We start from the raw sequence: 144,179 nt of genomic DNA on the forward strand, positions 1-144,179 counted from the left end.
AGCGCGCCTCACCGAGGAGCGCGTCCAGTCAGTGTTGAACTGCCTGAGTACGCTCAAGCGCAGGACAGCGGCCCCACTGAAACTCTTTCAGAGGCTCCTGAGGCATATGGCATCTGCAGCCGCAGTCACGCCGCGCGGATTGCTTCATATGAGGCCGCTTCAACACTGGCTCCACGGCCGGGTCCCGAGATGGGCGTGGCAGTGTGGTACGTTCCGTGTCCCCGTGACACCGAACTGCTGTCGCACTCTCACCAAGTGGTCGGACCCTTCCTTCCTGCTGGCTGGAGTTCCCCTCGAACAAGTGTCCAGTCATGCATGCTCCCTGGCCCATTCCTCTGAGGAAGGACCTCCTGAGTCAGAGACAGGGCACCCTCTGGCACCAGCGTCCCGACCTGTGGAAACTCCATGTGTGGTCCCTGGACGGGACGCGGAGGTTCTGAGTGATCTACCGCAAGCGGTCGTAGACACTATCGCTTCCACTAGAGCTCCTTCTACGAGGAACCTCTATGCGTTGAAGTGGAACCTGTTCATTGAATGGAGCTCCTCTCACTGAGATGAAACAAAAAAATGAGCTTTTTAACAGCAAACACTCAAGATGGGTTTGGTGCACACAGGGGTAAAAAGTACCCCATGTGTACAATGAAATATACTGCTGTATCTTTAAAGTTGTGGGCCTATTTTTCTGCTGGAGGTCCTGGACATCTTGTTCAGATACATGGCATCATGGATTCCATCAAATACCAACAGATAAAAAATCAAAACCTGACTGTCCCTGCTAGAAATCATATAATGGGCCGTGGTTGGATCTTCCAACAGGACAATGATCGAAAACAAACATAAAAATGTGTCACTGAGCACAAAATGAAGCTTCTGCCATGGCCATCCCAGTCCCCTGACCTGAACCCTAAAGAAAATGAGTGGAGTGAACTGAAGAGAAGAAGCACCAACATGGAGCTGGGAATCTGAAGGATTTGGAGAGACTCTGCATGAAGGAATGGTCTCTGATCTCTTGTCAGGTGTTCTCCAAACTCATCAGGCATTATAAGAGAAGACTCAGAGCTGTTATCTTGGAAAAAGGACATTGCAAAAAGTATTGAATAAAAGGATATGATTAATTGTGAGCAATGTGTATTAGAGAAAAACATTTCTTTCATAATGAGATTTTCCCCCCATTTAAAATTCTTATTCTCCAATGAAAGGTTGGATTTTTGTAGATTTTTAAAATAAAAGATCAAAAGGATTAACGATGCAGATTCATTTTCATAGCCTTCTTTGGTCATATTTACCAAGGGTATGAATAATTATGAGCACAACTATATATATATATATATATATATATATATACAGTCCTCAGCGTAAATGAGTACACCCCCTTTGAAAAGTAACATTTTAAACAATATCTCAATGAACACAAAAACAATTTCCAAATGTTGATAAGACTATGTTTTATATAACATCTGTTTAACTTATAACATGAAAGTAAGGTTAATAATATAACTTAGAGTACAAAATTTTCAGCTTTACTCAAATTAGGGTGATGCAAAAATGAGTACACCCCACTGAAAGTCTCTGGAGCAAAGCTAAATTTTAGACTACAAATGTCTAATTTAACAAGAATTCAACCACAGGTGAGTCTAATTATTCATTACACAGGTGTCCAGCATACAGTTGACTATAAAGGGGTGTTAAAACCCCTTCCCATTTCATGCTGTCAGCAATGGCACCACATGGAAGAGAAATGTCACAAGACCTGAGAAAATAATTTATTTACACCAGAAAGGTAAAGGCTACAAGAAGATCAGCAAAGCTTTACTTATACTGTTTCAGAATACTGTAGAAAAGTGGTACAAAAATTTAAAAAAGATGGAACTGCAACCATCTCACAGAGATGTCCAGGTCATCCACGGAAGTTAACACCTCAACAGGAGCGTCTTCTAAAGAGAAGGGTTGAAGAAAACCAGCATGCAAGTTTACTGCAGTTATCTAAAGAAGTAGAAAGCCAAACTGGGGTGACTATTTCCTGTGACACAATACGGCGTACACTGCAGAGGAATGGAATGCATGGGTGCTGTCCACGAAAGAAGTCTTTCCTAAAGCCCAGGCACAAAAAAGCCCATCTAGAGTTTGCCAGGGCCCATGCTGACAAAGAGTGCATTAGTGCTGCTGGTGTCGGGGAGCTGCATTTCATTGATGGCATCATGAATTCACAGATGTACTGCTCTATACTGAAAGAGAAGATGATACCATCACTCCGTGCCCTTGGTCGTCGTCCACTTTTCCAACATGACAATGATCCTAAACACACACCTAAGGCCACTGTTGGATTTCTGAAGAAGAACAAGGTGAAAGTGATTCAGTGGCTCCTGATCTGAACCCAACTGAACACCTATGGGGAATTCTGAAGAGACAAGTTGAGCATCACTCTCCATCCAGCATCCAGTTTCTAAAAGAGGTCATTCTTAAAGAATGGAAAAAGATAGATGTTGCAAAATGTCACCAACTTGTTCATTCCATGCCTAGAAGACTTGGTGCTTTCATTAAAAATCATGGAGGCCATACAAAGTACTAGATGTAGTAGTTTTTGTTGTGGTGTGTACTAATTTTTGCATCACCCTAATTTGAGTAAAACTGAAAAATGTGTAATCTAATTTATATTATTAACCTTACTTTCATGTTATAAGTTAAACAGATGTTATATTAAACTTAGTCTTGTCAACATTTTGGAAATTGTTTTTGTGTTCATTGAGATATTGTTTAAAATGTTAATTTTCAAAGGGGGTGTACTCATTTACGCTGAGCACTTATATATATATATATATATATATATATATATATATATATATATACAGTACTATGCAAAAGTCTTAGGCACGTTAGCATTTTCACCTCAAAAAAATTGTTTTAAGCCAGTTATTTATATCTTTTGCTGCAGTGTGTCAGTAGGAAATATCAGTTTACATTTCTAAGCATTCCTTTTGCCATTAATTTTAACAATCCAGTGAGATTTTTGTATGCACAATGAGTCTGACAACAGCCGTCATTAAATGTCTTTTGTTGGACAAGATATTAATAAATGCTCATGACTGGAAAGATGTTTGTTGCTTTTTTTCAAATGTACATTATAAGTGACTCAAACTCGCAGTGCTTTCAGATGGATTAGCATTTGGAACCATACTTCACTGACAAGCTGTGCATAAAAAAACAATCGCAGACTTTGCGATTTCATAATCGCACTAAGAATCGCGTTTAGGCGATAATTGCGTTTAAGTTCAATGTTATTTTTTCAGATCGTGCGATAAATCGTGCAGCCCTAGTTTACATACACTATCAATAAAACTATGGGGTCAGTAAGATTTTTAAATGTTTTCCTTTGTACTAAATGTTTTTGAAAGAAGTCTCTTGTACTCACCAAGGCTTCATATAAAAAAAAAGAAACTCAAAAATAACTGTTTTCTATTTTATAATAATATTATTATTATTATTATTATTATTATTATATTTTAAAGTGAAATCAGTACTTTTGATGGCAAAGCTGAATTTTCAGCACCATTACTCCAGCCTTCAGTGTCACATGATGCTTCGGAAATTATTCTTATGCTGATTTGCTGCTCAAGAAACATTTCTTCTTATTATAAATGTTGAAAACAGTCATGCTGCTTAATATTTTTGCAAAAAACTATGATACATTTTTTTCAAGATTCTTTCATGAATCCTGAAAATTACATTTTTGTAATAATATAAAATAGTGTAAAGGGTCTTTAGTCATTTTTGATCAATTTAATGCATCATTGGTAAGTATTACTTTCTTTCAGTACAATACTGTGCAAAAGTCTTAGGCACATTAGTATTTTCATATTTTTATAGCTGTTGTCAGACTCATTGTGCATACAAAAATCTCCCTGGATTATTCCCTGGATTTGGAAATGTAAGATATTTCCTACTAACACACTACAGCAAAATATATAAATAACTGTCTTAAATCCATTTTTTCGGGGTGAAAATACTAATGTGCCTTAGACTTTTGCACAGTATATATACTGTATATGACAAGCTATTATAGTAATTGCTATTTATATACAGAGACACTTGTACTTTACATTTATTGTACTTTACATTTTTTTTCACAAGAATTAGTTTCGAGTTTACCATATTTGGCAGACCCCCTGCAGTACTGCTGTGGATCCCCTGTTGAAGACTCCTGATTAATGTTTTTTCTTTTTCTTTAAAATGTATTTTTTTTCATTTGCTTTGCTCTTTTACTATAATCACAAAGTACTGTGTAGAAACGCATTATGAAAAAATATCATTAACATACAACATCAACTATACTGTTGATATGTGTGACCAGTTTTAAGATAATTATTTTTAGCATTGGCTTGCCGCTTATTCATTTCTACCTCCCATATCTCAATTTCACCACTGACTTTGATCATTGTGAAAGAAGTAGCAAATAACTTTTCTCAGGAGCTTGCTTGTTTTGTACAGATGGCTCTGAGAGACACTTGTGTCTAATCAACCAAGATTAATAGCTTCGGAGTTATGCAGTTGTTACAAAAAAAAAAAAAAAAAGGGAGGGAGACAGAGAAAAATGATAAAAAGATGATGAATCACATTCCCAACAGAATTAAATTAAAAATGAGTGTGTAACACTTAATTATGATCAAGATAATTACAGATGTTGAATATTTAAAAGCCATGAGAACTTTGTCTTACAAACGTATTGTACTGTGTCACTTTTAGGTTTTTAGAGGTGCATATGAAGACAACATAATATACTTTAGCTTTAATTTAGACTGTTTGAATTAGTTTAAATTTATATGAAGTTTCCAGTACTGAATGTTCTATATATGTTTATTCTTTGTGCCTTGAGCCGTGTGCAAATATTTATATTACAAATATTCAGCTGAGCCTTTCAACATCATGAGAAAGAGAAAAATACTTCTTTCTCAAATAATATTTACTTATGTTTTGAACAAGATGGAAATTTATTGTAATGATTTAAATGCATTATGTAAACTATAGAATCTCTGTTAAAGGCCCTAGTTCTGTGTTTGTGGAAATAACAATCAATCAAAGCAATCTCTGACATGATACACATGAATTGGCCCCTAAAGCAAGGCTCTGCGATTTAATCAGCTTCAGTGAGAGGCAGGTAGAAAACGAGTGTGAAGGTGCAAAACGAGAGGAGAGCCCCATGAGGTTCATCTGAACTTTCAAAGAAATCCAATTAAACGAGGGAGATAAAGAGGCAAACACCAGCAGGGTTCCCTTTGTCTGCAGCTCTTTTCGTACAAAATGTTATTTGTTCACTGCATTGCCAGGAGACGTTAGGAAAATAAATAAATAAATAAATGAAAAACAAGCCTGGTCTGCTGCTATTGAGGTATGACATGTTTTTTTTTTTTTTGTGCACGGGTTCAAAGTGAACTCAAACCGTGGTGCTCGGCAAAGCAAAATGGGTGCCAAAGTGCTTATCACATCTGCTTGTTTTCAGTGAGTCACAATATAGCTTTTCTTTGCATGTGACATGAGACGTGTACGCTGGAGACTAAAATAAAGCAAGACAAGGAAATCCATTATTCACTCATCCGTCTCAAATTGCGTAACACATTTGTTAGGGATTTCAGACCAGAGTTATTTTTATTGTTGATTTGCGTGACAGTGAATGATATGCATGTTGTATTAATATTGAATTTATGTCTTAGATCCTATTGGTGTTTTTCTTGTTCTGATATTTTTGGGTCATTTTTTTTAATGATGTATGGATGGATGGATGGATTGAAGTGTAGAACTAAAGAGTATGTGTTGAATAATGGGAATAATTTTAACTAGTTAGCTATTTAATCAGAGTCTAAAGTAAACTGGATAAAATCACTCAACATACAACAGAAACATGTGAAACAGTAGAATAGAGTGCTGCAGGTGTGACAACAAAAAGACTAATAATTCAGTGGTTCAGATTCCAATTCTGCTTATCCAATAAGGTAAAAAAAAAAAAAAAAAAAGTCAAACATTTAGATATCAAAGAATATTAAAAAGAGGTGTTCTATCTACAGAAGAGGAGGTGCAACCAAAAATCAAAAACTGTAAACTGGAAAAAGGTGCAACACTCACTCTTGAAGAAATCCAACTTTACTTATTAAAAAATGTGTGACATTTCGGCCATTGTCAAGGCCTTCACCACCCTTGCTTAAGAAAGGTCTACCAGTGAGTCAGCTGCATAGAATTATGCGCATCTGTTCAACAGAGATTTCATTTTAAATTAGAAAAAAATTAAAGAAAAAGGCTATAGAGATGTGGCTGGACTGTGCAGAGGATACATTAAAGCTGCTGTCCATAACTTTTTTGGTTAAAAATCATCCAAAATCAATTATTGAGCAAGTACATATCCAATCAGTGTTCCTTGCCTTAGCCCGATTCACAATGGTAAGCTTGTATTAATGTTTTCTAATTTGAGTGGTTCGGGTTATTTTCCATTGGAAATACAAGTTTGCCACTGTTCGTCTTTGCGTCGTTACGTCACGTCTGTTAACATAAAGAAGGAGTCTCGGCTAGTAGGCTATACGTGTGGATGTTGCAGGTGGCGGATCATACCCTCTCTTTACAGCAGCTGGAATAATTAAACTTGTCATTTTGATGGCGGCTTGTAAGAAAAAGAAAGTTCAAAGAAAGTTCAGAACGACAATCAGAAAGTCCAAATGACAGAAAGTTCAAAACTACAATCATCATTGACAACTAGGGAATCACCAGTAGTAAAAAGCAATTTCGGACTGCGGAGTGGCTATAGCAAAAAAGGGAATGCGACCCGGCCCGAGCGAAAACAAGAATAAATATCGGGCCTTTGAAGGTGGCATGTCCTAAGGAACATTAATTTGCTTTTAGAGGTTAAAAGAACATTTGTTTTTTTTATGTGAAATTCGAATTGTAAGATTGAACGCACTGATCCAATATACTGTTATACATGCGTTTTATTTCTCAACTGTTTACGTTCACTTAAGACAAAACCGACTGTGTTTACAAGGATATTTTGACATAATTCTGTGTGTATTTGTCCGTTCAAGCACATGAAGACTCGAAAGAGAACAATTCAGTATTCGCACGCTACATGAGAACCGACACTGTATAAAAGAAACATTGTGGATAATGTTGAAGCTTTCCTTTGTTAACAATAATATGCTCGACTCTTTTAAGAGTGCTTCAATTTTTTTTTTCAGTTCCTATAAAAAAGATGATTCTAGACATACAGGTGCATCTCAATAAATTAGAATGTCGTGGAAAAGTTCATTTATTTCAGTAATTCAACTCAAATTGTGGAACTTGTGTATTAAATAAATTCAGGGCACACGGACTGAAGTACTTTAAGTCTTTGGTTCTTTTAATTGTGATGATTTTGGCTCACATTTAACAAAAACCCACCAATTCACTATCTCAATAAATTAGAATACTTCATAAGATCAATAAAAAAAAGGATATTTTAAACAGAAATGTCAGGTTTCTAAAAAGTATGTTCATTTCTATGCACTCAATACTTGGTTGGGCCTCCTTTTCCATGAATTACTGCGGCGTGGGATGGAGGCAATCAGCCTGTGGCACTGCTCAGGTGTAATGGAAGCCCAGGTTGCTTTGATAGCAGCCTTTAGGTCATCTGCATTGTTGGGTCTGGTGTCTCTCATCTTCTTCTTGACAACACCCCATAGATTCTCTATGGGGTTCAGGTATGGTGAGTTCGCTAGCCAATCAAGCACAGTAACACCATGGTCATTGAACTAGCTTTTGGTACCTTTGGCAGTGTGGGCAGGTGCCAAGTCCTACTGGAAAATGAAATCAGCATCTCCATAAAGCTTGTCCGCAGAAGGAAGCATGAAGTGCTCTAAAATTTCCTGGTAGATGGCTGCGTTGACTGTGGACTTCAGAAAACACAGTGGACCAACATCAGCAGATGACATAGCAGCCCAAATCATCACTGACTGTGGAAACTACACACTGGACTTCAAGCAACATGGTTTCTGTGCCTCTCCACTCTTCCTCCAGACTCTGGGACCTTGATTTCCAAATGAAATGCAAAATTTACTTTCATCTGAAAAGAGTACTTTGGACCACTGAGCAACAGTCCAGTTCTTTTTCTCCTTAGCCCAGGTAAGACGCTTCTGATGTTTTCTGTGGTTCAGAAGTGGCTTGGTATGTGGAATGTGACAGTTGTAGCCCATTTCCTGAAGACGTCTGTGTGCGGTGGCTCTTGATGCACTGACTCCAGCTTCAGTCCACTCCTTTTGAAGCTCTTAAATCGGCTTCGCCTGACAATCTTCAGAAGCCTGCGGTCATTCCTTTCACTTGTACACCTTTTCCTACCACACTTTTTCCTTCCAGTCAACTTTCCATGAATATGCTTTGGCATAGCACTCTGCGAACAGCCAGCTCTTTCAGCAATGACCCTCTGTGGGTTACCCTCATTGTAGAGGGTCTTGATGATCGTCTTCTGGACAACTGTCAAGTCAGCAGACTTCCCCATGACTGCTGTTGGTATTACTGACCTAAACCCAGTATTTATACCCTGAGAATGGTAATTTAATAGAACTTGAAATTAAATATTCTAATAATTTGAGATACTGATTTTTTTATTTTGATGAGCAGCAAGCTGTAATCATCAAAATGAAAACAAAAAAGTCTGGAAATATTTTACTTTAAGTCTAATAAATCTAGAATATATTTAAGTTTTACTTTTTGAATTAAATTACAGAAAGAAAAAAAAAAAAACTTTTTTCATGATATTCTAACTTATTGAGATGCACCTGTAGATAGATAGATAGATAGATACACTGTTAAACCTTGCTGTAAAAAAAAAACATGGATGTTGATGTTTTATTGAAAATAAAAATTTATTGAAGTTTGCAGTCACCATCGTGGTGACCAGTGTCTGCTTTAGTTGGGCTCTTGACTCTTTTACATTAGCTTTCTCTGGCTGCTGTAACTGAGTGTATATAAAACACATTTGTTATGGCAGGAAAAAAGCCAACATGAACTTAATCAGGTTTTTCAGCTGTTGTGATGTTGTAATCATCTTGGGCTTGTCTAATTCACTGATCTCTGTCTGTGTCTAGTCTTTGATTTAATGGGTATTTTATGTTTATTGATTATACTGTGTCTGTGATTCAACAGCATAAGAACCAGCAATATTTCAGTAATCAGTTATTTATAAGAATATTGAAGTCATATTGTGCATAAAATATTTTGAGCCCCTGCTTACCTTGGACAGCAGAGACATCAACAATCAGAATATGAATCTCAACAATGATGACATTCAAAAGTTTAATTTCGCAATGCATGCTGGGTGCCAGCATAGTACAAAACTCCCAGCATGCACTGCAGAATAAATTATGCAGCAGAATGGTCCTTTTTTATCGCCACCATTATTGAGATTGATGTGCTGATTTTTGATATCTGTGTCTAAATAATGCTGTAGCTGTTTTTGTGCATGGTGTTTAAAAATAAACTCTTTATAACTGATTGTTGTTGGAACTCTTGCTGTAGTTTCACAGTGGTGATAATGTAAAATTTTAGACTGTTAATATAATGTAACAAGGAATAAAACACAGTATGAATTCAGTGAATCATAAGACTATGTGATGGTTATGTCTTCATCAACACATAACTATCAGCACTCACACATGTCTTCTCCACATTTGTTTCTGCCATAACAAATGTGGCTTGCAAAAATAGTTTAAGCAGCCAGAGAAAAAAACAAAAACTGATATATTAAAAGTCAAGGGTCAAGGGCTCAACTAAAGCAAACACTGATCTCCTCAATGGTGACATCAAACCAAACATTTTCAATAAAACATCAACATCTAAACTTCTGTTAATTCTCAATAAGATCTTCTGTAGAAATAAAGTTAATCTGGTTAGTAATAAGTGTAATAATATGTAATGGCTGGGAGACAGTTGTAATTCTCGTGTTTCTGCTCATATTTTTTCCCGTTCTTGTTCCTCTTTTTAGTGATTCTGCTTGTTAACAGCAGGTGTTCATCATTAATGCTCAATCATCACTTACATATTAACTTAATTATCTCACTGCAACACAGCGTCAATGTTACTTTTACTCTGTAGTGTGAACAATAGAAAATGTTCCTGTGGGGTTGAAAGGGTTAAAGGTCTAAGATAAAAAGACACACCCACAAAATGTATTTTAACAGTAACAAACTGTAAGTTAAAAAAAACAGTTATATACTGGCAACATTGTTGCCAGTATTTTACTGTAAAATTGAGTTTTGTGGGTCACCATTGTGCTGAAGAGTAGAGCCTGTGCTTAAGTTCAGGAGAAGATCAAGAAACATTGATATGCTGATGTTGTCTTATTTAACAGATGGTGACTGTGTAGTTGCTGATACAGTGAAAATCTCTTTATTTAAAATGTTTTTAGTGGGCTCTAATGAAATAAATTCATAGTAATTATATGCTCACAGTACCAGCATATAATAAATATTAGTTTATAAATTTAAATGGCAGTCAGACAACTTTAGGCAGTTGGTTTTTGCAAATGAAATGAGGTAACACGAGTTTTAATTTAGTGCATGGTATCTTTAGAGTAACATACTATAGATTACAGTAAATAACTGTACAATCAACAATAAATTACTGGCAACAGTGTTGTCTAACAGAGTAGATAGATAGATAGATAGATAGATAGATAGATAGAATTCCTTACAACTGCAACATTGAGGCCTGCTGGTGCCTCTGGGAACTGTAATCTGTCCTTGTAAAGAGTCTGCTCGAACAGCGAGGGCAGAGTGATTTATGATGTCTAACTGATGCCAAAAGCTGTGACCATGAGCTGCCAGTGTGGCTCCACTCACCTCCTTTACTGGTCAAGAGCCATGGCAACATCCAGATGCCCAATACATTTTGCAATGGCGGGTCTTAATGGAAATATTTTAATGTTGTGGAGACTGGAAACTGTATATCCATATGTAGTCCACAGTGGAATCTATTTCCTGCACTTATAGAGTTTTATTAGGTTAAACATTGATGTTCTTAAAACACGTTTTTCCAGTTTAATGTGCAGAGACAAGAATGCTGAAGGCTGAATCCATCAAAAAATGTAAGCACATTTAAAACCAGCCTGACACAGCAAAAATGGCTCAACCAATGGCATGAGTTTACAGCAGGAATATGTTTGATTTTCCATTGGCAGATGGGAGGCATGTCTAGGAAACCATTTTGACAGCAGTCAATACTTTTGCAATTACGGTTGGTGGAACAGAAATTACACCCTTCAAATCCTTGTGAACATGTTCTAGATTATAATGGACATAATAGATTATAATAAAGACATCATTATTTCACTGCACTATAGTTTGGATGAACAAAGTGGCTCCCAAGATTTTTTCTTTAAAATTCTGAATGAAATATGAGTTTGAAGTAATTTTTTTTTTCCTGCTGGCCTTCTATATGAAAATAGCTCCTTTCAAGCTGTGCAAATTAATTTGAGTAAAATCACTCCCGGGATTAATAGTGTCTTTTGATGTTTCTTTGGTTTTTGTGAAATGGTTAATTTCACTGCAGAGCACATGTTTTCACTCATGCAAATATTTAATGTCCTCTCTTGTCCTTGTCTTCTGGTGGGCCCTGCATTCTGTGATCTGTAGTGGGTCTACCAGCACTTTTAATCTAATCAAAATAATTATTAAGAGCAGCTCTAGTGACATAGCTAGCTTGTTTCTGTGACGTTGCCATTTTGTCACATTTTATGTGACAATGTGCACACAGCTTTAATGAAGTTATAATCAAAAACTGCTCTAAAATATCCTCTCTCTCTATAGCATTGGGGAGTTTGATTTGTTTTAGTGAATTTGTTCATTTGGATTTATATTAATATTTTAAAAAGAAACTTAACTGAATTCAAGTCTCTGTGAACTCAAGTCTACCTGCACAGCATTTTATTTTTTAAATAATAACATATTTAGTTAAATGCTAATGTTCAACACTCATACATTATATTTTTTTCGTATTTAGTGTTAAAGGGGTGATTGATTATGATTTCACTTTTTTAACTTTAATTAGTGTGTAATGTTGCTGTTAGAGTATATATATCTGCAAAGTTACGACACTCAAAGTTCAAAGCAAAGGGAGATATTTTCTTTTAACACTCAGAGGTTGGCTGGTCGTGCCAGCAATACCACCTTGCTTTTTTTCTTATCAGTATGAAAGAGACTCAAAATACTCTGTCAATTTTGCACATACAATTAAGAGTTATACACCATTTTAATCTGTGATATATCTTCTTTTATTTGTGTACACTCAGAGTAAAAACAAAATGTTGTTTTTTTGCAAAATAAAGAAAACAAACATGATGCGTGATCTGTCATCTCCCTCTGAACGAAGTCCAATCTTAGTTCTCAGAAAATTAACTGTAACTTAGTGAATACTAATCACAAAAAAATGAGACTTATGTCTAAAGTGTTACATCCACGCCTTCCCGGACTCCAGTTCCCAGCATCCTCCTGTTCCGTGCACCTGTCTTCACTCCCATCATCAGTCTTCCCACCCATCATCAGTCTTCCCACCATCTCCCCGGATTCCCTGCACCTGTTGTTCCTCGTCAGCACTCCCTTTAAGTTGGACACTTTCCCTGCACTCCTGTTCTGTTCTATTGTTTGCTACACCATGTATGTTGTTCGTGTTCTCTGGTATTGTTAATAAAACGTTTGTATTGTGGATCTCCGTACTCGCCTCATCCCTTCAGCATACATCCGGTAACATAAAGAAACGTTGAAATGTCAGGTTTTAAATTGTGTAAGTCGAAAAAAACAAAAATTCTCTGTTTATGTAATCTGAATGAAAAGAGAGACATGTCAGACGTCCATGAGTCAGCTCATTATCTGCTAATGCGGCCACGCCCACAGAGCGAGCGCTCTATTCAGACGCAAATTCTGAGGCAATACATGTATACATCGTCGCAATCGTGTATTTATTATCTTCAAAAGTGTCTATCTGCATGTTATAGCCATGGTAATAACGATCTCTGGAAGCCTCTGTTAGTTCCTGGAATGTCACATAGTATGCCTGTTCTTCACTGAGTCATTTGTGGACTAAATGTGCACAGAGCGCCCTCCGGCTGCAAGTATGAATTGAAAACACAGTATCCAGCGCTCATAGTGATGACAATAAATATTGAATAAATATTACTCCTCTGTATAGAAAATTGACATAAACAGATGAGAATCCATCAATATTTCTCCAAATGTGCATGCTTTTAAGCTAAAAGCCCTGATGGATGTTGTTTTGTCAAAGGTAACGATGTTTTTCATATTCATAACTCCTGACGCATAGGCTATTAAGAAATTATGGTCACTATAAGAGTAAAACAGAGGTCAAAATGTGAAGCTTGAGTCTTAGATCTTTTTAATGATGTATAGTTTGTCAACTGCACATTAACATTTAGGCTATATAATATAAAAAATATAATAGCCTATATGAAATGCCATAGAGGTAACATGAATGTTCAGATGTTTTGCATCACAGAAATACATTATATTTTAAAGTATATTAAAATAGAAAACCATTATTTGGTTAGAGACTTGAGACTTCTTTTAAAAACATTATAATAGTAATGCGTCCAATCTTTTGACTGGTAGGCTACTGTAATTTAAACTATAATAGGCCTATACAAAATTTTCTTCACATGTGCAATAAAACGTGCATGCATGAGATCACAGAAATCATGTTTTTTTGTCAAGAGTGGACATTATATTAACGTTAATACTGTTATCAGCATGATCAGGGTTTTTTCACATAGCCTACCTGACTGAAAGGGCTCATTATGCGGGTCATTATGCAGGTCATTATGCAGGTCTTTGTCTTCTCAGGTGTGAATCACAGCATTATTCATGAAGATTCACACCTCCATGCATACTGTGTTTATTGACAAAAAGTGTCTTACAAAATTTAAATCAATATATTGTTTTATATGAACGAGTAGGCAGGATAATTTTTATATCATTTTGAAGCAAAAATTCTAGTCTACAACCTCCAATACCCAGAAGTCTTGTGAACACATATATAATATTAGTTTTGTGGCCTTATTTCAGTGACTTAAGTTTTTTTTTTTTTTTTCAATAACCACGCATAAACGTTATTCCTTCAAAAATACAAACATGTACATACATGTTGCTCACATATTATGGTAGCCAAGTTCGTGCTGAATACAGTTTAATTACACTTTTTCCATTAATATGCTTATGAACAACTGAAAAAAGCACAAATGTCAGGGCATGTCAAAACTTCTCCAGGGCCCCAAAAATCCTCAGACCCCAGAGGGTTAAAGAGCTCTCTGTTTAAGGACTACAACAAACGGCTGGTAGGGACTACAAGTTTTTTCCCGGTTTAATGATATCACTAACCCATACATTTACATAAACCCTGCCCCTGAGAACACGCAACAAAAGGGTGAGGCCATGTTATTGCAATACAGTACGCAACACAAATGCAATAGCATTTCATAAAAGCAAGATGACAACATAAGTTATAACCATACTTAAACTAAACTATACCTGTTCTATCTTCATGCAACATATATTATTTGGCTCTGTAGGATCTTACAACAGTTCCCACACAAGTGATTTATAGATTACCATGACAGAATATGCTAATCAATGACTTTAAGATAGCTACACTAGATAGCTACACTTTAATCAGCTACATAAATTCATCAACTAACCATTCAGAAACATCCTGCTGCATTCTACATGTTGTCACTTCTTCTTGAGTCTCTCCATCATTGTCTGATTCTGGTTTGAACATAAAAGGGTGAACAGTTTCTGACATTTTAAATGAGTCTGTGTGAGGTAATCGTAGCTGCTAATGCTAACACAAGCTCGTGAAACTCCGCCCTCTTCTTCAGAGCAGCAGCTCATTTGCATTTAAAAGGACACACACAAAAACAGCGTTTTTGCTCACCCTCAAAAAGTGACAAATTTAACTTGCTATAAATGATCTGTGGGGTATTTTGAGCTAAAACTTCACATACACACTCTGGGGACATCAGAGACTTATTTTACATCTTGTAAAAGTGGCATTGTATAACCCATTTAATGTATCTCTTCAAGATTAATGTTGTCACCCTAATCAAGATTCATTCAAAAACCTCATTCAACATATCATTCACCCCATTTTATTCCATTTTATTCCCTTTCACAAATTAAGATTACAGGGGCAATTTTTTTAATTAATAAAGACTTATTTTTGTGTGGTTCCTTGCACAATACTTTATTATGAGTATGACCTCAAAACACTTTACCATAATGCATGATTTGTAAAGTAATACATTTTAAAGCCTGCATCACATAACCAGCTCCATATGGCTTTTCTGACATAGTAAATTTATATATATATATATTTATATTTTTCAGTTTCAGTGTATAGTTACATTCTGTTAGTAGCTTGTTGCATAACTGCTTTTCTCATGTGTTGTTTAGCTTCTTTAAATTAAAAGTAGCTTGTATCTTTCCAAAGTATAAGCTAAAGTAGCACTGATAATGTTGTGCTGTTCTGTGGTAAACAGACCTCACTGATAAAGGCTTGGTTCCTAATAAGAATGCAAGATTAGTCTTTGCCATTGTGGAGTCATCAGCCTAGCCAACAACATCTGAAACACTGGGGAATTACCATTTCAAAGGCATTCATTCATTTACCTTCTCTCCTTTGCATAAATCTCGTCTAGACTCCTCATATTGAGTGCACCGAACATCTTAAATTCAATCTGAACCAATTAGGTCTTCCACAATAATTAATTGGTATTCTGATGGACTAGCCTGGTGGACTACATGTGACTTCGTTGGACATAGAGAGTTGAACTTAAGTGGCCCAGATGTTTCATCAATCAGTAAGATAATAAGATATCAAAGGGCCCCTCTGGGATGGTGGTGATGCTCCAACAACTCTTGAATTTGTCTTCTGTTTCTTCATGTATGGCTTGCTTTAATAAGCATGAAAAGCTGATTTACGTAACACCACTCTTCTCTGGGGCTATGGAAAAAGAGAGAAATTTGGGTTCAGTGCATAGGCTCAGTTATCAAATTTCTATAGGTGGTTGGCAGTTCAATTTTGCAGCCCAGCAGAGCTTAATCCAAAAAATGCAGTGCGTGAAGTAAGAAAGAGGATTTGCTTGGGAAAAGTGGTCTGTGATATTTAGTACTGCAATATTCAATGGCAGCAGTGCTTGTGTAAATATTTTTTCAGTGCACACTGGGGCTGTACTATCTGCTGTCTGGATACTTTAAACTGCATGAAGCACAGCTAAGCTCCTTCTGTATCTTAATGTTATTTCGGGGCTGCAAACACACCAGAAAACAAGGCATTACGTAAACCAAGGCACTCAAGTGCACAGATGTAAGCCCTGTTTATGTACACCAAGATCTGCTATGTGACATAAATGTGGTTCTATGGCCCTGTTTACACCTGGCATTAACATGCATCTCGGGTGATCTGGTCACAAGCAGTAAGGCGAAAGAGATTGCTTTTTGCATTGGTAGTAACATGCAATCTTTTAATTAATCACCTGTGACTACTTGTGATTGGATTTCATGAAGAGGGTAACAGACTTCATGACTGCATATAGTCAGTGTGTTACTGCATGTTGATAAGTACCATTCTAACTTAAATGAAACATGATGTGAATGTTCTACATATGCAGCAACAGCTCTGCAAAGGAGATTCTGAAAAGGAGTTTCATGTTAACATGCTGCTAAGCTGACAACACTATAATCTAATGAGCATAGCAATATGTATCACATAAAGTTGTTCACTTGAATTGATTTGAACGATTTTAATGATACTTTTTCAGAACATGTATTTATAATATTTTTTTTTTTTTTTTTTTTTTATCAAATCGTTTACCATGTTAGATCATTTCTATCACTTAACCCAGGGTTTCCCAAACAGGGGTTTGTGAGTTGATTAATAATCAAGTAGACGGTTCTTGTACTGTAAATATGATCCCAAGTGACACCCTTAAGAGTAACTATTATTTCCATTAGCAGTCTTTGTTCTTTATGTCTGTATGTCTCAGCAGTAGCAATATGAGACATTTTCATACTTCATATCATTTCATATCTGTCATATCACCACTCAAACTGCAATATATGAAAACAATAATCACAATATAAATTTTAGGCCAAGTCACGCAGTTTCACGCAGCCCTAAAAATTTATTTAAAATAAAAACGTGTCCTTAAATGATTGAAATACTAACTTAAAATCTCAAATATATATATATATATATATATATATATATATTGGGAACCCCTGACTTGACCTAGTCACAGTGCATTTTGGGATTGCAGTGACATGCAGTGCATTACAATTAAGGTACACCTTTGAAACATTTGAGGCAATCAAATGTTTATTGCCTTTTTAATTTAATTCTTTTATTTTATTTATTGACAATATTTAATGAGTTTTGCATCTTCAATGACCCAATTTTTGTTAGCCCTTCTCTAGTCTCAGCCTCAGACGTCATGCCCACGGACCGTTGGCTGAACGTCTGATGCATATGGCACACGAAACACTGCTGGAGTTTCGAAGTCGTCATCTGGTTGGTTGAATTATGCAGGATGTCTGGGAGATGCGTGTGTCGTGTTCTTTAACAGTCCGCTTGGAAACAAATGCCGTGACGCTAAACCCCCTCGTGGAAGAAGAACGCGGTCGTGTTTACAAGAGCTTACCAGCATCAACTAAACGCTGGATTTTCAAAAGTATGTGAAGTTCATGACATTCTTGAATGAATAATTTATAGATGCACGCCGGTCTGTTATTGCAGGGACATGGACTTTACATTTTCACGCCCCTAAACATAACGCAGAATAAAACAAACTGTGATTGGTTGCGTTACATGTCAGTCAAACGTCCTCTTGGGCGGTCCTTGGCCAATGAAAGCTGCGATAGAGTCCAGACCTTCTGCCGTCAGTCTGAAGGTCTGACTACGCAAGACTAGCCCTTCTCTAAAGGGTTGTAAGTGTCTTGAACACATGCCACTTTGGGATCGCTTTCTCCACATAGTATGCATGCAAAGCTGCTTTATAATATGCCCTATTGGAACAAACTTTGAGGCAGTACCATGCCTACAATGCCTTAAAATACTGTCTAGGTAGTTGGCTCACTAGGCATTGGAACATAGCTATTATTTCTCTGATGCCCATAAACCATGCAGTGCAGTGTCAGTTTAGCTGAAGGTAACCAACTTTATCTCATGCTGTTTACTGCTTATATGTGTCTTGATACATTTTGTGCTGTTTTGTCGCATCAACTTGGAATCTTCTGGCATTTAGGTTTCCAAATGAGAGTGCTTTGTCCCTGCTCCTCAGTATCTGTAAAATGGTTAAGGACACAGACTAACTAATTGAGGTCACAGGGTCTCTCCAGTGGTGATTTTCTAATCTCCATAGCCTTCAGTCTTGCTCTTTATAACATACTGAAATGGAGAAGTCCTCCAGGGGTAACCTTTGAAATGAAATGGCCCATAATTCTACTGATATGTGTCAGTGCCTGTCATTAGGAGGCGGGGCATGCATATGTATGTGTGTCTCTGTGAATGTGTGGCCATTTTCTCACCTGTTCCTAAAAGCTGCAGGTCCCAGAAGAGCTGCCTTCATTAACTTCAACCATTGCTCTTCCATCCCATATCACATGCTCCTTTTTACCATTTGCGTGTCAATGGAGCTGTCAATCATGGTGTCCCCAGGCCATAAAAAATATCTATCATATTTCAGATGAATCTCAATTCCAGGGCCAAAAACTCCATCTCTCAATGTGATGCCGCTCTGATAGAGATTTGATGATACAACACTCCCCCCAATCTTCCCTCTTCAGCCTCATTTACACATCTAATCTCAGAATCTATTGAATGCAAATAGATATGTCTTGACTAACAGACATGCAAATTTATGGGAGATAGTCTGGATAGGTGATTGAATGCTTATATTCTTGGAGTGATATGTTCATAAGCAGAATTTAGAAAATTCTTGGTAGTCATCATTATTTGCATGAATTAGAATATATAGTTTACTTAGTTAAGATAATTTATTGTCAATGCTAAATTTCTCAAATGTTGAGATTCATGGAGACATCCATACTAGTATTAAAAGTGCTAACAACATACAGTCATAATGGTTTGTGACTTGTATTTGAATAATTGAACTCTGGATGACTTTTGAAAGTAGGTACAACATGTGATTTAGGGCTTCAGAAATGTGTACACAAAGTGATGGAATGGGGCCTTTATACTTTTACTTTGTCCAGTATGACAGGAACAATAAATTCTCAACACAAATGATAAAAGCTGAAAATGTCTGGTCTGACAGCCGGCCCTAGTGGTCAGCTTGCACTACACTGTTAGCTTGTGTTTAATACATTAGAGGCCTTAGAGGCCCCTGGCAGTAGCCTTATGATCCAGTTCATAATCAAGCCACCCAACAGTCATTTGTTTATATTTGTGTCCTCCTTAAAGGGATAGTTCACTCAAGAAATGAAAATTTTATTATGACTTACTTACCCTCATTTAGTTCCAAAAATGTATGACTTTCTTTTGTAATATTTCCCTACAGTAGAAATCAGTGGGGTCCAATGATGTTTGGTTCCCAAAACTCTTTCTTCTGTGGAACACCGAATATATTCTGAAGAAAGTCATACAGGTTTAGAACAACATGAGTAAATGATGACAGAATATTTAGGTGAACTATCCCTTTAAATGCATTTTGACACAATCAATTCTGGTGTTACGAAACAATTCTGTCATTATATTAACCCTCATGTTGTTCCAAATCTGTATGACTTTCTTCTGCGGAACACAAAAAGATAATTTTTTTTGATTAATATAATTGATTGCTATTTTCTATGCAATTTTGATAATTTTGGGGGTGTAATTTGAGTGTACAAGCTTCTTAAAAATATCAGTCCAGATATCTTAAGATATCTAAAGCCCCAAAATCCAGTGAGCTGTTTGCTAAAGGTTTTTCAGATCCAGATCATTCAGATTCATAAACAAAACACTCAGACCGGTTTTGTGTCCTTGGTCAGGATTTTCAGGGAAGGTTTTCATTTATTAATCACACATTTTGCCATTTTGAGACTTGGTCCTACATCACATTCATTAAATATAGCATAATGGCATAAATATAAAGCATAAATATTCACAATTTATGTTTTACAGTAGGAAAAAAAAAAATCATACAGACTTGAAAAAACATGAGGATGAGCCTAAATGGTGACAGAAATTTCATTTTCATTATTCCTTAACTCTTACATACTACAGTTGAAACATTTGGGATTAGTAAAAATATATATTTTTAAAAGAAGTCCCTTATGCTCACCAAGGCTGCATTTATTTTAGTAACAGTAATATTGTGAAGTGTTATTACAATTTAAAAGAATGTTTTTTAATTTGACTGTATTTTAAAATGTAATTTATTCCTGTGATGGCGAAGCTGAATTTTCAGCATCATTACTCCAGTCTTGTCACATGATCCTTAAGAAATCATTCTAATATGCTGATTTGGTGCTTAAAACATTTCTTATTATTATTGAAAATGTTGTTGAAAACATGTTGAAAACCATTGTGCTGCTTATTATATTTGTGGAAACCATGAATGATTTTTGCTCAGGATTGTTGGTTGAATAGAAAGTTTAAAAGAGCATCATTTATTTGAAATATAATTTTTTATTAACTGTCTAACTCTTTTCTGTCACTTCTGATCAATTTAATGTGTGTTTGCTCAATAAAATAAATAAATAAATAATAAACTTTTTTACCTGCTAACATGAAGTCTTTCCCATACTTCCCTTATTGTTTAAGATAAGCTGAATTCAGGTTGTGGAGAGAGCCACCTCAAGAGATTACCTCAGAAATGTTTCTTATGTAAGATGTGACAAGGGTCTCCTCACTAGCCTTTTGTTGGACCCACCAGAGACCGTTTAATTGACATAAACTTTTCATGGCCGTAGGACGCCAATTGAAGTCTGGCTCTCCTACCAGCAGAGTGCTGTTCTGAGACGAAGAAAGCAGCTGAGTATGAAAAGGCCACCCTTGAGCGTAAATGATAATGGAATTGATTTTTTTTCTCCAGCAGCCTCATGTTTTTGTAGAGCAGGAAGTGGAGTGCGTGCATCGGTACAAAAGCACAGGCATGGTAGTAAATGGATATGCATTGAATACTCTATACTACGCAATTAGAGCTCTAGTTGATCTTGATTTCCCCCTTGTGCAGTTTAAAGAGCAACATAGGAGCCGCAAGTTGTCTGAAGCAGTTTACTTTCATTTCAGGTTTAATGGAAATTTGGGGAACCAAAACAACTAGTTTCTTTCCCATGCTAATATCTAGCATTCAGGTTTTATCATGTTATATTAAATCTCAAAATTTCGCAATCTTTGTGAGTGATATAAAAGTAATACAATTTGGCTTGCAGTGGAGAGGTTTTGAGACTGATTAAATTCTACACTCGAGCTTGGACCTAATTATGGAACTACAGGCTACTCAAACTACTAGAGTTGTGTCGTGAGAGATGCCAGATGTCGAAGAGTGTACAAGCAGCTGTATACTGTATATCTTCTCTGTCATCTTAGCCTTCTGGCTCTTTCAGAACTGTCATTCTGAACTCTTTTATTAAGATGAATCACTTAGCTCTTGAATGGCTGAGGGGGTGCCAAACCTTATATTCATTTCTAATATGTTTTCTGAACTAGCAATCAATGGTAAAAGACTATAAATAATGTGACTTTTCATTGTGGACAGGACGTTTTGTTTGCACTTTTTAAAAAGGTCTCATAGATCTTGGGGTATATTTAATTTTTGACAGGAATGAAAACAAGGCTGTGATGGATAGAAATACAATGTGTTTAATGGATTGTGCTGTTGTTTAACAACATACCAATTGTTCAATTGATAAAATCCAAAAATCTTTCAGTAGAAAAAAACTTTATTACACCACGTGAGCTCAGAACAAATGCATTTACTTGCTGACTGGTCATGATCACACAACCACTTAACAGCTGTGAGATCCAGTGAAAAGTGTTCAAGGTCTCTGTTAAAAACCACAAAATCTCTCGATGATTTAGGCTGTGTCCGAATACTTCAAAATGCTGCCTTCGGAGGCTGCATTCCAAGATAGGAAGGCATCATGGCACGTTACCAAAGCTTGCTTTATTTTACTGTAGATCATTAAACCGTTACGCTGCCTCAAAAGTTTGTCTGTTTTGTGAGGTGCCTTCGTGCACAAACACTGCCTGTAATGTCATTGCCTGATATGACAGCGAAGCAACAAGTCAGTATGCCTAAGTTTTCGGATGCAGCATATACTAGTTTAAAGCCAGATGAAACTGCACTGATATTCTCAACAAAACCGATGCGGAAAGCAGGAGAAACATTGAACCACAAAGATACGGTTAAAATAGGCTACTTTTCAGTCCACAAATAATGAACATTTACCTTGGATTTACTGTAGTAACACTAACAGTAACCATGGCATTGTGACAGAAATTTGAGATATTCACATTGAATTTTATTATATTATTAATGTAGACATTAAATTTAGTAAAGGAGTAATGAAATAGAGGCCAAATAATTACAGACATTTTTGTTATAAGCTAGCAGTTTTGTGCCTGTGGTTATCATTATCTAAATATATGATACTATGGAAGACCAGTGGTTAATTTTAATAAGTGTAGAGTTCTAACTCATTAATAATATTTAAATTTTACCCTTTAAGTTGTTCAAATGAGCATTTCTAAGAGACAAAACATGTAATATTATTAATATTGCATGTATGGTGTAATTATACACTGATCAGGCATAACATTATGACCAAAGACAGGTGAAGTGAATAACACTGATTATCTTCATCACAGCACCTGTTAGTGGGTGGGATATATTAGGCAGCAAGTGAACATTTTGTCCTCAAAGTTGATGTGTTAGAAGCAGGAAAAATGGGCAAGCGTAAGGATTTGAGCGAGTTTTGACAAGGGCCAAATTGTGATGGCTAGACAACTGGGTCAGAGCATCTCCAAAACTGCAGCTCTTGTGTGGTGTTCCCGGTCTGCAGTGGTCAGTATCTATCAAAAATGGTCCAAGGAAGGAACAGTGGTGAATCAGCGACAGGGTCATGGGCGGCCAAGGCTCACTGATGCACGTGAGGAGCGAAGGCTGGCCCGTGTGGTCCGATCCAACAGACGATCTACTGTAACTCAAATTGCTCAAGAAGTTAATGCTGGTTCTGATAGAAAGTAGTCAGAATACACCGTGCATCGCAGTTTGTTGCGTATGGGGCTGCATAGCTGCAGACTAGTCAGGGTGTCCATGGGCACGTGAGCATCAGAACTGGACCACGGAGCAATGGAAGATGGTGGCCTGGTCTGATAAATCACGTTTTCTTTTACATCACGTGGATGGCCAGGTGTGTGCGTTGCTTACCTGGGGAACACATGGCACCAGGATGCACTAGAAGGCAAGCCGGCAGAGGCAGTGTGATGCTTTGGGCAATGTTCTGCTGGGAAACCTTGGGTCCTGCCATCCATGTGGATGTGAATTTTGACACGTACCACCTACCTAAGCATTGTTGCAGACCATGTACACCCTTTAATGGAAACAGTATTTCATGGTGGCTGTGGCCTCTTTCAGCAGGATAATGCGCCCTGCCACAAAGCAAAAATGGTTCAGGAATGGTTTGAGGAGCACAACAATGAGTTTGAGGTGTTGACTTGGCCTCCAAATTCCCCAGATCTCAATCCAATCGAGCATCTGTGGGATGTGTTGAACAAACAAGTCCGATCCATGAGGGCTCCACCTCGCAACTTACAGGACTTAAAGGATCTGATGCTAACGTCTTGGTGCCAGATACCACAGCATACCTTCAGGTGTCTAGTGGAGTCCATGCCTCGACGGGTCAGGGCTGTTTTGGCAGCAAAAGGGGGGACCAACACAATATTAGGAAGGTGGTGATAATGTTATGCCTGAACGGTGTACAGTGGGTACGGAAAGTATTCAGACCCCCTTAAATTTTTCACTCTTTGTTATATTGCAGCCATTTGCTAAAATCATTTAAGTTCATTTTTTTTCCTCATTAATGTACACACAGCAACCCATATTGACAGAAAAACACAGAATTGTTGACATTTTTGCAGATTTATTAAAAAAGAAAAACTGAAATATCACATGGTCCTAAGTATTCAGACCCTTTGCTGTGACACTCATATATTTAACTCAGGTGCTGTCCATTTCTTCTGATCATCCTTGAGATGGTTCTACACCTTCATTTGAGTCCAGCTGTGTTTGATTATACTGATTGGACTTGATTAGGAAAGCCACACACCTGTCTATAAGACCTTACAGCTCACAGTGCATGTCAGAGCAAATGAGAATCATGAGGTCAAAGGAACTGCCTGAAGAGCTCAGAGACAGAATTGTGGCAAGGCACAGATCTGGCCAAGGTTACAAAAAAATTTCTGCTGCACTTAAGGTTCCTAAGAGCACAGTGGCCTCCATAATCCTTAAATGGAAGACATTTGGGACGACCAGAACCCTTCCTAGAGCTGGCCGTCCAGCCAAACTGAGCTATCGGGGAAGAAGAGCCTTGGTGAGAGAGGTAAAGAAGAACCCAAAGATCACTGTGGCTGAGCTCCAGAGTTGCAGTCGGGAGATGGGAGAAAGTTGTAGAAAGTCAACCATCACTGCAGCCCTCCACCAGTCGGGGCTTTATGGCAGAGTGGCCCGACGGAAGCCTCTCCTCAGTGCAAGACACATGAAAGCCTGCATGGAGGACTCTAAGATGGTGAGAAATAAGATTCTCTGGTCTGATGAGACCAAGATAGAACTTTTTGGCCTTAATTCTAAGCGGTATGTGTGGAGAAAACCAGGCACTGCTCATCACCTGTCCAATACAGTCCCAACAGTGAAGCATGGTGGTGGCAGCATCATGCTGTGGGGGTGTTTTTCAGCTGCAGGGACAGGACGACTGGTTGCAATCGAGGGAAAGATGAATGCGGCCAAGTACAGGGATATCCTGGACGAAAACCTTCTCCAGAGTGCTCAGGACCTCAGACTGGGCCGAAGGTTTACCTTCCAACAAGACAATGACCCTAAGCACACAGCTAAAATAACGAAGGACTGGCTTCACAACAACTCCGTGACTGTTCTTGAATGGCCCAGCCAGAGCCCTGACTTAAACCCAATTGAGCATCTCTGGAGAGACCTAAAAATGGCTGTCCACCAACGTTTACCATCCAACCTGACAGAACTGGAGAGGATCTGCAAGGAGGAATGGCAGAGGATCCCCAAATCCAGGTGTGAAAAACTTGTTGCATCTTTCCCAAAAAGACTCGTAGCTGTATTAGATCAAAAGGGTGCTTCTACTAAATACTGAGCAAAGGGTCTGAATACTTAGGACCATGTGATATTTCAGTTTTTCTTTTTTAATAAATCTGCAAAAATGTCAACAATTCTGTGTTTTTCTGTCAATATGGGGTGCTGTGTGTACATTAATGAGGGAAAAAAAAATGAACTTAAATGATTTTAGCAAATGGCTGCAATATAACAAAGAGTGAAAACTTTAAGGGGGTCCGAATACTTTCCATACCCACTGTATATACTATATATAATAGAGAAGTATCCGGCCCCCAGGTGTGTCCACAACATCGAATCTGGCCCCCTTTAAAAACCTTGTGATACTTGTTCAATGCACTCTGGAGTTCAAAAAGGTCAGTTAATTAAGATATGACAGATGAGCCCACATCTCTATTGGACTCATTCGTTAAAAATCATTGTGTCAGTTGTGACATCCTGTTCTCATAGAATCATCGTCATCTTGAATGTTTACTTGCCATAATCACTATGGTTACCTGCGCCATAGCTATCTTCATGACTGTAGGTAAGGACAAAATAAACCAAGAAAGTTGGCACACTACAACTGCAAATAATGTTACCCTTAATTTATTAAGACATTTTCACAATGGCAACATTTTGATCCAGCCAGCTCTTCATCAGACTGCCCACTTTTTTCTTGATTTACTTTGATTTCCTGAGCACATACAGTGATGTTTTTTATACTTTTGAACTTTTATTGATGAGGATAGAAAATATAGATGTTGGTGCTGCTATAAGCTGTTGTACAAAGATGATGATTTTAGGATTCATTCTATAAGTAAATAGGCATGTGGATGTGATGACTAATAATGTTATGTCAATGTTGAAATTACATTCATTAATATTATCTGATTAATCCAAAAGTATCTTTTTGCACAATCCAGAAGTCATATTGAAGTCATCTGTCACTGTCATTTTTTGCATGATGGCTCTGATGTTCCAGAATACTAATGGATGCGTCATGGCCACTGTTGTTTGGGCAAATAACTTTTGTTTTGAAATCCTTTAGCATCACTAATGTTATTTTGTTATTTTATCATTATTATTTATTTAGCAGTGAGATTTACCAGTTTCATCTTTTGGAAAAGAGGATCTAATCATCATTTGAATGAGACAGATTATTCTGTTCACAGCCCTTTAATGTTTATTGAACTGATTTCAGATTTTTTTCAAAAATGTGTAAATGTAAAACAGCATCAAAAGAATGTAAAATGAGAAATTAATGCAGAAATGATACATTTTTGGATCGACATATAGCATTTGCTATATAAAACACAGGGTCACACTGCAATAAAAAACTAGATGTTTTTGAATTGTTTTGCAGTAAAACTTCTTATGATAACCCTTGAATCACTGCATAAGATATTAAGACTCATTCTCAAAGAATGTATCTTTTGACTAAGTGTATTTTGTCCTACTGCACTGGTTGATGTTTTTCACTTGTTTAGTACAGTAATTCACAATACACTTGTATTAAAGATACATACTATGAAAACAAATCTTAATATTTTTTACAATTGTTGCTTCTGAACTAAATCTTGTTTCAAAGATTTTAGATATTTTGACTGGAAAAGACAAAAGAGCACACTTTTGGAAGAGCATACTTTATAAGCTGTAAGAATCTTATTTGTAAGATGTCTTGTTTGTTCTTCACATGCTAAATTTCCTCTTTTTGTTTTCCTTCAACCTCAACAAAGGAGATTTTGCAGCCCACCCGAAAGCAGGAACACACAACTATAAAACAATTATATGAAATCACTTTATTATCTGTGTGTGGTGATTCCATTTGGCAGGAATGTTACAGTCTAAAATCTGTCTATAACGGGCATGCAGTGAGGCCTACAGGTGGAGTGCTCGGAAAACACAGAAGACACACAGAAATATCATTTATAACCTCACCTACAGTGCACATCATATGCATGCATACAATTCATCAACAAAGAGGAGGGAGGAAAATCTAGTGACTTAAAAAAAAAAAATGCACCAAATAAGAAACAGAATTTTTCCAAAATACAACCACCTAGAGACAGGAACAGATTACAGACGGAAAATCACACCAAGATAATTTATCGTTTTTAACACAGAGGAAACCACATAGGACAATGCAGTAGAACAGTAGACACGTACATTCAGATAACAACAATGGAATATTTCATAACGCTACTGTGTTAGGCAGTATCTTCATTAGCATCTGAGAGACACGGAATGACTTTGAGTGAATGCATGTCAAATGTTGATTTACATTTAGAGAACATCATGATGATTATGCAATATTTTTTCTTTACTCTTATACAGTACTGAAGTAAACATACAAAATATGTTCAGGGAATTGGTGAATGTTAAACTTTTAAATTTAATTGTGTGATAATTTCTTTGTTCTTTGTTTTAGGAATCTGTTTAAGACAATCACAAAACCCAAAGCCCAAAGAACTGACATGGTAGTCGCATATTACACCACTTCAGACAATAAAGTAAAAAAACAAAAAACAAAACAACATTAAAATGAAGAAAACAAAAATGTTGACAATAATAATAAAATTGATAATAAATAATAAAAGTTGATAATAAAAATAATAACAGCAGACAATCTCACAAACAGGAACACTCTTTGGTTTAATAAAACAGGTGATGATATAAGATGAGTGATGGGTCTCGGGCAGTATTTATTTATCAGTGCAGCTGCTGAAAATTCACCACGTCACACAGACTATAAGAGCGGCAGAATCAAGGGCAGTTGATAGTCATGTAGAAAAAACATGTTTGTGCTCCAAAAAAGACCTCTGTCGATTGTAAAGTACACTCTGGGTGGCGGAAATGGGAGATATTAAGTCAGTTGCATGTTTTTAGCTAACTATGCTAATGCTATGCAAATGTTTTTAGCTGAATCTCCTCTCCGAAAGTGGTATAGCTGACATTGTCATTTCTTGTGAGTAAAGGCCTTAAACACAAGTGGCAGTAAAATCTGACAACATTCAGGATGATTGACCACTAATATTAAATTTAGCATCTTAGCAACTGGCTAGTTTGTTCAGCTGTTGAAGGACACCATTCTAATCTGCAAGCACATTCATATCATAAACATTAATATAAATTTAATTAACTCCTTGGTTCTTGTGGTACATGGCAGGAAAGCTCTTACATCAACGTGTCCGTGTGCTATAATATGAAACTATTTTACTCTGAAAAGCCACGTCTTATCGTATGATTTCTAGAGACACTGAAAAAAACATTTTTGTTTTTCATTCACAGGCAAGTGTGGATTGGATGGAATGTCTGGAATATTTGGAATGTTTAAAAACAACAGAATGGCAGCCTGATTCCTAGTTGTATTTTTCTGAATATTGAATGATGTTCAAATTTAAACATACACATTTGCGACTAACAGGTTTTCCTGAATGCATTGTTACTTACAGTAATTGCGGACATAATCTAATAAGAATACAAGCACACACTATCAAACCACGGCCAAGTAGCTTATCTTTTTATTTTCTTAGTAAAAAAAGAGAGGATGGATAATACAATCTGACTTTGCGTCTTTCAAATCTGATTTTCTCATTATTGAGGAATTCAGTCCCGCTGTTTTCCCTCTTATCAATGCAGTTACAGCAACAAGAAATAACGTCATACATAAACTAGCAACAAGCAAGCATAAAAACAAAGTCAGATCCATTCATAGCTCATAAAATAAGAGCCAGGCTTTGTTTAGAGACTCTAAAAAGTAGGAATCGCGCAACCTCCTTCTCCAGTTTCCTTTTACTAAGCTTGCTTGACTGATACTAGGAAGACGACATGGCATTTGCACACAAACATTCTCTAGCAAATAAGCTGAATACATAACCATGAAGATTGTCTGTTATTGCTGATCTGGGATCAGAGTCCCATATACAACCAACGGACACAGGACATCTTCATTCAGAAACAAATATTGCACCATTGTCACTGTCTGTTTACGTAATGTGTGCTCACAACCATGTTGTGAGAGCTAACGTAAATAAATGTAGACACTAAAGAACTAGATTCTACTGTACAGCAGTGAATATGAAGAGATTATATATTTATATATATAGCCCTATTGATCCAATTGTAGTTGTATGTGATTGATGTCACCCCTCACAATCTAAAGTACTGTAAAAGCACAAACAAGTCAATTCAAGAAAACACCTAGTGCTATGGTTTCTCTTGCTGTGGCTGGCTAACATATGTGATTTCTTTTTAATCAGTGAAATCCAGTTTACTAGAGTGTGATGTGAATGTGCGTGACGATGTAGTGAGGGACGTATAGTTTACTTTTCTCAAAAGGAAGATCTATATAGATGTGAGCAATATGCCATTTAACACTGGTTTATGTCGGACAACAAAATCCAAAACCAGAGTTATTGCCTTAAATTTTAGTGTATTTCAGCTAAAAACGCCGAAGGAAATTGGATACAGTGTACTGATAAAGAAAAAAAAAATGTTATTATGCTTAGAGCAAACAGCAAAACAGCCAAATCATGTGATAGTGTACGTTCTCTTACATATTACAGTTTTCAGTCGGATACAATGTGACAATTCATGATGGCAGCAACTGTATACTAGTTTGATGTATGGATGTTAAATGAATCTGTATACAGTATATATCTCTAGGTATACCACATGGATTTATCAATTATATCTATAACAGAGCAACAATCAAAAATATGATATGATTGGAGAAATCCCTCCAAGATAAATTTATGGCTTTTACTCATAGTCATTGTTTATATATATATATATATATATATATATATATATCCTAAAGTCATATACAGCTATTTTTTCATTTGCTATTTACAAACAAAATTAATGAAGCATGGGGAATATTCTTGTTCTAAGGTCTGGACTCAGGGGGCATTAAATTTGTCTTCAAGCAGAGCGTATGCAATGTAACATTTCTAGTGCACAGATTGTATTTTTCCTCATTCTTTTCATCAAAAAATGTCACATGTATCGCAGTTAAAGACAGATGTTATGGCACACGTTTTGAATCCAGAGATCTTAGAACAAATGAGAGAGGGGAAGGGGAAAGAGGAAGTGGCTTTCATGACATTAATGATTCCCGTTTTTATCACGACTTGTCGTGGAATGCTGTTACTTTTTATTGAACATATCTTGAAGCGGGCCTGGGAGGAACTTCATGACGGTGTCCACGATGCTTTCCTCCTCCTCCTCTTCATTGCCGCAGCCAGCAGGGATTGCTTTCTTGGGGCGGGTCAGACTACCCTCTGACGCCTGCTCCATGGCTGCTTGGGCTTCTGCCTCCTTTTCTTCCTTCTTCTTTATACCATACTGAAAAATACACAGCAGCATGTTAGGCCTTTCCACTAGTATGTCACCTTTTTTGTAAACTTTTGTAACTAGTTTTTGTTTTGGCAGTTTTTCAGCTGTATCATTTTTTATTACATTTTCAAAACACACTTAAAGCAGTTGACCAATCAGAGCACACTGTGCTTTTTGGAAGGATGGTCTTCACAGAGACCGGAACTAAACAGAGCGTTACTGACAGAATGGGAAGAGAGCTGCTGCAACAATGTAAAATCTGTGGAAAAATAGGTATTTTTTTAAACAATCAAGCATAAAAACCAATTCTAAAACCTATTCCCAAAAACAAAATCAAATTTTTTTGTTTAAAAAAAAAAATCCGCAGTAAGTTGTGGTTGGGGGTGTCAGCCTATTGTTGTACTAGGGGCTTATCACTGCTCTCCCCAGTGTTGCCAAGTCCACGGTTTTCCCGCGGAATTGGGTTACTTTAACACTGTTGCCGTGGGTTGTTTTTCATGTTTGCGGGTTGAAGCGGCCCCAAATAACATGATATTGAGCCCCTGGAATGTGCATTTTACCAGGGGAACCCCCCTGAAACACAACTGGGCTGGTTTTGGGCTAGTTTCGAGTAGTAATTGGGAGGGTTTTTCTGTAAAAACTTGGCAACCCTGGCTCTCCCTGCTCTTATTCATACTAGGCTGCCCAGAACAGAACCATACTGCCAATCCAAACTGTATACTAATTGTCAATCATCTTTGACGATAGTGATCCTGACAGAAATCAGGCGAAGTGTTAGTTCTGGCAGGTCATGTGAGTCAAGCTCACATCAGCTGACTCTCAGCTGATCCATATAAGAATATGATGCTATCACAGCTTCTGTTTATAAGGTTCATTCAGCTATCAGCAGCTTATCGCGTTGCTAAGGAGCAAATTACCCTCCTCCATCCCCAACTCCACCTCTCATTTACAATCTGGACTCAGCCTCTGATATTCCTTTATAAGACTCATTTATATTGAATTATGTGTTACACTAAAATGTCATTAAGAGCTAATGATATCTGTTGTTCTGTTCTGTTTACCCTAAGGGGAGTTATCGCTGATCTCCCTGCTCTTATCCGTGCTAGGCTGCATGGATGGGCAGGGAGGTTTTTGCCCAGAACAGAACCATACTGCCAATCCAAACTGTATGTTAATTGTCAATTAAATTCGATGATAGTGATCCTGACAGAACTTTGTTTTAAAAAGTGGGTGAGACAGGGCTGTGTGTGGTGATGGGGAAGTTGCTAATACAATGGTATATCAGATATGTAACAATTGTTTGGGACATTTAACACTGCTGTTTTTGTTATGCTTATATGCAGCAGTTGGCCACAGCAGTTTTGTTATTAGACAATTAAAGTTACTTTTAGCGTCCACCTCCTTCTTCCCTGAATTTTAACATTGTTACAGTTAAGTTTGATCAATTAAATTCACATTATTTTATTTCATTCTAATGAAATAGCCACAAGTGCTGAATTACTACTTATACAGGTTTATTTGACGAATTAAAATTGTGGAGTAACGCAGCGCTGTTTTACATGGCCAAGATGATGAGGGCAGATGATGAAGAAGCAGAAGATAATTTAAAACACAGTTCAATAAAAATCCAAAAGTAATTTACAGGGCTTAGAACAAACACAACTTACACAGATGCTAACTTAAACATTAACGCCAACCGACAAACAGAACTGAAAACACAGGAACTTATACAGGCAGACAGGGTAATTCATGATACACAGCTGAACTAATTAACTAATCATATCTGTAACCAAGACAACTAAAGAGTGGTGGGAAACTGAACAAAGGAACACATGTGACTGAAAATAACAAACTATAAGTCCATGAAAATGAAATTAAGATCAAAATAGCTGAATGTTCGTGATAGTTACTCTGTACGTTTGCTCGGTGGCTGGTATGAAACACTTTTTGCAGATTGCAGCAAGTTAGATCGATATTAGAATATCATATTAATAAAAGCTGGATTACTTGTGTTGCTAAATGGCATGCAATTCATTTTAAAATACAGTTTATCGTATGGTGGAGAAAATGCTGTATTATTGTTACTACAAATAAAGCTCTTTCTGATTGTGCTTTATAAGCCACTTGATTAGTGTTGTCTCTGAGGCATGATAAAAGACGTTACTGACGCGGTAAATCAAGAAAACAACAGATTCAAACAATAAGACTAACCGTGTTGAGCTATATAACAATGGTAACAATTGTTCGTTTTCTGTCGATAAAGGTATCCAAACAGTTGCTCACCTGTCTAATATAACACAAAATACACCTATGAGGCATAACATTATGACCACAGACAGGTGAAGTGAATAACACTGATTATCTTCATCACAGCACCTGTTAGTGGGTGGGATATATTAGGCAGCAAGTGAACATTTTGTCCTCAAAGTTGATGTGTTAGAAGCAGGAAAAATGGGCAAGCATAAGGATTTGAGCGAGTTTGACAAGGGCCAAATTGTAATGGCTAGACGACTGGGTCAGAGCATCTCCAAAACTGCAGCTCTTGTGGGGTGTTCCCGGTCTGCAGTGGTCAGTATCTATCAAAAGTGGTCTGAGGAAGGAACAGTGGTGAACCGGCGACAGGGTCATGGGCGGCCAAGGCTCATTGATGCATGTGGGGAGCGAAAGCTGGCCCGTGTGATCCGATCCAACAGACGAGCTACTGTAGCTCAAATTGCTCAAGAAGTTAATGCTGGTTCTGATAGAAAGGTGTCAGAATACATAATGCATCGCAGTTTGTTGCGTATGGGGCTGCATAGCCGCAGACTAGTCAGGGTGCCCATGCTGACCCCTGTCCACCGCCGAAAGCGCCAGAAAGTGGATGTTACTTTGACACGTACCACCTACCTAAGCATTGTTGCAGACACACTCTTTCATGGAAACGGTATTCCCTGGTGGCTGTGGCCTCTTACAGCAGGATAATGCGCCCTGCCACAAAGCAAAAATGGTTCAGGAATGGTTTGAGGAGCACAACAACGAGTTTGAGGTGTTGACTTGGCCTCCAAATTCCCCAGATCTCAATCCAATCGAACATCTGTGGGATGTGCTGAACAAACAGGTCAGATCCATGGAGGCCCCACCTCGCAACTTACAGGACTTAAAGGATCTGCTGCTAACGTCTTGGTGCCAGATACCACAGCACACCTTCAGGGGTCTAGTGGAGTCCATGCCTTGACAGGTCAGGGCTGTTTTGGCAGCAAAAGGGGGGACCAACACAATATTAGGAAGGTGGTCATAATGTTATGCCTGATCTGTGTATATTAAAGCGTCTTTGGTGTTTCCATGGTTTCTACGGAAGTAAAACCGGAAATCGAGGGTAATACGAATGGCGTCATTGCATCATACGTAATAACACAGGCCTTCACACTGGTTAAAATAGCTGATTTCTCTGGATTTAAACATTATTGGGAACATATGGGATAATGTTAGTACACAAGTCAACAAAATATATAACATTGTTCTAGTGCTTTTTGTATATTTTAATCCAAAATTCTTACACATTGTGCCTTTAATATGGCATCTTTATTTTTTTAATGAAAATATAACAGTAGAGCATGGTTCTAGCAAGGTCATGGGTTTGATTCCCAAAAAATGATGAATGATGGATGAACTGATAAAGGACCTGATAAATGATCCTGACAAAGGAAAGGAAAGGAAAGGAAAGGAAAGGAAAGGAAAGGAAAGGCAATTTGCTAGATGAATTACATGCAGGACTATTTACTCTTGATTAGCATACAAATGTTTCAGCATTGGAGAATTCTGGCTACACCCAATTCTAGATTGTCTTATAACATGACTATTAGAAACATTTAAATTGGGATGGTGTATGTACATAAATCCTTGGCGGACTGCCATTTGGCAAGTCCGTGTAATTATTTGGACCTGACAGTTAGCTTAGTGATTCACAGAAGCTTCATTTAGATCAGAGACACTTTCTCATTTACAAATAAGTGCCCTGATTTTAAATGGTGTGCCAAATATTGGCAAGGAAATCCACTTCATTAGAGATGACAAATGGTCCATTTCGTCTTTGTTTCACACCCAAAGGGTCTGAGGCTCGTTAATTCTTGCCTATTCAACTGTTTTGCCCTTTTGGCTACATTAGAAAGACCACAAAGACATGAAGGAAACTTCCACTTAAATTGTGCTCATGCTGTTATGTTCTCATGATATATATATATATATAAGGTTGCGTTTGTTTTTAAGTCTCTTTTGCTCACCAAGGTTGAATTTATTTAATCAAAAATACAGTAAAAACAATAATATTGTGAAATATTATTGAAATTTACAATAACTATTTTCTTTTTTATATATATGTTAAAATGCAATTTATTCCTGTGGTACAAAGCTACATTTTCAGCATCATTACTCCAGTCTTCAGTGTCACATGATCCTTCAGAAATCATTCTTCAGAAATATGCTGATTTGCTGCTCAATAAACATTTCTGATTTTTTATCTTTTCAAAACAGGTTTTGCTGCTTAATATTTTGTGGAAACTGTGATATATATATTTTTTCAGGATTCTTTGATGAATTGAAAGTTTAAAAGCACAGAATTTTTAAAAAAAATGAAAGTCTTCTGTAAAATTATAAATGTCTTTACTGTCACTTTTGATCAATTTAATCTGTCCTTGCTGAATAAAAGTAAAAAATTTAAATAGTTTTTTAACTCGTACAGCCTGCACATGATGGGTTCTGTTTCATTGTATTGCTTTAGGAATCCACATCCTGAGGAATGACGATGTATAGTAATGGGAACAAGGGAGATTTATATGAAGGAATGATATACCTCCCTTAGGACCCTTAGCTGCTCTGAGATATATTTAATTGTGACGTCTTGCCAATAAATGGATTTAACAATGGATGATTTCACCCTATGACTACTGAGGTCACAAACTAGCTCATGCAATCAGCTGCTGACCTTATAAACAATGATTTTCTACTTTTCTTAAACCATCTATGTATTGGGAAAAATGTGGATTCCATCCCTTATGTAGACACGAAATCTTGAAAAAACATGAAAAAGCAGCTAAATTTGAGAAATACTTAAACGGGTTACTTGAAGGGAGTGCTTGGCAAACCCTGAAGTTCAGGCATCGTGGATAAGACATAAGGACTTCCTTCACTGCAGTCACGTTTTGTACAGAATGTGGAGATGCTGCCTTAATCCTCGTGGTAAATTAGACCCATGGGGTGATGGCTTAGTCAAAAAAAAAAAGACAGGCTCTCTTTGGTTTCCTATCCTCTCTTAACATGGCTTTGCATAAAAAACTCAGTTCGCTCATAAGAGGAGATCATCCTCCATTTTGTACAGCCATGCGTTCAGTCCCTGAGACTCAGCAGCCCAAGGTAAATTATCATGACAAATTTGTAAATGCCAAGTCTGTTAAGCAGAATAATCATTTTTTATCTCTGACTTTAGTGCATATGATGAAGAATATGTTCTTGATGTCATTTAAACAATCAGTTTTTGGCCTGTAAATTTGTACTGAAGAAGAAAATTTGTAATTTATCTTCCAGTTGAGCTGTTGTGATTTCCAGAGTGTACGGTGAAGTAGGACTTGGTCTATGTACTTACTGTGGTATTTGTACTGTTTTATATAATCTGCCTAAAGACTATATATATATATATATATATATACATATATGCCAGACTGTCTGAATCAAGAGAGGGCTACTCTCTGAGAAAACAAAGGAAATTAACATTTGAACTCTCTCTTGCAAATTAGCATCCCCATCTGAGACGAAATCACACTGAGTTGATCATCTCAGTATTGTCCCAATTTCCCAATCTCATGCCCTTTACCCATCTTTCATATCTCACATGTTGAAACGACTTGAAATTCACCCAAAATCTATATGGTTTAATGTAAACAATTATCACACAATGCTATACATGTTTGGTATCATTTGAAATGTCTCAGTGCATCTGGTACAAATTTCATTCCCACAGAAGTAAACCAAAAGGTTATAAAAGGTTTGAAGAGTTTAGAGATGTTTTGCTTTCTGTGGACGGCGGATCATCTACCAATTGGTCTTTCATGCAAATTACCTTCTGTCCCCAAAAGGTGTAAACTATCCAGGTCTGGACTTGAGTAATGCAAATTCCCATTGTTAGCACATGTTTCCACTTGAAAGAGATTTCTAGCTTGGTCTGAGTATTTAAAGAGATGTTGCAGGAGGTCGGCCCATAATGCTTTGTGTCCTTCAGAAACTCAGCATTATGTATCTTTCTGATGTCAGGTATTCATCTTTTACTCTTTTTTTTGATTATGTAATTGGCATGATACATTTACCTGACTAATAAATTGTTACATTTGATTTTATTCTGACTTGCTCTGAAATGATTGACTCTAGTAGATTACGTTAAGTCTATAACCCCACAAATCTACGCTCAGGTTAGTAACGGACTAAAGTACAGCTTAGGTGGAGCAGTGGTGCACACCAACTGATATTTTAGAGCTCCAAATGTGCAAGAAACATTCACCATCCTATGGGAAACTGTTGTTGGGCCGATTGGGCGGGCCTTATATATATATATATATATATATATATATATATATATATATACACAGTGGGTACGGAAAGTATTCAGACCCCCTTAAATTTTTCACTCTTTGTTATATTGCAGCCATTTGCTAAAATCATTTCAGTTCATTTTTTTTTTTCCTCATTAATGTACACACAGCACCCCATATTGACAGAAAAACACAGAATTGTTGACATTTTTGCAGATTTATTAAAAAAGAAAAACTGAAATATCACATGGTCCTAAGTATTCAGACCCTTTGCTGTGACACTCATATATTTAACTCAGGTGCTGTCCATTTCTTCTGATCATACTTGAGATGGTTCTACACCTTCATTTGAGTCCAGCTGTGTTTGATTATACTGACTGGACTTGATTAGGAAAGCCACACACCTGTCTACATAAGACCTTACAGCTCACAGTGCATGTCAGAGCAAATGAGAATCATGAGGTCAAAGGAACTGCCTGAAGAGCTCAGAGACAGAATTGTGGCAAGGCACAGATCTGACCAAGGTTACAAAAAAATTTCTGCTGCACTTCAGGTTCCTAAGAGCACAGTGGCCTCCATAATCCTTAGATGGAAGACTTTTGGGACGACCAGAACCCTTCCTAGAGCTGGCCGTCCGGCCAAACTGAGCTATCGGGGGAGAAGAGCCTTGGTGAGAGAGGTAAAGAAGAACCCAAAGATCACTGTGGCTGAGCTCCAGAGTTGCAGTCGGGAGATGGGAGAAAGCTGTAGAAAGTCAACCATCACTGCAGCCCTCCACCAGTCGGGGCTTTATGGCAGAGTGGCCCGACGGAAGCCTCTCCTCAGTGCAAGACACATGAAAGCCCGCATGGAATTTGCTAAAGATGGTGAGAAATAAGATTCTCTGGTCTGATGAGACCAAGATAGAACTTTTTGGCCTTAATTCTAAGCGGTATGTGTGGAGAAAACCAGGCACTGCTCATCACCTGTCCAATACAGTCCCAACAGTGAAGCATGGTGGTGGCAGCATCATGCTGTGGGGGTGTTTTTCAGCTGCAGGGACAGGACGACTGGTTGCAATCGAGGGAAAGATGAATGCGGCCAAGTACAGGGATATCCTGGACGAAAACCTTCTCCAGAGTGCTCAGGACCTCAGACTGGGCCGAAGGTTTACCTTCCAACAAGATAACGACCCTAAGCACACAACTAAAATAACGAAGGAGTGGCTTCACAACAACACCGTGACTGTTCTTTAATGGCCCAGCCAGAACCCTGACTTAAACCCAATTGAGCATCTCTGGAGAGACCTAAAAATGGCTGTCCGCCAATGTTTACCATCCAACCTGACAGAACTGGAGAGGATCTGCAAGGAGGAATGGCAGAGGATCCCCAAATCCAGGTGTGAAAAACTTGTTGCATCTTTCCCAAAAAGACTCATGGCTGTATTAGATCAAAAGGGTGCTTCTACTAAATACTGAGCAAAGGGTCTGAATACTTAGGACCATTTTTCTTTTTTAATAAATCTGCAAAAATGTCAACAATTCTGTGTTTTTCTGTCAATATGGGGTACGTACATTACTGTGTGTACATTAATGAGGGAAAAAAATGAACTTAAATGATTTTAGCAAATGGCTGCAATATAACAAAGAGTGAAAAATTTAAGGGGGTCTGAATACTTTCCGTACCCACTGTATATATATATATATATGTGGTGTGTAACAAGTTACATGTAGTTACTAAAGTAATAACTATAAATTATGCATAATTACATGCAACTAACCTAAACCTAACCCTATAGTCAGTACATGTTGTTAATTAATATTACTTGGTATTAAAGCTTCATGGCATTTCTACAGTATATGAATGTACATTAACTAATGTTCTGCATTGCATAACGTAACAATGTTTATTATAGTAATGTAATGAAGCTGTTAAATATCACTGTCTTTTATTAGAACAGCATTTTCATTTTAATAATCCCTGGGTCTTTCCTTCCATGACACCTTTTTCTTTTCTTTTTTCTTTTTTATTTCATCGCACAGCAACGCAGCCATATGGTAGAATGAGCGCTGAGACTCAAGCATAGTCAATCTCTACACATAGTAATGGAATGCTTGCCAGAGCTAGACTGTTATTTTTCCAGTCCCTCTGGTTCACAGCGTGCACCCTCAGGGCCCGTCCATTCCCATACACAACGTAGCACTCAACTGCATTCAGTCTCCCCATGAGTGAAAAAAACAAAGGAAAAAACATAAATAACTTTTACTTTATGTATTTATGTGGTCTGTTGACTGATTTAAGAGAAATGTCTTGATTTCTTGAAATGATTGCATAATACTTTCAGGTTTAACGGGTTATTTAATTTTTTTTCTAAAACATATAGTGAATTAAAACAAATTAATTAAAACTGGAAACCCCTAAAAGGTTCTATATGAACTCTTTTCATATAAGAGAAAAATAAAATGTACATATTTAAATATTTTTAGCATTTTAAGTTTCATATGCATGTACCACAGTTTGAGAATCACTGGCCTAGGTCAGTGTTATTTTAATATCACTGATTATAGTTTTTGTTAGATTTTTTAAATATATATTTTCTGTTTTCACTTTACTTATAGTTATTTGTATTCGTTTTATTTAAATATTTCTATATAGCTATTAATAAAAAATGTTGCCTTGGCAACAAGCTAAAATAAAATAAGATTAAGTTTTCTTATATTTTGTTTTATTTCAAGTAATTATTTTTTAATTATTATTGTTTTAGATTTAGCTAATGATAGTAACCCTGGCCTAGACTATCCTGAGTGATCATACAAATATTTTGACACCTTATAACAGTGAATTATCTCACGGTACATTTACCTTGTCCCTGATGCCCTGTCGAATCGATTCCCTCTCCGCTTCCATTTTTGCATACTTTGCCTTCCTCTCCTCCTCCTGTTGCCTGAGGGCTTCCTGTCTTTCTTCCTCCTTTCTCTCAGCATCAGGGTCCTTCTCCTCCTCGCCCCCCAGCATTTTCCCCATGTCTTTGGTCGCTCCTTTGAGAGAAAGAAGGAGAGAATCGGGAACAGGAAATCACTCAACAGTCCACGGAATACATCCCAGATCTCAAAGAGGAAATTCCAAAGACATTTGGAGGATAACCTCTAACACAAGGTGAATTGAAAAGCTGATAAATTAGTTCTCACTGTCATCCAGCTTCTTTTATAAATACTCTCAATGGCGACTGCTATCTTTGTCGACAGGAGATGCAAGTAGGACAGTCGCTAAGAAAAGCACAATGGGTCAGATCATTATAACAAAAGGACTCCATTAAGGCCATGAGAATATAGGATTTTGACAAAGCAGATAATAAGTTCTGATTGCATCTGCAGCTCACATTCATCTGTCATCAAGTCGCTTGTTAGCGCTCCGCAGTGTGACTATCTGAGATTGCGTATCTCTCCGCTGTTGGTCAAACCGTATTAATGATACACGTTGTAAGGTTGTGTCTGTCAATGAGGGAGTAATTAGCATTTAGCAAAAGACAAGTGCTTAAATTCACACATGGTCAGAATAATTGGGAAAAATTACATTTAAATGTAAAATGTTACAGAATTGCATTGAACATTATAAAAAGTGATTAATTAGGGGCCAAGCACTGAAGGTGCGTATAGGCACCTTTTGTTATCTGTTAGTGGTGTTCTTATTATTATTCTTCCATCTTCTTCTTCCTCTCTTGAAGTCTATGGCAGCCCACAGAACTGCTTGCATCAAAGTTATAAAAGTTTGTCTCTATGGAAATAACTTTTGAACGTGAGGGCTAGAAACAAAATTCTTTTTTTCCTCTGATTCCTTGCACCCTATGACGCCATGAACTACTTTTTTGAACTCCTCCTAGACCATTTGTTCGATTTTCACAAGATTCAACTCAGATCATTTTCAGACCATGTCTGCAAAAAGTTAAGGATTTCCTGTTGATAGATGAAAAAAAATGTTTTCATATAACATATCAACAATGTTGATGGCATGATGCCAAAACGGTTCTGAGGCTGTATCTCTGCAATGCTTTGGCATATTGACACCAAACTTCGCATGTGTCATTGTTACCTTACTCTGACCACACCACATTAATTTGGTCACATTGACTGTATTTATATTTTTTTATCAAAATACTTTTTTATTAAATCATCTTAAAATGTCTTCAATTGCTCATTGTTGCAGTCAGTCTGATGCTCCCAGCCATGCTGGCATGACTTATCATGCCTTCTTTGTGCTTGGCCCCTTAATTGCTGCCTGCAGCTATATTTTTTCTTTAACTCTTTTGTTTCTAATGATATATATATATATATATATATATATATATATATATATAATGATATATTTCTATAGGTCTATAGAAATCACTAATATCTTGTATAATGCGGAGATCAAATAATAGCACACATCTAGCCACATTCAAAACCAAACTTTTGTGTCTGCGTTATGCTGACATAGCAGAACAGAAGTTATCCAAGTTCATGCAATATGTATTCATGTCACGTCGGTTTATGCTGGGAGACAGAACGCCATGTAAATGCATGAAGGGTTCTGTTTTCAGTCCAGGAGTTTTGTTCTCCCTGGATCAGCAGTTGAGGGCGGCACACTGCCATTGCCCACCAGTCCATGAGGTCTGCGTTCAACCTGCGTGACACATGGTCTCGCATTTACTGCTCTCTAGAAATTGATTTTAATGAGGGCTGGGTCTCTCTGACAGCAGAGACGTGGAAAGACTTCAGCAGTTATATCTGACGATTCATTTCTCTTTCATCAGCCTGGGCTGCTCGTACATACAGCATCATATCTGCATGAGGGTTGAGAGGACCAGGCCTGTCTTTACTCTGGAGAGGGTTGGTGAGCATATAGCCATCTGCTTTTTTATCGGGTATTTATGAGAGACCCAGTTTTACAGTTAGTGCCTGTAAGAGTCTATACATGTAAAAAAAAAGCTGCTAATGACTAGATCGGAAGTTACAGCAACAAAAACAAGAGTTGTACTGTACTAATTTAAATTTAACATAAAATCAAAATTAAACTTGCACATTCCTGGTCTTATTGCGCATAATTCATGCTACATAATTTCAAGGAGAAATAAAAAGCTATTTTCCTTTTTGTTGTTATCTAAAGTCTAGACCACATAGGCTACTAGCAAATGCTAAACATTGTCAGAAAGGTCTTTAGGTCAAAAAGTCAACTGCAAACTCACATTCGGTCTGAATCTGTTATAGAACCCCCATCAATTTCAATCCTTTTATTTATTTATTTATTTTTATTTTTTATTTATTTTTTGATGATGAATCCAAGTTCAGCCCTTCTTTTTGTTTTCTCACAAATAGTCAGTTTTTAGGACAGTTTTAGCCCTCTAAATGACATTTATTGGTTTTAAAATTTAGTTGCATGATGTGGGGTCAAAACATCAATTTATATCACATACCAATTTGCCTTTTCAGTGTATGTGGCTCACTTCAGTCTTGCTGTAATTCCAACTAAATGAAACAATTATCCACACTCATATAAACTAGACCCAGCCATTCAGCTTTAGCACAATCAATAGCTTAGCAAGAGTCAGAACTGTACAACTTTATGAGCTTGAACAAAGCATGCCCTCAAGAACTGCAGGCTTACTACTATTCTCAAAATGACTTCTGGGAAGAAAATGGGAAAATAAAAGGAAACGTTGGTCTTCATATTAAAAAAATCCAGTGATTTTAGAACAGTTGATTTGGGGTTTTAATTTTTGGGTAGGATTAACCTATGAAAACTGAATCAGAGATGACTGAACTGAAACTACCCACTAGGGCATCTATGGAAAGGATTAGCTGACATAACTGAAAACTTGCTGAAACCGAGAGATTCTGTAGAGAGCTGTCATCCTGAATTACCAATCGAGTGCAGAGTATGTATCCCTGTACTGAACAGCTTTAGCAAACTCAAGGTTTGAAATAAGAATAGCTGGTGTGTATTCTTGGAGAATATCTTTGGTTGCTGTAGGTGAACATCTTGAAGCTTCACTGCAAAGTATATTTTGCTTTAAAATCACTCTTTTAAATTGCTCAACATGGGCTGTATTTTTATCATTTCAATGTAGGAGAGAAGAAAGTAATGCCTGATATTTGAGGTAGCAAATAAATTCCATGTTTATTTTCTAAACATTTGTATTTTATTTAAGTGATTTTGCATTTAAGTCAACATGAGATGGTATGTGCCATTTTATGTAGGTCTACTTCTAAAATGTGACATATTTCAGATTTCATGAGGATATTCAACAAGTAAAAACTCTAGGGTAAAGGCCCATTCACACCAAGGACAATAACTATAGCTATAAAGTTTTAATAATCGTTCTCATTCTCTGAGAATAGGGAAGTCCACACCACAATTATAACAACAACACAGAGGAACGATATCATTGGACACTCTTTCAGAACAATTATTTTTCCAGCTGATGAACGATAAAAACATTGACAGTCAACCAGAATACAACATACTTTAAAGAGACTGAGCATTTAAAGCAGCAGACGACAAAACTGCAGCATGTACTTATAATAAACAGACTCTAATATAATCATGGTTATAGTTATCTATAGTTATTGTTCTTGGTGTGAATGTGCCTGAAGACTTGATTATTGTAATGATGGCTGTATCGATCTTTATTAATAAACAAAACCAACACGCAGCAGATTTCTGGACCGAAACAATCCAACACAAACCACATAAATCATATGTAAGAACCGACAAGGGACTTAACATAACAAGGAGTTTAAATACAAGACGGACACAGAGACTGACAGGTGATAATTATACTTAACCATGGAAACAAACAACATAATCAATAACCAAAGAAACCAGAACTAAACAGAGCAGGACAATAGAAACTAAAGGAACAGAACAGAATATCAACATAATATCAACATCAACAATTATATACTTTGGGAATTTATTTTAGACTATACTATATCTAAAAACAACAACAACAACAACAACAAAATCCTAATAATAATCTCGAAACAGATAATAACCTTGGTTGGACCATATTCCCTAACCAAAGACATTTGAAGGAAAAACTTGTTTCAAACATATATAACCACATCAACTCAACTTCCAGTCCAATTAATATTAACCATTTTTTTTCAAGGTTTTTGAAGATCATAGGCGAAAGCCGTCACTCTGTTCTCCCTTTTAAACTCTAGTGTTTTTCATTGTCTGTTTTTAATTAGAGCTGTTTTCAGCTGCTTGGCACTGGCTCTTGTCTCAGCTCCTCTGCAGCACGCGCTGTTAATCTGCGCTCCTGAGGCTAATTAGCTCATCTGATCGTGACAAAGTCGCCGCGTGACACACAAACTCTTTACGACGTCTCTGTGCAGCGTAGCGCTATCTACTGCTCAGCCACTTGTTCAGACCAGACCAGAGTCCCTAAAGTAGATCTCTTCATAACAAGCAGCTAACCACGCTAAAGCTAACGCTGTTCAAGGGTTTCCTCTATGTGTCATTGTACGCCTGTCGGCCAGGAAGCACTGAGCGATTTGAAAGACTGCAAAGTGATGCTTGAATTTTGAAAATGGTACAGTCACATGGGCTGTGTTATATAAAAAGAGTGTGTTTGCTTAAGTATGTGTCTGTTGTAGCGGAAAAAGTCATGGAGATGGAGTACTTGACAGGTGGCGTATCCTCATTCCTTTGTGTGGCTGTCAGTGTGTGTCTATGTGTCCTTACTGTGAGAGGAAGTGTGGGTAGATGAGAACAAAATGTGCCACTCTTTAGCCGAGTATGCAATGCCCGTAGGGCTGTGCGGTATGTATCATGTGATAGTTGAAATGTGCCAGCTGGTGGAGATTTTGCTAAACCATTTATACCACAATATATGTATTACTGGGCAGAAGTTGGCTGGTTAGCTTCAGCACTTAGATTCCCATTAGATGCCTTAACTGCACCAAAAAGTGTATTCGTTCTTTGATGGCTGATATCTGTTTATTTTGCTTCATATAAAATTTCATTAAATGAAATATATTTAAAATTATGACCCTGGATGTCTCCAAAGGGATGTCTTGTCAGATTTAGCTCATTTAGCTTTAGAATATTGTTAAATGTTACATAAATTGTCAAAATGTGAGCTTATTTCTTATGAATAATCTAATCTTTTGGTTTGCATCCTTAAAGGGTTAGTTCACCCTAAAATGAAAATTCTGTCATTAATTACTCACCCTCATGTCGTTCTACACCCCTAAAGACCTTCGTTCACCTTCGGAACACAAATTAAGATATTTTTGATGAAATCCAATGGCTCAGTGAGGCCTCTACTGAGAGCAAAGCCACTGAACCTCTCAAGATCCATAAAGTTACTAAAAATATATTTAAAACAGTTCATGTGAGTACAGGGGTTCTACCTTAATATTATAAAGCGACTAGAATACTTTTTGTGCGCCAACCCCCCCCCCCCAAAATAACGACTTTTATAACAATATCTAGTGATGTCTGATTTCAAAACACTGCTTCTGAGCTTTACGAATCAAATCAGTGGTTCGGAGTGCCAAAGTCACGTGATTTCAGCAGTTTAGCCATTTAATAGGAGAACCGAATCACTAATTCGAAACAAAAGATTCATAAAGCTTAGAAGCAGTGTTTTGAAATCGGCCATCACGAGATATTGTTGAAAAGTCATTATTTTGTTTTTTTGGCGCACAAAAAGTATTCTTGTCGCTTTATAATATTAAGGTAGAACCACTGTACTCACATGAACTGTTTTAAATATGTTTTTAGTACCTTTATGGATCTTGAGAGGTTCGGTGGCTTTGCTCTCAATAGTGGCCTCACTGAGCCATCGGATTTCATCAAAAATATCTTAATTTGTGTTCCGAAGATGAACAAAGGTCTTACGGGTGTAGAACGACATGAAGGGTGAGTAATAAATGACATTATTTTCATTTTTGGGTGAACTAACCCTTTAAAAGAGAAAATAAAAAAGTTAAAAACAGAGTAAATTTTATGTGTAAAGCATTTAATTCACTGAATTACTTCCTCAAAAATAACAATATATTGTGATTTATACTCTTTTTGTGCACAAATGATGCATCTCAACTATTCTTTTCAAGGTTATTTTTGTGTGTGTGTGAGTGTGTGTCTGTGCCTGTGCCTGGGTGTGTGAAGGTCATCTACACACTGAAGGACTGTGAGAGGGGTGACCAAGTCCCCCGTGGAGCCCGGGCACATGGAGAGTGTGCAAACTCAAGGACTCTGTGTTCCCTTCTTGCTCCATCTGTCTTAATCTCGCACCTGCTAAACAGCGAGAGCCCAGTGGCACACCTTCCTCCCTGCGAGGACATTAATGTCCACCGACAGATCAGATACCACACAGAACACCCACAAACACAGTCTCTTCTACAGTGCCAGACAGCAGAGAGGGCACGACCTCTGCACTACTCTCCATATGTTAGCGGTAATCACGTGTCTTGTGTGACGTACTTAATGCATCCCAATTAAAAGATGATTTATGGTGAAGGTGCATCAACCTTGAAAAAAAAAAAAAAACAATTATTTTTATAAGGCTTTGAAAACAGATTTTTTTAAGACTTGGCATCCTGTCCTTGATTATCTCCATAACTCCAAAATAATGATGTCTTAATATTATAATAACTTCAAACCAGTGCCTCTGAATTTTTATGCGATTTTTCTCTTGAATTTTATTCAGTCCATTTTCTTTCTACAAAGTTTATTTTAAAGGGGTGGTTCATTGCGATTTCACTTTTTTAACTTTAGTTAGTGTGTGATGTTGCTGCTTGAGCATAAACAGTATCTGCAAAGTTACAGCGCTGAAAGTTCAATGCAAATATATTGCCTTTTAAAGTTATGGCAGTTTAATGCCTACAATCATGACCGGTTTGGACTACAACAAGCTTCTTCCCGGGTTGGTGACATCTTAAACCCTGCAATTAACATAAACCCTAGCTCGTTTTTTTGGGTCAACAGCTTATAAAAACTTCTTGGTTTTTGGTTGTGGGTTTTTTTAGCTTGTTTGCTGTACGCCTTGTCACACAGCAGCTTTTAGACATTGTTCTGTTTTTTGTTATAAGTCATTAATGACAAGGAGGCAGCTTCACGCAATACAAAGTCAATGGAGACGGTTGGATTGTGTCTTCTCCCACACACACACACACATGCACACAATTCTCAGTACTGAGTAAACGAACAAAAAGAAGAGCAGTATGATATATGTGTCTTTCAGGAGAGGTCACGGAAACTAAGAACTGTGCAAAAGCCTGGAGCCAAAATGGAAGGATTTGGCCAGTATTCCATGCTCTAATGAGATGTGGATTTTTTTTTCTTAGGGACTGGGTTACAGGAAGTGAGGTATATCTCCTAAATCTCCCAAGAATAGATAGGAGAAGGTGGCAGGAGTGCTATCACGAAAGCCTTTTATCACCCATTCTCTGCCATTATCTTCCCTAACCAGTGTGCGGAGAGCCAGGAAATGGGACTGATTGTGCAAGGCTGGACAGATCCATCACCGTCTGGGACATTTTACAGGCCACCATCTATCTGTACGAGTGTTTTGTTTAGTTGTGCTTTTTTTGGAAACAATTTGACTCATAACAAAAGAAAAATCAGCTATTTCTACCTTGACTATATGTCAGTTGATCCTATTTAATAGCTGCAGTGTATGTTTTTTTTTTTTTCTGTGCTAAGAAACTTTGTTTAATCTATCTATCTATCTATCTATCAATCAATCAATCAATCAATCAATCAGTCAGTCAGTCAGTCAGTCAGTCAGTCAGTCAGTCTGTCTGTCTGTCTGTCTGTCAATTGAATTTGCTTGGAGAATTACTCGCTTTCTTGTATTCAAATATAACCATATTTGTAGCGTCTGTTCTCTCGTGCAGATCCTCCACCTCTCTAGTCGTGCGTGCTGGAAGTACTGCAGTCCTGGCCAGCTCAGCATGCTGATTTCGGTGGGCTGCCAGAAATCATGTACGACTGTAGCCGCCTTTCTCACACTCTATTGCTTTCATCTTGCTGGGTACAGACTTATTGCAGGAAGGAGAGACTTCCTCGTCCCTCAGTACAGGGAAACAGAGAGAACCCACTGCACAACATCTTAACCTGGGGCGAAAGGATTATTCGAACGAAATTCAAAGTGCTGCCATTGTTGCCCACTGATTGCCCTTCACCGCAGACGCTTGTGTCATGCGTAAAGGCTCGGTGAAGGGAAACGAAAGGGCAGGAAGTGGAGAGTGAGGATTGCTTTTGGGGACTGGCATCCATGGGATATTTAATCATCAGCTGAAGGATTCAGGGACACTACTTTGTCTCAGTAATGGAAGTCTGATCAGAGGAGCTTATGTTCTTGTAACTTTGAAGATTCTTTGGAGGGTCTATGATGAGCTGTGGTAATCTTGCATACCAATTAGCAGAGAGCTCAATGACACCTCCTGCGTAGTGTCCTCTGCTCTGGTGTCTAAAGGCATCAGGGAATATTTTAAAGCTGATTATTTTTAGATTCAAAGGGTTAAAAATAGTTTTCTTTTTTGTTGGTCTGCTCAGATAAATGATGGAACATAGAAGCCCTGAAAAGTGTGCAGAACAAGAACAATGAAAATTAAAGCTGCAAGCAGCGATGAAAGGGCTCTCGCACCTGGGCTCACCGCCACCTGTTGGCCTTAGGAAAACGGTGAACAGTGGCTGACATTCATGCAAGCAAGTAAATACAGGAGAAATATGGCAAAGTCATTTCAAAGTGCCACAATTCCTGCTGCCAACAGGTGGCGCTTTGACTGTAACTGAATATTGCCATGCCTTCAGGCCAGGACTATTATCAAACATGTGAAGTTTGGAGCAGATCGGACATTGTATGCCCGAGTTACAACAACTTCCTGTTTCGTGGCGTTAATCGCACACGTTAGCACTTAGCCAAGTGTTGCATGTTTGTAGTACGTTTGGTACTTAGTGGCATTTTGAAATGTGTTTCTGGTAGTGAATTACAGTGTAAAGCATGCCATTTCCTGTTGTCAGCAGGTAGCGCTATGACTAACTGAATATTGGCATATAGATGTCTTTAGGCTAGGACTCTCATCAAATACATTAAGTTTGGGGCAGATTGGACATTGTATGCTTGAGTTACAGCTAGGGCTGTGACGAAAACAAATTTACAGGATAAGTAAATAGACCTAGGTTATACATTTCTTTATACTATGAAAAGAAAGTTGAACAAAGACTGCGTCACTTTTTCATCTTGAACACTTGTCACGGATCGTGAGTGAACGCGATCATCCTTTCCTCTTTACAGAACGAAATAAACATCAATGAAAATCAGAAAAAATGTTGAAAGACACAATAGCTTACCGAAATCGTCAGTTCAGTCAGTGTTGCAAACAATGTCACATAACATTATACCTCAGAAAAGCCATTCATTGACCATAAACTTGATAGTCAGCAAGAAAAATAACAAAACAAACCATTTAAAACAAAACGAACTGGATTAGAAACTTAAGTATAAGTATTATAACTTTATTATTATAAAATGGACTTAAATTGGGTGCTCGCCTGTGTGTAATCAAACACATCATTTTATTCTGGAGACTGAACTCACGCTCTGCAGACACACTGAAGCGCACACACCAACAGCTGGACAGGGGTGGGAATTACATTTACAAGTTACATCAGCCTCAGTAATCTGTCAAAATGACGGATGGGCTTCAGATTTTTTTCCGTCACTGCTAAAAAAAAATGTGGTTAACGCGACCTCTGAGATATATATATATATATATATATATATATATATATATATATATGTCACACTACCGCCGGTGACACTCCACCGTGGCGTGTTCATGGCGAAACATTAGACTTTGTCAGGCTGCCACAGACACGCCCTTCAAATTTAACATCACCAAGGCCTTAAGATTAGACTGACCATGTATGATGTGGTTCTGGTTAAATCTCTATGAGGAGTTAATCACAGTGTAAAACATGCCATTTCCTGTTGCCAGCAGGTGACGCTATGACTGTAACTAAATATAGGCATGTAGATGTCTTCAGGTCAGGACTCTAATGAATCATGTGAAGTTTGGGGCAGATCGGACATTGTATGTCCGAGTTACAACAACTTCCTTTTTCATGGCGAAACATCGAACTTTGTCAGGCCGCCACGGACAAGCCCTTCAGGGAAAACTCAAGATCTTTGCAATTTAATGTTGCAAAGGCCTTCAGATTAGACTGACCAAATATGACGTTGATCTGATTAAAGCTCTAGGAGGAGTTTGTTAAAGTATAACATCTGGAAATGGCAAAAACTGCAAAAATTTTGCAGAGAAAACTCAAAATATCTCACTTCCTGTTGGGTTTTCAGGTTTTACACCCATGGACTTTTTTGTAGGTATTGGGCTGTTACATGTGTCTACAGAATTTCATACTTGTACGTAAAACGTAGTGCGAACGGTGCTTATTTGAAATTTGTGTAGGTGGCGCTATTGAGCCATTTTGCCACACCTAATTCTGAAACCCATATCACACATAAATTTTCACCACTTCTGACAAGTGTGCAAAATTTCATGAGTTTTCAAGCATGTTTAGGCCCTCAAACATGCGATTCATTTTGGAGAAGAAGCGTAATTGACTGAGCAATTACAATAGGGTCCTCGCACCATCTGTGTTCGATCCCCTAAAAATTACATTCTAGAGGAACTTGAAATTCAATATAAAAGACTTGCTTCTATCCCGAGGAGGTTGTAAGAATAGATCCTACACATTGAGGTTTAGGAACTAGAGTAATTCATCACCTAACAGCATCTCAGGCGATTTTGCAAAAAAAAAGATCCACATTTTCTTTTTCAAAAAAAGTGAGAGAAATTTATGAGATGACACCCACATTCTTATTTATGTTGCCTTGGATATGCCAAATGCATGTGGAGCTGTTTAATTATGGCTTTTCCTTTCATGTTTCTGTCATTTGTGACCTTGAGCATTTTCATGAGATTTTTACACACATAGGCAAGCTGTGCTCTTGTATTAAAATGTATAATGCAGTCAAACAGAGCTCTGCTTCAAGGGTTTAACTGAAGAAATGGAAAAAAGCACCTAATCCAAAACCATAAACTGTGCTTTCTATTAAATAAAAAAAAACAACAAATAAGATGTACTTCTGCTTTGCCGTATGTATTACTCTGGTTTACTTTTTAAAAAAATTCAGTATTGCAGTATTGCTCATAATGGTTATACTGTAGATTTATAGGTCATGCACTTATTTTTATTTTATTTTATTTATTTATTTATTTTGATGGGGGGGGAACCAGTGTCAGTCATTACTTGGTGCCTTGTTAAAAAAAAAAGTGCTGTATTTAGATGTGATGTGATAGTCTAGCAGTGTAGTTTTTGTTTTAATATTTTGATATTGCTTTGATAAGAGGGTGCACTGATAATGATTAAATGCAAATGCAAAAATGTAATGTAAATGTAACACTTGTCTGTGTTAATTAGCTAACATGGCTATTTGTAGCTATAAATACCACTGAACAGACGATACATCTCAAATGAGAGTTAGCACTGCATGTTGGGTGCATTTTATGTGAACTTAAAGTGAGTATAAAAGAGCTTTGATAATTTTATAGTTAGCAACACATTTCACAGCATCTTCTGAGAGAATTCTTTTGTTTCTCCACATCTGTGAACCAAACAGGAATTTGAAGAAAGAAAGCCTACTCAGTGTAATTAAGGTATCTAACTCACCTATTTACTCTATAATCTAAAGAAAACCATGCGAATGAACTATAATGAGATAAGGCTCATTTCATTTGCATTTCAGGTGCAGCTACACATGCCCCTAATTGTGGATTCGGCAGCCAATTAAAAACGCTTCTCTGGCAGGGTCACAGAGATGGAGCCGGTTATTAACACCTACTCTAACACATTTACACATTAGCATTCAGCTAACCAGGAACTGGTTCAGACTCACTTACAAATTACATGCTGCATGTTTGCATTGTGTGGTCTCTTAATTGTCCTTGTCTTACGCAATTAGGACTTTTCTTTGGGCCAGCTAATTGGTATTAAGACTTTAAAGTCTGAAGTGTTTAAGTTGGATTTTCAACTTTCTTTTCAGACTTTTTATTCCCACTGCTGGTAAAGTGTTAATAGGATGTCTTTTTAAAGAGTGCAAAGACAAGGTTGGAAATATCAAAACAGATATTTTTTAGTGTTGTGCTGTAGTGTGAGTGTTCATGTGTGATTGTATTTTAGTGTGGTGCGCTGTCACCTAACAATGTGAGAATAGAGTCATATGTGCAAATTAACACATACCTGTGCATGGCACTGTCTGCTTGCCCTTCACTTGATATATACCTTTTATATTTGCACATATACACTGTAAAATACAACTGCTGATGTTTTAGAGTAGGTTTTAATTAGGATATTTTATACTAGAATTGCAATATAGGCGACCAACAGGGTTGTGCTAAAAGCCCAGCGACAGGCTTTATGTCATCTAATAACATGCTGTCGTTCAACTCGACTCAAATAAAAAGGGATGTGTTCATTTTTCATTAATTTAACACATTTAAATATTAAAAACAAAACTGCATACTTCATAGTGCTATCAAAAAGAAAATTTTATTACTGGGATGTGCCCTTTGATGCACTTACTCATGCTCTCATTTATGTTTTAGCTACCAAGTTTGTCTCACACTCTTGGAAAAAAAGGTTCAGTTGGGTTCTATATAGAACCCTAGGGTTCTTGACGCAATTTTAAAGAACACTTTATGCAGGAAAGATTCTATATATGGAGAAATGTTGGTTAAACTTTCTTTCAATGGTCCACTTTAGACATTCTACTAAGTAACTTTTCAACTACATGTCAACTAATTTATTAGAGTATTAGTAGACTGTAGTAGACTGTTAGGTGTTAGGGTTCGGGTTAGCAGAATAAGTTGGGGAACTGGGGAAATGTTAGCAGATATTAAGCAGACAGTCTACTAATACTCTAATGAGAGTTAGTTGGCATGTAATTCCAAAGTTACTTAGTTAGTAGAATGTGGACCATTGAAATAAAGTGTTACCGAAATGTCTTAAATGATTACAATACTTTCATGTTTAATGGGTTATTTCATTTTTTTTCCCCTAGTGATAAAGTATGTTTACAAGCTGTTTAATTCATAAAATGTAATCAAATTAATTAATTAATTAACAAAAAAATCTAAACTAAATGATGGGATCCCGTAAAAGGTTCTATATATGAAGCGCCTAACAGAATAGATTATAATGTCTTTTTTTAGAAGAAATAAAAACAAACAGGAAACAAATGGGACAATTGTTGCAAGTAAGTATAGTTGCAAGTATAAAGTAACTAAACTTTTGCTATATAAAATTTTGGTAATACTTTAGTTTAGGATCCAATTCTCACTATTAATGCAGGAACACACCAAGCCGACGGTCGGCCATCGGGCAGTTTTTGTTCGTCAGCCGACTAAGTTTTCTCAGTGTGTTCCACACCGTCGGCTGAAGTTGGTCCTTGTCGGCTTTTTTTCGACATGTTGAATCGGCGTCGAAGCTCGTCGGTCCCTTGGGCCATCTGATCATTCTGATTGGCTGTTCAGCTACTGCCACCTGCTGGTACGGAAAGGCATTTCATCTTACGCAGGTGCAGAATGTACGTGCTACTTGGCCGTCGGCTGTCGAGCGTCGGTTTGGTGTGTCAGGGCAACTTTTGACCCAGACGCTGCCGATGTGAGCCAACCCCTCAGTCTGCTTTCGCCGACACTAGTTCGACGGAGTGTGTTCCTGCCTTTAAAGGGGTCATGAATTGAGATATCAACTGTTCCTTGAGCTTTTGATATATAGGTCATTGTACTATAAGAATATCCTGTAAGTTTCAGAACTGAAAACTTCCTTGTTAGTCAAATAAAAGCTTTTATTGACACCAGGCCCATTGAACGACTGATCCTGGAGTGTGCCTGCTGAAACGCCACCTCCAAAGAAGAAATCAAGGCCTATTTCATCATTGCAACGTTAGCCCCGCCCACTGGCAAGTTAGTGAGATGCGGAGGAGACAAGAGTGATAACTACAACAGGACAAAAATAACATTACTTTTCAAAGGATCCTTATGCTAGGAATATGGTTATTAATTTATACTCCTACTGTTCTAGTGCCTGATGTGATATGATTCATGTACAGTCGGATGTTCTTTGTCTATGTGTCAGTAAATCAAACCAGTGACTAACGGTCAACTTCAGTTGTTTCTCTTAGTAGGATGAAAATAATTTGTTGTTTAAATGGTGATTAAATTATATAAAGAAAACGATCAAAGAAAGCTCCCTTTGCAATCGTTGGAGCTGTCAATCAACCAGCGCACGCTGGAGCTGTCAATCATACAGCGAGTTTATCAGTGACTGAGTTCTGGACACGCGCCAAAACTCCGGTTTTATTCAACGAATTTCTTTGTTATATCGCGTTTGCACTGTTAGTGACGATGAAAGCATTTGTTAATGTGCAGAAATTGAGTTGCAATGACGAGATCACTGCTTTCATGCGCTCAACAACATGTCTGTGATCGGCTGCTCATCACTGCAGCCTTTCATGCCACGATCTAAATATAATGCCATAGATCTAAATGCAATGCAGCACTTTTCACGATTAGTTAACCTTGAGAGCTGTAATAGTAAAAACGCGCTAAAAGAGAGAGAAGTAATACTTGGCTATTTCAAATGGAAAGATGTTAGCCAATCACAGCAGTGGGTGTTTACACTGAAGTATCACAGCAGACACGCCCCTTAAAACAGAGCGTTCAAATAAGACGGCTCAAATCAGGGTAGCAAAAATGCCTTTTATTTCTAAACTATGACAATTTTGGATGTAAAAAGCACACTAACATTATAAGTGCACCCCAGGAAACATTATAAAACAATAAAACATCGGGGGTCATAAAACAGTTTATGACCCCTTTAACTAGTTGCTTATTAGCATGCATATTATTAGGATCTTGGCTGTTTATTAGTACTTATAAAGCACAGATTAATGCCCTATACTGCATGACCATATTCTCCATCCCTTAATCCTACCCAATACCCAATCTTGACAACTACCTTGCTAACTATTAATAAGAAGTAATTAGGAGTTTATTGAGGGAAAAGTCATAGTTAATAGTGAGAATTAGACCCTATAATGACCAAAACTTTATACTAGACTATAAAATTACTATAAATAGTAACTCTGCTACCTTGGTCTTGGAACCATCTGAGATTTTCTGATACCTGAGATATTGTTTATTTGAGAAATCGAAGGGGTCTTGTTTGTGAATTTTCTTGGGAAGTGTCACTGAGTTTAAATGTTTATTTTTTTTGAGTGTAACTTTATAAAGTTTGCATTATAAAGCACAGTGATGTGTATTCAGCAGATTCATAGTAGGCTGTGTGCTGTAGCAGCAGTAGCACCAGTACTATTCTCTGCATCTGATTGGCATCTACTAAAATCATATTTTCCTCATGACTGGAGGCTGTGCTGCTGTTTTCTCTGCTGAGTTCTGTCTTGTATCATTTCTGTTTTTTGGAGCTCTTATTTCTACCCTGGATTATATTAGTATGTATTATTAACCTGTGGTTTCTAAATGATGAAAATTTGTACAGCGGAAATTGCTTTTTTTGTCATAGAGGGAGTTTCACTTTTGTGTTTTGAGGAATATAGGTAGGAGCACCATATATATCACTGCGTTTATACAAGCTTTTTAATGCACATAGGCTGCATAAATGTATTCACACAGAAATCAGACTAAATCAATTTTGTTTTAAACAATTCTAGCTCTGGCCATTGGCCTATGTTTTTTATTGCTTTTACCCACTTTTAATTTAATTTTGCAGCAGAATTTTTGGTACAGTAACACTTTACTTAAAGCCTTTATGTATAAAGTATTTTAATGCCTTAATAATGACTTGTAATGCACCCAACGCACTGTGTGGTCTCATGAATAATTGTAACCACAGTTATAATACACATTTAGAAAGTATAATGCATTAAAACACAACAAACAACCAATTTCAGATGAAACAAGAAATCTTTGAATATTATAATGCTTTTAACTTTGGTTCCAATTATTTATGAAAAGATATGATGCATTATAATGTACATTATGGATACCTTTATAATGCATTATACATAAAGGCTTTCAGTAAAGTGTTACCATTTTTTCTTAAGTTATCTGCAATATTAAACCAGCATTGCTTGTCACATGTCAGTATTAGGCGAGAGTGACTGATAGCTCATTACTGGGCCTGGTAAATGTCAAAATAGGTTGAATAAGGTCAGCCTTAAGGTCCACTGACTGATACAGATAAAGGTCACAGAGAAAGGTCAGACTCAATGATTTGCCATTAGGACAGAATCACTGGAGCCCTAAAGACACCAACACCAAGGTGCTGATATTAAAGAAAGACTAGTTCTTAAACCTGATTCCAGATATAACACGTACACATACAAACACTGACATAATCACCATATCACATCACATATACTACACACACATATTTTAAACTACTTTTCTATATAAACTCAGAATCCACGACTTCCTTCCCATACCGTAGTAAAGAAAAAAACACAAATGAGATTGGGATTAAATGGGATTGAGAAAGCAATGGGATCAAATGTTAAGGATTTTTTTTTCTTTTCCGTTTGTTTCGTTTTCCTCCTGCTTCTCAGACACTAAAAATTTCATGTGTGGGAGGGGATGCATTATAAACCTAATCAGCCTGGCTCATGAATATTAATTAGCCGACATAATGTTCACCAAGTAGTCCTGATTTGCTAAAAGGTATAGGTTTAAGATCTCTATAATGACTCATAATGTCCTCACATATGTGAGAGGGGCACATTTTTAAACCTTGTCAGCCTGGCTCATGCATATTAATTAGGTGACAACGTTAACCCAGTAGTCCTGATTTGCTGGAAGGTTGGTAAAAGATCTCAGTGCTCCGTTTTCCTCAATATAAACTAAAAAAAGTCAAGATCAATAAAAAGAGATATGCTATTCAAATTCATTTTTATAGTTATTTATTTTCTTATTTATTTCCTTGTATTGCATGTCAGTAATTGTCTCATTGGTTTCTGTTTTTATTTCCCCTAAGAAGTTTTAAGAGAAGCATCTGAAACAGTTGATATTTAAACAAAACAGGATTGAGAACTCCAGGTATGTTCATGGGCTATAAATGAATAAAATTTAAGCACTCAAATTCTCTTCTGTTGTTCACTGGCACTTGACTTGGCATGGTAAAGTATTTGCCATCTAAATATGTCTTTTTTTATTCTGTGTAAGCATATCAGCTTCCTCACTGTGACTCCCAGAAGTGAGCCATCGATCTCACAGCCGTTCTGATTCCCAAGATAACTAACATCATTATTCAAATTTGGGCTTGCCTACGTCCCTCCTAGCCTCTGCCAGTGTGTGACGGAATTTGTTTGCATTCAGTTAATCGTGAGATCTGTGAAAACTCATTCAAGGACAATCCCATTCCCAGCATGACGCTCATGAGAACGCTATGGACGGGTCAGAGCGACACTCAAAAAGCTCTCGAGTGAGTCTCATCAGAATACATTATTCAAATAGACAGTGTTGGATAAGCAGCTTGGTATTTGCCCTCCTCTTTCATCTTTTTCTCCCAGCCGCCTTAAAAAAAAAAGCCATTTGGCGAGACATATTGAAGCATGCATTGAGCCAATAAGCCAAGGTCAAGGACAATTGCACTCCATGCAGGTCACGTCATTTGTCGATCCACAGGATTAGACTCACTTTATCTTTCTGACACCATTAAGGTGAAGCTGCACTGTTTGCCCTGCTGAATAGAACAGGATAGCTGGTCACTAACCAGAAAGAAACATGCAGTATCACCAGTTTGACAGGTGAATTGCATGGTTTTGTTGGTCAGTCAGCTAGTCCAGCACCAAACTTGATTATATTTATACCAAACTTATACTTTTATTTAATACAATAGAGCATGGCGCTAGCAATGGCAAGGTCATAAGTTTGATTCCCCTGATTAAATGTAAATGTGTACCTTGAATGCAATGTAAGTATCTTTGGATAAAAGCGTCTGTGCCAAATGCATAAATGTTATATCTATATTTATATTTACATTCCAAGTGTATATTTTATATGGAAGACCAACATGAAATTTCATGATCATGAAAGCTGATCTTTTTTTGGAAAGTAACAGGCAGAAAACTTCTGAATGTGTCGTGATTATTATAACCATTTGATGAGCTTGTTTCTTTAATGTATTGATTATTGTTTTCATGATGTTTTTAATTACATCACAGCGACAAACCATGACTTACTTCCAGTCAGTCATGTGAGGTATAAGGGGGCGGGGCATTCTTATTCAAGAGGGGTTTTTTTGTATTTTATTGTACAATTGTAAATAGTCTGGTGAAAATGGTCAGCCCAGAATTCTCTAAAAAGTCTAAATAAAGGCACTTTTGTGTGTTAGTCTACTACATTATTTAGAATAGAACTTATCTGTTCTTTTCAAGGTGTTCAGGTATTCATCAATCTGAGGTGCCCAATAATTGCAGAGGGATGGGACCTTGACCTGATTATTTACTTACAGTCTGATTCAGAGCTATTCAATGAGGGTGTGATTCTGCAGTCATTCTTCTCTGAGTCCATTAATCTAGAGTTAATATGACAGTTATAGTGTTTGGGGTCTTTCCTGTCAGCCATTCTGGCCCCAGAAACCACAGCAATACACAAACATCTCACAAGCATGTTGATCAAAAGAATCTCTCTTTTAATGGTATAAGCAGGGTAGAGCATTTACTATTTGAAAGAGTATGTCTAATTTTTGATTGGTGATAATGAGTTGTTTTTATCATCTTGTGACACTGTCACATTGCGGAAGCCATTGATGAGAACAAATGTTTAGCCTGATGTTTTTTACACTTTGCATTGAATTGAAACTCTGAATCTGAATGCAAATTACACAATGGTGACACGCAGTTAGGTGTAGGGCAGTGGTTCTTAAACTTTTTAGAGTGGCGTACCCCTGAGGCATTTAACATCCTTCAGCGTATACCCCTCTTTTCCACTTAGACTGTAATCACACCTTTTCCATTAAGGGACAATATTAATTCCCCAAATATTGAATTTCATGTGCATTTTTAACCTTTATAAAGGCAAAGTTTTTCTAACCCTATTAAATGTATGTATCATGTTTTGTCAAATTCTGAAAAATTCCATTAATTTAATTATTAATATAATAAAGCAATAAATTAAACTAAATCAATAATTTCCAACAAAATCAGTATGTGTCAGTCTGTTCTGTTCTGTTTCAGTTCTCATGGACATTCAGTTTTTCTCATGTCACATTCCTGCCTTTGTTTGTAATTCCCGCCACTTCTTGATTACCATGATCACTTCATTAGTTCATTCTGTTCAGCTGTGTTGCTCGTGTTTGCGTTCCTACATAAATTCTTCCTTTTCAGTCACTCCTTGTCCGTTTACCGTCTTAGTGTGTGCTGCTGCCTGATCGGCTGTTTGCTAGAAATGCCATTAAATCTGTCATATTTTGGATTTGTTATCTTCGTCTGCCTCCCGCAACCACCGTAACAGATGAACAGAGCCTCATTTTGATGAACGGGCTAAGTTCATCACCGTGGCCCAGAAGAGCTACTATTTTGTTTAAGAACTTTTGTGTTCTAGCCAACAACAGCATTTTGGAGGACGAAGCCCTGTTTTGTATCGGGACAAACTTCCACAATACCATCCACCTCCCACACACCACCGGGCTGAGTTGCAACACCGGCGCCCAGCAGCGGCCCTGCGTTTCCACCATTTTGGGGTGTAAGCGACTCGGCAGTCCACTAGTTTCTATGGCAATATCAGCTGCTTTGTTAAAAAAAAAAAAAAAAAGCTGAAATCCAACCTGAATGATGACAACACAGAATAAAATGCTATCACTAGTGATCATCAAATCCTTTTAACAGTTTATTTTACAGACTTTGTGTAAGCCTTCCACTTTTTTTTTTTTGACAAAACCTTTGCTCTCTAGAAACCTAGTCAGTTTGGGTTAAAATTCTTTAAAGATCTAGTATTAGCATAGGCTTATAAACATTTGAATTAATACCAACATCAGAAAAATTGGGAATGTTGGACAATAACAGCTTGATTTTGCAGTGTTGTCTAATGTCCGTTAAAGCAAAAGTGGGAATTATGCGATAACGGACACAGCAATGCATCATGTATTATAAGATCATTATGTTTGTAGTGTGATCCATTAAAACGTACAATATATCCTTTTTCAATTCAGACCTAGTGGAGTGATACTATTATTACTATTACTCCACTAGGTCTGAAATATATTGTTTGCTGCAAACATGATTATCTTAATTTTATAATTTACTATTAATGTGTAAAGTTGCATAAAATGGAAATACTCAATAAAGTAGGCTAACTACGTTACCTTAGATGGTTGAATGGTTGGATTCCACAACAGGTAAAATAAAACATATATAAGACAATACAACATTTACTGTATGTGCCATAAAATTTACTGATGATTTCATTTGAAAAATGTTCTTTTGCGCTTCTGATTTGGCAGTGAAATTCGCCGATTTTGGGTGCGTAAGATGTGAAGGATTCTATGGTCCAGTTAGTATTTTCACCCCATAATGGCGGCCGCGCTACCGGAGCGCCATCTAGTGGCTGTTGCCCAAAAAGTATCAGAGTGTCGCCTCTGGGGTTCTATACTCTTTGGTTGGACGGAAGCCGTCGTGAAGTGTCTTGGAGAGCGTGCGGTCCCGATCCAGAACCCAGCCATACCCCACTGCGATCGACGCCCGAGCCCCCCGCAGACTGGAAGCTTCCGCCTGCCATGACAAGTGAGCCCGTACCCGAGGATGGGACGACGGAACACAACATCGCTTGTTATCTTGTTTGTGTTCCTATATACTTCCTTTTCAGTCACTCCTTGTCCGTTCACTGTCTTAATTAGTGTGTGTTGCTGCCTGATCATCTGTTTGCTAGAAATACCATTAAACCTGTCATTTTGGATTTATTATCTTTGTCTGTCTGCGTCTGCCTCCCCGCAACCACCGTGACAGTATGAACAAAAGCCATCTTTGCACTGCAGGGGCACAAACTGCACCTAGGGGTGTTTACACATTTTAATGCTGTTCAGAGGTGGCAGGAATGCAATTACAATAGCATAAATAATGTTATGAGAATGTTTTAAATAAAACATTTTCAATTAAGAAATATGAAATGATGGTAAAAATGAAGTGATACTTTTAAATATTAAACTAAAACCGCCAGTAGGTGGCGACAAGTCATTGTCGTAATGAATGAGTCATCGAGTCATTCATTGATTCAGTAATAAAGCAAGTGGCTGTATTCATGAATGGAATTGAATCATTGAGTCATTGAATCATTGAGTCTCCTGATTTGTTCAAAGCCACAGATTTGTTCACTAATAAAACACCGCTGTGTGTTGGAGAGGCACAACATTTCTGCTGTGGCATTCATTTGAGAAAATTATTTTGTAACAATATTGACAATACTGTGTTTATAATGCACATCACTTAGTATTACCTTTTTGTTTGTTGAACCAACAGCCCATAAGAAAGATAAAATCAATGTCACATTTGCAATCGTGTGGATATTCAAGGAAAAAAAATGCATTTGCTCGTATAATATGTTATCAACATTATAAAAACAAGAATTCACATAGGGTATGTTTCTGTATTGAAGAGAGTTTGAGTCCTAAATCCATCTCTATGTACAGTCTGTGTCTATGTTCCTCATGGTAAAACCCCACTTTTACAGGCAGTATAATCTGCACACAACCTATCATGTGCAAGCTGCTTATGTGGATTGCAGTCAGTTTTGACCGCAAAAGATGAGGATATCATGTACTGAATTGATTGGATATCACACATTTGATTGGATATCATGTATTTGACTTTTACGGCACTACCATTTTCCTGCTTTTACGCTAGATGCAGCATTTTGCCTGTTAAAAATACATGCTCAGTTTTAATGTTATTTTAAACTCTGGTGTAGGGTCAAAGGACATTTCTAGAGTTTATTGATGATGTGCAATCTAAAATGTACAGTTAGCCCAATGTCAAGTATCTTGATAAACTTGTCTAAACTAGAGTTTAGAGCACTAAATTTGTGTGTGTGTGTGTGTGTGTGTGTGTGTGTGTGTTAAATAAAGCTACAATAAAGTTTGACAGTTTATGTTTTCTCAGTGTAGACCTTCACATAGTCATCCAAACAGGATGTGCTCAATAGCCTACTGTTGCTATGGTTACCCCCATCTGGCAAATACAACTTTTGGTAGCAAGCATCTATTTGGGGTCAAGTGAAAATACATTTTTATCTTTTAACTTTTATGGTTGCTAAAACACTGTTGCTTGAATTGAAACTTTTACAAAACTTTAACATTTTCGCATTTTAATTGAATTTATATAACCCCACAGGAAGTTGAATTGAATTGGAATTTGAATTGGAATGACAGGAAGTGGAATTTACTGGGAAAATCTATTTATTCATAATTCTTTGAATTTCAGTTAATTTTAAAAACTACTGCTTAGTCACATTTGAATTGTTACCTCACTTCAAACTAAGAAATTCTTTCTTTTAATTTAATTCTGCATTGTGTACAATCCTGTCTTTAAAACCTAATGGACATCAGACACACACGTTTTTAAAAAAATTAGACAATTAAAAATTAAAGAACAACAAAATGGGATATAGGCCTATAATAGGTGATATAAGCCAATCTATCTGCATCATGTACTCGTGATATCTCAGTTATGTGTCAAGCAGTGCCGCAAGTTCTACATTGTACAACATGTTCAAAAGTTTAAAGGACAGTTGGTGACCTGACAATTATTCAGAGTTATTTCAAATGTCTAATTCCTTAAGCAAGTTCTATAACTGTTTGCCAAGCCTCTGAGGCGTTGGTGTTCTAAATATCAAGAATTCCCCAATGTGAATGAGTGGACAAGGACATTGAAACAAAGAGAGCCAAGCAATATGTTGAAGGTTTAGATATATGCTGACTCATTCACCATGACGACCTTCTCCTGGCATGCCCAGAAATATCAATAGATGTATCTTGCAGAGCCAGGCTGTTTATTTCTCCGACCGTTCCAAGCTTCCGTTTGCTATTGCCTCGTTTGGCTCATCTTTCAAACAGAATGTTTTAGACAAGGACAACAGCAATGGTACAGAAATACCCAAAAGGCACAAGAGGGAGGTCTTATTTGAACAGCTCTCCCCTTTTGTATTCAGACTTTAACTTTGTTCTCAAGGCTGTCAGGTTTTAAAGAGCAGTGTTGGGGTTTTTTAACATGTCAAAAACTTTACTGCAGACTTCATGCCTTAGTTAGCCCATGTTATTGGTGGTGTCCTTGAAAAGACGTTTTGACTCTATCCCCCTTGGTTACTGTTGCTACAGACTATTGCTTTGGAATCCTTTCCATCAACAGTGTGATTTTTTTTTTTTTTTATCAGTAAAATGTATTCATAAAATGATAAAAAAAAAAATATATATATATATATATATATATATATATTCTTGAGCTGAAGTGAGCTGAAATGAATTGTGGTAAAGCATTTTTCTTTAAACAAATTGTTAAATTATGCAGTAAAATTATTACAAATTGGAATTCATTTAATGATTCGAGAAAAACATTTTATATTTTCTCATATTATTATAAAAGTCCCAGCAACAACATTTTATCATATTGTTGTATAATTACTGTAAAATATAATTTAAAATAATACAAAGACAGAACTTCCATAGACTTGCATTAGAAAAGAGAAAGTGGTTCTCTGGCAGACTGCTGATGTATGATTGGTCAGTAATGTTTTTAAGGCGGGGCTTATAATGAAGGCGTTACATTGCAAAAAAGATTTTCTTACTGTTGTCTTGTTTACAAGTACAAATAACTAAACATCCTTGAATCAAGATGCATTTACTTGAGAAGTAAAATGACTTCATGCTTAAAACAAGAACAAATATCTATGGAATAAGAATAAAAAATAAATTTAAAAGATAATTGCAACTTTTTATTCTCAGAATTGCAAATTTATATCACAATTCTAACTTTATAACTCACAATTGCCTCTTTGTATCACACAATTCTGACTTTAAAACTCGCAATTGTGACTTTATATCATGCAATTCTGACTTTATAACTGAAGCAAGTGTTGAGGAATTATCCGACTGTCATTGTCTTTCAGGGAATGTACTTACGATAATATTGAATGATTTTTATATAGATAAAAGATGGCATTTACTGTGGTATAGATGAACCTCTAGTGACTTGTTTAACCAAAGATACTCACTTTTCATTCAGCCTTGCAGGCACATTAAGTGTTGGAAGCCTTACACACAGCGTTTACTGTACATCATGATAGGCCTGGAAAGCTCAGTCTCGTCTCGAGTTATCTGACTCAACACTCAATGAGCCATACGGTGAGTGTACTGACCCTCTGGCCGTTGCTCAAAGACTCACACACAGTCATTGTAGAGATGCAGTCAGTGTACACACTGCCATTGTCTGGATCTATTACATTTGTCATTACTGTAATGCATCTGACAGGACCTGCTCACTTGGAAGATTAACCTTTTTATCCTTGAGGGGAGACTGGCGAAAAGCAAGGGCCTGGTAGGCTTCTGTGCAAAATGCTAAAGAAAGCAAGAATGAACATGAACGTTGATTTATCTTGTGCCAGAACCACTTGGATTGTTGCACACTTGTGGTAAAATCCTGGGGCCGAACAGTACAATGACATGTAGGCTCAAAGCAACGCAAACAAAAGCCACAGAACCAGCAGGACAACTTGCGATAAAATTAGCATACATCTGTTGTTTGTCCGAATAGATCTGTCAAGATTGTTCTGGAAATCTTACAAAGCTTAGTCTGAAAAGTTCTTGTGTTTTTATGTGACAGTGCTAACCCCAAATTGCTGTGCCAAGGCAGAAACAATGCAGTGAATGCTAAAGCCAGTTGTTCAGCAAGACAACCAATCGTGAAATGCCTCAATGCTTGCTCATTAAATATTCCTGCTCTTTGTGGCCACAGAAACTTTCATGTGTTGTGCTTAGTTTCAATGGCTGAGCTGAAATGTCCAACAGTGATGGCAAATTCTCTTTTGCATTTTGTTTTTTTGTTCACGTTTCAGAAGAATTTTGACACCTAAAATCTGTTTTTATATAGTAAATAAGCAAAGAAAAGATAATTTTCTTAATGAGTAAAGTTGTATTATTTTCCTATAAGAAAATTGTCACTAGAGAGAAATAATACTAGATTTCATTTAAACATTTTATAAGAATTTTGTCGGTATCTAAATTTTTTATATTTTCCAACAAAATATGCTTGATATATACAGTATAACCACTGTGAAATAAAGTTTTGCAGAAATGTAGGCAGAGGCTTGTTTTTCCAATTAACATATGTTGCAAAAATATTGTATGGCATGCAATGTAAGAAGATGCAATAATGTATATATCTGGCAACCCCGTGCTGCAGCTGGTGCTATGTGTTTTTGTAGGCCAACCCGGAAGTTAGCGGCGCACGGTGTTCCCTCGATCGAAAGCCCATGCATTTTTCCCATAGACTTTTGGAAAATCCCCAAAAATAAGCTCTGTGTTTAACAAAGGGTTATGACACTTACACGTTTTGTCTATCAAGATAATCTTTACAAGTTAACACAATATTTATACATTTTGAAGCCTAAATAAAGTCGTCAGATATAAAGAGCTAACAGTAGGCTATAAATGGACTACAGCACACCATGGTCGCAGATCAACGTCACTACCACCAAGCTTCCTCAAACTTTATTTAAAAAACAACTTTATTTAAAAACTTGCTCGCTGATTATGATCTGCGCTGTGTATGAATACTTATCTACTTTTTCATGGGACATGCTGTCCAAATATACTGTTTGTCATGATGACGTCTAAAGTCCCCGCCAAAGGAAGTAGTCCCTTTTAGCATTTTGTTAGCAACCGCCATTTTTAAGACACAATAAAGGTTTAAAAAATCACAAGCGGGTTATAACTGGTGTGTTTTATGTCATAGATCAAAACGTGAAAATATTTAGAGGCTTTGTTAACCACAGACCTTATTTCAGGCGATTTAGCAAAAAACCCACTCAAAAATCCCATTGACTTCATGGCGTTGGAACCCAAATTCCTAAAATGCTAACTCGTTTCCGGGTTTTGCCTACAAAAACACGTCATCCCTGAGGTACTCTATTGACGGGTTTCCATGCAACGTCATCACAGAGATGGGCGCGCAACTAGGGGGCAGAAAGCAATTGTCTCAACATTACTGAGAGTTCATTTCTTAATATAATTGGCGGAGTCCGCGCAACCTAGGCTTCCAAAGTAATTAATGCTAGCCATTTCCTCACTGTCACACATCTAGCTAGCTGTCACTCTGTAACGGCCACCTAAATTATGTTGAATGCTGTTCATGACGTTAATGTTGATGTGCCTTTAAAATAACTTCTTCTATGGCGTACGTTGTAGTGTGCACGCTGTTCTCATGTGAGCGCGCACGCACAAAGTTGGAGAGAGAATGCTCGCGTGACGAGAGAGATGACTGCTCTACTGCTGACTGATGTTCCAGTGTAATAATGTTACTTTTCCACTTTGATTCGTAGCGTTTATCAGAGTGCTTTCTTTTCCTGTTTATCCTCACTCTTTTACATGTATGTGAAGAGTGTGCTTATTGTGCGAACCATCTATAAAGACTCGTGGGACTACCAGTTCATTTGCCTTGGGTTTTTCTTCTCGCCTGCTGTTTTTTTGTTTTTCATCTGGGCAGACTTCAGGCCCTCTGACAGACGTTACAACACGTCTCATGTCTTGTACAGTATGTTTACAGTATCAGATTTCTTTCAAATGTGGTGGGTCATGACGTAGCCTTGTCGTAAACATTTAGGATAGAAAGGCTCAACAACCAACAAAACCAGGTAAGTTCATAAATTCATAGGGTATGTCAGGTTTTTATGATTAGCAAACTTAGTTGGACAATTTCATTCAAGACCTGATGACTAACATTATAACTTAGCCTACTAGTCAGCTAACGTTTTACATCATGTTATATTAATATGCAAATGAAACAAACGATCCAACTCTGAAATGGCAGTTTATTATTGAGTCAACAAGAATTTACAAACAATGCAAAATCTACGTTAATTACAATGGTTGACTAACATTACAATCTTCTACAGGTGTTATGTCGAGTTCTGCATAACGCCAAGAATTGCATGCACCTCCAAGTACTGTTTAAAAACGATATAATATTCTTTGTGGGGTTCATTAATGGTGATAAATAATTCGGCAGAACAGATGTTGTAGGCTACCTGCAGAGATTTGCATCCACCTCTTTTCTCAGCATAAATGACTGTTACCTCCCGTGAGGTGCATGCAGAACCATAACGGGACGTTCTAAAACGTTTAACGTGAAAACGCTTAATGTGGCTTAATTTACTAAGACAGATCTTTTAATATCACTATCTTTTAATATTAGTAGGCTACATTAAGCGACGTTAAGCTTTTTCTTTATAACGGTTTTCTATTGGAGGAAATTACGTGTAATTAAACGAATTGCGTTCATATTGGGCTCAACTGCTTTTCTGTACATAGTATGGTTTATTAGTATGATGTTTACTTTGTTTGGTCTGTTAATATCACTGTCTTAGTACATTAAGCCACGTTAAGAGTTTTTCTGGCACTTAGTCAATCAAGTGTTAATATCTTCTACAGTGCTGCTTCTCAAGTAATGTTTTGTTTAAAGGATTTTTAAATATTTTTTCCAGGGAAACCATGTCAAAAATGCTAATTAATTAATTGTTTGCAGTGTGAAGAAGAGTTAAATGTGGGAAATTTGTGGAAAATTTTATGAGACTAGCACTGTGGGAACTACAAACATGTAGCTTTGATTTTGGGTTTACACCCCTATTCCTGGTTAAATAATCTATTTTAAGGTCTTATCATGTAATGAGCAGATTCTAATTAATCAGCTTCACCCTGATTGCATTCCAACATCCCTCTTCCCTAATCGAAATCATTAGTAATTAACCGCTTCAAGCATGTACCACCATTGTCCCTGTCTTACCCCTGAAGCCTAGCATATCATTTTGGTTTCCCCCTCATTAACAAAGCTCAGCATGATACCAACTCAACTTGGAACATGGCCCATGGTGACATCATGTCCTGTGATGGGACAGCCTTTGCACCATGAACACTGTGTAGACAATGTTTGCTTTTATAAAAGCACTTCCAGAACCACCTCCTCTTCTCGTTGATTGTGGATTCTGACATGATAATTCAACTTGGTTATTTTTCTTCATACTCAAAATGAGCCGAAACATTGTTTAAATAATTAATCATCCCTGGCAGAGGTGTAATAAGTGACATAAATCACTACGAATTCTATGTAAACATGTTGACAGCTTACAGAGGAAAACAACAAAAATGTCATTCTTCAGAAATATTATAGTGCTATCACATTTAGTCTTCAAATTAAATTAATACCTAGGTTATGTGAAATAGTTTAACTAGAATATTGTAGGATATTTCCACAATAGTGTTACATGATCCTTTAGAAATAATTGTAATATGCTGATTTGGTGCTCAGGAAGCATGATAGATAGATAGATAGATAGATAGATAGATAGATAGATAGATGGATGGATGGATGGATGGATGGATGGATATTAGCAAGCGTGTCAAGAGTTGCATTATTTTCTGGCTAGACCATAAGAGAAAAAGCAAACCCAGTGTCCTTTGACCTGTTAATGTAAAGTAACAGAATAACTTCTAACCTCCCCTTTGAATTGTCTGTTATTATGCAGCTGATGGTCTCTATGTCAGCCCCCATTTTCAGCTATTACACAGCTATGTCTGTGCATTAGCCACAAATGGGTTTCTAATTACATTCTTACTTTAGCTTTGCTCGTCCACTGTCTGCGGTGACTTGCAATAACAGCAAATGACACTGGTGTTTGGCCCTCTGCTGATGTTTTCTTTCATAGAGTACTCTGTTGTGCACTTTCTGAGATGTGCCTTCAACGTAAATGACATTCATTGTTGAAGTGTGCTAGAATATTGGTGTGCAATTCCATTCACGTCTCTGACCTTTCCATGTGTAGCCATGCGTGACTCTGGAATTGTTCACCTGCAGAATTGGTTGATTGCAATTGATTTTGCTCCCATTATTATTTTATGGGAGTCACACTATCTGTCTATGTCTTTGTCTGTCTCCATCCACCTGTCATACTCATATGATAATCTAATGCAAGATAAACTAAGTGCTTCAAATACACTTAAGAGTTTTTAAAACTTTTTGTTTTGTTTAGTTTAAATTGGATGTTGAATGTGGACTCTGCCTTTTGGATTCCGTGTTATCTTTCTTTCCCAGGACAGGTCGGTTTGATCCAGTGCATTTGGCTTGGAGTCAGATGTGCATTGAAGTGTATGGACGAGACAGATATCACTGTAGCTGTTGTTTCAAGGACAATGCCACCCTTTGATGTCAGTCCCAGAAGTGCACCAGTCTCAGAAGTCCACCTGTCTGCCAGCCATCCAGATGAGCTTAGCATGTCTAAAGACACAACCTAGCCTGTCTTCTCCAAAACACAGACTAGTTTTGAAATCAAGTTGATCTGAGCTGCCTGTGCTGGTTTGACCCTCTTGAGGTGATATTTTTACGGTGTTAAAAAAGTTCAGGGAAGGAACATGGAGGGAACTGTAGACACAAGACTGATCCTCTGTTTCATTTGCCCTCTGAACCCTGCTTTTCTTTTCTTTTATTTTCCCTTGGAAGCAGGCCTGTCTGTTTGTCATGCAGAACGCTATGACATTTTAGAGGCATCTCTGATCAATGGGGAAATGTTCTGTCTTTAATTCAGCTTGTCAAAGAAAACAATCACTTCAAAGTGATTTGCCAAGCTTTTTCATCTTCAAATTTGTTAGATTTTCAATTTCTTTGTCAGATGGGTCAATTTAAATGGATTGTTCACCCCAAAATGAAAACTCTGTCATCTTTTACTCACTCCTAAACTGTTCAGAATTGTCATTTGTGGATGAATTATTACATTTATCAATGATTGTATGTAAATAACTAAAATTAGCAATGCTACTAACTTAACTACATTTTTAGTGCCACTTCAGTAGGTTTTCCAGTAACAAAATACTTTGAACAAATACTAATATAGTGTGACAAAACATGTAGGCTAAAATGTTCATTCTATCATCCATATAAAGCATTGAGAAATCCATTTCATTTTAGTGAATCAGTTCTTGGCAAACTATTCCTTTAACACTTTGCACCTATAAAGTGCTGCCTTTGCTGTTGTGGTTTGAGGTAAACTTGCAGATCTAATAAGGCCGGTATGTTCAGATTTATTATTCTTATTAGTAAAACACACGGAATTGGCAAGCCCATGAATTTGAGCGAATCTGCAGTCTCATCAAAACACCAGCTGCAGCCACAACTGGGGATTTGTGTGTGTTTTCCTATCTTAGTTACTAATTTGTCATTTTGCTGAAGCTTTTATCCAGAGCAACATGCAGTACACTTATTTGATGCACAAGCTCCTTGTTTAAAGGGAACAGTGCATAGTTCACAGCTCAAACCTTGTGAATGTGAACCTATATCCTTATAGTTACCATTACAGATCAGATTTTAACCAATTAGATTATACTTCCTAAGCTATAGCTCTCTGCTTTTAATTTCCTAGTTTATTTGAACGTATCTAAATGTCCAACGTGATCTCATGAGAAAACGTGTGTATTTTTACGTAAATTGTGGTTCTACCACACGTACATTTACTTACGTTTTCATACACACAAAAACGTACAACACTGACGTATTTATAGCACTAAAACGTAAAAATACTTACGTATTAACAGTAAAATCATGTAAGGTAAAGTGTTAATGTATATGAATTCCCATGTATTAATATTAAAATCGTGGCTTTAATGATTTAACGATGTTTTTAACCATTTTGTAATATTTAGTTTGTTTGCTGTGAGACACAGAAGGCGTTTTCTCCTGCAGCGGCTGACGATACAACCATAAGATACACCAAGGCACAACATAAATTCACAAATCACATCCATTTTATTTGTTCGCTGTACTCCAAATCTTTAGAATCCATATGTTTGTAAGGAACAGATCCAAATTCAGCCCTTTATCCATCGATCTTCATCTTCATTCTCAGCAACAGCTACCGTCACAGTCAAAGCTCGCGCTCGTTATGATTCAAATTTGAAAGTAGCGCCACCCTCGAGAAGCGTTACGACATGGTTTACGGCACTGATATCGAACGCTCATTGGTTCTCACCTGCTTCGTCACAGATTGCGACATGCCGTGTTTCAGTGGATTGACATTTGAAATGAGTGTCGAGCCTTCACGGAGAGAAGCCGGATTTATCATATTTTCATGGATTAATAAGTTAAATTCTGCTCTGTACCCTATAAAAAAGCTATTACCGCCAGAGAGGACTGTGACTGGAACTCATCATAATTTGAACTACTTTTTGTACCACTTTTGACATTTTCGCAAAAAAAAAAAAAAAAAAAATTATTGTGATTATGCTTGTTTGTATGTCATTCTTTTATTTATAACAGTAGGTAGTTTAAAGAAATGGTTATGGGTAGGTTTAGGGGTAGGTGTAGGATTAGTGGATCAAAATATCGTTTTAATGTTATATTTTTACTAAAATTGTCATTTTCCTACGCATTTCTGTTCTTTATGTTTTATTCTTTAAACATTATGTATAAAATGGGTAGGTTTAGGTTCGGGATGGGGTTTAGGTATCTTACATTTATCTACAAAACGATAAAATGGAAATTATACATATATCTTTATGACATGAAAGATTCGTAAATATTTTACGTTTTTTCGCTGTAAAAACGTAAGTATTTTCACGTTTTAGTGCCATAATTACGTCAATATTGTACGTTTTAGAACCTTTCTAAACGTAAAAAAATGTACGTTTTGTGTCTTTGAAAGTTACGTATTAAGTATTAACAATGAGACCAGGCTGAAATGCCACATGCAAACTGATTGAATACCGGAAGGAGTATTCAATGCATTTTCTGTTTACTTTCATTGTGATTTTTGATCTGAAAGTAGAAGAGTGCAAAATATAATATTACAGACATTATCCAGTTGCTAACCTAATAACGCAATACTCTACAAGAATGAATAATCAACGCTGTGTAAAATTGTAATTACAATTAAGTATTTTAATTTATACTGTGTGTTTGTGTGTGTTTCAGGTATACCTGACGTTACAGGGACAAAATGCCCTCACAAAGATGGCAATATCCGAAATCCTTGTCCTTGTGGGGACATAATTTTTTGGTCTCCATGAGGAAAACAAGAAGTTTTCTGTGCGCAAACATCTGAAGTGCGCGCACAGAAAGCACGCAAATAGCCTATTAGATCGAGATCTCTTACATGTCTTCTTACACTTGAACAGACAAATTCACACAAAAATGTCAAAATGACATCTGCAAGTATCCTTTTGAAACATAGTTAGTTATGTCTTAAGTGAATGTAAACAGTTGAGGAAGAAATCAAGTGTGTAACAGTATTTTGGATACTTGCAGCTCTGACAGCAGCCTAACAAAAACTACTGCTGACTTTGTCCTCAATGTTAATCTAACAACAAAAGACAAAAAGAAAATAACTCACTGCTCTTGACTGGTTGACCACTGCTGGAGCAGATCTAAATATTCACTGTACTATTAAATAAAAGATAAAATATTATAGAGCAATAACATGGCAATAATATAAACAGTGAAAGTACAGTAGCTCCTACAATAACAGGCTTAATTAGGCATGCATATATATATATATATATATATATATATTACCATTTTTTTGTTAGCAGAACATCATCTAAACATCTAAATACATATTCATTTGCATACATATGCACAGAGTAAATAGTGTTATATTAAAACTGTGGGTGGACTCTGCGATATAGAGGCTATAAATCACTGTTAAATTCAGAAGACAGGCATTAAGCAAAAGTCAACTGTAAGTGAAGAAGTGTGTTTGGCAGCTATTGCTCTCCCTGGCATTGAGTGCTGGCTAAATGCGTTTGTTTCGATGGAGGTGGTTCTTTCTGGTGGGGCTCTGCAGGGACTCTGTAAAGTGTTGGTGGGTCAGCAGAGACCTCTCCAGACACCCACTACCCTTTTCTGACGCCTACCTTAACCATGTGGGTATCTCTCCAAAGGCATACCGAAACACAAGATTAGTTCTGAGACCTTCAACTCAAATGAAAAAAAGAAAGAAAACCATCAAACAAAAAGCTTTTTCTATCAAAGTATTCTAAAGTAATTTTAAAGATCACATAATTCTGTATTTATTTATTTTTTTCTGACCCAGCACCAAATGGAAAAGTTTGGCGAACTCTGTTTTTTTGGGGTTTTTTTGGAAAAAGTTTTAAAGTATTTTAAAAGCACATGCTTTGAAAGCATGTAACCTTTTGCAGCCATTTTATAATTGCACACACAACCCGTTTGGAGGCCATGGACTCCCTTTTTATATTCCTAAGGTTGCTCACAGCACAAAGCTCACTTTGATGAATGATTTTGAAATGGCGTCACTGTAGGCCATAACTCTCCACCAGTGTCACGAGGACCACAGCGACTGCATATGCTGCACAATTTCATATACACCATTTGTTAAAAGCAAGGCTGCTCTCTCTCTCCCGGAATAGATTTTAGTGGGTGTGTGGGGCCAGGTGAGGAAGTGGTGAGAGATGCTGAATAGAACGTTTTTTTTTTTTTTTTAATTATTATTATTTTATGTGCTTTAGGATTCAAGGCCTTGGATTTTTTCAAAGGTGTTTGCCTTTTACAATAAAATATCTAAACATCATTAAACAAGATAAATTAATTTAAGAAGAAAATTACATCAACTTCTGAGACTTATTTATAGGTGTATGAAATTAAGTTTTGTTATATTGAAGCATAACACAAGAAAAAATTGTCATTCACATAGAACACATTTTCCTATTCAATTACACTACTTTTCCATTGTTTTTTAATGTAAAGACACGCTGAACGTATGTGTTTGACCGTTGTGCTCAGGACCAATTTTTTTGCAGTCTCGTATTTGCAACAGCAAAAATGGGCCCATACAATTAATTTAATATATATTCTTTGAAAAATCTTAGTAAATTTAGTAAAAAAAATTTTTTAAAGACTTTTAACTAATTTAAAGACTTTTTGAGGATTCTTTAATATATTGCAATGTAAACATATTACTACTGCTTTAGTATTTCAGGGATTATTTTTTGAAGTGGTTTGGACTCCATCTGCCAGCAAACGTGAAGCCAAAAATAGCTAGCAACGATCAAAACGTACTGTAGATACTTGCCTTTTTTCCGTTCAGCCCTTCTCCTTTTAATCACTTAAGGCACAGAAAATTTATTACAACTTTCACAAGAAGGGGAAGGAATTTCCCCGTGACAGATGGTGAATGACGTAGCCTGCTGTCTACATCAGTGGAAGCTGGGGTAATGATGGGATCCAGTTCTGTCTGAAACTACTGAAGGTATCATGGTTTTCTTCTTTTAACATATGGAGTGATATGTGCTAGTGACATATACTTTAGATGACTGTAAAGGTGTGTAATTATTCTGATGTTAAAGTGCATTAGATTAATGTGCAGTGCCAACTATAAGTAAACCATTCATAGGTTGATTTCCTGAAGTTTTTTAAACACTGCAGCTCTGTGGCGCTTTCAGAACATGTGTTTGAAATATTTGACATATCAGCTTCTGGCTCAGCCAATGGAGTGTTTTAGGAAACCTGTTTGGAAACGCTAATAATTTTAGCATTTAGGTTTAGTGCAGTGGCACAGAAATCATACTCTTCACCTTTAAGGGACCATGACATCTCAATAAATAAGATATCAAGACCTGACATGTGAATATAAATATGCACAGTATACTGTTCAAAAGCTTGGTGTCGATACGATTTTTAAAATGTTTTTGAAAGAAGTCTTGTGCTCACAAGGCTGCATTTATTTGATCAAAAACAGTAAAAACTGTTATATTTTGTAATATTAGTACAATTTAAAATTCATTTTCTATTTGAATATATTTTAAAATGTAATTTATTCTTGTGATGGCAAAGCTGGTTATAATGAAATACTGATATAATGAAATACTGTTTTAATTTGAAATGATACTTTTATGTTTATAAGATTTATATTTTGCAAGATGCTTTTGGCCTATAGAATGGTTTAGTTATAACATTCACCAGCAGGGGTTGAACCATGCAAACCTGTTTAACATCTAACCTGACAGATATAAATACTATAGGTAAAAGTACTCAAATGACAGCTCATGTTACCACTGTATTGCTGTTGTATTAGTTTGAACGTAGCACCCAAAAAAGAACCCAAAGCTACAAGACCAGATTGGATAGATATTAATATAGATTTCAAATACAAAATAGATGAAATACAGAAGACTCAACTGAAGAATTCACATCAATGAGCATTCACTCTTGTAGCATGTTTCTGTATTGTTGATAAAAGGACTGACTCCATCTCTATGGTAATGAGGCTGAAATAGACATCCCATTAAAGAGTGTGATCACATAACGTGGTGTTATCGCCGGCAGTCCAAACGTCCACTGACGTTCACACGTACACTCTGTATTGAACACACACACACACATACAGCCAAATGTTCTAGTAGTTCATCACAAAAGCACCAGACTGCTTAATAGACCTCCATACCAGCCTGTGGGTCATAACTGATAAGTGCTAGAGAAAAAGTCGACAGAAAGTAGCGTCTGTGACTGCGGTCACAGAAAGGGAACGGCACACAACCTTTCCAGGACTGCTGTAGGATTAACTCTGCTAGTGATAGAAAGGCTGCCAGAGTTCCTTGCTGGGCTGTGACCGCCATTTTGGACAGCGGTCAAGGGCAAGCGGCGTATCGGCCAAAAGACCTCTGCCCTGTGCCAGCGAGCGATAGAGTTCTCTCGCAGGGATACCGGATAGCAGCTCGGAGACCCAACCGCTAGAGCGTGGCACGTCAAGGTTATCTAACAGCTGACGTCGGCAACCTATTTTTTGCTTGCCGAGGTTCCTTTATGTATTGTGCATCGCAATGAGTACATTAAAGGAATAGTTCACTCAAAAATGAAATTTATTCCATGATTTACTCACCCTCAAGCCATCCTAGGTGTATATGACTACCTTCTTTCAGATGAACACAACTGGAATTATATTAAAAAATATCCTGGCTTTTCCAAGCTTTATAATGGTAGTGAATGGCCCAAAAAAGCGCATCCATCCATCCATCCATCCATCCATCCATCATAAAAGTAATCCACATGGCTCCAGGGGGTTAATAAAGGCCTTCTGAAGTGAAGCGATGGGTTTTGTAAGAAAAAAATCCATATTTAAAACTTCATGAACTGTTATAACTGACTTCCAGCAACGGTTGTATGCAAGTCGAGTTCCGGTGGAAGAGTGACCTCTTACCCAAAGCATGACATATTGACGAACACGGAAGTGCAGAGGATAGAGCAAAACAAAACACCAGTCACAAATTAGAAGTCTAACATGAGAATTTTTTAAGAGAAATGTCGAAGGATTTCAGTATAAGAGGAGCTTGAGTTTGTTGTCCAACCCTATTTGTTTGAACTGCGAGAGGCGTCTGCTCTCACCTAAGCTTACGCTACTCCTACATCCTATGTCATGCGTCGGGTCAGAGGTCACTCTTCCACCAGAACTCGACTTGCGTCCTGCCATTACTGGAAGCCAGTGATAATAGTTTATAAAGTTTCAAATATGGATATTTTTCTTACAAAAACTCATCGCTTCGTTTCAGAAGGCCTTTTTTTTAAACCCCTGGAGCCGTATGGATAACTTTTATGATGGATGGATGTACTTTTTTGGGCGTCAAAATCTCAAGCGCCATTCACTTCCATTATAAAGCTCTGAAGAGCCAGGATATTTTTTTAATATAACTCCTATTGTGTTCGTCTGAAACTACATAGTCATATACACCTTGGATGGCTTAAGGTTGAGTAAATCATGGTATAATTTTCATTTTTGGGTGAACTATCCCTTTAAGGGTGTAAGGAGTTAACTTTCACTCATTAGTTTGAGATTTTATTTAGAGCCTGTTCAATTCTCAAGAGACATCATGAGTTTATTGTGTCTGGATCTATTTCTATACATGAATATTCCTAAATTAGGTCAGACGTCTTCATTCATGGAGCTAAAAAAATCTTAAAACAAGGACATTTTAAAGTTTTTGTCATGCCGGCAGACATATAATAATCTTCACTGAGGAGCTCTGGGATACTGTGTGTGATAATTTTTCCCTTGGCCAGGGCTGTTTTATGGCTGAGATTAACCTCACAATGGTATCATGACACTGGATTAATATTAGGCCGACTGCAGGAGGAAAGTAACATTTGAGGAGAGAGCTTTGAAAGCTGCCTGTAATGAATCAAGGAAATGAAATGTCAAACAGGTTTTAATGGGGCCATTTGGACAACGTTGACCCAGATCAGTAGGTAGTAAATCATCCCCCCACCCCCCCCCCCCCCCACCCCCATTTTCCCCATTTTTTTTTTTTTTTTATGTTAGAAGAGGCAATAATGACTGTGTGTGCATCAGGAAAAGAATTAGCTTTTTTTTTTTTTTTTTTTACAGGTTCTTATAAAATATTGATTTAGTACTGATAATCAAATTTCAGTTTATAAGTAGATATGGGGAAATGTTTAACAACGCTGTAACATTGCCATGACGAACGTGAGGATGAGGAGAAGCATGACGTCAGTAGTTCATGACGATAATGATGATTACTAATGAGAGAGACCTTTCTAATGGTCTACTAAAATCAATAACTACACGGGACAAAACTAGATCATTGATCATCTGACTAGAACATAGATAGATAGATAGATAGATAGATAGATAGATAGATAGATAGATAGATCAGCATAGCTAGTCCCCCAAATGTTGTTTTGAATGCTGATTTTGTGTAATTTTCCAGTTAAAATCCTCAAAACAAGATAAATTATCTTGAGAAGCAAGACTTCATAAGATATTAAAGTCCCCCTGTGGTGAAAATCAAGTTTTTAATGTTGTTTATGTCTATCTGGTGTTTTTAACATGCATTAAGACAAACCATGTGCAAATTTATAAGTCAACACCATTGCTGAGTATTTTCTCTTTAAAACTGCAGTAAACCAAAGACAATCTCAAACCCGTGGTTTGAAATCGCTGGTGCTTCTGACGTCACAAACTACCTTGTAACCAATCACGTCAACATGCCAGCGGACTTTAGCATATCATTAACTGACCGTGCAAGGGATATGAAAAATCGTGTAGATTTAGCAATATGGCGGGTGTATGATGCATATTACGATGTTATGATGAACTATATGCCTTTCTCCACTGACGTTCTGAGTTGTTCAAAGCGTTTCTAAGGATACTGACTGTAAGAAGGCGGCTGTCTGACTTGTGAATGTGAACATGGTTTGTGTAATATTAGCAACACATTATTAGCGGTTTGATAACAGTCAAGCAAAACGCTAATCATATTAATTACCGTTATGTGTCCGACGTTGTAAAAAAGCCACCATTGTGCAGCGTTTACCTCAGTAAGTTGACCAAGTGGATCTCGTCTGAGCTTGTGCGAGTGAGTGGAGGCGGGGCTAATTATCATATTGATAGATCCGTGTATATTAAATGAGGCAAGGGTGTAGAGTTACATTCAAGCTATTTTAAGTAATTAAGATTTTTTTTCATGGGAAAAAAACGTTTAAATATTTTGGTGATCAAAGATGAGTTTTAAGGGATAAAATTATTGACTACAGGTTGACTTTAAGATTTGTTTTTAGAGTATGTATATTTAATGCGAGTGAATTTTGTCTTGCTACACTGGCAGATTTTTTAACTTGTTTAAAATAAACAAGTTAAAAAATTAATTTATCTTGTTCTAAGGATTTTTAGACTTCTTTTTTTTTTTACAGGAAAACAAGTAAAAAAAAGACTAATTAAAACTCATCAAGAAGACATTTCTAGCAGTGCAGCATGGGATTTTGCCCACCCACAACACCAGCATGGAAGAATTAACTGTGTAACTGGCACCAGACTAGCGTTGACTGGGATAAACCAGTCTAAGCTAACTAATCTTGGTGTTTTCAGCAGGATCATCATTAGGCCAAGATGGAATCTATGTAATGACTCATGAAGAACCTTTACATTCAGAGAACCTTTCCAATGCATAAAAGGTTCTTTATAATGGAAGAAGGTTCTTTAGATTAAAAACGTTCTACACACTAAGAAAAATATGGTTCTTTTAATAGCTGTTCACGAAACATTTTTTGGGGAACTAAAGATGGTTCTTCTATGGCATCGCTGCAAAAAAAAAAAAAAAAAGTGTAGATTTTTAGTTTAAGAATTAAAGGAATTTATATTTTGCAGAAATGCAGTTTTTTTCAACTGCTTACACACATTTTCAAAATTTTGCCTCTTGTTTTCAAAACATTACATACAAATCCAAGAATTGCACACCCAAAATGCAAAATGCCTCACAACTCTTGTAAAAAAAAAAAGCAAACATTTGTCTTGCGTTGCAAGTACCTTTGCCATAATATTCTATTTTTGGATATAGCATATACACACAGTTATTCAAAACCTAAAGGTCTTCTTTCATGAGCTTCTATGTACATTTCTGTACAAGATTGAAAGTAATTAGCAGAGAGATGTTGAAAAATTCACGGTAAACATGAAAGCAAGATTGAAACCAAACTATTTTTTTTTACCGTAAGCATTTGTGGTTGTGAATACAGTATTACACAGTACAAAAGAAAAGAAATACATTAGCCATGTGTAGTTGGACAGAAACAATGGTTGTGTGTATTTGAAATCTATATTAATATCTATCCAATCTGGTCTTGAAAAAGGAAATCAAAATTGTTGCATAGAGAATTATGTGTTGTGTTTTGCAAAAAGTGTTTTATGAAGTGTAATGCTGAGAATTAGTGTATGGCTTTGCAGATTTGGTGTTTGAGTGTCAGGTTTCAGAAATTGTGTGACAAGTAAGAATTCTGTGTGTAAGCAGCTAAAAAAAAAAAAAACTGCAAATAAAGGAATTTGCTTTTAGAAGTTTAGAGAAACCTGCAAAAAAAAAAAATAAAAGCCTTGCTAATGAAGATCATTTCACTTCCAGTTTTTGCGCTTTGCTGTGTCTAACTGGCAAAGACCTTTTGGAGCCACATGGCATCGTGTAGGTCCATAGGCCGGTCCAAAGTCATGACTCATCCATTTATAACACACATGAATGGCTTCAGCTTGACCAGATATCTAACCCGCAGTCATTCTGGGGACAGAGCCCATCTGTGCTGTGTCTGTGTGTGTATATTATATGAATGTGTGTGCAAATGTGACACTGCATGTGACTTGGCAATTAAAGGACATTGATTGTTTATTTTTGTGTGCTGACAAGGTGTCTACATGGCATCATTTGCACATGAGCAGATCACAATGTCAATTTGATGCATGCATTGGTGCATTGTGTGTGTGTGTGTGTGTGTGTGTGTGTGTGTGTCATGATGGCAGGTGTTTTCTCTGTGTGGAACTGAAAGGGCCATTGCACACATGTAGTCCCTGCAGCTCAGAGCCAGAAACCTACAGCCGGAGAGCCTGCCCATGTGTCTTACCATGTGGTCATCTGCTGACCCGAAAGAGACATGGATTGAGATAGTGAAAGAGAGAAAGAAAAGGAGAGAGCGCTGTGTTCCGCTCAAAGGTTTAAGGTCAGGCACGATTCACAGCAATACTGTTTCTTACGCTGTATACAGGAGGAACAGGAGAACATATTGCATCCTGTCCTGGAGAGCCATTAAAACAGGTGTGAAAGTGTATGAGGAATTACAGTCTGTGGATGTGTATGTATGTTTACTGTAGACCAGTGTTTTTCAAACTTACTGATGCCAACTACCCCCAAATATGATAATATCCTTGTGAGAGACCCCCCTTCCTAGAATATACAGGCAGTTCTATATACCATTTGGTATACTATTTCATACTTGCCAATTTAAAATATAATATTCATATATATAATTTTTGCTCATACAGAATAAATGTTTCTTTCTCATTATAACTATAGGCACATTTGTTTTTTATCTCTTACTGTTAAAAACAATGATAATCAATATAATAAGATCATTACAATTTCGCATTTTTAAATATCAGAATGAAAAAAATAATGTTATGTATTAAGTAATAATTTAAAATTCAGTAAATGTTAACATTTCTCATCTTAAGTGTTCTGCTGACCTCAGTTGGAAAACACATGATCTAAGGCAAAATTACAATATAACAAAATTTGGCCAAGCATCCCTTTGAGGATGTTTCATAAATAGAGTTCATTGGTCCTTCTAGACTTTATTGCTCCTCCTCTGCCTGATTTCCCTCCCTTCGCTCACCTTAGAGGCTCACATTACAATTAAAATCTTGATGACTGTCAGATTAGTCCATGAGTCTGGCTCTAAGAGCTCCTAAAAGCCTTATAATCAATTTAATGTTTGTCTGATTCTGGCCGAAATGCCGGATCTAGCATCTAACCTCCTTCCTCCCAGCGGAGGGATCGGCCCTTGGCCCAATCTCAGCTGATGTATTGATTTCAGCACATTGCATTTACCGTCCTCCTCATTACATGGTTAAAAATCATGCCGGCTGAGCGTAAGTGATCAGTCGTTTATAGGTCATCACATAAATCAATAGGCGTCAGCTCTGGTGCTGCACAGAGCTGAGCTTCCTGACGTCACAGGCTTTGTTTTCCCCTAGCCTAGAAAGATACACAGGAATATATAGAGACAAACTTCATTATCATTGATGCGCATGGTTACTCTGGTCATTTAAAGGTTTGGCTTTTAGTTCATGACTGTTAGCTTTTAGGTCATCTGTATGGTAGTGCAAGGGCTCAAACAAGGTTTTGACTTATTTTTGTCCAATAAAATGCTCTGAATAGAATGAATAAGTAAATTGAGTCCCTCCCTCAACACCACTTGCAACTGACATGCAAATTTATTGGCTATTTAACAATAAGGGGCGAGCGTTTTGATATGCCCTCCCAACAAAGGACAGAAGGTTTTTTTTTTTTGTTTTTTTTTATGGAAAACATGACATAAGTAATAGCTTGTTTTCACGTGATTAATTTGTTCCATCGTTAATGTAAATCTAATTAACCCCTGTGACAGCCGTGATGTGGAATTACAGCACAGTTTTGCACAGCCATCAATTCAATAGAACTCAATTTAGTTAATTTCAGTTGACTTGAAGTTGCTTTGTGCTTCTGATTAGGGACATTTGATTAGATTAAGCATTTTCACGACCTACGTTAATGTGTGACCCTTTGTCAGAGCTGCCTGCCAGACCCCCGCAGGAGGTGCAAGAGTGCTGGCGCTAGTGTGAAGGTGATCTGATTCAGGTCCGAACGCTTCAGCGCATGCAGTTGTTAAAATTGGATTCAGCCAGGCAGCTCCTGCATATTAATGACAACAGGTGTTAATTTACCACAAATGTGAGCATCCCAATTAATCATGAAAATTATATATATACAGTGAGGCCTGAGAGCACATTGAAATATGTGATCGTCTTCATTTAAACCTGGAAATAAACTTTAAAAATGAAAGCACAGACAGGCATGTCGAGCTTATTAACAACGCTGACCAACTCTATTCAGGACTCTCTTTCCACTTCACCAAGCTGCTTTAGCCAGAGAGATGCAAAGAGAGGGAGGAAGGGAGGAAAGTGGAAGGAAATACTGCACAAGTGTATGTGCAAGTGAGTGGTACTGAGCAAAAGATCTGGAAGAAAAGAAGACAGAGCAAATGTGTGTGAAATTCAGCAGGAAAGTGAGATGAGTAAGTGTGAGAGCGTGTGTGTGGATAAGGGTAGACTCCCATTCTGGTTGCATTCTGGCTGATGCTGCAGGGATGCCCATGAGATTTCTCTCACATAACCATGATTAGTCTTACATCCGTGAGCTTTAGTGCCGAACTCTCTCGCCACATGCTGACCTGCTGCCTCTAAATCTCTTACTGAGCCAGACAGGCCCATTATTTCACTTCAGCCTGAGCTTTATTATCTAATGCCGGTCAGAACCATGTGTGGGGGGCCCGTCAAAACGTCTGCTGGCAAATGGAGATTGCCTGTTCCGTGATTTACAGGATCAATCAACAGTGGAGACTGCAAGCACACAAAAAAACCCACATGCAGCAGTTTTGCACTGGGCCAATATAGTAATGCATGTATGGCTGCATCCAAAGGATGCAATAAAAGCTTTAGAGCAAATACATACAACCACTTCAATTTATTTAGTATTCCAAGATGCTGCAAGTGATTGGTTTTCCTTTCCTGCAACCATTTGCACAGTAAATTGTGATTGGCCTGGTTCTCCTTGCATATATTTAAATGCTTTTTTGATTTTTCTTTGTAGCATAGCTGTTAATATATGTATATATATATATATATATATTGCAAAAAAATCTGAAATAGTATTTTCTTGTAAAACTTACTCCAGTAATCTTTTGGAGTACAACTTTAGTTTTATTTACAACTTTGAAAAATAATTTTCACAATATGTACATTTCTGTGACGTAATGTAGCAATCTTACTATGTTTGAACGTTTGCATAATGGCCGCCTACTGGCCGCCTTGGCACGCCCTTAACCCTTTGAACGCATAACTCAGGTCTTTATCGACCCGGAACGTCATTCACTACCCTCCCCCTCATTCATTTTTTAATGTTAGACATTAACCTTCTTAGCATTCCTCAATCTATTCATTATTAACAATATAATAACATTATAAACAATATAATAAAACAATTATAAAATAATGTTTTCTAATTATTATTATTATTTATTTTTTTATTTATTTATTTTTTAATGTACTCATTTCACTCATAATTACTGCAGGCATAAAACAAAAGAATACACAAGTATCATCAGTAAAACTTGCAATGCCTCAGCGATTTACTGCAGAGCAAGTATTGTACGCAATCAAACATTAGTGTCACTCTTGTGTCATGGATCTGGTGAGGATACTGTCAGCGATCAAAATATTGTAATATAATAACATTTACAGCTGCTCATAAAGCCTTGGGACCGGAAACCAGATTGCGTTACATTTCCGACACGCTCTCTAAGCAGTTGACCAGTCGCAACAGATTGGGCCAGTTGACCAATCAGAGCAGACTGGACATTTCAGAAAGGTGGGCTTTAAAGAAACAGGAGCTAAAACAGAGCATTTCTGGCAGAGGGTGAAAAGAGGTGCTGCAGCAATGTACAGTAAGAGAAAAATAATGTGTTTTTCAAACATTAAATCATGTAAATATATTCTAGAAGACCCCAAAAATAAAATGACGAACTTGTAAATGAGCATAATATGCGAACCAGCAATTTATAGCTGATTCTTGTGTGCAGCCAACTGAAAACAAGAAGCACCATGAGTGTCATCATCATTTGCACAGAACCGAAGCCTGAAACTAAGCTTATCTAAAACTTATTCTCTTGCTGCCTTGCAAGTACTGGTAATTCCTGAAGGACATGCAAATCTAGTTATAGGCGACTTCAAATCTTTAAAACATAATAATCCAAAAACATCTGAAGCCAGGATCAATTTATCTTAGACACGCACTACTACACTTAGAAAAGGATATGAGAGGATGAGAGAGGAAAGTTGAGAGTAAACAAGAAGCCGGGGACCACTTTTTCTTCTCAGGGGTGAAATCCCTTTCCGTACAGCTCAGTGGATTTCACTCATTTTTTGTATCGACGAAGCAAGTGGACTAGGGCAGGACCCTCATGGGCTGCTTTACCCAGCAGCTGGTTAATGAAACAGGTCGTACGCCACCTTTTTATAGCACATCCATGCTAATCAACCGCCGCAGTCCTGCTCTCCTGACATCCCTCGGGACTGGACTGTCAATCTCAGTCTTGATGGGACTAAGTGCTTTGACGAGCGGAAGTCCGCACAGAGTGAGATGGATAAAATCCTCATTATGAATGCAAAGGAGATTAATGAACCACATTAAGATGCAGTTCTGTTTGGACATTTAATGCCAATATTTATGGAATTATTATCTTTTTGATTAGGCTATGCAGAGCACATTGTCAATAGTTTTGATTCTAGTGTGTCTGGATATAAAATGTCTTGCAAGAATAATTGAAATGGAAATAATAATAATGAGCAAAAAGATTAATCAAAAAAGTTATAGTAAATAGAGAAAAACATCTAAATTGGCCTCCAGCTAGAAAACAAACCCCTTTATCAAGAAAACAACAGGCAGTGTGCGGGTGCTGCGGCAGATTCTGAAATGCGCAAAGACACACAACCTCTATCTGTGATGATATTGATCTGCCCAACAGATCAACTGCTTTCTATCCCATCACAATATTATTCTAAACTTCATTTTTTTAAAGCTAGGCTATGTAGACTGAGATTGGTAGCCTGCTACAAAGGAAAAAGCAACACTTGGTTCACTTTCTATGTGCATGCAAATAAAGAGCAAGAGAATGGTAATATATAAGAAGATTAAATATACTGCTATGTAAGCATACTGCATGAGTGTATATATAGTTTCGGTAAAACTAAACTGCTCTATTCTGTGTGTGTGTGTGTGTGTGAGTCTGTGAGTGTGTTTCATGTTTGGAGAAACAGGACAATCTGAAACTTACCTCCCAACGCTTGCTTCATAACAAAATTCATGATGATGGCTTTTTATTCCTGCCTTCTTCAACCAAATATTACATTCAGGTTAAGCTTTTCAAGTAGTTCCTTGTCGCCAGATCTACAATGTGAAACAGACAATTACTTAATAGCAAAAACTGTTTGTATAAAGAGCTATTCATTGTAAAAAGAAGTGGGTGTGAGCAGTTCTTTCCCTAAGGAAAAAATAAATGTTGATTAGTGTAGCTCAATATATAATGTAATATAGCGATTTTCTCATAATAAACAATGTGTTTGAATTGATTAAAACCAATTATTTTGGTGTTATACATGAATCCATTTTTAGGTTATATGACAAAACGTTACTAAAAACTGTAATAATAATGACTACATGGCATACACAATACTATCCAGTCGATCAATTCACAAGATGCGACAAATGAAGGACAGTAAAGGTCAATATACCTCGCATACAGTTCACACAAAGTGCAGAGTTGTAAAATTACCACGGGCTACCATTAGTAGCTTATCGGTGCCTGCATGTAACTTAACCTTCACTAGGAAAAATAGCGTAAATGACAAGCTCTGAGACAAGCATACATCGTGTGCATTTGAAGTAAATCTGCAGGGAGCGTTTGTTCTTCTCGTGGGGAATGGCAACATTGCATTGCAACCTGAATATCAAATAACATTTGAGGAAAAGCCGTCTTGTAATGATAATTTCTCATTGTTAGAGTTTAAGACTGTAAATCCTAGAATGTAAATTTAAAAAATATTATAATCCAACGCATGGCCCATTCCCTTAATCTGTGTGTAAACTTTCCCTCATCCATCCGAATCAAACCCACACGCTTATAGTCCGAATGCACCGAAACGTTGGCTGATGAATGAGTCCGGATAAATCTCGTACGTTACTGTGCTCCAGGTATCTTCTTACGCTTATAAATGCGTTAAAATAACCCGCTATAGTATTTACTCTAGTTCCCGATACGTGCCGAAAACAAAATCACTTCCTCGTTCATTGAAGCTGATTTCAGCACCATTGCTGGCGGACAGCTCCCGCTCCATCCCACATAGAGCAAAAGCCAAACGCTCGCGTTCCACATTCACACACACACACACACAAAGGTCATAATTACCTGCACGGGCGATTTCAAATGTTTCAAGAAGCTGATTAACTCCTCAGAAATGAAAGTTGAGCAGTAATGATACAGCGAGTCTTTAACTGCTCGTTCCTAACATCTCTGGTTTCTAGGCAAAAGAAGGACGTCCTTGTTTCTCTTGCTCAGAGAGGCAGTGTGAGTGTCTATGAGGGGAACTGCAGCTGCCGCTGATAAAGGCACTCACTGAATCACATGGAGAGCTCCCATCTGAAGCGTCCCATGTTCTGAGCGATCAATTTTTAACGACTGTGGTTGTCGTGGGTATGTGTCCTGCTGTGTGTTCCCGTTATTTGCTTGTGCAATCTCAACGCTATTCCAGCTGGGGTGAGCTTATTTAAAGCACCTTGCCTTACGATGCAAAGATCTCATACAAATGGGACATGCATGGAAGGTTACGTATATATAGAGAGGTTGTGGTGCAGTGCTTTTAGTGTTACAGTATGATTGAACGATTAAGCCGCCGGGTGCTCGGCCTCACCTCGATTCGTCCTTGAAGCTGTTTGATGCGATTCACTATGCGTTTCCCTGACCAAGCATGATTTAAGAAAGTGTGGCCGATATGTTTACACCGTGAGCGTTTTGAGTGCTGGTAAAGTGGTATGTGCTTCTGGTTTCAATTAGCAGGTTGTGTTGAGTGCAATTACAGAATATTTAGTGAAACCATCTGGACTGGATGCATTAAAGCAGTAGGAAGGTGCTGCTACTGCCTGTGTCATTTGCAAGATATTCCCAGTTACTTAGTTCATTTAGGTCTATAATACCTGAATATATGTATATATATTAAAAGTAAAAGTAAAGTTGTATATTGCAGCAGAATTTACAGTGCACGCAGTAGTGATATATCATCTTTTACAATTTGACCGTCCTCTCTGCCCTTCTGCACTGCAATATTTTATTTAGCTTTGTATTCAAACCCACTGATTTGTAGTGATGCCAGAATATATATATATATATATATATATAGTGTCGTATAAGTTGTTGGATTTACAGTGGGTACGGAAAGTATTCAGACCCCCTTAAATTTTTCATTCTTTGTTATATTGCAGCCATTTGCTAAAATCATTTAAGTTCATTTTTTTCCTCATTAATGTACACACAGCACCCCATATTGACAGAAAAACACAGAATTGTTGACATTTTTGCAGATTTATTAAAAAAGAAAAACTGAAATATCACATGGTCCTAAGTATTCAGACCCTTTGCTCAGTATTTAGTAGAAGCACCCTTTTGATCTAATACAGCCATGAGTCTTTTTGGGAAAGATGCAACAAGTTTTTCACACATGGATTTGGGGATCCTCTGCCATTCCTCCTTGCAGATCCTCTCCAGTTCTGTCAGGTTGGATGGTAAACATTGGTGGACAGCCATTTTTAGGTCTCTCCAGAGATGCTCAATTGGGTTTAAGTCAGGGCCATTCAAGAACAGTCACGGAGTTGTTGTGAAGCCACTCCTTCGTTATTTTAGCTGTGTGCTTAGGGTCATTGTCTTGTTGGAAGGTAAACCTTCGGCCCAGTCTGAGGTCCTGAGCGCTCTGGAGAAGGTTTTCATCCAGGATATCCCTGTACTTGGCCGCATTCATCTTTCCCTCGATTGCAACCAGTCGTCCTGTCCCTGCAGCTGAAAAACACCCCCACAGCATGATGCTGCCACCACCATGCTTCACTGTTGGGACTGTATTGGACAGGTGATGAGCAGTGCCTGGTTTTCTCCACACATACCGCTTAGAATTAGGGCCGAAAAAGTTCTATCTTGGTCTCATCAGACCAGAGAATCTTATTTCTCACCATCTTGGAGTCCTTCAGGTGTTTTTTAGCAAACTCCATGCAGGCTTTCATGTGTCTTGCACTGAGGAGAGGCTTCCGTCGGGCCACTCTGCCATAAAGCCCCGACTGATGGAGGGCTGCAGTGATGGTTGACTTTCTACAACTTTCTCCCATCTCCCAACTGCATCTCTGGAGCTCAGCCACAGTGATCTTTGGGTTCTTCTTTACCTCTCTCACCAAGGCTCTTCTCCCCCGATAGCTCAGTTTGGCCGGACGGCCAGCTCTAGTAAGGGTTCTGGTCGTCCCAAACATCTTCCATTTAAGGATTATGGAGGCCACTGTGCTCTTAGGAGCCTTAAGTGCAGCAGAATTTTTTTGTAACCTTGGCCAGATCTGTGCCTTGCCACAATTCTGTCTCTGAGCTCTTCAGGCAGTTCCTTTGACCTCATGATTCTCATTTGCTCTGACATGCACTGTGAGCTGTAAGGTCTTATATAGACAGGTGTGTGGCTTTCCTAATCAAGTCCACTCAGTATAATCAAACACAGCTGGACTCAAATGAAGGTGTAGAACCATCTCAAGGATGATCAGAAGAAATGGACAGCACCTGAGTTAAATAAATGAGTGTCACAGCAAAGGGTCTGAATACTTAGAACCATGTGATATTTCAGTTTTTCTTTTTTAATAAATCTGCAAAAATGTCAACAATTCTGTGTTTTTCTGTCAATATGGGGTGCTGTGTGTACATTAATGAGGAAAAAAAATGAACTTAAATGATTTTAGCAAATGGCTGCAATATAACAAAGAGTGAAAAATTTAAGGGGGTCTGAATACTTTCCATACCCACTGTAAATAGGCAAATCCTTTAATGTCTATGGTTGGATCATTATTGCAGTGATTATTGTTTCTAGCTTGTTATATGTTTGGCAACAGTTCTTCTATTCCTAATTGATGGAGTGTGTAGCTTTTCACTTCTTAAACAACCATGTAGGAAGAAACTTCATGGACATATTCAATGTTAAGATTCATATCAGGCTCAAATTGTGAAAGAATGGTTGGGACTGAAAATGAAGAATCATTTTCACACATGAACTGGCACCTCTGAATCCAGACCTTAAATTCGTTGAAAGTCTTTGGGATGTAATGGAGTAGACTTTACAGAGTACTTGATTCTTGCATTGTCTTGCAAGATCTTGACCAAAAATTTATGCCAGGCTTGATTGAAGTAATATCACAACATTTCTTTCCATCAAGAAGTGCATTGCCAGAGGAATTTTAAATCCATTCCTCTTTCAGAAAAGTGGCCAAAACGTTTTCTGACTTGCTCCTCCAAAATACCCCAAAGTGACTTAATATATTTAGATTTGGTGACTGTGCAGGCCATGGGAGATGTTCAAGTTCACTTTCATATTCATCACATCATCTATTTTGTCACTAGTCTTGCTGTGTATATTGGTGCATTATCATGCTGATATACGGCACCCCCTTCAGGGTACAATGTTTGAACCATTAGGTGATCATGGTCATCCAGAATGGTTCGGTAGTCCTTGGCAGTGATGCACCCATCATGCACAGTTGGGAATGCCATGATATTGCAGCCCAAACCATAATTGATCCCCCCCTGTGCTTCACTCTGTTAAACCTCTTTGGGGCTTCTCCACACTGTAACTCCCATGGATGTGGGAAAGACAGTGAAGATGGACTCATCAGAGAACAATACATGTTTCACATTGTCCACAGCCTAAGATTTGCACTGTTGGCACCAGTGAAACCCACATTTAGCATTGGCACAAGTGACCAAAGTTTTGTCTATAGCAGCCCAACCATGAATATTGACTCTGTGGAGCTCCCAACGAACAGTTTTGGTGGAAACAGGAGAGATTAGGTTTAATTTAATTTAATTCTTCAGTGAGTTAGGAAGCTGTGTTTTTTTTTTTTTCTTTTCTGGATACAATCCAGGTTGGTACCTGGACATCCGTTTCAGACAGCTTCCTGTAATGTAATTCTTGCATCTACCAGTAGGGGCTGAAATATTTGAAACCACAATAATAGATTTGGCATGTTTTGTCAAATTCAGTGATTAGTTCTCCCTCAAAAGTGCTTATTTTACCAACCCAATGCCTTGTAAACATAACTGATAAACATATCATTTTCCAGCAAATTCAGTTGAAACTGCTGATTTTTAGACATGTCTTGTCAGATTTGTTTTCATCAGACAGTCAGTAAATGGACAGCGGGCATCTGTGGGTGTCTGTATAGCTACAGAAGAAAAGTTTTTTTCATTTAAAGTAAAGCTTTGACTGGTAGATCAGTCACACTGCCTTTTGTGCCGTGATATGACAAGAAAGAAAATCCATTGTTTATCTAATTTTAAGTGTATGCAAACAAACTGCATCAAGTGCTAAGTAGGCAGAAGTGAATTTGAAATTGTCATGAGATTAACACAGCTGTATCTGTTCACACTGAAAACTTCCCTGCAAAATTGATCTGAAAGGCTACAAGTGAAGTGGCATTCTGCAGCAGAATTTACAGTGCACACAGTAGTGATATATCATCTTTTACAATTTGACCGTCCTCTCTGCCCTTCTGCACTGCAATATTTTATTTAGCTTTGTATTCAAATCCACTGATTTGTATTGATGCCAGAAGAGAAAATGATTCACATATGGGGGAGTGAAGGCTGGTAATAACCTGGATTACAGACTGCAGTGGGTGTCAGATTCCCTGGGAATTTTGAATTTGACATTTTGAGACATTTCGCCTCCCACCGCGCTGTTACAAACAGCAGTGGAGAGCATTCAGCCTCAATCAGCGTTGTCGCCCACACAAGAACCTTACAAACGCTAAACATTAATCCTAAATACTTCACTTTCTGACCAACAGCACGCTTATAATAGGACTATTGCAGTGGTGATGACGAAGAAGCTAGGTGGTATTATTTTGCGATCAGCTGTGCTTTTGCATTGTTTTTTAATGAATTAATGAATGCTGCATCCTTAAATCCGCTCCTTAAATTAGAGATTCATTCCCCACATCTGTTTATCTGTGTTGGCTAGGTCTCTCTCATTTCAATTTAAACACATTAAAATGTAAAATGGCTTTGGGGTTGAATTGAGTAGCATTATCAAACAGCCTGTCAAACTTAGCAGCATTTGATTTCTTGTCTCTATTTGTTGAGTTATTGCTACCTAGAATTGGAGATGGCTTTTGAAAATTGTGACATTAGAATCACTAACCAAACCGTACATCTTTGTCATCTTTGTCTAATGATGGTTCGTCACTCAGCAACACACTTTTTTCCCATAGCAGACAATGAAAATAGTCTGATATTAAACCTGATTTCATTCATAATTTGTTTTTAGCCAACACTCAATTGATTTTGCCCAAGATTTTGCCACCTAAAATCCATTTAATTTTTAAAATGTAGCATTTTTAATTAATTTATTAATTTAATTCATTTTAATTAGTAGAAGCATCTATTAATATCCCAATTCATAGCCAAATAATGGAAAAAGTAACCAGGATTAACTCATTATTGGGTAAACAACATGAGTATCTTTTCATTAAAGCTCTCGTGTCCTTCATCTTGAGCTGTTGCCATGCCGGCTGTATATTGTTTTCATTTTTTAATCACGCCATAGTCAATTAAGGGAACAACCTGCACTTTACATGGGTATTAACAAAAATCCCAGGCTGCAAAATTGTCTAAATCATGAACTCTAAAAACTGAAACACCCACACATCATATTTTATAACAGGTACTGCATCTTCAACCTTCAAAGAGAAAATGGAAAATAGAGAAAGGCAGAAAAGACAAAAGTGTTTACTGAAGTAATGGATGTTCTGACTCATCGTTCCAAAGAAACAACACCGATCCTGGCTGTTAATCTCTTATATAAAATGCTCTAATTCTCAGGATATTTTCAACAGTCTTCTGAGTTTTCTGTGTCCTAAATATGAAATTCTGCAGTGCTGTTATAATATACTAAATGTGTTAATGCACCATTCAAATGAAATAATGTGTCGTGCAAACAAGCAGTCTAATGGTACCCTGCAAATAAATGTAAAAAAAAAAAAAAAAGACCAAAGAACAGGATGTAGCACAAACAAACCAAAACAGTGAGGCAGTAGGTATATACCGAGCAATTTGCTTGCTCCCAAAATGAACTGAATTACCCTGAGTAAGCACAGTACTCCATCTGCGCTTGTGTTCATTGTTATTTCTTGCTAGTTGGTGTGCAGGTTTGCAATAATGACCGTGGGTAAGTGGACGCTGAGAGACCCCTGAATAGGATGATTGCAATTTTCCATCCCTCCTGGTCCCTTCCATTTGCTCTCCAGGAGGACTGTTTTCAGAGCTATACGTCATGAGGAATGGGTTAGAAAGGGTCATTTTCCTATACAAACTTGATTTGCCTCCAGGATACATCTCTGTTGTGTGATGATAAGATTTCTGTTTTATTATCACCTGCGGGACTGATTTGATTTCATTAACAGCATAATCAAGTACTGCAGTCTGAAAAACAAGTTGGAGCTTGAATTTAAACATTCATCAAGTCACGTGATTTGAAACTGTATCCTTAAGGTAAGAGATAATTACTAGTTACAAATCCCCACTGGTCACTTCCCTTTGGATTTCAGGCATTTATGAAAGTTGAAGTGCTTCAAGGGTTTTAATAAAAATTGCTTTAATTATGAAAGATCTTATGTTCAATTATACCCCCTGGGGTAAATACGAAGGCTGTAGTAAACAAACCTGCTCACGCCCTTGAGGCTGTGATGACAATCCTTTACTCTGAACTGATGTACGTATTGTCTTCAGATGCGCATTGAATCCACCTGCAATTTCAAGACGATGGTAACTGTCTTTGTCACTGGACAAAACATTGTTTGCTAATGAACAAGGTTAATAAACCTCCGCACGTAATAACCAAGAATATTGTCTAACACTAGTTAGAAAACTGGGTGTGCTCTTTGATACCAATCTTTCATTTGAAAGACACATTTCTAGCTACTGTAAAACCGCATTATTCCATCATCAAAATATATCTAAACTACGACATATGCTCTCAATGACAAATGCGAAACAGGCATTCATGACCTCAAGGCTAGATTACTGTAATGCTCTACTGGGTGGTTGCCCTGCACACTTAATAAACAACCTACAGCTGGTCCAAAACACAGCAGCTAGAGTTCTTACTAGAACCAGGAAGTAAGACCATATTAGCCCGGTTCTGTCAACACTGCATTGGCTCCCTATTAAACATTGTATAGATTTTAAAATCTTGCTAATTACTTACAAAGCACTAAATGGTTTAGCTCCCCAGTTCCTGAGCGAGCTCTTAATGCATTATAGTCCTTCACGTCTATTGCAATCTCAGAATTCTGGCCAGTTGATAATACCTAGAATATCAAAAACAGCCATAGGCGGTAGATCCTTTTCCTATTTATCACCTAAACTTTGGAACAGTTTTCCTAGCATTGTTCAGCAAGAAGACACACTATGTCAGTTTAAATCTAGACTAAAAACATATCTTTAACCTGGCATACAAAAAACACATAATCAATTTATATTTTTACATCCGTTAAAGGATTGTTAGGCTGCATAAATTAGGTCAGCCGGAACTGGGAACACTTCCTGTAACACCCGATGTACTTGTTACATCATAAGAAGAATGGCATCTACACTAATATTAGTCTCTCTGTTTATCCAGAGGTTTACCGTAGTTAGCCGGATCCAGGCCATATCCAGATTAGAAGGAGGACCTGCACCTAAAAATGAGCACAACACATCCCTGAAATGTCAGCTAGATTGTGTCAACTATCTCCTGTGAAGACCTCATCGACACGACAGCCAGTGGCACAGATCCCCAACAAAACCGTTTCCACATCGGTGTGATAAATCCGATTTTCAACCAGATGGAACTGGATTAAATATTTTGACTGTTCCGATCTCAGTCTGACTTATGACCTGTAATGCAGCTGGAATCATAATCATGCACGGTTCGTTGTTGACCAGAGGAGAACTGGCCCCCGACTGAGCCTGGTTTCTCCCAAAGTTTTTTTTCTCTATTTTTGTCACCTGATGGAGTTTGGGCTCTCTGCCGCTGTCGCCTCTGGCTTGCTTAGTTGGGGACACTTGATATTCAACAATGTTTTTGATCTGTCTGCATTGACACCATTGTATGCGAACTGAACTGAGCTGGACGATGATTGGACAATGGAATGAATCAATAATAACTTACTTAAGCTGGACAATGACACCATTTTTTTTCTAGAGCTGCTGTACAGCTAAAATTATGTTCCCTCTATCACTGTAAAGCTGCTTTGACACAATCTGCATTGTAAAAAGCACTATATAAATAAAGGTGACTTGACTTGACTTGAATGAAATGAGAATAGAAATTATCTATAGCAAGTGATGTGCATCCACTTGCTGTGAACTGAACTAATTCTTAAAGTGACAATTCACCAAAAAAGGAAAATTCTGTCATCATTTACTCAAATGTCATTTTCAAACTTGAATTTCTTTCTTCTGTGCATTCTGTGGAACACAACAGGTGAGTTTTTGAAGATTGCCCTGTCCATTCTTTACAGTATAATGGAAGTGACTGGGAACTGGAGCTCTTAAGCTTCAAAATGACAAAAAAGAATGATTACTGTATATGCTTCAAAACTTAAGTACATAAAAGCATCATTAAACCCATGCACTTTACTAAAAGTTTTCTGAAGGCATATGAGAGCTTTGTGTGATAGACCAAATTTAAGTCATTATTTATCAAAACTATATATGAGAGTTCATGAGAGACATATAGCAATATCTGAACCATAATGAATCAGTTTATTGAATTGGATCTTTACAATGAATTGACTGATCCAGTTGCCACACAACACTTCCATTCTCTCTTGGTCACTGTCTGCAAAGTTAAAAACAGCCTTGCTCATATTTTGAGAAACTGCTCAGTGCAGAGCCAATGGGTGTAGCTTAAAGGTCCAGCCACGCCTTAACTTTACCCATAACCCTATCCCTAAGCCTAAATTAGGTCAAGCTACACCCATCCAGAGAGTGGATCTGCAGTAAGCACCACTTGCTGTCAGGGTTGTGGGTAAGGGATGAGGCAAGGACTCAGGAAAACAGGACTGGACATGACATGACAAACAACACATGAGGTAACATTCAACAACGATCTGGCACAGGACTGCAAACACAAGGAGAATAAATAGGGAGCAAACAAGGCAGGTAACAAGGGAGGACAGATGGGGCAAGTGAACCAATAACCAGGTAACAAGATGGGCAGGGTTAAGACAATAGACAAGAGAGCACATGGTACAAGGAAACAGACATGACAAGCCATGTGCTCACACCAAATATGACAAAAACATGAGCTTGTGGCCAGCAAACACAATCACAAGCCCAAACAAAAGAAGACACGAACACGCAGCTAATAAGGACACTCATAAGCCACGTGTTCACACAAAACATGACGACATGAAAGCACAAGACAAAACATAATGTGAAAGCACGTGGCCAATGTGAACACGAACCGCATGCTACACAGAACACAAAAACACACTCGGACAGAAGAGCGCACGCCCAAGCGAACTCGAAACCGATTGCTCACACAACAAGGCAGAGCACATGAGAACGAGCGAATGCTTATTCCGAATCCCAACACAAAACCAAAACCAAACTAGATTCGCACACTACGCCCCGCAAACAGCGAACTCGGAACCACACATTTACCAAGACAAGACAATACAGTGTCAGGGTTCTGTTACAAAACCAAGAATAAACTAGACCGAAGTGACAGAACCCGACCCCAGAAAGTCTTTAGGAGGGACCAGGGAGGGATGGGGGGTTTGAGCAAGGGAGGCTCAGGTAGGTCTGGAGTTGTGGCAGAAAGCCAGGGCGGAGCCGGAGGGACAGACCAGGAGGGCTCTGGCCAATCAGGAACCCCAGCAGATGGCCAGGGCGGGACCGGAGGGACAGATCAGGCAGGCTCTGGAGGATCTGGAGTCCTGGCAGAGGGCCAAGGCAGTGCAGGGAGCTTGGGTGGCATCGGCAGGGCAGGGAGCTTGGGTAGAGCTGACAGGGAAGGCAGCAAGGGCAGAACCAGCAGGACAGGCAGAGCAGGCTCTTCAGACTTGGGCAAGACCGGGACCAGGGTGAGGAAGGGGAACATCATAAAGCTGCCTACAACAAGAGAGGCATGGCCGACATAGTGGGCGCTGGGCAGACAATTCTCTGGGACAGGAGCAATCTCTGGGAGGGCCTCTGAGGCTAAGAGAGCAGGCGAATCTGAGGTGGCCTCCTTGGCCATGGCTGACTCTGGGGACTTAGGGGCTGAAGCTGAGGAAGCCAGAAGGGATGTGTGTGTGGTCTAAACACACAGAAGGGCAAAAGCATAGCAGGAGAGAGTGGCTTCAATGGCTGTATTAGGGAGAGCGAGCTGCTCAGGGTCAGCCTCCATGGCCATGTCTGGGAGAACAGGCGGCTCTGTGAAAGCCTCCGGGCAGGTAGCAGGCTCAGGGATGGCCTCTGGGCTGGCAGCAGGCTCTGGGTGGTAGACTGATTCGGGGTCAGAAGCGGCCAGCAGGGGGGTGTGCATGGTCCAGGCTCACAGGACGGCCATTACATGGAAGGTAATAATAGCCCTCTTGGTCATGGCAGGACTAACAAGGAAAATCTCTGTGGTTATAACAGGAAGTTCAGGGACCAGAGTCTTATCCTCCTGGACCACTGAAGTCGGGTCCTCCTGGACCACCAGACTAAGGACCACTGAAGTAGGGTCCTCCTGGACCACCGAAGTCAGAACCTCCTGGACCACCGCACTTGGGAGCTCTGGGGTCGGGTCTTTGAGAACCACTAGAATTGGGCGAGCAACAGGAGCCCCCTCCTCCTGCGCTTACAAGGGCGAGGCGATGTGAAGACGGACGCCTCTGGGGAAGCTGCAATGCATTCCGTCTCCTCATGGAGTGCTGTATTGGTCTCAGGCGTTTCAAGTGAAACTGCAGCGGCCAGGAACGTTGCCGGGTGGGCTGCAGCAGGTTCAGCCACCCCTGGGTTGGTGGCAGATGAGACTCATTCTTCCTCCTCCATTTCCCCGAAGCGGTCATTGGAGGACTGGGGACTTGGCAATTTGTGAGGGGATTGGGAGGAGGGCCAAGAGGAGGAAGGACACCTTCCTCTCCACGGTTGTAGAAGTATCTCACAAACTGCCATAAGGACAAAATCCCCAGCATTCACATCTCCCAGGTGCTGACAGGCTCGTTCAGGCCGCTATTAAAAATATCCTTAAGCGCTGTGTTGTTAAGGTTGAGCCCCTCCGCAGCAATGACAAACTGGTGGGCAAACTCCTTTACTGTAGACTTCCCTTGGCGAAGAGAAGGGAGCTCGCCCTAGCGCTCCATTGTCTGACAAGCAGAGGGGCAAGGGCTGGGAGATGGAAATCGGAAGATGCCCATTGTCTGCGGAGTCCTCTTTTGGCCAGATCGTACTGTCAGGGTTGCAGGTAAGGGATGAGGACTCAAGATGCAAGAATCAATGGGTTTCCTTAATTACAAAATAAAAACAAAAATCAAATAAAACTACCCTGAGAGGGAAAACAGGACTGGACTGGACTTTACAAACAACACATGAGGTAACATTCAACAACGATCTGGCACGGCACTGCAAACACAAGGAGAATAAATAGGGAGCAAACAAGGCAGGTAACAAGGGAGGACAGGTGGGGCAAATGAACCAATAATCAGATCAGGTAACAAGAATTGTGGGTTAAGACAATAGACAGTAGAGCACATGGCACAAGGAAACAGACATGACAAGCCATGTGCTCACACCAAACATGACAAAAACATGGCCAGCAAACACAATCATAAGCCATGTGCCCAAACAAAACAAGACATGAACACGCAAGACATGAGGACACTCATAAGCTCCGTGTTCACACAAAACATGACGACATGAAAGCACAAGACAAAACATAACATGAAAGCACAAGGCCGATGTAAACACGAATGGTGTGCTACACAGGACACAACAACACACGTGGACAAAAGAACGCACGGCCGAGCAAACTCGAAACCGAAAGCTCATACAAAAAGACAAAGCGCACGAGAACGAGTGAATGCTCATTCACAACAGAAGACAAACACACGGAGCATGAATGTTCAAATCCCGTCACAAAACCGAAACCAAACTCCAGACCGAAGTGCTGGGATCCGAACACCATGCCCCGCACACAAGACAACTCACATGGACAGAAGAGCATACAGCCCGAGCGAACTCGGATCCGCACACTTACCAAGACAAGACAATACAGGAGTTTCAGGGCTCTGACACAAAACCAAGAATAAACTAGACCGAAGTGACAGAAACCTGACACATATATTTTGTGTCTTACAGAAATAGGCAGCTAAGATAACAATGTCTAAGTCTAAACCTTAATATCTCTCTGCTTCTTTCCAGTCATGACCAGTGGTCCATTTCTGTTCGATCACACAGAATTGGACTACCTATTTATAACCAGACAGTGATGCATTTCCCAAAAGCATTTCCTGAAACCATAGTTCCAATGAACATTCGCAAACAGTATCGCAAAGTTGTGTGGTTGAAACGACAGCTCTCGAGCTGGTTAGAAACATAGTTTCTTGTTTTTATGATGTGGACTTGATAAATCCTTAACTTGAGCAAAATAAGCAAGTTGACATTCAGTGCAATCTTTTATTCAGAATATATACAAATGTCATTTACATCTTTTAGTTTGTCAAGAGATTTAAAGCACTGTTTTTGAAGAGTGCATATGTGCGCTAGCACATAAGAACGAGCCTATGATTGAATCTGGAAATAAAGCAAAATAACTGAGAAAATGAGAACTACTCCTTAGATGCCATTTCTGTAATTTATAGCAAAAAATCTAGCACTGATTCGATCTCAAAGGGATTCATTAAGAAAAGTTCTTACTCCACCACCTGCATGACATCATTAACCAATATGGTTGAACAACAAATTTGTGACAATACAGTTTCGGGAAACAGTCGTGGCTAGCTAGTTGATTTCTTCAACAATGCATCGTACTCTGGTAGCAGCGAGTTACGTCGCTGTGCGGGAAACGTACCCCTGATCGGTTTACATTCAATCCTTATAAACACTGTGAGCTGTTCACTGCACTCTAAAAGTATGAATTTCCTTCTTCTTCACTTCTTCTTCACTTCACATTTATGTGTATAGCGCTTTTCACAATACATATCGTTTCAAAGCAGCTTTACAGAGAATGCATGTCAACATTACAATTTGGAGAATGCACTTAGTTAATAATGTAATAATTTAGGCAATTAATTTACAATCACTGTTAGCAATTTAATTGAAGGTAGAAGCAAAGAGCTCCTGGAAAAATGAATTACATTTTCAGTAATTTCAGAATTTCCAGTATATTTTTAAACTATAGTTGTTGTAATTATACATTAATTTTTCTAAGTAGTATTATATTAAATACAGTTCTGATGTATAATTCTGAATACAGTATTTTATCATAAGATATTAATGTTAAAACGTTTTAGTGTGAACACGTTACTGTGCACCCTTGCTGTGCACTGAAACAATATACAGTTTCACGGGTGCTATTCATTCTATCTTTTTTTTTATTTTTTTTATCTCTGTTATAGTGGAATACAACAGTGTTGCATTTCACATGGTTTTTGTTGTAACATGTCCTGAGATAATAAGTCTGCTGTCTTGTCTTTTCTCCTTTTCAGTTTTTCTTGTCCCCTCCCTCTCTTTCTTTCTCATTTATTATATCTAGATCAAGACTGTTTATGTCTAAAACTGTCATTTGTTTTCATTAATGCTGTCATAACTAAGCAGTCTGGAAATAGGAAGCCTTTCAAAGAGCTAAACCTGAAGCAGACAATGTTGCTTTGATGCAAATTCTACTGTTAGAACATAGTTCTTTGAAGAACATTAAACAATGGGCCTCATTCACTAATATTTTCGTTTAATTCAAATATGTGCACAGAAAAAAAAAATCATGCAAAATCGACACGCGATTCACCACAGCTGCCTTCTCATATTCATTTATTTTTACCCTTGTTCTAATGTTGATGAATCTGTGTTATATTCTAAATGATGGAGCGCGTCCACGCAGGGAGTAATTTGCATAAAACACGCCCGAACCATGCATTAGCTCTCCTGCTCGCTTGCCTGAGAGCATCCGCAGCAACATAGAGAAAATTAAGTTTTTTATATGGCTTAGAGACTACACACGATTGTGTTTCGACCACTCATTCAACAGCTTTATATATACACCTATACAGGTTGCATTGCCGCTTCAATATATATCCTTATTGAATGGTTTGTAATCAAGTTAATAATCAATTTTTATCCTTCTAAATATTAAATGATTTGAATGACTTCTTCAAGCTTATGAGACTTAAATACTTATTTTTTGCAAGTCTTCTCACTGGAACGTGCACTCTCTTTGTTTTTGAGAGAAGCACCCAACACATGTTAAAACATATATTTACTCTTCTAGCCGACCATGACAGCCTAGGTCACTGGTGTCACTCAGGTCTGTCTCCTATGTGACCAATTCACAGTTAAAGCATTTACTTTACTCTTCATCTTCAATCACTAGAGAATAATGACAAATATTGTCTGAACTTCTTACTGAGAGAAAGTACATCTTACCAGTATGTTTTGGGAAAGTTAACTGATCAGAGCTAGAGCTCGACCTTGAAGAAGCTGTGTATCTGTGTGTGTGTGTGTGTATGAGTCAGTATCTTTTATTACAGGTCCTGGCTCCAGTGAGGTGAACAACGGGCACCCAGTGGAGATGAAATGACCTAGAAACGCTGATATGTGACCTTGGTGGGTCACTTCGTGCCTAAACCAGGACCCCTGTTGTCATCCAGATAATCAATGGAAATATGCTTCGAACAATATGTCAATGTCTGGAGATTTTATGTCAATGTGTGGAGTTATCTATGTATAGCAAAATCATTCAACCTGAAGTAATGACATAGTTTAATGTCCTGTGTTAGAGTATAATTGCTGCTGTATTGAGTGTGTATGCAGAGTGGCCTATGAACTCCTTGCTGAGTGTTGAAGCTGACTTCTGCTGATAAAACTGCAAACTATTCTTCAGTAAAATTTTCTTCAATTGATGGCATCTTTGAGTCCTGGACTTCATTCATCATATCTGGCCCTAGGGTCAGATATTGCTTTAATATTAAAGGTTACAATTACCAACAGAGCCCAAACTATTAAATTAACATAATATAATATATAGTTAATTATATATTTTACAATGCAGTAGAGATGACAAAGGCTGTAAATAACAAAATAACTAAATAAGTTGACCACCTTGCATCTGTCGCAGAAATTTGTTGGCATTGCAGCTTGTTGAAAGTAATTACATAATCAAAATAAGAATCACTGCTCTGGGGAGTCATAGGAACCTTTAACAGTTTTTCAGTTGACATCAGCAGATCTGTCCGACTCCCTCTTGTACAATCCAGCCACTATAATGTCTAATTCTGTTTCTGTGTAATAGTAGTCTGAGGACACAAGCCAAGCATCATCTCAATTTTAACAGTGAGGAGATTCGAGCAAAAGACCACATGCAGTGCAGACTTCATTTTTAGTGTACTTTATGAAGAGTTTTAGCTAAAAATGCTAAGAGGAGAGTCCATCTTCTTTGGTCTGTGTGTAAAACTGGACTAAAGAATTTCTGCCAAATCCTGCTGAATTTCCATGCTGGTGCAGGTTGGTTTATGTTAATGAGTGCTGGTATATCAGGTGGACCAGTTTAGCCAAGCTGTTCTCTCAGCACTAACTGGCCTATAATTCCATCCACCTGGTCTTTTGGGTTGCCATTGTCATTCATTGCAACACTTCAGATAACCTAATGGCAGTAACACAACAAATAAAATAAAGAGAAGAAGAGCATGAAACCTGTGACTAAGGAGGGAGGTTTATTATTCCCAACACAGGTGCTGAAATTTTATTTGGCAGTGTGAATTAGACTAGTGGCCAGCTGACCCACTCACAGTGGTGTAACATTAATTATCTTTCCCCAGAAGTAAAATGTTAAGATGAGACGGCTTTAGTGTAGTATGAGCAAGACTTAAAATATTAAGGCCAACAGGAAAAAAAAAAGTTAATTATGTTCAGAAGTTATTTGAGGATATAATGAATATTTGACACATTTTAGAGCAGCTAGTGGCTAGTGAGGATGTAGGCCTGTTCCTGGCAAAATTATGTCCAGGTGATGAAATGTTACCATAAAAGTGCAGCTGCCATCATTATGCTGAGGAAAAGTGGGAGGGAAAAAAGCTAATTTTCTGCATGGCTAAAACTGTGGTTTATGAGATCAAATAGAACAATGAGAAATAGTGAGCCATACATCTCTGTTGTCAAAAGAGGAAGAAAACGAGGGTGTAGATTGGCAGATTAGTCCAAAAATACATGTTCAAAAAGTAATTTCAAGTGCATCATTTAAAAGACACAGACCATGTGTTCTCTAATATGAAATAATGACCAGTAACTTTAAGTTGCTCCAGTATGTCACTAGATTTTGGAAAAGATCTATAATGTCAGTATTGGCCTCTAAAACATTTTGACCTCTAAATCACTTTACAATAAGGTTCCATTTGTTAGCATAGATAACATGAACTAGCAATGAAAAATACTTCTAAAGTATTTATTAATCTTAGTTACTGTTAATTTCAACACAAATACATTAAAATCAAAAGTTGATAATATCTGATTAAAGATGACTAAATATCTGTTAATATTATTTAATAGACCTAAGCTAACAGTTGTATTTTTGTTAACTAACGTTAACAAAGAATTAATGACTACTGTAACCAATGTAGCGCTCGTTGCTAGTTAGTTAGTTAATGTACTAATGTTAGTTAATACACTAAACAATGTTACATAATAGGAACTTATTGTAAAGTGTTACCAAAATATTAAATATTATACTTGTAGGCCTGGTTTCATGGACAGGGCTTAGATTAAGCAAGGTTTCGATCTTAGTTCAATTAGGACATTTAAGTAGCTTTCATAAAGATGCCTTCGAAAAAACATTACTGGTGTGCATCTTGAGACAAAACGTCTACAAATGTAACCTTGGTTCCCTGAGAAGGGGAACGAGACACTGTGTGACAGGTGTTTGAAGCAAGACTCAACATAACGACCCTCCAAGCAAAGGGGAGTGACACTGCTTAACCTGAAAGGGTTCTCCAGGACCTAAAATAGATCTTGGTAAACTGAGTACTCTGCATAGTAACCCTCAACAAGGGGAGTATCAACCAAGCTCTTACTAAAGCATGTCTATCAAGGAGGCTCACAAAGAATTTTTCAACCTGATACTACTTTTGTTAATAAGGAGGCCATAGGAAAGCCATTATCCAGCCCCAGGGAGCTAAGTACTTTGCATACCGACCATCTCAAACGAGGGGAGTACTATACAAGCTCGACCACAAAGACAGCTTTGACATAGCTAGAGGAGCGGAGTACTCTATATAACTACCCTCTCGACCGAAGGGAGTACTGGCCAAGCTCAGGAACCAGTTATCAAGGAGGCTCCTGAAGAGCCCTACAACCTGATATCAATCTGTAGATTTCTAGGGAGCAGACACATAACCAATTAGGGGAAGTTCTTCAACAAACTCAACCTTAAATCTGCTTGTCAAGGGGGTCCACGGAGGGCCAACAACTCCATAGTGAATCTAAAACTCTAACAGCAAATGTCCATAAAGGTGGCTAACACAAAGCCTCCGAGCTTGGCATAACTCCTGTACATAGCCCTAAGGAGCAAAGTACTCTGCATATCCACCCTCTAAATGAGGGGAGTACATGTATGCTTATTCAAGAAACCATATTATCTAGAAGGCTATAGAAAGCCTACTACTCCAGAACTGTCATACACATGTGCTCAGGGCTGCGCACAAAGATCTAGGGAACAGAGTTACTCTATATAATGACCCTTTAAAACAAGGGGAGTACTTATCCAGACTTAATATCAGCATATCAGGCGTTCACAGGACACCTGTGGCACAGAGCTCTAGGAAGCAAAGCACTCTCTATGATGACCCTCAAAAACGAGGGGAGTACTACTATGCTTGACCATACACACAAAACGTCCTGAACACAAAACAACTTATGAGGCCTAACCATACTCTTTTCTCCAAAGACAGTCTATCAAAGAGGCTCATTACCAAAGAGCCAACCTTTTGGCAACACTGTCTGTGCGGAGCTCTGGAGAGCGGAGGCCTCAGCAAGATGACTCTCTAAATGAGAGGAGGCCTAACAAGACTCAGACCTTAAAGACAGATAACCGAGGAGGCTCCAAAAGGAGCCTAGACCTTCTTTAAAAACAGTACCAGAGGAAGCTCCCAAAGAGCCTGCTACTCTCAAAACTACTGTCAAACAAGGCTCTGAGAGCAGAGGTTTCGGCCAGAATGACTCTCTAAACGAGAGGAGACCTACAAACCTCTAGCATAAAAACGTTTCCTAAGAAACTTCCAAGAGCCAATATACTGATAACACTGTTGCACAGAGCTCTGGAGAGCGGAGGCCTCAACAGAAAGACTCTCTATAACAAGAGGAAGCCTAACAACACTGAACAGAGGAGGCTCCTAAGAGCCTACCACTCCATTACTACTGTCTGTATGAAGCTCTAAAAGAGCGGTGACCTCAGCAAAATGAGATATCACATGAAATCCAAACACCAGTTGATTGAGGAAAGACAGCTGTGCATCACTGCATTCACGACTGCAGGTAAGTGCAGCTGTGAATCAGGCCAGATTATACATTATCAGATAGCCAAATGATTACGAGACAGAGTATGCTTCCTTTAAATTTTGTCAAGGGAGAGAGTTTTAAGAACAGAAAACACAAAGTGCTGTTAGAAAAGTCGCTTAACACGTTATCTTTGTGTCTCTGCAACATCTGTCAGCGGAGCATGTTTTCTCACCCGAGCATGATAATATTTTTGTTTACTCAACATGAACGTGAAACCCAATATGCCATATGCCGACTTGAGGGTAGATGTATGTTCTGTGCGATAATTGCCGCAGTCTGCTTTATCAACGTTTTTCCGTTCACACTACTTCTGTTCTTTATATTTTTGTTTACACATCGTTTAATGTTTTCAACTAAAAGAAAACTTTAAGATATAATGCAAGCTTATTGTGTATATATTGCCTAATTGTAAGCTTGTTCAAAATTGGTGACAAAAACTTGATGAATAAAAAAAATGTCTTTCTCGTTAAACATCATTTAAATAAACAAATATTAGAATATAATTTTTTTTATGAGCCCAAATATTCGTATACAATATTTTTGAGAAATGCCCTTCTCTAGTAATAACCCTCAGAGGGAAGGAGGAGATGTTATCTGCCTCTGCCAGTTCCAGGATGCTGATCACATCTATACTGGATCACTTCCCTCAGGTCTTGTTTCTTTTTCCTTGACTCTCGCCTCCTACGTGACCTGCTCCTCAGTGGAGGAGGGGCACGAGCATCAACACTGGCATTCTGGCCCTGCCTTCGGTCCTCAAACTGAGAAGGGCCAGGACCCCCTGTTTGTTTAGGTGACTCGGACCAAACAGTTTGGAAGGCAAAACCGACGCATCGAGAAGAAAGCCCTTCTCTTTCTCCCCGATGCTGGCCAGGTTCACCTACCATTGCCACCATCAATCTACCGATCACAGCAGAGGTCTATTTGGTAGCCCGGAGAGCCAGGTCTGTGGTGGGCACAGCTCAGCATCCGCCTCAGAGGAAAGACCCTGACCCTGGTCAAAGTCTCTCAGCAAATCAGCCTGGTAAGCCTGAAGCACTGCAATAGTATGCAATGCAGGCCCAGCCATTCAAAATCGATGTTTCTCCTAGCGAGAGATAGCTTGCGAGCATCTCATCGATAGGGGGCATCGACACTTATCCGTGCTCACACATCCCCTTAACATTTGCATAATTTGGCAAGCTGATGTCGATAGATGCGGGCCGAATACAGATTATTCCATGCCTTCTCAATCTCAGCATGGAGATCAGGAAATAATGGAAGGCTCACGGGAGCTGGGCGGTTTTGTCCAGATAGAAATCGCTCATCTGATCTCCCACGAGCGGTCTTCTCCTTTTCGTGCTTCCACGGCAGATCGAGTTTGGCCGTATCGCGTTCCATAACCTCCAACAACTCAACAGGGGGAGGTAGGCTGAGAGGGCTCAGACATTTCAACGTCTTTACCTTCACTAGCCACTTTCTGCTTGTCTTGGCTTGATGCCAGCAGAGCACTGGCTGCTGGATCGGAAGATATAAGAGACAACACATCGTCCTCCTGCAGCTTGCTCTCGTCAGCCACTGAAGAGCGCGAGAGATTTATACCTCTCTCAAACTCCTCAGTGAGCTCCACCTGAGACCCCCAATCTCCTCCCTGCCTCAGCAAGAGTAGGACACGATCCGTGGGGAACAGGTGCCTCTCTCGAGAAGAGGGACATACAAGCGCAAACCTTTTTTACTGGAAAACACTCACAATGCACTCAAACAGCCCCCTCGAGGACTGAGTATGCATGTTCCTCGCCCAAACAAATCACGTCGTGTGTGTCATCAGGTCACGGATCCACACACTTCTTGAAACGCTTAGGTTCTAAAGCCATAATAAATCACTTTCTTACCATGTACTCAAACAAAACAGTCCCTAAAGATGACAAAGAAGATAGCATGTTCTCCAGGTGCCCTTATACCTCAGTCTCACTAGTAGTGACGTCATAGGCTGTTGCCAGCCAATACAATTGTTGGGTTTAAACACGTGCTTCAGGCACCGGTCATGCTGAGGCATTCCCCATTAGCGTCCTAGCATGCAGTGCGAGTTCCCATTTGAAAGGGAACAATGGCACTGACATATTTTAAGTTATGTCAGTGCATGTTGCTTTCAGTTAAAACGGCTCAAACTTGCATTTTAGGGACATTCTGGGACTAGGCTTAAGCCTTGTCTGTGAAACCAGGGGGTAGTTATATTTATATAGTTACATCTAATTAAAAATGTAAGATAAAATAGAAAATAAATACATATTTTAATAAATAAATAAATAAATAAATACCCAATATATTTTACCCAATATATGTGTTATGTATTTGTATTCTTATTAGAGTATCATTTTGTTTGCTTAGCAACATCCTAAATCTTTAAATTAATTTTGTGATGACTCTTCAAATAGAAACTTTTTATTTATTTATTTATTTATTTATTTTTTTTTTTGACAGAGTTGCTTCCTATGATTTAAATTAATCATATGATGTTGCATTTTAGTTACTGCCCATATAGATAAACAGCAAAGCAGCTCATGGGACTTTGGAAAAGAAACCATGTGTTCGAAAAAGCAAGAGAGTGAAAAAAAAAACAAAAAAAACACAAGAAGGAAAACAATGGAGGGGTCACTGCTCAGAAAACCTTGATAAAAGCCTCAGGGTCATCACAAACCTCAATCTGATTTGAGAAGCAGGACATGATGGCGTTCCACTCTCTAATGAGGGAGAGAAGAGCCTGAAGCCTCAGAGAGAGTCAATGTCTGGCACTCTGTCTCTGCGACACGGAGGACTGTCATACACATGCTCTTTTCCTCGCTCCCCTTTTCTCTCTATTTCTCTTCTTATTTTACATATTCATTCACATACACATTCGCTGAGACGAAGATAAGCAGGAAACCTCTCACAGGACTGAAATTGGTCTGTGTGATAGACTCTCACGGTCTCAGTGGGGTACCTCGTATAGTTTCACCATGGGATCTGACACTGATGACCAGTTTAATGAGCTTGTCACTCTCTCCTGCAGCTTGCAGCCTTATTCCAGAATGAATCAGGTACGTGAAACAGACCTGTGTTACAAATAACAGTACCTAAACATTGTTTTACAATGACACATTTCTATCGACACTATAATAAGCATTTGTCCTGAGGACAGAAGTGAGTGCTGTCATACTTCAGTGGATTGTGATCAGGAAAGAACATTATTCAATTGCTCTGTGCATTTCCGCAGGAGATTTTCAGTGACATAACAGATTACTACAGCAGACTGAAATGCTCTAAAATATTTCAGAATGATAAAATAGCTGTTAAATGCATAACAATATTAGGCTTTATTTATGAAACCCTATCAGGAAAGCATTAAGAAACCATAAATAATCTTGACTCCATAATTATTCAAACAATCGGTTGTATTTAATTCAATTCCCAAATATTTTATTTTTTAAATACCAAGGGTTCACTCAAAGCACGGTGAGTCCGCTTTTAGCTATTATGCCAGCCGCAGCTGGAACCAGCTTCCAGAAGAGATCAGATGTGCTCCAACAGTAGTCACATTCAAATCCAGACTCAAAACACATCTGTTTAGCTGTGCATTTACTGAATGAGCACTGTGCTACATCTGACTGATTGCACTGTATTTCATTTTTGCACCCTCCTTTTGATTCTAAACTGTTTATCTGTGTATCATCTTTTTATTCTTTTCATTCTTTTTTCTAACTGTGATAAGGGACACAACGGATGTATAATTGTGAAAAAGTTGCCGTGTGCCGTCATAGGCAGCAAGCGCAATGTTTGGGTTTAATGCTGTCTTCACGTGCTCTGGGAATTACTGTAAATACAAGTTTCCTGGGTAAAAATTGCACATAAACGCCCTCCAAAATTCAATTACCCAACAAATTTTTAAAGTAGTCATTTCCTCCATGTGAGGAAGATCTGTGTAGATCCACTCTGACGGACAACACACTCTAATGAGAGTCACACTCTAATGAGAGTGAAGAGACACCAGAAGGGGCATGTCTAGTGTAAAATCGTGAACCTGACTCTCCATTTCTTCCACTCCAGATAGGGGTACCCTAAACTTAGTGATTTTTATTTCTTATGCATATACTGTGATTAATTTATGATTATTTCAATTTCTTTTCTGAGTAAAACACTTTGAATTACAATTGTGTATGAAATGTGCTATATAAAGAAACTTGCCTTACCTAAATGTCTAAATATTTTTTAAATATTTAATATGTCTTTATAATATATTTAATATACTTCATATTTATTACAAAAAAAAAAAAAAAAAAAAAAAGTACTAGACATCTTGCATGATGGCACTGAACTGGTAATAACTCTTACAACCCACCCTCCCTGAAAATATATTAAAAATTTAAGATTGTGAAATCTGTGCACCAAACACAGTCTGGTAAACTACATATTGATTCACTGTGCTTCACAGATTGAGAACAGCAGCCACAGCAGGTCATATCAATTCAGAAAATAAAACGCTGTCCTTTAAATTTTATGAAAGGAGAAAATTCATCATGTTGAAGAAGACTGTTTTTGTCACATCTTATAATGTAGAAGATACTTTTATGTAGTGGCTGGACCAATCAGACACACAATTATTCATTACAGACCATTTCAATGGCTATTCGTCGGATTAAGGAAGTAACGTCTTTGTTCCTTGGATGTTTCCGGTTAGTTGTTGAGCGCATTCAAAACATCTGTCGGATTGCAATAATTTATTTAATCCTGCTATTAAAAATATCAAAATTATAGGTCCATGTTGCTCGGTGGTTGAATGCTCCCTCAGGAAATGAAAGTGTTTAAATTGACTAAAAACCATGTGACGCCTGGATTGCAGCAGTGAAGCGAGAAGGCTGGATACCAACTTGCAATTCTAGGATATATACAGCACATATTTTGAGGTAAGTAAATGACATTTTGTTCTCCCACTGAATTATTTGTATTTATGTACATTAACTGTTTTAAGTATGATGCATAATTTTAGCTAGCGTTGTGGCTCCCCCAGTCAACAATTTGATCTCACAGTGATCTCACTATGAGCTCCCAGGATATGGTCACAATGTACCTCACAGCGAGCTAAAAGTGTAACCTCACAGCGCACTCACTGTGTGCTCAAACTGTGAGCTTACAGGATACATTGTGATGACAGTATGAGTGAGGTGACAGTGAACTAAAAGTGTAACCTCACAGCACAATCACTATGTGCTCATACTATGGTCACAATGAGGTCACAGTGCACTCAAACCATGTGAGACCATTGTGATATCATTCTGTTAAACTCTCATTCTGTTAGTTTAGTGAGTTCAAAATTTCTCTAATATTAGTCAGTTATATCACAAACATCATGTAGAAGTCAATATTTTATTTCAATTAACAAAGTATTTCAAAAATTCAGTTTCCTTCTTTATTTTCCATTCTTTTTAGCCTGGTGTTGGCATTTGACATACATATTTCTATATGATGGATGCATTCAGATTCTGGTGTTGTTTTTGTGACTCCTTTTCACTTCTTAACCTCAATTTCTTTTTCCCCTTGAAAAGACTTGACACATCCTGAAACACAGAGAGCAATATGTCAGTGCAATCAGTTAGCCAGCTGGTGTGATTACTGAAGCCAGGTGATTCTACACCTGAGCTAGCAAGATGGCTGGTTCACATGTACCTGGCCATATGCCAGTATTCTGCTAACACAGGGCCAGGCCACAGTGCATATTGGCATTATAATATCATATGAGCATATGTGAATAGCAATTAAAGGATTAGTTCACTTTCAAATGAATATTACCCCAAGCTTTACTCACCCTCAAGCCATCCTAGGTGTATATGACTTTCTTTTTTTGGATGAACACAATCGGAGAAATATTAATAAATATCCTGACATATCCAAGCTTTATAATGGCAGTAAGCATTACCAAAGAGCTGAAGAAAGTGTCTCCATCCACATCCATTCATCATAAACATATTCCACATGGCTCCGGGGGGGTTAATAAAGGCCTACTGAAGCGAAACAATGCATTTGTGTAAAAAAAAAAAAAAAAAAAAAAATCTATATTTAACAAGTTATTAAGTAAAATATCTAGCTTCCACCAGACCGCCTTCCGTATTCTACTTATGAAAAAAAGTGTAAAACTCTACCAGTTCAGAAAGCTTACGCCACGTCCTATGCCTTCCCTATTCAACTTACGGAAAAAGTGTAACTGACGCGACGCCAGTTTACACGTTCTTCGTAACTTGAAAAAGGTAACACTTTACATTAAGGTTCCCTTTGTAAAGGGTTTATAAAGGTGTTTGTTAATAAGTAATAAGTAATTTATAAATGCATTATAAATCATTAATAAGCAGTTATAACTGCATGAATAAAAAGGGTGACTTTAACACAATACCTGCCAAATAGTGAGTCGTTTTTAACTCACATGTTATAAATGCTTAATAAATGTATTTATTCACACTTATTTAACTCAAAAACAGATTCTTGATTTATTTCATAATGCAACAAAAATTGACTATCATAATTAGACTGAAGGGTGTTGTATTTGTGGTTTTCTTATTAATATCTCATGACTGCCACTTTTCTTACTATGTTGCTTACCAGAAGTTTCTGCCTTACCCATGATACTCTCCAAAAAGGTCATGATGCCTATCCATAGCAGTGTATAAAAATTGATTTCCTGTTTATCAAGATGAAATTCAAACTTTATTTTGAAAATAAAACATAAGATAATAACCATAACTTGATGGGATATTAATAATGAAAAATTTAATTCAATTATTAGTTACCTGTGAACCTTAATGTAGGGTGGACACTTGTGAACCATTTATTCTTTAGTTATAAACATTAATAAACTGTGAAAGTGAACCTTAATGTAAAGTGAACACATGTGAACCATTTATTCATGAGTTATAAACATTAATAACCTGTGAAAGTGAACCTTAATGTAAAGTGAACACATGTGAACCATTTATTCATGAGTTATAAACAATAACCTGTGAAAGTGAACATTAATGTAAAGTCAACACACATGAATCATGCATTTATTAATATTAGTTATTAACATATTTGATAAATACAAGCTGAATTAAGGCACCTAAATATGTATGATTTAATGAACTGTTAAATAAAATAAATGACCGAATGCACCGTTACAGAACATTAGCATATTAATATGCAATCAATAATTATTTTTGATGTCATGATAAAGGCCACCATAACTTGAGTATTTGGCTTTGGCCATCCACACTTGCAGTACCTGCACGGGAGAGGTTATTTGTTTAAGATAACTACAAACACAGCGATTACACATATAATACAAACACTTGAAAAACATAGTCTGCGATTTCACCTCAGTTAGCTTACCCATCAAATCAGTAAACACAAAATTTCATTTCAGAGCATGTTGGAACAGTTCTGATAGTAACTGCGTGACGACTTCTCATGAAAAGTGGCAAGGCTTTATTGGATGCTCACTAGCGCCAACTCCTACCACATGCCAGAACACATAGTGTTGTGAACCTGAAAGAGTATAATAAAGTATATAGCCTACTACTACTACTACTACTACTAATAAAAAGAATACATTGCATATTATGCATTATTGTCACAGTTGGTTGTGAAGAGCAGTGAGGAAGCAGGATTTAGATGCAGCAGTACTATTTTTATTATGAATTTATATTAAAATTTATATTTTTTATTTTCAAAATAAAGTTTGAATTTCATCTTGATAAACAAGAAATCAGTTGTTATACACTGCTGTGGATAGGCATCATGACCTTTTTGGAGAGTATCATGGGTAAGACAGAAACTTCTGGTAAGCAACATAATAAGAAAAGTGGCAGTCATGAGATATTAATAAGAAAACCACAAATACAACACCCTTCAGTCTAATTATGATAGTCACTTTTTGTTGCATTATGAAATAAATCAAGAATCTGTTTTTGAGTTAAATAAGTGTGAATAAATACATTTATTAAGCATTTATAACATGTGAGTTAAAAACGGCTCACTATTTGGCAGGTATTGCATTAAAGTCGCCCTTTTTATTCATGCAGTTATAACTGCTTATTAATGATTTATAATGCATTTATAAATGACTTATTGCTCATTAACAAACACCTTTATAAACCCTTTAAAACGGAACCTTAATGTAAAGTGTTACCAATATTTTTTTATGAAATGTAGTGGAGTAAAATCTATGATCTTATGCTTTGGAACGTAGTGAAGTAAAAGCAAATGTTTCTCAAAATAAAAATACTTGAGTAAATACAGATACTTGAAAAATGTATAAAAGTACAGTAACAAAGTAAAAATACTTTGTTATTGTCCACCACTGATTTTATATATATATATATATATATATATATATATATATGTCAGATGTCAGATGACAAATACAGTATGATCTAAACTACAATCTAGAAGGGGGAGCATGTGGTAATGCAACGCTGTTGCTAACCGCCACAACAGGAAAAAGCACAGAAAAAGAACAGACGATCTATGCATTGAAATGTTTACGTGTAATCTCTCAACCAGTGTTTCAACTGCAGAAAGACACCAATAAAACAGCTTGAGAATAATATCTCACGTAGCATTACATTTAAACTTTCACACTGGGCACGCTTGCTGTGATCTGAGTCTGAGCGTGATTATTCCTGGTGCCCCCCACAGTGTTGGTCTGGTTTCACACTTAACTTGATTCTATTGAACCCCTGGTGCATTTGTGTTCATCTTACGTCATCACAAATGTGCACGGCGCATGATAGAAAACAGAACTCAGGTAAATATATTGTGTTTTTAAGTAATTTGGTGCTATTATGGGCAGCTGAGTAAACGACTCTTGGGTTTACTCTATGTGCATCGCATAAGGTGGCTTTTTGCTGCTTTCAAACAGACTCTTTTGAGTAGACACTGGATTGCCATTCATTTGTCGTCCTGATTGCACTTGCTATGCGCGAATACACTGCAAGCTCACTGTCGCTCATATCCAAGGTAAATCATCAACACTACATCCCAACATGTGTTTTATTGAACTAATCCTGTCTTCACGTGCTATAGGAAATTGGATAATTCCCACTTCTGAAGTTATGATTACAAGCCTATCGCATTCAAATTTCGACATGAGAGGGCGTTCATGTGCAATTTTTTACCAAGGAAACTATTTGCGATAATTTCGAGAGCACGTGAAGTAGAGTTGTCAAAAGTACCGACTTCAATACCAAGTCGGTTCTGAAATTTTAAAAATGTGACACTTTGAGAGCTGTTGAGCGGATTCGTAAACACCTCTGATTGAGCATTGTGTTCACGCACTCATCAGATATGTCTGTGATTGGCTACAATAATCAACGTTTCAAAAACATGTTGCAATTAGACATCAATGACGCTTACACAGATACACACGGGAGTGTCTCAAAGCAGGCCTGCTTTCAAATTCTCCTGCTCCCGCTTTCAAAACGCTTCTGTGTGCTTTCAGACGCTCCAGTGCGTTGATCATTGTAGCCAATCACAGACATATCTGATGAGCGCTTGAACACAACGGCCAATCAGAGGTGTTTACGAATCCGCTCAACAGAGCTCAAAGAGTCACATTTTTACAATTTCAGTAAATCTTGGTATCGAAGTCGGTACTTTTGACAACACTAACATAACATGAAGGCAGCATAAATATATCATAATCGGTAAAAGGTTACTGTGCACAATGCGTACCCTTGGACCTTGACAGTGGTTATTAAATTGCTGTCTACTGAGGAGTCATAGAGCTCTCAGATTTTATCAAAAATATCTTAATTTATGTTCCGAAGATGAACGAAGGTCTTACGGGTGTGGAACGACATGAGGGTGAGAAATTAATGACAGAATTTTCATTTTTGTGTGAACTAACCATTTAACTAGGCCTATGACTGCTGTGTTATTTCTTACAGTGGTTTCCTTTTTCTCTCAACCATGCTTAGTAGCTTATTCAGGCTTACATAGTTTCTGTCTCACTGAAGGTATTACAGTTTTATTGGCAGTACGGTAAGTCTTAAAACTCATTTCTTGCCTCTGCTGCCTGCTGTAATGATGAAGAGTACAAAATATTCCTCTAGGGGACTTTAAAAGAAACAAAACAAATTACAGTAATTTTAAATAAAATTTAGAATGGATAAATTGTTGTTGGTGTAGAGCAGTCACTGTGTTTGCTCTTATGAATACAAATCTGTGCTTAGATGCAAATCCAATGTAAGGATCATAAAAATAAAATACAATGTAAGGATCAGATCCTCTCAACTTGCATACTGTCTTCTGGATTTTAAACACATTATGGGTCTGTTCAAAAAAAAAAAAAAAAAAAAAAAAAAAATCACATAGCATGTTGCTATCAACACCAAGGTCCTGAGACTAGGTTTGTACTTTCTTTACAATCAACATTTTGGCTTTGTCGTGCTTAATTTGTGTCTTCAATGGTAGAAGCCTTTAAAAAACAAATCTCAGTAACAATAATATTCAGAATAGATGGTATGGTATTATTGTATAATATACCAGAGTGGTCACTTTGTTTATTCTTATGAATACACATTTGAGAAGCCACAGGGCATCAGACAGAAAATCTAATATACGGATCATGTCAAAAGAAAACAAGGCCTCCGATGAGAAGTGAGATAATGGAACAGAATAAAGAAAAACTCCAAAGCTCGGTTTATTTTTCTTCATAGTTGTGGCCCACGGCGTCTAGTGAGCAGTGGCTTGTGTATCTGCATAGGCTGCAGTTCACAGTTTACAGTTCAGTTAATAGCAGCCAGAGGAAGTTCCAGGGTCAGTGGATATTCAGCTCAAACATCTGTGAACCATCCTTTGAAGTAATACTAGAAAATGATACACATAAAACTGATATAATATTAAAACGTTATATCAGTGAGGAGTTGATTTTATGAAGGAAATCTTTCAGTATTACTGGAGCTACAACAACAAAAGTCTCACCTGTTCTCAACCTCAGACATGCCCAAAGGTATGCACTTTTCTCTTTGTATCTAGTCCACTATTATTTGGAGGGCTCAAATTATTCTGTGAAATAGACTGGTGTTTTCCCTGTCTACAGCAATGAGTTCTAATATGGGATCTGTATAGACACCTGCACCATTACTTAAATGTACAGTATAAGCACTTGTGTGCTGGAAGCTCTGCGGCAACACTAGCACTGTGGGTAAACTCCTACTGGCTTCACAACCTGTGGTTCAACACTGAGTAATGGAGACAGACATTGCACTTGTTTCTCAGTTTGGGTGAGATGAAAACTAGTTTTTTTGTTTCAGGGCTGTTTGTAGTTTAAAGTGCCCATATCATGTGTAGCGGACCCCACCCCAGTGATGGCCTTCGGTAATCTTGAAGTGCTGAATTTGTGTCTCCGTCTTTCCACCATAAGAACCGCAGGTAATTCCGGTTATTTTCTTGGACACTGAACTGGTGGAACATTTTCTCAGTGTCACATGTTACTGCTATAGGATGCCTTCTGAACCTTACAAGGACCCCTGTGAGATTGTTTATCATGTCTGGTCCTGGTAACAAATGTTTATTGAGACTTGTAACTTAAATTTAGCAAAGCAGTCAAATACGTAGGCCGTAGCTTGTCTAGCTTCTTTGGATGGTAGATGCCATGATGTGGTATGTACCACTTTTCACCATCAATTCCATCATCATTCACTATTTCTACATCACCTCTCTCTCAATGATGTCATTCTCGTAAGTAATGTAGTCTATCTTGTATTTCTCATTTCTACAGAACTTCTTGTTCAAATGATTGAGTCTGACTTTGGCAAGCTCTCTGTCGTCAGGTAAGTATGGCCGTTGTTTGAACGGAAGAGGCATTTCATTATGTCCTTGAGCATTTTTCTTTATGCCTTCTTCGAGTTTGTCTAAGAACATGATATCTTAAGAGACTGTCTTGTCCTCTGCAGTGACATCCTTAAAGTCTGATTCAAGCATACGGATAGCATCCACAGGAGTCAAAGCTGGCATCTCCATCTCCTGTGATCACGATTGACAGGAATACACTCCTTTGTGTATACTGGAGGAAGATTGATATGTACTGAGGAATTCCTCTCTATCCTCTCTCACGAAGATCAGATACTATTTTACTTTTAATGATCATATTGTCTCCCATTATGTGGTAAGTTTGAGTCTTACTGGGTGAGTTTTCACTTCACTTTCACTACTGGGTACATTACTCATCTCTTCATCAATAAAAGTCATGTCACTCTGAGTGTCTAACAAAGCATAGACCAGCTGTTCAAAGGATGGATTTTTAACAGATGACACCCATACAGGTACGATGATAGATGTAATGACTGAATGACCTTCGCTTGTGATGTTGAGTGACATGGCATCAGTAGTCTCACTCTCATGAGGTGACATGAAATGTACAAAGTCTTGAAAGTTTGGGAATTCCTTGCCATCCATAAGGGATGTTGTGACATGGCGGTTCCATCTGGAGGCTGCCCAGTCAGGACGTTTCTGTACCAGCTTTTAGTTCTCCTCACAGTCGTTTAATATTTCCATGCATTTAACATGAGGTATGGCTTGCAGGCAGGCATTTAAGAAGTCAGAAAATGCTCTCAGACCTTCTGCGTCTTTGGACTGTATTCTAGGTCACTTTGACAGCTTTTCCCAGAAAGCTCTTTGGATGACAAAAGGCTGGCCGTATCTTTGGTTAAGCTTGTTCCAAGCATCTTTGTAGGCTTCTTCGTCATTTCGATAAAAGGTGCCTTCAAGATATTTGTGTGCTGAGCCACTCACATACTTTTTCAAATAATAGAGTTTATCAGCTGCAGAGATGCCATTTCTATCTATAAGTGACATAATGAGGCTTTCCAGTCCACAAACTGAATTGGGAATCCATCGAAAACAGTGGGCTCAGGTATGGGTAATCTGTTGATGGCTATGCTGTCCTGAACTGCCTGAGCAAGGTGAGACAATTCACTGAGAGTTGTTGACTGGACAACATTGAATGGCTGAGGTGCTGTATAGGAGATTTAATTTCTCTGACTTTCATGCTCATTCTTTATTGACTGATTCTTTGTCTCTTGCTTTATTTCTTCATCGTTTGACTTTACTTGGGCACGAGCAACCTCTAAATCCTTTTCCATCTGGAGCCTTTCTAATTCAAATTTCTGAGTTTCTATTTTTTTTTTTTTGAGTTGCTCTCCTAGAGTTCTTATTTTTTCCTTTTGTTGTCTTTCCATTTGCATCATCTTGTATTCAGCCTCTTTTGCAGCCAGCTCTGCCGTAGCATCTGCTTGTTTGCTTGCTGTACAAGAAGATCCAGAATGGCTGCTGACACCCGTTCGTGAAGCACTGGAACCATATATGGAGCAAGCATAACTATGAGCTAAAAGTCCATGCAGATGGCCCATTTCCTGTTCTGCATCAAACTATTGTTCTGCATCAAATCTACTGTTGCCAGTCTTTCAAGCACAATTTTGACGATATCATTGGTCACTGCTTCATATGCATCAATTTTACATCTTAGATCAGCAGCATGTCTAATATGTTCCCTTATTTCACTGAAGATTTTCCTAGATACAATTCTTTTTATCCTCAAGAGAGTCTGCAATTTCAGCAAGCTGCTTGTCAGTTATGTCTGATTTTATGTCATGTCTTGCTTTACAAGCATCTAATTTCCATTGTTCATACAAAGAGTGGTTAACCTTTTTTCTTTCTTACAGCATTCATCTTTCTCGTAAGCAAGCATTTTCTCTGTTGGAATATTTGGACGTTCTGAACGTCGATGGAGTTCTGTACTGTCTTGCACATGACGCTGAAGTTCAGATGTATCTTTTCTTTACATTTAGCTGCTCCTGTTTTATCCTTTACCTTTTAACCTTCTGTTTCCATCTGAAGCAGGCCTTCATATTCTTGATCTTCAGTAGGCTATCCCTTTCCATTGTAAACTCTCTTTTATAGTGTTCCAGTTCTATAGACCATCACGCTGATTAACAATCCGTTAATGATCATCACGTTCCCATCTTGAGCAAATACGTGCAGCGAGGATTTGAATCAGCGAAGGTGAAGCTCTTACTGTCTTACTGTAAGATTATTCACAATAAGGTCTGTTATTATGCTTTTTTGGATATTACCTTTCATGTAGTGTGTAAAATTTGTTTGTTTGTGAATGTAAAAGGTCTGCAAAGTTTCAAAGTGCATAATAAATCGAATTATTGTATCCCAAAAGAAAGAACCTTTTCTGAACTGCCTGAAACGAGTGGTCAGTAATTCCAGCAAAAATAAAAAGTCTCATTATTTAGTCTGTAAACGAGAACGTTTGTAAGGCATATTAAAGAATCCCTTACAGGAGTCAACATAGTCGTGATCAGACAGAACAGACCCGAAAGACGAAGAGACTGACTATTTCTCCAGGCGCTCCATTTATACTTCCGGGTCTTGCCATATTACGTCATAGGCTGTCGCTGGCCAATAGGGATTGGAGTTGTTGGATAGTCTGCTTTCAGACACCGGGTCACGTGTGACGTTCCCCCATAGCGTTTCAAACGCAGAGCGAGTTCCCTTTCGAAAGGGAACATGCTATTGTTAAAGAACATACTCAACTGGATGCAATACTTGAAGGGTTAGTTCACCCAAAAATGAAAATTCCGTCATTAATTACTCACCTTCATGTCGTTCCACACCCGTAAGACCTTTGTTCATCTTTGGAACACAAATTAAGATATTTTTGATGAAATCCGAGAGGTATATGACTCGTCCATAGACAGCAATATAATCAACACTTTCAAGGTCCAGAAAGGTACTAAAGACATTGTTAAAACGTCGCACTTGGCCTTCATAATCATACGCATGCGTCGTGCTGCTCACGTGTGCAGCTTTGGCTACACTGAGCCGGCATTTGGACGTAAACACGGAAGCCTTCATTGTGCTTACTGCATCACCTGTGTATGGATAATGACAGGGAAGAGAAGAGATTGTTAAATAAAGTCATTATTTTTGTTTTGTTTTTGCGCACGAAAAGCATTCTTGTCACTTCATAAAATTAAGGTTGAACCACTGTAGTCACGTCGACTGTTTTAACAATGTCTTTAGTACCTTTCTGGACCTTGAAAGTGTTGATTTTATTGCTGTCTATGGACAAGTCATATACCCCTCAGATTTCATCAAAAATATCTTAATTTGTGTTCTGAAGATGAATAAAGGTCTTACGCGTGTGGAACGACATGAGAGTGAGTAATTAATGATAGAATTTTCATTTTTGGGTGAACTAACCCTTTAACTCGTATATCAAACAATTTCACATTAATATTAATGTCAAAATTTAAGATATCTGGGAATATGTGGTAGGCTAATTTTCTTCGGTTCTATTAGTGGGTTACATAACAAGGTGAAACCTTTTGTCCCTTTAACAATGTGTGACAAAAAGCGGTGCACAGCCATTATGCATAACATGATATTCCATACACGCATGGAACCTATAATTACCAAAACGTGGTGGTTCCATTCCAGTTATTAATATAGTTTTTCAGCTACAAAATACCGCTGACATGTCTTTTAGAGACCCTGACAAACCTTTAAGCAGAAGTTGTATTTTCTGGAGTGCATGTATATTTTGAGTTTTTGTATGACTTTCTATGCCGGATTGACGTAGAATATTCTGATATCTTTTTAAAAAGTTAATAAAGTTGACCAGAGGAAAAAATCTACAATACCTAATGCAACAGTGTTAATCATTTCATTTTTCTGGTTCAGCTCTTCTACTTTGAGAAACCATCCATAAATGTTACATCATCATGGATTCATATCTTTCCTGTGCTCCCTTGTAAGTGCTCGGAGGCTTTGATGCTGTGCCTTTTCTATCGATGTCAGTGTTCTGTGGTCGGTCAGACAACACCGCCTTCACACGCAGAAGTTTTCAGATGAAAATGGGCCTGGAACCTTTCATTCTGCACTGCTGAAGGTAGAAATGGGGGTGGAATCTCATGGGGAGACCTCCGCTTTGTTTAAGAAACATCAACATTCAACTCCTACTCTCCCCTCACACACAAACACACACAGTGCTGAAGACTGAGAACCTTTTCTGGTGTGCATGTGTTGGATTTAAAACGTTGCCTCCTCTGTCTCCCAACATACATACTCCATATGTAATACTTTATTCCAATCATTCTGGTAAATTGTGGCAGTCTGTGGTCACATATTTTTGCACAATGATTCTAGTTGTTCCAGGGAAGTGATTGCTGGGCTCACGTTTCTCGTATCAGTTTGCAATCTCTTTCATTACACATAATAATATGATCTCAATTTAAAACAATATTTTATGTCTACTCCTCATGAAATGGTTTGAACAGGACATATTGAAGGGTTTCATTAATTAAATTACTTATATTTATTTATTTATTTTTATTAGCATTGATGCATATATTTTATGTCTAATTCAGTATGTTTGTAGCGTCTGGACCAATCAGGCTCACACAATTATTCATTATATTTAATGAATAATCCAGCAAACCCACTTCCCCAACAAACTGTGTTAAGGCCCCAATATACTTCAAGTGAAATCGAAGAACGAACTGATGTAACGCCATTTTGAACAAAATCAGGCCAAAATGAAGTTTGTTTTGAGAGTTCGAAACAGCTTGCCAAAGTGAACTTTCCGGAAAATTTGGCCACGGCTGGCAAACACCTTTGTACTACCATTGGTCTGTGGCAATTACGTAATAAGTAGGTGTGCACAGAGGCTCCGCTTTCTTTCACGTGAAAATCTTTTCTGGTTAATTTCTCCTGTTCAGTCCATCGAGGTTAGATGTCCACAAGTGAAAACATGAACACACTGGAGAGCTGCTTTATGGTAGAAAATGAAGTTGTACTTCTAAAGAAACGAGACACTGACACTGTTTTTCATGTTTAGTAAAGTAAAGATTGCTTTTAAGGAAACTATTGTATAAAGTGCTAGATAAATAAATGTGACGTGACTTTACTAGAGTGCCTAATTTCAGAGCTCATGCAAACATATCCACGTTGCTATGATCAGATGCTATTCTTATGCTTTATTAAAAAAAAATGCTTGCTGTTTTCTCAACTTTGATGAGTGTTTATTTTGTTATTGAGAAGAAAGCACATATTGACATATTCATCTAAATGCCGCTCTCAGCAGAGTGGGTGGCGTCAGTGAAGAACAAAAAAGAATTTTGCCGTGAGTATATTGGGGCCTTTAGAGTTTTGAACCATCCCCCGAAAGAACAAGTAACACCCCAAAAAGGTAGAAGAGGCCTCGGAAAAGGCCCATGGAAAAGCACAGGCCATAGAAAGACGCATAAAGCCTGTAAAACTTTTCTGCATTTCTATAAATGAATATGTATATCCCCAGGACAGTGTATCTATTTTCACTGTTTTGTATATTGTCTCTTGTATTGTATTTTGTTTTAGGCATGCTTTATGATAGATCCATGAGTTAATGTCACCTTATCTATATCATGGTTCCTATCAAAAAAATCCTCATTTAATGCCCTACACATTGGTGTAGATCACCTCTTCATAGCATGCTTTGTATTCTTGTTATATTAATCAGAGCATAAATGGGCACAAACTGCCAGCTTATTCCAATCATGCAAATAAGTCAGGGGCTGTCTACACGACACCATTTTCAACTAAAAACGGAAAACTTTTTTGGCCGTTCATTTAGACGACAGCGGCACTTTGGTGGCCTGAAAACGGAAACTTTTGAAAACGGGTTTCAAAGTGCAAGTTTTTGAAAACACTACCATTGTCATCTCTGTGTAAACTGCAAAAATGCAAATCTGTGAAAACGGTGACGTCATGCTTATGCGTATTACGTGTTTAGTTTATCAACCTTATTTTTCAATGTGTTTTTTGTGAATGTGCGAGACTTCCGATTTTTTAGCCACTTTAGGGAAATAACGAGAAAAATATAAAAGTGCAGTAAACTATAAAAATAAGGTGAATAGGCATACACGTTTGGCGCGAGTGCTCTGTAAAAGAATGCATATGTGCGTACTACAAATATTGTAACTTCCTCAACAGTAACAGAGTCAGACTAACATCGCAAGTTCATTGTAATTTCTTCATTCATCGCAGAAAAAATCGTTTGAAATTTCAGCACCATTGGACCCCTAAAAAGACTTTCTCCTGAGACTGCATATCTCAACGCTCGTGAAACTCCTAAGGCATTGCAAGTATTTTACATTTAACTAACTAAACAGAGTCTTAGGCAGTAGACCCCAAAGGTGCTTTGAAGTAAGAAACTGATGGTTCTTTCAGATGGCTAAATGACTCTTTTCATAGTTTCATTCCCCTGTTCTGTTCCGTTTGTGTGTATGTGTTTGTTTAGATTAGTTATGTGTTCAAGATTTAGTTAAATAAAACTTTTGTGTACATTTCATACGTTTTGATTCTGGTCCCTGCTTGTAAATCAACATCAATTTAATGAATGTGATCACAGCTACATGCTAAGAAAGTTATTTTTTTTCTGTGGCCACAAAGTTGATAGATCAATACTGCTCAATGGACGAACAGATTAAACTATTGTGATATTAATTCAGTTACATCAAGTTAACTGATCCAAATATTAATATTTAATTATAACAAGGTATAATTAATTATTCATATTTCCTTATATGAATATGAATTTTTTTTATGTTTTTCTGTAAAACAGACAAGAACGTTTTTGTTTTCATGCATCTGTATTCTATTTTCCAGAAATGTTTGAAAGCTGAGCTGTGTACAGTAGATGTATGTACAGTGCACATTTCAAGTGTTATCAAAGATGACTAATTTTTTAGCTGTCTTTGATACCAGTCCAGTCAGTTGCTTCAGGAAAATTTGCCTTTTTTAATCCATTCCCTCAGATATTCTTATATCCTTTTTGCCTGTTCTCAGAATTGATTGTTTCTTAGGTTAAACAAAAACATCTACAGATCTGTTTGCGGAAATTCAGCTGTTATAATTCAACTTTTCCCTTATAGCTTATAATTCCATATCTGTCTGTGGTGTGCAGTGGAGTGCGGTGGTATGTGTCAGTCCTCATAGGACCTCATATATTATATATATATATATATATATATATATATATATATATATATATATATATATATATGTCTTAGGGGTTGCACCGACTAATCGACTAGTCGACTTTAACGCCCTGCCATGACGCTTTAAGCATGACGGTGACTAGTTAATCATAGCCTATAGAGGGCGCAACAGGATAAAAAAACTTTGAAGTCCACTTTTACACTCCGTATCCTACAGTTAATGACAAAAAAAAGCATAGTCTGAGAGCTCCACAAGATATGTTTGATTATGCCATCTGGATGCTCAGTATTGATCAGGTGAATGCACGTTTTAAACCGCTTATTGTACAGGTAAGGTAATCGCCATTCTAAACAGCTTTCAAAAACGTGAAACGCGGACAGTGGAATTGGGAAAAAAAAACGTAAGGTCTTGAGATGAGTTTTTTAAAACAGTTTTACTGATTTGAAAGTTTTTAGAACGGCGTGTCATGCGAGCACAATGCGAACGCAATGGTCATCTAGCATCTGCATAGAAAAACAATGGAAAAGTAGTGCATTTATTCCAAAATACTAACTAAAGGCAGTAACAATTTAAACAATATAATTTATTTGTGAACATAAAGCAGTGATATTAAAGTTGGTGAGTTGGTTACTTTTTAATTAGTCTTTCCATTAACGCCATCATTTTCTTCATTCAGGCCGATTCGCGAATGCGCGCGAAAACAAGAGGCGGGATATATCACATTAACCGATTATATCCAATCATAACCGATCATATCCAATCATATCCCTCTCTCATGTAACTTTCCCCCACTAAACCCACCACACATCTGTTAAAACTCAATAGGCTCAGGGGAGGCAAGAGAGACATGGACTCCTGCTGTAGCTTTACCTGCTGGTGTCACTGTTGGACAGTGTTACTTTAGAAAAATGGGTGATTAATACAATTTTTAATGTCACATTTTGTAATATTTGCATTGTTTTATTTTGGTAATATTGATTATTTTCTCATCCAATTTTTTGAGGAGACACTGCCTCCCTTGCCTCCTCGGATCTGTGTATATGAGTGAAGTGCCACCCAGGGGCTCTTCATATTTCTATCGGCCAAAATCTGAGCTGCTTGTCACATGGCCTTTGTTTCCTCTGAAAATGATCGATCGCTGACCCATGTCTCTCTCTCTCTCTTTCCTTCTCCCTTCTGTGTCTCCCTCCCTTTATGTGTCTCTCTTCTTTGTCTGCGTATAACTCATTATGCCAAAGTCATGTGTGTGTATTGAGACACAGATGGAAGTCATACTCACTTTAATAAAGATAAAAGATGAGCACCACAAGCATTGAAAATAGCAGAGTTGAACACAAATGGCTGGAGATATAGCGATCTGGAATGCTAGCACATTTGCGCCATCAAATAACATTCTGAGGTGCTACAATTCAATTATGTTAAACTGTGAGCAAAGTCTAGCTAAAACCTGAAAGTTTTGAACTATTATTTCTGATTAGTTGACAGAGGTACCAAAGTGTTGATTTTCAAAAAGTGCATTGACATGAAGTAGTCTTTAGATATGTTGAGTGCATTTCAGTTCCATGTCATTTCATTATTAAAAATTACGTTAATTAATGCCTGATTGCATGATCTCCATGAAAGAGTTGTATTGGAAAAGACAGGTCTTTGAAGATGACTACACATCTACTCAGATGCTGGTAATTCTGACGTATGTGAATGCATTAAGAAGAAAAACATCAATAAGCTCTCTTGAAATGACTCCAGGGAAAAGCCGTCAATGAATAGATGAATGCGCTGTGTATATTAAAGTGATAAAGGGTGCAGTTCTATTTCCAGGCAGAAGATATCTACCACAGTGAGTCTGAGAGGGAGTGCTTTTGTGCTCTGGAGAACTGAGTCTGACAAAGCAAGAGAAACCACCAGCAATCATCGATGCATTTGCATGCACAGATATTCTCAGTTGCTTTCACAAGCTCCACAAAACTGTTAGGGTGGACCTGAGTCTGTTTGACAGACTTCACTGAACGATTCGTTCAAAGGATTTGAATTGGTCCAAGTCATTTTTGAGTCATCAGCTCACCAACTCATTGAACCAAAAATCTTTTCAGTGAGCTAATAGCACGCATTTTGAGTGAACAAGGATTTGACTGATTGGGCGAAACATTTTGTGACTACAAAATGAACTTGGTCACACAAAATATCAATAACAGCTTATACTTATGATTTTTAGAGCTACAGTTGGATGTAATTGTCAGAGTTGTACGGGTAATGGCCAAACAATTGCTGAAACTAGTTTTTAACTAGTAAGAAAATATCTTTTTGAAAGAACTGACTTGTGGAAATTAATCAGAATTCCTATTAGCTTACTTGTTCATGTGAACTCATCTACGGGTCGCAGTTGGGTTTGAACACAATCTGTCATAAATTGCGGTGGTACAATGACATAAATAGCCTAAACCCCAGTTTCACAGACAAGGCTTGTGCCTAGTCCTGGACTAAATGCATATTTGAGCGGTTTTAATGGAAAGCATCTTCGCAATGGCATATCTTAAAATATGTCAGTCCCATTGTTTTGTCTCAGGATGCACACCAGTAATTTTTTTTAAAGGCACGTTTATAAAAGCATAGATGTCCTAATTAAACTAAGGCCTAATCCTGGCTTAATCTAAGCCCAGTCTGTGAAAACAGGCCTAAAAGTATGATGTGAAACAGCGATGTAATTAAAGGATTAGTTCACTTTTAAATAAACTTTTGCTGATAATTTACCCACATCCATGTCATCCAAGATGTCCATGTCTTTCTTTCTTCAGTCGGAAAGAAATGAAGGTTTTTGATGAAAACATTCCAGGATTTTTCTCCATATAATGGACTTCAATGGACACCAAACGGTTCAAGGTCCAAATGACAGTTTCAGTGCAGCTTCAAAGGGCTTTAAACGATACCAGACGAAGAATAAGGGTCTTATCTAGTGAAACGATCGGTCATTTTCGAAAAAAATGTAAATGTATATGCTTCATATAAACAAATGTTTGTCCTACGCCTACTCTATTCAACTTACGAAAAACATGTAACTGGTGCTGCGTTCGTTCCGTAAGTAGAATAGGGAAGGCGTAGGACATACAGCGTAAACTTTTTGGAGAATACGGAAATGCGGTTTTGGCGGAAGCACTTAGAAGGCGAACATTTGTTTATATAAAGCATATACATTTACATTTTTTTCGAAAGTGACCGATCGTTTCGCTAGATAAGACCCTTATTCCTCGTCTGGTATCGTTTAAAGCCCTTTGAAGCCGCACTGAAACTGTAATTTTTGACCTTCAACCGTTTGGAGGCCATTGAAGTCCACTATAAGGAGAATAATCCTGGAATGTTTTCGTCAAAAACCTTCATTTCTTTTCAACTGAAGAAAGAAGGACATGGACATCTTGGATGACATGGGGGTGAGTAAATTATCAGGAAAAGTTTATTTAAAAGTGGAATAATCCTTTAAACTAGTTCGGACCAAGCAATTAGCTTTGCACACACTTCTGCCAAAGATTGCGACAAAGCATAAATGAGGTAAAACTTCATTCACCCTACTGCCACAGCTATGAACCAGAGCATTTGCTCTGTGTGTGTGTGTGTGTGTGTGTGTGTGTGTGTGTGTGTGTGTGTGTACTTTATGTGATGTGCACTGATACTTCTGTAGAGGTTGTGCCTATTTGTAGGTGTGTATTTGTGAGAATCGTCTTGTGATTAAAGTGGGCTCTGGCGGTTCATGCGTGGGTGGTGACGCTCCCTGCGGTAGTTGTGTAGAGAGGTGAGCGGTGCCGTCGGGCTTTTGTGTCGTTTGTTGTGTCTCCGTTTCAGCAGGTTGAAGGAAAGAATAGCTGAAAAGATTCTTCTTATATCAGTACCTGCTCTTGGGGGACTCAATTGTTTTTTACTTTTAGTGACTGAATTGATGTTTGAGCGCTGGAGATGTTCAGCTGTCAGGTTCAAAATAAGAGGTAACATAAGGACGACTTACTTTTTTTTTTTCATAGTGGAAGCTTTATGATAAATTTTATAAAGTCATTTCAACTCAAACCAACATATTGATTTATTTTGGTAACTGCCATGAAATAAGCAAGATAATGTGCATAATTTATGGCTGCAATTTTCAATATGGGAACTCATGTATATCATGTAAGTTTCAGTATCTCTTGCAATTATGCTGCTGCTTCTTCTTCCGCTTGCAGTGCAAAACAGGCTTAACCCATTTCCTTCAGTTTCATTTTCCATCATACATTTGATATTAAAAATGTAAAGTCTGATAATGGTGCTTCATCCATGTGTGAGCTGAATCTGAAGTGGCATCTCAAGTCACAGCTGAAAGAAAAGCAGCTTGGATCATGTATTGATTTCTGCCTCGCTCCTGTAATGAAGATGGTGAGCGCATTGACAAACCTGCTAATGGTCGGGCAGATATTCCGCAGCTGCTGCCACTCTCTGGCTTTTGTTTGACTCCACGTATTGGAAGACGCACAGCCTGTATTGCAGCCATGAGAGCCAAAACCATTCAAAAGATCTGTTTCCTACTCTTTCCAGCAAGGGTGGCCCATTATATGCAGCCTGTAATTAGCCACTGATTGATGGAGATAGAGGTGCCATTTCCTTTCGAAATAAATGTAATGCAGCCTCTGCAAGCCATGTGATCTGCACGCAGACAGGGCATTATCCAGAAGGCTGTGCACTTTTCAATGTGTAGTTACAGTCTTCATAAACACATCAGGATTCATTCTACAAATGCATCATGGAGAATGAATAATCCTTGTTTTTTGTAGTACTCTACAGTATTGCTCATGATTTCAGGGCTTTTTCATCCTCGTAACTGAGGATGTGGTGCTATGCAATTAAGTCCTTGGGGTAGATAATGCATACAGGGTTACTAGACAGTCTCTACAGTGTCAAGGGCCTTTCTTTCATGTCATCTCCATTACAGGAGTAGGTATGATGCATAATTGAATTTTGTGAATTGCTGACAGCTTGCTGGTGGGGGCCCTGGCCCCGGCCCCTGGGGTTAACAGTGTTTACTTTCCAGTAGACACATAGGATGAAAAATGACACTGTTCAAATTGAAAGGCGATTTTTGTGTTCTCAGTCACGCAGCAGGGTTTGCAGGGCACCCACTGAGAGGTTGTCGTCGGTAATGACAGAATAAAATGACTTTTTTATTTTCATTAAATTATCTTTTTTTTCTTTACTTTCAGGAGGCTTGAAAGCTTATGGAGTCTTTCAGGTGCCAACACTTTTAATAGACATTATCTTTTTAAAGTATTATAAGTATGTGTTTTTAAATTTTCTCTCTTTTTTTTAACCCTTAAAGGTTTGGATATTTACTGACATTAATTTGTATTATTTGAGCCATAGTCTGTTGGAAAATATCCATTAAAGTGCCCCTATTATGCCTTTTTAAGGTTCCTAATATTGTTTTGGGAGTCTCCTACAACAGGTTTACATGCATGCAAGATCAAAAATCACTTTCGTTTTCTCATAATATACATTTAATTTCTCAATGATTTGTAAACGATTTGTTAGATGCAGTTTGAAGAATCAGTCTCTCTAAAGCCCTCCTTTCCGTGAGCCTACACTGCTCTGATTGGTCTTGGCCCAATCCTTTGTGATTGGTCTACCGCGCACACCGCGTGACAGAAACGAAACGCCCTTTGCCATAACTGAATGAAAGCTATCAATTCGCAAGACATTGTATACAATGTATGGACAGAAAAGATGCCATTGCTTTATGTAAGTGCACCTGTGGGAACTGTATTAGAATGCGAAGTTGAAAACCTCTAAACATAAGATAAACATTTAGGCCAGATGTTTTTTCACCATAACCACACGGAAATGCTTTAGTGTTTGTGGGCGGGTCAAGTTGCTCGTCACCTGACAACGTAACACATAGGTGGGCATTATGCTAATTTGTTACCCACTGATGTGTAGCTGTCGCGGAAGTGAGACTGGAATTCCTGACTAATCGTTTAGGCTGTTCAGAGTTGATTCTTTTTTCTTTCTTTTCTTTTTTTTTTTTTTTTTGAGAGACAATAACTTTATTTATCGTACACTTTCGGCTTCACAACTTTGCAGATCGTTTACATTCACAGACAGCTACATTACACACTGCATGAAAGGTAGTATTCGAAAATGCATCATAGGGGCACTTTAACATCAACATCAATTTTGGAAATTTATGAAGGACATACTTATATCATCCCATTATCCCATTGTTTCCACTTTGTCCTTTATTTCTTCTTTTGATGTTTTGTTTTAATACTGTAAATTTTATGTATCTGAACTTCAGAAAGGCATAATGTTAAAAATGTATTATTTTTGGTAGTCATTATCATTATTATTATCAACATGAGGAAAAAAAAAAAAAAAAAAATACATAAAAGCATTATTTGGATCCCAACACTGGACCCATTGACTTTCATTGTATAGACAAAACAATATATAATATTAACAAAATATATATATATATATATATATATATATATATATATATCTGACGATCAGCGCTGCTTTGACGATTTTATCAGTAAAATAGTTTAGCAACTTAAAAGCTACATGACATTTCTCACTAGCAAGGTAATAATGGCGCTGTTCTTGAAGTAGATAAACTGTTTAGCTATTAGTAGAGATGCTGCTGCCGAACACTGTTGAGAGACACACAGGGTGCGTTCACACTTGGCTTGTTTGGTTTGATTAAAACGAACCCTGGTGCGATTGCTCTGTTATTGCGGTTCATTTGAGCATGTGTGAAAGCTGCCATCCGAGCCCTGGTGCGCACCAAACAAGCGGACCGAGACCGCTGAAAAGATGGGTCTCGGTCCACTTCCAAAGGAACTCTGGTGCAGTTCGAATGATATATGAACACAACATGGACCAAAGACATGTAAACGAACCAAAAACAGGAAGATGAGACCCTAAAAATCCTCACGCGAATCATTTTTTTCTCGTCATAGTCGTGAGTTTGCCCATCACATGTGTGTGCTCGTCTCCATGCAGCAGATCTTTTGTGTGTGTGACGGAGGGATTCCCGCCGCTGTTTTGACTTCTTTAGACATTTTATAAGCTCTTCACGAGTTCCCAGCTGGCCAAAATACCATCACATGCAGGCTATGCACACACAACAAGTGCATTTACCTCAGTACACAGCATTGTTTTGGATGTTCGGTAAGTTCCGTCTCAAAATAGGCAATACATCATAAAATCCGACCAATCAGGTTGTGAATGTATCCCCATGCCTTTAGGTTTGGTATCTTTTGGCTCGGTAATAAAATTAATCAAACTGAACGCTAATCGGACCAGGAATAAATGTTTTTTTTTTTCTTTTTTGGTCCGGACCAAATGAACCAAACGAACCAAACTACAAGTGTGAACGCACCCACAGACTCAGGTAATTCACACATGCTTAAAGTGCCCCTGTTATGGCATTTGAAAGGTTCCTATTTTTGTTTTGGGAGTCCCCAACAACAGGTTTACAAGCATGCAAGGTCAAAAAACACTTTCAATGTCTTATAATATGCATTTATTTTTACCTTATTTGCTCAACGACTCCAAATCGATTCGCTCAACGATTCATTTTTCCAAACTACATGAAAGGTAATTTTCAAAAATCCATAACAGGGGCACTTTAATCTCTCTCTCTCTCTCTACTAACTACATTAGTCTGCTGAAGCCTCCATTACTAGCTCTAAAATGACGTTTTGGAATTAGCAAAGGAGGCTTGGGATTAGAAGTTTAAGAAATTAGTCCTACACACAAGAGCATTTTAAGGACAAAAACCTGACTAGTCTTGGAATACATTTAAATTCTACACACAAGAGCATTTTAAGGACAAAAACCTGGCAAATCTTGGAATACATTTAAATTCTAATACAAACAGTATTTCAATCTACAATATACATATTTATTACATCTGTTCATGTGATAATTACATTTTATGCAATGATGTGTACGTTTCTTCATTCTATTTTAAAAATATATCAAGTTTTGTCTTGATTTCTGTCCCAATTTACCTTAAAGTGTTAGATAAAATGGGACAGTAGCATTCAGCTAAATAAATAAAAAATAGTAGGCTAAATCGTGCGCACGATTTACTAATTTGTTCTTTTGATTTATAACTTGTGCGCATGATTTACTTGTTTATTCCCTCGATTTGCTAAATCGTGAGCATGATTTATAAATCGAGGGAACGAATTAGTAAATCGTGTGCACAATTTATTTATTTTTTCTTGCATGTCATGTGCGGGGCTCCGTAATTAGAAACCAGAAAAACCCCAATCAGAAAGTGAGCTGACGGAAGATTCACCTCCAGCTCGTGCTGTAACAAGTAAAGTCCGTGTTCACACCATCTCCATGACTTCATCTAAACATTTTTCTTTTTTCCTGTAAAAAGCAGTCCATACACTGTAAGCGCCATATCTTCCTGCTGGTCGTCCGACATGTTTGTTTACTTTAAAGTCACATTTGATGCGAGAGACTTTGCGAGATTGCGAGATGTTCACAGACGGGTTGTTTGTGAATGGAATCTGTGTGCTTTCCTGGGCTGGATTTCCTGATAACGTTGTCTCTTAGCTCGCTACGAAGACTCTACTGAAGATAGACCTTTTCTAGGTGTGTTCAACCTTTCTTAAGTGCGACGTTGCCGGGTGCTGTCCATGGATGTGGTGCTGATATCAATGGCTCGAGAATTGATAATTCACTCTATACAGGGGCTGCTTCACTGTGTTATGTGAGAACGTGGTGGTCTTTATAAAATAATCACTTCAGAAGTAGAAATTGCATTTATTAGGACTCATGGGATCTTATAAAATAATCCAAATTACAAACTAAATCTATATTGTAATTTATCTATATACTGAGGGCTCTATATTCTACCTGGGCCCCCAGCATGAGTTTAAGGTGACCGTTATTTTAGAACATTATTTTAGAACGTGTTAATTCCTTGGAGACGTGTCATGCAGCTGACAGATATGTAGGTATCATGTTTATGTAGTTTTTCCTTTTTTATTCAAAACATTCATGAACTTGTTAACTATATGTAAGCCCTCTACCCAGATCTTACTCGACCCGCTCTGCTCGGGCCTCGAACCTGGGTCTCCGGCGTGGAAGTCACACACTCTAACAAGGAGGCTAAAGGCTGCAACCTGTAGCACCACTCACTAGAGCATCTCTTGAGATCAGAGGAGTGAGGTTTACTTGCACAGCAACTACTAGCTGGCCTCCGTTACATATATCATGAATTTTATGATATATTCCAATTGTAAATTATGTGGAAGTGAATGTGTTTTGTTTACACCGCAATTCAGAGCTGTCGGCTTTTCGAATCTTTCCCTGCAATACATAAAAGTATGTGGCTGGTGAACTGGGAGAAGAATAGAGTAAACTTTATTGTTTATTACACTTTATTATACTTTATTACACAATGTGTATCTGATATGAATAAAACACTTTGTCAAATTATATATTATAATTGAAGTTTGAATTTAACAAACTATAAATCTTTTTTTTTTATATAGCCTAGTACTTTATTCGAATGTGTAAATGTCTGAAACCTAAAATAAACCTGATGTGGTTGAAAACACTGAATAGTTGTGATATATGACAAGCGCAGAGCCTGTCTCTGGCTCAGCGCCAAAGAACATTTGAATTTAGCAGGGAATCTTTGCATTTTATTCTTTGCTGTTTATCCTAATTGAACACTGGGTGCATTACAACTCCAGAATTTCATTCGTATAGACTGTCAACAGTGATAAGGTATAGCTAAGAGTGGCCCAGACCAACCTTACGAATGAATGACTTACAGAAGTTACTTAACTGAGAACGTTTTGGGAAACACATATTAACGTTAAGGTACAAATTAAGGTATAATTTAAGAACAACGTAGAGTTAAGAAGGTTTCAGGAAATCCAGCCCTGGTCACATTGCGGCATTTTTATATTTGCTCGCCAGGTCTCTCACCCTTTACCAACAAATGTTAGATAAAAAATCAAGCACATCAATAGAAATCAGCTTTGTACAGAAAAGGCAGGCAAATTACAATTCCTTTGTTGTTGCTACAGCCTACCGAAGTTAATGAAAAGCTTATAATAATAAAATACTTCAATTTGTACCGGCCAAAAGTGTGTTGAGTGCTGTTCGCGAGTGTCACGGGCCACGGCAGAAATCAACGGCAAACCACTTGCGTTTCTATGGTAACCTTGAGCTCCTGCACTCAGATTCAAGCAGCTATGAGTAGTAGAGTTAACAATGTGGCGGAGGGATGCAGAAAAGACTGTCGAGGACCAGAGATGAGTCCGCTATCTATATATAGGCCTCCAATCGTGTTGATTGGGTAGAACCTTTGAACATGCTCCTCCCAAATTTTGTTAATAAAACATCATGTTGTTTTCGTGGATCCGTGTGAACTGGCATCATTTTGACAACGTTGTCATCTGTACGTGAAAAACGCAAAAGAAAAACGTTTCAGTTTTTCATAGGCTACATTGTTGTCATGTAAACATACCCTGAAACAGGTCTTGTCTCTCCAGCAGTCTAGTGCAACTGTATTTCAGCAAAGGCAGTCAAGCTATGACACGCCTTGAAATGCATGTAATTAATTCAGATATATGCGTGGATTACACTTAGGCAAACATATCATGAATTCATGTCTGTGCAAGCAAAACAAGTCATTGCTCTCATGATTACATGAGCTCAACTGTCATTCTGCTACAGAGTCAGCTATAGTGCTTAACAATTTTAGAGGTGTAGAGTGTCTAGGAAACCACTCTGATGTAGCACATGCTGAGTGAGGCCTGGCATTGTCTTGCTATCCAGGAAAGATGTCATCTTGATGGTAGTATATGTCTCTGTACAATCCCAAAATACGCCTCCACATCAATGATTCCTTTATATGCAAGCCACCCATGCCGTTTACACTGATGCTCCCCCATACTTTGACAGATGTTTGCTTTTGCACCTGTCGCTGATGAAAGTCTGGATGGTCCCTTTTGTCTTTGGGACTGAGAACTCGATGTCCGTTTTTTTTTTTTTTCTTCCAAAAATATGCTGAAAGGTGGACTCATCTGACCACAGCATACATTTCCACTGTCTTTTGGAACATCTGAGAACTTGCCCAGAGAACTTGGCAGCATCTCTGTGTAGAACTGATTTATAGCTTTCTCCTTGCTTAACAGAGATTCAAGTTGCATTTCTTGATGCAGCGTCAGACTGTGTTAAGTGACAACGATACTCCCAAGCCCATGTGGCTATTTTTAACACAGCAGCAAGACGCTTTCTCATGCAATGCCGTCTGAGGGGTCAACATTCAACAGAGGTTTCCTGCCTTGCCCTACACGGACTGAGATTTCTCTGGATTCTCTGAATCTTTTCAAAATGTTATGCATGGTAGATGGTGAAAGACCTAAATACTTTGCAATCTTGCATTAGGAAATGTCTTTTTTGATTTGTCTGACAATTCCCTCATGAAATTTGGCACAAAGTGGTGAGCCATGACCCATCTTTGCTTGCAAAGACTGAGATGCTCTTTTTATACTCTATCACTACCCTCACCTATTACCAATTCATCTGCTTATTGTGGACTGTTTCAAAACCGTTTACCTTGGATATTATATAACCTTTTCACTATTATTTTGCCTTTGTCCCAACTATTTTGGAGTGTGTTGCAGCCATCAAAATCAAAATTTGTTTATATTTACAAAATACAATTAATTTGGTCAGTGAAAACATTGGAAATATTTTCTTTGTACTTTCGCCAGTTAAATAAAGGTACAAGATAATTAGTAAATCACAGATTCTTGATTTTAATGCATTTTACAAAATGTCACAACTTTTCTGGAAATGGGGTTGTACATGGAGTTGTTTTAATTTAAATTTATGTGAATTGTATAATTAAATGTAAATCACCTGGTAATATTAACACTGCTTAAACTGAGCAGAGATCAAGGGTCATTCTCCTTCCAGTTGTCTGCATGTTAATATTGCCTGATGATGAAAACAAGCCAGAAGGTCTAAACAAAAGCCATCTGCTGTGTCTGTACCTGACACCAGGTGCATGTTGTTGATGTACCAACAACATTCTTAAATTCTTAAATAAACATTCAAAAATTATATTGGTGGTTGATAACTAGAAGTTCAACCACTTAGAACAGTAGTCCCACCACAAAAATAACAATTTAGACAACTGTACAACTCAAATAATAATGTTTTTATGTAAGAATTAATTTAAGTGCTAAAAATGAGCATCACATTATGGCTTTTACTCTGGACACGTATTACTTTCATTTTAAGTGCTTTTAACTGATTTTGTTTTTTTAGAAATCTGTTATAAGATCTATTTAATCTGTTTTTATAAAAATACATAAATAAATAAAAATATCAATTAAGTAATTGCATTCATGTATTCACATGGTTTAATTTTGATTTGTGTGATTCCTAATTTCTAATAAATTCAGCCATGTTTAAGTGCAAATTACTTTACCCATCTTGACTTAATTTATACATTCATTTATTTTTCTTTTGATGGTCTTTCTCTGACAAAGTTTCCAAATGTCTGACAGCTCTAAAAATGTCTCTTAAGTTTAGATGTGAGAGAGTTTATATTTTAGATTCTGTCAATATGTTGATATACATTTTAGTGTCTGTTCAGAGATGTTTATGCAAATACAACTGTAATCACCTAAGTGGCACCCAACACAAGTGACCAAAATCCCCTTGGTCAAACATTAAAATGAACATTACATTGTTTAAGGTTGAGGGCATGACATACAGAGCCTGTCAATTTTTTGCCAGATGAATATGCACTTTTGTTTGATTAGACTGATGAACTTTGACATTAGCAACAGAATATGTGGTGTTTCTCCTTCCATTTGATGAGCCTATTAACTATGTTTAATTAATTTAATTTTATTGTTTACATTTAGCATTGTTTTTCCTTATATGGTCCACAGCCCTATCAGAACAGACTTGCTCTTTTTGGGTTGCAACCCACCTTTTGAGATCACAGCATGCTAATGGTCCCTTGACTTTTTGCATGTGTTTGAGCACTCTACAGAGTAAGGAATCAAGGTTCATGTCAGCATTCAACATCCTGTTTTCCATCATCATACGTTCACTGATACAAGCACACATCGCAGGCAGCAGTTGTCTCTGCCCTGTCTCCTGAAGTTTAGGTTGTCCCTTGGTAACAGAAGCAGTCGGTGAGTTTGCGGTGTTGTCTGCTCACAGTTGAGTGAGGAAATATGGGGTTGCAGTGAACAATTTCAGGCTGACAGGCTACAATTAGGTGGGGTTTGTTTGTTATTCTTGGAAGTGCCACAAAGGTGGCAGCTCTCAGGAGATGAGAACTTTTTGTTTGCTAAGAATAGGGAGTTTAAGAGAGTTGTGTGTGCTTCTGTGAAGATAGATAGATAGATTTTATAATGCTCTAATTATTTTCCTAGCGTTAATATTTGGGAAGATTTGGTGCATCATACACTGTCAACTTTAGTTAATTACTTATTGCTCTGTTGTGCATCCTTCGGTGTGAGGCTGTTTATGTAACAATGCAGCAGTGTGTGTCTAACTAAAATGCTTTTGGGTGTCCCTCTTCTGATCCAACTAGTGGCTTCTTCTCAGATGCTGTCAACTTGAATTACATCCATGTATTGTAGCATTAGACGGAATTCGCAAAAAAAGTGAAACTTATAAACCTCAAACTTTCTCTTCAAAAGCTCTGCAACATGACTGTGCTAGAAAAACTGATAAGTGAAAGGTTTGGGCTGTTTTAGAACAATAGGAAACAGAAAATCTAAAATGATATTAACTGTCATCTCTGACTTGGGATTTTTATGAAGGTATAATTGCAGGAGATTATCAGCCTACATTTTACCTTTATTTCTGTATAGATAAAGAAATAGAAAAAAAATATATGAATGATGCCATTGATGGTTACAAGGGCATTGCTTTGCAGTTGCTATAATGTGAGCAGTGTTGGGGTACAAGTAAAGTGAGTATCAGATTAAGTAAATAGTAAAGTAATACATTTTAAATTTACAACAAAATATCTGAGTTACTTTAATAAGTAACGCAATAAGTAACGCAAGTTACTTTGAGTTGTGAGTGTGTTGCTATACCTCTGTAATATTATGTTCTCAAGATCCCTCCTTCAGTGCAAGTCTATGGGATTTGTTTTGTTGCCCATCACATCATATGGGATTGTTTAGAGAGGTAATAACATTCATGAAGCATGATGAAATGTCTATAAATGCGAAACAGATTACAAACTAAAGTTTAAGGTTGGGGGTTTATATCAAATGTCTGTTTAGGTACAGGTGCTGGTCATATAATCAGAATATCATCAAAAAGTTGATTTATTTCACTAATTCCATTCAAAAAGTGAAACTTGTATATTATATTCATTCATTACACACAGACTGATATATTTCAAATGTTTATTTCTTTTAATTTTGATGGTTATAACTGACAACTAAGGAAAATCCCAAATTCAGTATCTCAGGAAATTAGAATATTACTTAAGACCAATACAAAGAAAGGATTTTTAGAAATCTTGGCCAACTGAAAAGTATGAACATGAAAAGTATGAGCATGTACAGCACTCAATACTAAGTTGGGGCTCCTTTTGCCTGAATTACTGCAGCAATGCGGCGTGACATGGAGTCGATCAGTCTGTGGCACTGCTCAGGTGTTATAAGAGCCCAGGTTGCTCTTATAGTGGCCTTCAGCTCTTCTGCATTGTTGGGTCTGGTATATCGCATCTTCCTCTTCACAATACCACATAGATTTTCTATGGGGTTAAGGTCAGGCGAGTTTGCTGGCCAATTAAGAACAGGGATACCATGGTCCTTAAACCAGGTACTGGTAGCTTTAGCACTGTGTGCAGGTGCCAAGTCCTGTTGGAAAATGAAATCTGCATCTCCATAAAGTTGGTCAGCAGCAGGAAGCATGAAGGGCTCTAAAACTTCCTGGTATACGGCTGCGTTGACCTTGGACCTCAGAAAACACAGTGGACCAACACCAGCAGATGACATGGCACCCCAAACCATCACTGACTGTGGAAACTTTACACTGGACCTCAAGCAACGTGGATTGTGTCCCTCTCCTCTCTTCCTCCAGACTCTGGGACCCTGATTTCCAAAGGAAATGCAAAATGTACTTTCATCAGAGAACATAACTTCGGACCACTCTGCAGCAGTCCAGTCCTTTTTGTCTTTAGCCCAGGCAAGACGCTTCTGACGCTGTCTGTTGTTCAAGAGTGGCTTGACACAAGGAATGCGACAGCTGAAACCCATGTCTTGCATACGTCTGTGCGTAGTGGTTCTTGAAGCACTGACTCCAGCTGCAGTCCACTCTTTGTGAATCTCTCCCACATTTTTGAATGGGTTTTGCTTCACAATCCTCTCCAGGGTGTGGTTATCCCTATTGCTTGTACACTTTTTTTCTACCACATCTTTTCCTTCACTTCGCCTCTCTATTAATGTGCTTGGACACAGAGCTCTGTGAACAGCCAGCCTCTTTTGCAATGACCTTTTGTGTCTTGCCCTCCTTGTGCAAGGTGTCAATGGTCGTCTTTTGGACAACTGTCAAGTCAGCAGTCTTCCCCATGATTGTGTAGCCTACAGAACTAGACTGAGAGACCATTTAAAGGCCTTTGCAGGTGTTTTGAGTTAATTAGCTGATTAGAGTGTGGCACCAGGTGTCTTCAATATTGAACCTTTTCACAATATTCTAATTTTCTGAGATACTGAATTTGGGATTTTCCTTAGTTGTCAGTTATAATCATCAAAATTAAAAGAAATAAACATTTGAAATATATCAGTCTGTGTGTAATGAATGAATGTAATATACAAGTTTCACTTTTTAAATGGAATTAGTGAAATAAATCAACTTTTTGATGATATTCTAATTATATGACCAGCACCTGTATATTTAATATAACCCAAACAAGACACAAACACAAAACATCCTTGTCCTGTCTAAATGGACAGTTAGACAGTTGGTTAGAACAAGCTGCAGTGATGACCAGACTTTATACTCTAAGTCAAAGGTCTGGCTATGGGAGACTAGGACAAAAATAATGGTGATGTTCGTGCTTAGCAACTTCAATAATTAAGTGTTTCTTGTGAAAATGTCAATTTTATGAGGAAAAAAAAAAAGACTTCTACCAGCTGCACACTGTCATGCTTCAGTAAAATGCCATTCTCGTTTATAAACAATTGCTTATTTTCTTCAAAGATTTGACACTTTAGCAAAATGATGTGTCAACCACAATGCAAGAGTAATTTTTTGCCATTTTTCTAATGGCAGTATAATTAATTTTATGCGTACAAATTTGTAATGATTTGCTGGGTATTAAAAGTCTGCTGAGGGAATTAAAGATCATATGCTGGCCTTTATTCACACCCACAGGACATCAGCAGCAGAAGAACCACCTGTGGAGACCTGTCAAAATACATACGCTTGCTAATTACTGCACCAGTGGTCACTTCACTCTGTACAGGTGGCAGTAATTCCATAAAAGAAGGACAATATGATAGACTAAAACAACTGTGATTTTATAGAGTATGCAATTGGAACTAATGGATATCTAATTAGAAAATACTTTTGTGTATGTTTGGTTTATTTTAAACACTTTAAAATAAATATTGAGGTCAGGACAATTAAATGAGATCATCTTTTGAATAATATTTACGTAATAATGCACACACATTCATGATGCATTAATAAAACAGAATATGTATATCAAGCATCAAAGCAATTTCTTCTACTCCTAAAATGTTTTTCACCTGGGAATCATTCTTCTACAATTGCTTCCACCTCTTTCATCACTTCCTCAGATCTGCCTATAAACAGCAATCTCTGCACTTAATGAAATCATGTCTTTTTTCCTTAGCATCTTTTATGTTACTAGTATCTGCAGACTTTCCAAAAGCATACGCAAGTATTTACCCCTAAGCTCAGCATCACGTTAGCTCTGAATGAGAATTCTGGTTTTAACACAGAGTTGTCACGTTTTGAGTTTGCTTTTGATCTGTTTCCCTGATCTGTTCATGTATGAGTTTGTTTTTCTTTGGTCACACGTTCTCCTCAGTTTCCCGGCACTTGTTTGTTTTCTTAGTTACTGATTAATTAGTGTCTTCAGTTCAGGTGTGTCTTGTTAATTTAGTCTTGTTTACCCCCTTGTTTGCTGTGTATTTAAGCCTTTAGTTTCAGTCCAGTCCTTGTCCTGTATTGATTATGTTATGTGGTGTTTGTAGGTGTGATTTTCTGGTGTTTTTTTTCTGTTCCTTGTTCATAGTATTCCATTAAATGTTATTGAAGATATCTCCTTCGTCGTGCATTGAATACTACAACACCAAACGTGACAGAATACAGGACACAAACAGGAAAAGATGAGCCTGGCTGAGGACTGCCTGTGGGGACTGAGGCAGAGTGGTCATCCTTTGGAGAGGTATGTGGAAGTTTGTCGAGCTCTCCCATTGGGTTAGCTGGCCTGACGCTTCTCTCATTGTGTGTTTTCATATGAGACTGGATAGGGATACCATTTGTTATAGCGAACCTGCTTGTTATTTCTCCGTAGTCGAGTCTGTTAATCTTATTCTCTATTTAAATGGTTCTACACTGTGTTCCAAATTATTATGCAAGTTACATATGAGTAGGATTTCAGTACAATAAACATTCAGATTTGACTTTTTCAAAGAAAGTTTGTTTTATTTTCCATATCTTTTTAGATAACTGGTATCAATCTCAGACAGGTTTGTTGAGTAGTTTGCCAGGTCTACTTGATAAATGGAAACCATATTTAAAGAGGTTGTTCCACATTATTAAGTCACAGTTCTCATGCAATATGGGGAGGAAGAAAGATCTTACTGAAGAAGAAAAGCATGAAATGGTGCAATGTTATGCAAAAGGCATGAAAACCACTAATATTGTGTGAAAACGGAATGGAGATTATTGAGCTATCATAAGATTTGTGAGTAATTTACAGCACGAGAACTCGGTCAGATAAAGGCTTATTAAGGAAAGTTTTTCTGTCAAAAAAAAAAAAAAAAAATTGTATTAAAAGAACTAAAAAGGCCAATGTTGAGCAGCAAACAGGCATTTAAAGCTGCTGGTGTCTCTGGAGTCTCAAGAACCTCTCCATACAGGCTGGCAGTTGTGCCTAAAGTTGCATTTCATCCACTCCTAACCAAAGTTTAGAGATACATTTACAGTGGATGTAGAAATACATTTTCAAACAGTTTTATTGCTGTGGTGTTTTTTGCAGCATGGGATAGTGCGTTGTCCTTAATGAAAGTCTTTTTATTTCACAAGAAATCCTTCTTTTTATACCATAGCAGAAAATGGTCAGTTATAAGCTCCATATATCTTGCAGAAGTCATTTTGACACCATCAGAGACCCTAAAGGGACCTTCCATCTCACTTCCCAATATTCCAGTCCAAATCATCACTCGCTCCTTGCTGATGTCGCAGTATTGTTGGAATGTGGTGGCCACTCTCCTACCATCCAGAAATCCATCCATCTAGACCATCCATTGAAGTTCGGCATTAGTCAGTGAATAAATCTATTTAAAAATGAGTCTTCATGTATTTCTAAACCCACTGTAAATGTTTCTCTTTGTGAGCTTTTGGTTAGGAGTGGCTGGAATGCAACTTTATGCACAATGCCAGTCTGCATGGAGAGCTCCTTGAGACTCCAGAGACACCAGCAGCTTCAAATACCCGTTTGCTGCTCAACACTGGCTTTTTTTTTTTTTTTTTTTTAATAAATAGCTGTCCTTTTAATACAATTTAATAAAAAAAAATTTGACAAATCATTAATAAGCCTTTATCTGACCGAGTTCTCTTGTGCTGTAAGTTACTCACAAATCTTATGATAGTTTGATAATCTCCATTCCGTTTTTACACAATATTAGTGGTTTTCATGCCTTTTGCATAACATTGCACCATTTCATGCTTTTCTTCTTCAGTAAGATCTTTCTTTCTCCCCATATTGCATGAGAACTGTGACTTGCTTAATAATGCGGAACAACCTCTTTAAGTATGGTTTCCATTTACCTAAGCAGACCTGGCAAACTACTCAACAGACCTGTCTTTCTTTGAAAAAGTAAAATCTGAATGTTTATTGTACTGAAATCCTACTGATGTCACTTGCATAATAATTTGAAACGCAGTGTAATTTTGAAGTTGAGGAAGTTAAAGAAAAGTATCTGCCTCATCCAGCCCCGTCGAAGACACACATGTCGGCAGTTCACCCTAAGTCGGTTCCCTCCAAGTACTCCTCCAATGGATTCGTCCATTTCTGTCCTCTGGCACTTCCTCATGTCCTCAGTCCAGTGATTAAGATGGCCGCCAGTCCAGAGCCTCGTCCTAAGATGGCCGCCACTACGCCTGAGTCCTCGGTCAAGATGGCCGCCACTGAGAATGACTC

The 144,179-nt window shown here is 37.8% G+C and overlaps 1 protein-coding gene across 2 annotated transcripts; it reads right to left on the reverse strand.

Annotated features, from left to right (window-relative positions):
* Positions 1-27,144: 27,144 nt before the first annotated feature.
* Positions 27,145-87,386, reverse strand: LOC127494082 (complexin-1). 2 transcript variants are annotated; one of them, XM_051859676.1, is made up of 4 exons: positions 87,122-87,386; positions 85,991-86,103; positions 40,096-40,271; positions 27,145-30,706 (listed from the first exon to the last, which is right to left on the reverse strand). In XM_051859676.1, the coding sequence occupies exons 2-4, from the start codon at positions 86,019-86,021 to the stop codon at positions 30,509-30,511; spliced, it is 405 nt and encodes a 134-aa protein (XP_051715636.1). In that variant the 5' UTR covers positions 86,022-86,103; positions 87,122-87,386; the 3' UTR covers positions 27,145-30,508. The 2 variants fall into 2 exon arrangements, with proteins under 2 accessions (XP_051715636.1, XP_051715637.1); XM_051859677.1 differs by lacking the exon at positions 87,122-87,386 and adding an exon at positions 86,831-86,853.
* Between the last annotated feature and the right edge of the window lie 56,793 nt (positions 87,387-144,179).

This window comes from Ctenopharyngodon idella, chromosome 14 (genome assembly GCF_019924925.1).
Source record: "Ctenopharyngodon idella isolate HZGC_01 chromosome 14, HZGC01, whole genome shotgun sequence".
NCBI classification, from domain to species: Eukaryota; Metazoa; Chordata; class Actinopteri; order Cypriniformes; family Xenocyprididae; genus Ctenopharyngodon; species Ctenopharyngodon idella.

Coding starts and splice junctions, on each gene's coding strand:
- LOC127494082 (XM_051859676.1), bottom strand. CDS start 86,021: ATGAATTTTGTTATGAAGCAAGCGTTGGGAG. Junction 40,272..85,990: donor TATGAAGCAAGCGTTGGGAG/GTAAGTTTCAGA, acceptor TTTCTCTCAAAG/GAGCGACCAAAGACATGGGG. Junction 30,707..40,095: donor GACAGGGCATCAGGGACAAG/GTAAATGTACCG, acceptor TGTATTTTTCAG/TATGGTATAAAGAAGAAGGA.